The 101,628-nt window shown below is 31.5% G+C and overlaps 1 protein-coding gene across 2 annotated transcripts; it reads left to right on the forward strand.

The window, feature by feature from the left end:
* The first annotated feature begins 8,117 nt into the window (after window positions 1–8,117).
* U3-55K (U3 small nuclear riboprotein factor 55K) lies at window positions 8,118–95,203 on the forward strand. 2 transcript variants are annotated; one of them, XM_085822105.1, is made up of 15 exons: window positions 8,156–8,270; window positions 25,324–25,457; window positions 35,454–35,548; window positions 36,258–36,361; window positions 47,509–47,570; window positions 47,994–48,035; window positions 48,391–48,517; window positions 48,651–48,775; window positions 56,699–56,791; window positions 63,613–63,713; window positions 63,834–63,968; window positions 68,813–68,875; window positions 74,110–74,249; window positions 94,806–94,885; window positions 95,045–95,203. In XM_085822105.1, the coding sequence occupies exons 2-15, from the start codon at window positions 25,422–25,424 to the stop codon at window positions 95,189–95,191; spliced, it is 1,350 nt and encodes a 449-aa protein (XP_085678231.1). In that variant the 5' UTR covers window positions 8,156–8,270; window positions 25,324–25,421; the 3' UTR covers window positions 95,192–95,203. The 2 variants fall into 2 exon arrangements, with proteins under 2 accessions (XP_085678230.1, XP_085678231.1); XM_085822104.1 differs by lacking the exon at window positions 25,324–25,457 and having other exon boundaries at window positions 8,118–8,270.
* The last annotated feature ends 6,425 nt before the right edge of the window (window positions 95,204–101,628 follow it).

The following is a 101,628-nucleotide window of genomic DNA, read 5'->3' on the forward strand; positions in this document are numbered from 1 at the left end:
GTATTCTCTTAAAACAGATAGTCCAGGACTATTTTAACAACTATAAAAAATAATCTATGGATATTTTTTGTTATACAACAGCACGAGCAAAATAATTTTCTCTGCAAAAACATATGCACCAGCACTGATTATCGACCGCCGTTAAGTTAACTATATCTCTTATTCTTTGCAGTACTTTTATTTTTTTTTCAAAGAAAGTTTTGTCAGTAAAATGCACTATTTATAATCTGTATTTTGTTCTTCTGTTATGTAAATAACCAACTTAAAATACATATTTCGTAAGCTGAGAAAGCCCAATAGCGGGTGAGCGGTTTCTTTCTATTCAAAAATGTTTAGCGCATGTTACCTTATTATAAAAATGTGATGTGTACACCACATGACTTCCTTGTACGGAATATTAAATTATACACATTTTTTCTTGCATTTCCTTTAAACTTATTGGATTGAAATAAATCTACTTCGCCGACAGCGCATAAACCACAATAGAATAAATGCATTCTTTAAAATTCACTCTATTTGTTTACCATAGCGACACTCTGGCTCTAGATTCACTTAACAGTATTATATTTCGTTCATATTATAACACAATATGCACAAAATGTATATCATTTAAAGAATTATCTAATTGTTGCCTCATGTTTTATTCAAATACTATAATAAAGCTAGAACGATGTATAAAAGCAATTAAGCAAACAAAACAAAAAAGAAACATTTTTTCACAGACGATTGAGTATTTCTCATTCAATTAATTCAGTTATCACTTCGCGACAATGCAAAAATACATAAAAACTCAAAATATCTGTATTTTCTTCTTAATTACTTATTTCTTCGAAAAATTCCAGAAAGGATTAAGCATGATTTAATTCGCAATAATAAATGAAGGCGTTATCTTTGTTGTTGCGAAGCTACGTTTCTCTAGATTGGCAACAAATCCACTACTCTGCTGTTTCAAACGTAAACAAGCAATGGCCGCCATCAAAAAAAATTATTAGGCTTAGCGACACTTAAAAGAACTTTAAATTTGTTGATAATTCTAAAAACATTGCATAGAGATTTACTAAAGGCATAAAAACCTTAACCGGAAGATAAGAACAACATAAGTCAATCATTTTTAAAGCAAAAAATGTACAATTTACAAACATATAAGTGTAAAGAAACTGAAATTACTGAGCGGGGTAACAGAGTGGATATATATATATAAATATATAAAACATGTTACGGTGAAACACCGAAATCTGGAGACTGTCGACTTTCACCGGTGAATGTCAACATTTACATAGTCTCTTGGTGTATGTCCGAAATATTTTCCAAATACTCTTATTTCTGACTTACACCGGTCAATGTCGACATTCACCATGTACTAATGGTTAATGTTGAACATATAACAATATTATATTTTCTTCTCCGTAATCCAGTCGCGAATAAACGCACTTGAGACTTGAAATAAGAACATGAGAACCTAAAACACACAATACATTCAAAATGAGAAAGGAAAATAATAGAAGTTAAAAACTTACTTAATTATACAGTACGTTCTGAATGAGAAAATAAAATAACAGTAATAAAAATCTTACTAAATTATGTGATTCAAATCTTATTTATTGCAACAACTTAAACTATTATGGCACTTTATGATCTCTCCTTTCGACTTTCACCAGAGCATATCTGTGATTTTCGACATACACCGGAGAGGGTCCGAATATACAAGAATGTAGTGCAATATTCGATCTTTCACCGACGTATTTGGTCAATGTTGATATTCTCCGGTGAAAGTCGACATTCTCCAATTTCGGTCTTTCACGGTAACATATATACGTTTTGTGCGGCCGATTGCAGCCAAAATACGAGCTGCGCATCTATATGTTATATTAGTCCTATATGCAAAATTTCAACGTTCTGAGGTTACTCGTTTTTATGTTATGGAGTTATGGAGATACATACGTTCGTACAGATGCCACGAAAAATTCTCTTCAGAATTCATTTTAAAGCAGTTTTATAATTTTTTTCGGAGGAAAAGAGTCTTTTATTCTGTACTTACGTACAGATATCAAGCAAAAACTTTGTTAAGTTACATTCGAAAGTGGTCAAAATGGATATTTTCGTTGAAATATGTTGCCTGAAACTTTTCGCGATTACAATACTTCCTTTTTACTTCGTACAAGGAAGTAAACCATAACACCAATTATGTCAATAGTATTCAATATTAATCGTAGGTTTGTATTCGTAAATATAATGTACACAAAAGTGGCAGTAGAATAAATTTATATGAAATTTTATATCATAAAAATTTAGTTTAGAATTGTTCACAGCACTTGAAGATTATATTCCTAAAAGGAGTTGCGTCTCGTAAAGGACGTTTAAAGGGAAAGAATTCGTATTCATGCACATGAGGAAAAACGAAGAAACCTCCCCTGCAATAAACCCATTTGCCGAGATTTGAATTCCTTCAAATTACCAGTCTTTAACGAGCTTACCGATCTTAGCGCTCAGGGGTCACGCATATTTAAAAAATTGCTTATGTATTATAAGAAAAGGGGAACAGAAAAATTTAGAAAAATGTAATAAGAGCACAATAAGAATTTAATTCACTTAAAAGAGCATCCTTTTTGTTGGGGGGTATTTACAGAAAATAGTAACGTGTTTTCAGCTGAGTTCATTCATCAGAGAAAAACTTTGCATTTAAAGCTGTTTTTTGAAATGTTTCACTATACAAGGAATACAAAATGAAGCATAGACATTTTTTTCCCCACATGCACCCAAATGCACGCATTACCCTTTCCTGGATTTGAAGAACTCACAGAGAGAGAGAGAGTAGAAATACGGACAAGAGATTTTTATTGTTGTCTGACTAATAGCTTTGGGAATAAGTAGTCTTTCAGTCACTCAAGCTCCGACGCATTCAAATGCGAACGATTCTCAGAAGCTATTCGAACAAACAGGGCCAACGGGTTTAGTTATACTACATTACGAAGAAGATAAAAGTGGCGTCCACTATGTTAGAGGCCTTTTGGTGGTGAAATCTGTCAATGCATACATCAAGGGTTGGCCTCTTATCTGTTCATCTACGTCTGTAAAGAAATACAGCAGAAACATGTGTTCAAAAAGACCACTTTTATACTTCTAAATACTTTCGTTTTGACAGCAAGATTTTTAAAAAAATCAAGTTGTTTTTAATATAGAAAATAAAAGTAATAAGCTAATTTAAATTGTTTTTCACAGAATCAAGTAGGAAGATAAAATATTATTATATTTTCGTAGAGATTATTTTGCGAGTAATGTTTTTCAAGTTACGAATATCTCACCTAAGTGCATGTATTTTCAAATCAGATTTATTTAATGCCTAATTTACTAAGTTGTCTTAATTTACTAAACAATCGCACTTTCGAACATATAAAATACACATTAATACATACATAAAAATGAAATAAAATTTGAAAATAGTACAATTTAGGAATTAGTGTATTAAAAATAATTAAAAATTTATTGTGATATCACTTTTTGCGTTATATGCATTTATTTTATTTTTGTAATATGCGTTTAAATTTATTTTATTTCGGTATATGCATTTATTAGCCTTTGTTGTCAAATTTTGTCCGATTACTTGAATATGGCAAAGCAAACGGGATCTGTCTGTCTAAGGCTAGACATGTCGCCGTGGTAGGCTTTTTAAGTAAAACTCACTCATATCCATGTGACTCATATCCATGGGAAAAACTATGAAACCCAACCATGCAGCCAATTTGTTCGTTTTGGTTTCAGTGCGAGTGGAATTAGTAGTAATCAGCGGTCTTAGCTAGGTGGGCCATTATTGGGCTCTGATAGAATTTGAAAACCTGATAAATCGTATTTAATATACATAATATCAGTAAACGAACCAGATTTATAAAACAAAAATAAAATGCTTGTATCGGACATAACTAAATCTCGATATAACACATAATTACACTGATAAAGTGAGGTATTATATCACTGAATTCTAATACTAAGCGGAATATACATTAATTCTACATATAGAAAATTTTAGCAAATTTCGCGGGGAATGTCTGTCGGCAAAATCGTTATTATATACATCGTTATTTTAAATTCATTGCATATCTCGTATTTTTACTCTTGCCTCAAAACACATTTAATTTACAAATAACTTAATTTTTTATTTAAAATTAATAACTTTATTTCCCTATAGAAATTTCTCATAATCTTTTCAGTTATAGAATAACACACGCGAAACAATTTTCTCTTTACAAATATATGCGCTAGTAAGAAAATGTACTTCGACAGCAACTCATTTCGATAATGGTAAAATTTTTCTAAACATAAGAAATTTGTTACTTAAATTCATTTTTTCATTAAACAAAAAACAAAACAGAATGAGACATTATTAAAAATGTTTCATTGACATTTCATATTCTGAAAACAAGAACATTGCTATAAAAGCAAAGAAAAAAAAAAAAAAAAAAACAGCATATTTCATTTAACGGGGACCAACTTTGACGCATAAAATTTTCAATACAAAATATTTTAAGCATGTTATGCTGTAATCGTTTGGTTTATTTAATTATGGCAAAGCACCCGAGAGTTATTTACATAAGAAAATGATGCCTTCGTGGATGACTTTCTAAGGGGAGCCGGCTTGTGTACACGTTACACATGAGAAAGACACGAAAGCATCCATGTAGCCTTTCGCCATGAATCGAACGCCGGATAGAACTACCAGTATTCCATTGTGGGCTAGTTTGGATAACGGAAAAGATCAAAATCTCATAACAAAGGCAAAATGATAGCCTGTATAATACAAAGTTATTGCCATTTCAATAGCATAAAGTGACTTTTGCGATATTGTCTTTTATTTTATTTAGTTCATGACAAAATATACGAGGACTATTTGGTAGTTTGACCTGGATTGAAAACTCTGTGAACTGGCTCACCACATCTGCGTTTTCGTGAATTTTACCTATATGTAACACCGGTATGAGATAGTTTTCCTTAGAAGGTCTTTCACGAAAGCATACCCTCTTTAAACAGATCACCCTTTGCGAGCTTTGTCATTAATATAACATTCCAAACGTAATCCCAAGCGAGGACTCGTAGTCAGAGCACGTCTTCGTGAAGGACTTTTTAAATGAGATTGGCTTATATTCGCGTTAAATATAGGCAGCAAAAATCTTCGAAAACTGCCATGTAGTTACGAACACATAGTTATTGGTTTTTAATTTGCTTTGGTTTTATGTGATTACGGCAAAGCCTCGAGGGCTATCTGCCTAAGAGGACGGATGCCTTCGTAGAGGACTTTCTATGGGATACTGGCTCGTATACACGTTACACATGGGGAAAATCACGAAAACGCCCTTTCAGCCAGCCCGTTCGCGGATTCGAACCTCAGACCGAATTACCAGTGTTCAGCGGCGTTTACTGATCGGCCACTGGTAGGTCACAATTATTGAGTACCAACGGATTAATTAAGTTAGGAATTTAATAACTTTCATTCGTAGTGCTGCTATCAGCACTGACATTTGGAGAGGTTATTTTCTAACGAAATTCTTTTAATATAATTAATTTAATTCGTTAGCTAATTGTTCCTCTGACTAATTTTTGTGCGCAGTATATGTAACTCTTCCATACATTAACTGTTTTACTTAACTTACACTCCATTAATTTTAAGCGATTTTATACCGGTAGATTTCTTTCCAAAATAGTTCCAAGAAATGCATACTTTTTCCCTAGATTTTAAAACTAATTTGTATTTCAAATCTTAATAATAAAATTTTTAAAAACACATATTTCTAGAAATTCCTGCGGCATATGAATTTATTCGATTTAATTGAAGTTTTCGAGTAGAATATCTTCCTTTCGACATCCAAGAAATTTTTATATGTCATTTCGCGTTTACAAGGAACACACAGCCACATATTCGAATACAAAAATCAGGCGTACTGAAAGCACATTTTTAACATTTCAAAATGTAAAAAGGAAAAATATACCATTAGAAACACCCGCACTTGAAATACGAGGGCAAACAAGATAGTTTGCAGCATTTTATATTTTATCCTGTTCTTGATGTTGTAGTCAACTTTTAATACATTGTATAATATATGGTTTATTAAAAAGTACGTTTTACTTTTTCCTGTTTCTTCTAAATTTCGGTAATGTATTATAACAACGAGCGATTCTGTTAAACTTTCATTTGTATAAATAACCACAAGGCAAACTGTTGTGTTGTTCTGAACGATTTATCTTCATTCACAAGCTTTCAGTCGTTGGAAAGATAATGCACACCTGCTCTCTGACAATGATTCTTCATTCTCAGGACATATCCGTAAAGTGTTCTTTTCAAACAGATTTCACACCTTATTAAGACCTTTGTGTCAACTGACAGCCGCCTGCAGAAAGGTAGGCGGGTCTAAACCAGATCGCGTCGTCTAAACACGTCTTAAGCAATCTTCGCGAAATTCGGGCTTCGTGTATACACGTCTTATTCGTGCGATTTGAAATCGTGTAAAGACGTCTTAAGCATTTTTAAAGAAACTCCAAAAACGTTTAAACACGTCTTAAGCAGTTAAAGGGTTAAAGGGAGTAGTTGTGACTAATGTTATTTAATTGATTATGTGTTCTCGTTCTGTCCAAATCCTCTCAGATTTATTAGTCCAAAGGGATTTGAATCCCGAAGGACTATTAGTTTCGTTTTGGCATTTTGCGTCGGACTCATAAATGTCGGTTCACTTTTCAAACTGTTGCCACAAAATGTTAGAGTCCTGCATTATATTTGAAGAAATTAAATAATGAAAAATCTGCATAAATGTATGTATATTTCTCGTATTGTGATAAAACAACGGTACATAGAGTCATCGAATTTTGAATAACGTAATCCTCCAACGAATATGAGCATGTGGAAGACCAAATTTGAAATTTGTTTTATGATCGATTTCCTATTTTTTAAAACTTTGACGAATTTTTGATTAACAAACTCAAGGATTTCAAAGCGAGCAATGGCAACGTTGTGCAGAAGAAAACATTTTTATCTCCAGCGCGTGAGTCTCTGTATCGGAAATTCTAAAGATATGCTCGTTTTAAAACTATTTTGCGATATTGCTGTTGCACTGGATCTTATGGTTTAAGTGCGAGGAACATGATATTTAATAAAGAAAGGTAACACACAAAATGTTAAAAAACGCCCCTTTGGACGTAATTTAAAATCTGATACATTTCAGATTTTTTTTTTTTTTAATTAAATATTTTTTGTCTGATTTTAAGGTAAATGTTAATCATCTATATAGTGTTCATCATTATATTCCTATCCACGTTTCTTGGTTATAGCAGTCCTTTAGTGTTGTTGCTATGGCCCTAACTCTCACTGAGAGAAGAGCCTATGACAGTGAACGTAAAATTCTGTAAGCTTTGCAGCTTTGGTAGCTATTGCCCATATGCCTAGAGCTACTAGAGATACCCTTTATAGTAGCCTTACATATGCCCAGTTTCAAAGATTCACCGTTACACGAGCAATAGTAGCTGATTGGTTCATTTTCGAAACCCCTCCCTCCGTGGCTACGCTAATGTGCACTTGTGAAATATGCTTACGGCTAAGGCTCCTATATACTATAAGGTTTAGAGGAGCCTTACTTACGGCTGTCCAAGGTCCGTAGAAAGGCTTGACGGCTGTCTCCCTAAAGAAAGCCGTAAGCATATTTCACAAGTGCACATTAGCGTAGCCACTAATAACAACCATACCCTGCTCTACCTTAATAAGGTATTTCTAAGGCATCAAGGCTGTTTTCCGAAAAATATCCTCTTATTAATCTAACAGAATTGCGAAACGGAAATGGCTGTTTTTACGTGTTTGATACTTTCATTTTTTTTTGTATTATTGAATATCTAAAAATTTAAAAAGAAATTCTTCAGTGAAAAATTTTAACAGCTTATTTAAAATATACTCACAGTAGCGTGAGTCACGTAAACGGGGCTTCCTCCAATTCCCAAATTAGAATCATTTCCTTAAGTAAAATCTATTCTAATAAATAAAGTTTAAAAGCAGCAAAAGGCGTTATTTTAGAATAAATCTTTTAAGATTGCCAAGTTGTTAGCGTGTTTCATAAATAAGGAATATTGTAAGAAATAAATAAATTATTAAACTGAATATATTTTGTACCTGTAACTATGACTGCTAAAAAAAGTTTGTTTACCGCAAGCACATGTTGAAGATTTTGTGACGGTAAAGCACCATGTCCTTCTTCATTCGTAAGAAAACAGGGAAAACTGGTAGCGAAAAGCGTAAAAAGGTATCTATTTTCTTTTTTGTCTGTTTATGTGATTATGCATGTATGATGTATATTTGATGAGTAATAACGTCAGTTATTTGATTATCCTCCGATTAATTAATACAGATTTAGTGTTCAATTCTCTTGATGGAAAAGGGGGGGGAGTACCCATACAACACACAGAGAAATTTTCAAGTTAATAAACTTAATTAACTTTTTTATAATGTATATCGAAACAAAAGGAAAAATCAAATCCTTGAAACTTGAGATATTTTATATAAATGGGATAAATTAATTCAGTAGTATTTTTTAAAGCATTAAAAATGAGTAAATAAATTTATATACACATGAACTTACAATGTTTTTTGTGAAAATGAGTACCAAACAGGTGAAATGCCAGTCGATAAGAGAAATCGGTTGATCTTTACATTATGGTAACTTGGCGTTTTTTTGGCGAAAATTTGGCGACCAACTCTCCTACAGCAATCCTCTATTTTTTTTTTCCCGCCGCCATTTTGTCTTCACAAAGTAAAGACATGTTTCTTTTCTTTTTATCTACTGAACACTTCTTCCAACAATCTACTAGCCGAATTACACTTATGCTAGAAATTTTATCTAACAAAACTGCTTAATCATGACAAATATTCACTGCAAAAAAAAAAAAAAAAAAAATTGGGAAAAAGTGCACAATACCATACTCCTTACGCGTTTTTGAAAATAACACATACACATAAACCATGTACACACCAACTTATTTTTACTTAAAAAAAAATCCCAGAATTGCACAAAAATGGCATTGCGCACACTCTTCACTATATCCATGTACACTGCTTTTTTCTCATAAATTAGAAAAATCTCACGAAAATACATGACAATTTTCTCAATCTTTAAACCCGGTAAAAAGAACCTATATGAAATTACCTGATCGCGAAAAAGTATTTACCCTTTCCAAATATGAACATTTCCACATATAAAATAAATAAAATATCCAAAAACTTTTACCTCTAAATCATCTATTACATTATACACGTCACCAACGAATTCATACCGCAAGCATTACAAATACTTAGTATCAAATATTTAAATTATTTCCATGCACGTTTACTTCAACTTAAATGTGTACCAAATTCCTACAAACATAAAATTCACAAAATAACTATCATTTAATTAAAATATCACTAAACCATGTACACGTCGACTTATTTTTACTTAAAAAAACATCCCAGAATTGCACAAAAATGGCATTGCGCACACTCTTCACTATATCCATGTACACTGCTTTTTTCTCATAAATTAGAAAAATTTCACGAAAATACATGACAATTTTCTCAATCTTTAAACCCGGTAAAAAGAACATATATAAATTACCTGATCGCGAAAAAGTAATGAACATTTCCACATATAAAATAAATAAAATATCCAAAAACTTTTACCTCTAAATCATCTATTACGTTATACACGTCACCAACGAATTCATACCGCAACCATTACAAATACTTAGTGTCAGATATTTAAATTATTTCCATGCACGTTTACTTCAACTAAAACGTATACCAAATTCCTACAAACATAAAATTCACAAAATAACTATCATTTAATTAAAATATAATTAAATTCAAAAACACTACTTAAAATATAAATGAGCACATACATTAAATTAATACATACATAAATACCCATTTCGAATTCACTTTAGTTATGGCCATGGGATCCAAAAATTCACGAACACTGTTTCACACAACACAGAATAAAGCCAAATACAAAATTTCCAGATTTTTCCCCGATTTCCCCCCTTTTCCAATTAAAGAACCGTAATTCGTCCATTAATATCACATGACATATCCCATGATCTCTCATTTCCCTCACGCAAAATAATGCATAATCGGAACTGAGTACTGCTCACATTATTACCAAAGTGCCAGATAGTAACCTTTATCGCCTCCAAAATGTCGCCAAACTACCAGTTACCATATTGTAAAGATCAACCGAGAAATCTTGTTATGAGATTGTTCGAAAATGGAAAATCTCAGTGGGATATGAGAAAATACATAATAAATAATGAAATAAATTCATATTGCTGAGCAGTATAGTATTGCTGTAAATAAGTTTTAAAAAACTAGAACTATAAAATGTAAGTTTCAATGTGGGAGAACATCAGAGCTAAACAAGAAATGAAACAAACGGTGACGCATTTTGAAGACAATTAAGTCAAGGTCTTGATCTCTTCTGTTGTCAGTACCAGATTCAGAAACAGGTATGTATGCACACACACATATGTATGTACACTGTGCAAAAAAAGGGGGGGCAGTTCTATATCTCCAGTTCGACTAGGCTGATTGACGAAATTCAACTTGCGTTTTTCATGTCTCGAAAGTGCAACTTAGGATATATATTAGATTTATATATAGTATTATTCTAAATAGGTATTTTGACACAAAATCGGACTTTGGCTAATCTTTGGAATATGTAATAGGTAGTTTGGCGACATTTTGGTAAGGCGATAAAGTTTACTAGGTAGGACTTTACCAATAATATGAGAAGTACACAGTTCGAATCACAGATTATGTTGTCTCAGAGAAATGAGAGATCATGAGACATGTTATGTGACATTTTCCGTAAATTCGGATCGTGATTTTAGCTAATAAGCACTTAGAAACAATTTCGCTGCTAAAGTGCAGAATCACCCTTGTTTGGGGCTTTTTACAAGAGTAAGAAGAATTGGATTTTTGTCAATTTTCTTTGACTTTTTAAGTGAAAATAGGTCGATGTGTACATGGATAAAGTCAAGAGTGAAGAGTGAGCGCAAAGCTATATTTGTGCAATTCTGGGATTTTTTTTTAAGTGAAAATAGGTCGACGTGTACATGGATACCGCGTATGTGCAATTCTTAAAACCGCGCGAAGGAGTGGGCGATTCTGCACTTTCTCCCAATTTTGCATCTAATCTTCGTCACGATTAAGCATTTTTGTTCCATAAAAGCTGTAGCACAAGCGTAATTCGGCTAGCAGATTATTGGAAAAAATGTTAAGTAAAAAAAAGTGCCTTTACTTTGTGAAAACAAAATGGCGTCGAAGAAAAACTAGCAGATTGCTGTAGCAAGGTTGGTCGCCAAAAAATCACCAAGTTACCATAATCCGAAGATTCACCTGGACTTTTTCTGAAATAACATACCAATTTTTTTTTCTATATTTCGATTTTACGACTGAAATTATGCCAGACTGCCAAGTTTTGTAAAAATTTCGCAAGTAGTTTTTAAAAAATTAGCTCTCAAAATTTGACCTCCTAAATGTTAATTGAATTTGTTATATATTTATCAATATCTCAAAAAGAGATATTAATAGATATATAACAAACTTTAAAACTTTTTATTCTTCCTTTCACATTCAAAATTTACGCCTCATTTTCAAAGCAAGTCGCAGCCATTTCTTGTTAGATTGATTGTTTCTTTTAATACTGGCATACAGTTAAATAGAATTTTTACCCAAGTAGTTCAATTTTATGCCCTAAGGCCTTTTGAAGTAATTCAGTTAGGATGCAATTGCATTGGTCATCAAAAGGCGAAAATATAGAAAATGCAAAACAGCTTGTGTATAGGCGAATTGCTTGTGTATTGCCCCATTGGCGAATTTTTGGCTTGGTGACCAGAAATGTCGCCAAGCCATGGAAAAGCTGTTAAAATTAAAAACAGTTTGCCAGATTCTCTCTCAACCCCTCCCAAAACCCACTGCCCCTCAACTGCATGCCCTCTATTGTATTTCCATTTTCTAAATTTACTTTCATCTATTTCTACTATCTTGCCAATACCATCTATTTTTTACGATGATAGTTCTATATAATCTAAAATAGTTAAAATTGAACTATATTCACTTAAAGCGTCAAAGGAGCAGCAAAAATATATATATATATATGTATATATATATATATAATCTCAATAAACTACATTTTAAATCGAACAATGAATTAACATAAAAAGGGAAATTCATCTTTGCACTACGCAAAGGAAATATCACTTTATGAAATAACATGTTTTCAGTCAAACAAAATTCCTTAAAAGCATCCAAAACCTTCCTAAAATTATCTGAACTAGAATCTGTATACTGGCATATAAAGTCACAAAATAAGAGTAAAAAATATCCTCCATAGCTCTGTTTATCATCCGGCGTTCGAGCATACGCATTTCCTTCCTACAAACAGGACACTTAATAATGGCTACTAAGTAAACCTTCATTTACACACCAGTCAAGTAATGCTCTTTTCCCCTTTCTTTCTAAATCATATGCAGAAACTTCAAATCAATCTTACACATTCAGCCATTTTACCGTCTAAACCACAACACAAGCAATGTACTTCCTAACCAACACACACATCACAAGCCCTTACGAATTTACAGCAATCATGCAACCGATTATGTCATAATAGGGTTTCCATAACATTCAACTACTCAAGCTACCATAAATGAAACAACAACTTCGCGATAATACAAGGGGTACCCTTCTCTTTAGTCTAACCAAAAAATTGGCAAAATGTGTTTTGTACCTGTAACTATGACTGATAAAAAAAGTTTGTTCACCAGTAGCACATGTTGAAGTGATTTTGTGATGGTAAAGCATCATGTCCTTCTTCATTTGTAAGAAACTGGGAAAACTGATGGTAAAAAGCTTAAAAGTTTATTTTTTGTCTGTTTATGTGATTATGCATGTATGATGTATATTTGATGAGTAATAATGTCAGTTATTTGATTATCCCCTCGATTTGTGTCAATTTGAGATGTGCCGATTTGAGAAAAAGTCCGATTTTGTGTCTTATACCTGTATTAGAACAATGCTATATATAAATGTAATACATATCTTAAGTCGTGCTTTTGAGACATGAAAAAATGCAAGTTGAATTTTGTCAATCGGTCCAGTAGAACAGGAGATATAGAACTGCCCTATTTTTTTTTCACAGAGTACATAATTATTATAGTACAAAGTCTGTAATCCGGATGTCCATTATCCAGAATGATCTATAATCTGGACCTCAAAGCCACAAACTTTTTTTTTTTTTTTGTATGCTTTACGCATGCGCGTTTATATTATGCATGAGCATTTAATGTTTACGCATGCGCATTTAGCACAAAAAACGAAGCAACTTCAACAACTTACATTGAAAGAAATGTTTAATAAAGTAAACAAATAAATATTAAGCTTTTTTTTTGGTAAATTTTGATACCCTTTAGATCATAATTGCTCTATTTCATAAATTATGGTTTCATATTTTTAATTGTATAATTTCTGCTATCTTACCAGATTTAACTTGATGATCTATAATCCGGGAAACCCTTAATCTGGAATCGCTGAAGTCCCTACGAGTCCAAATTATTGACTTTATACTGTATAGCTTTTTTGCACCTCCTTCTGAAGAATATAAATCTAAAAGGAGTAATTGATCATATCTTCTTCAAAAGTTAGGCTTCCACTTACTGTCTGTCCTTTTACTAGAATGTGTAAAGTGCCAAGGTGGTTGAAGGATTCTTTTGTGATTTCTTATCTAGCCAATCTTTGGCAAAGAAAAAACACTGATAATATTTCTTACAATAAAAATTTAGTGTTAAATTTCCCTTTGTAAAACAAATCAAGAGTCTGATTTCATCAATATCCTGGGAATTGAAAAAACTTTATTCGAGGGTTGGCTAAAAATTGGGGACAACATCTCAGTAGTTCTGAAAAGACTATTTTACTGTCAGTAGTTCTGAAAAGACTGTTCCTCTGTGTAATCACCTACTATGTTTACTACTTCTTGCCATATTACTGGAAGGCATCATACACTATCAGCACATCTACTTCTGCTGATGTTTTGCAGTGACTGCTCTATAGCATGAATAATCTCCTCTCTACTTTTATAATGAATTTCTTGCACACAGATTCTTTCAGTTTGATGGAGAAACCATAATCATATGCACTTATATCTGGCGAGTATAGTAAGTATCTAGTACCTTCTATTGCCACCATTCTCAGAGAGGATTGGTTAGAGAAGAGAGAAGGGTAACCCTTGTATTATCGCGAAGTTGTTTCATATATGGTAGCCTGAGTAGTTGAATGTTATGGAAACCCTATTATGACAAATCGGTTGCATGATTGCTGTAAATTCGTGCTTCTGTGTGTGTTGGTTAGGAAGTATATTGCTTGTTTTGCGGTTTAGATGGTAAAATGACTGAATGTAGTAAGATTAATTTGAAGTTTCTGTACGATTTGGAAAGAAAGGGTGTTACTTGACTGGCATGCAAATGAAGGTTTACCTAGTAGTCATTATTAAGTGTCCTGTTTGTAGGAAGGAAATGTGTATGGTCGAACGTCGGACGATAAACAGCACTACGGAGGATATTTTTGACTCTTATTTTGGGAATTTATGTGGTGACACCAGTGTCAGATTATAGTTCAGATAATTCTAGGAGTTTTTAGATGCTGTTAAGGAATTTTGTTTGACTGAGGACATGTTAATTCGTAAATAAGGTAAGTGGATATTTCCTTTGTGTAGTGCAAAGATTAATTTCCTTTTTTATATTATTTTGTTGTTTGATTTTAAATGTAGTTTATTGAGATTATATATTTTTTTCTTGGCTGCTCCTTTGACTTTTTAACACTAGAACCGTGGAGCGTGTCAATTTGACCCAAACCAATGTTTAATTTGTCACCACGTGAAAATTATTGATTGAAAAACAAATTCCTTTCATGATTTTTAATAATTTAAGATAAACAATAACTTACTGAATTTGAAACTGCATAACATAAATAAATTTCAGATTATTAACACTTATACCTAGAACCGCGAAGTGGGTCATTTCGATCCGTAAGAAAGGTTCATGCCTAAATGACGAAAAACAGATGCATTTTCATGGAAATAAATGTAAAGTATATCTTTGCCTCACCCTCCAATTCCTAAAATGGACTGCACCAGGAAAGGGAACAGTGTGGTTTTCAGTCAAAGTTTAAAACATGAACTGCGTTCAAATGCAGTAGAAAATTACAACGAATATTTCAAAAGACTTTTTTAAGTTGCTTTTATTCTATATTTAGTATAAGGATAGATAGGATGTCACAACGTTGTTTAGGATTGTTCAGCACTCTTCAGTAAGCTTTGGAATATTTACAGCAATTGTCTGAAAATGATTTAGATGATGATAATGATGACGGTGTTTCAATTTGAATAGCGAGGAAGAATACCTGCCTGCTAATGAAGAAAATTCAAATTCAGATGAAGAAAATGAGTGGTGATGAATCTGGCAATGCCCTAAAATTCGCTGGGCCTTCTCATTGCAATAGTGATCATAATTTATCAGATAAAAAAATTCTAAAGAAAAGATGCATACGCTCAAGGAAATCCAAAAAGAAATCAGCAGTATCATTCAAAGTTGGATATATTGAGGATGGGACAGGTTGGAATGTCATGCAATTAGGAACAAATGGTAAAGGAAGAAAAGTAAACTATTTTGAAGGAAGTTCAGGGACCAACCTTTTCCTAGATGAAGGGTTATTGAAGCATGTAAAGAAATGCACTGAAGATGAATCTCATCGGCAAATTCATGAAAATGAATGGAATATAACAGTAGAAGAGATGGATGCTTTTATAGCAATTTTATGTGCATGTGATATATATTGTGCAAAAAAACTTGAACTGGGATTTGAACAAATTTGGAATCAGGTTCTGGTTAGCTGCAGATGTTTTCTCTAATTATCTAATAAATGGATTCCTGTATCTTGGAAAAGATAAGCAATATCTATCCAACGTTTCTCTTTCTGAACATGTAGTACTGCAACTATTAAGTCCATATGAAAACAAAGATAGAAATGTCACTGCAGATGACTTTTTTCTCAATACCGAAGCTTGCATTGAAATCCAAACACACCAGCCTTGTAGGAACTGTAAAACGCTGAAAAAGAGAAGTATCAGTCTTTGTTAAAATGTCAAAATCTGCATTGCATGCAACTACGGTACTAACACATAAAGACATCAGTTTAGCTGTTTATCAAGGGAAAAATGATAAAAACATTTTGTTGCTAAGTAGTCTTCATCCAACTGTAGAAATTATAGATAGTCCCCAAAAATTACCTGATACAATTGCTTACTACAATGTAACTAAATTCAGCGTGGACGCAATTGACCAGCTAGCAATGAAGAATATTGCCAAGTCTGCCTCCGGTAGGTGGCCAGTGCAGGTTTTTTTTTGTAATGTTTTTAACCTTGTTGCTATCAATGCCTGGGTTTTATACAAAGCCGTATCTGCGAAATCTATTAGTAGGGAGCAATTCATTCAAGACTTAGTTAAAGAACTGAGAGAAAAGTTTGTTCTCTCCCAACAAAAAAAGGTGGCATGTGAGTGTATAGCAATCCCCTTAAAGCAACAGAAAACCACAAGGTAGGCGTAAACCAGTCCGATGCCACAGTTCAAAATGTGAAAATGAAATGCAAGATATTTTTTCAAAAGGAAAAGCACCCATTTATAATAAATGTACGAAATGTATTAAAAAATGTTGTGCATAATGTGTGCAATAAATTGGATTTCAAAAAATCTGTAAAACTAATAAGTAACGGATAGAATTTTTATTTTTTTCTCTAAAATTATGTCGAAACTTATTTGAATGATATACTCTGTTTTTCCACCAAAATTAGAAAAATTATGTTTTTTTGTTTTTGTTTAAAAGACACGTTATTATACTTAATAAAATTTTTAATACAGTACAAAGTCAGAAATCCAGACTTGTCGGGACTTCGGCGATTCTGGATTTGGTATTTTTCGAGATATTAGATTGTCAGTTTAAATCTAGTAAGATGGCATGTAGAAATTGCAAAATTTAAAATATGAAATAAGGAATTATTTATTATCTAAAGGGTAACAAAATTAAAAAAAAAAAAGCTTAGTATTTATTTGTTACCTTATTAAACATTTCTTTGAATTTAAGTTGTTTCGTATTTTTGTGCTAATACTTTCTCTTTAATTCTGCAGACAGACATAATCTCTTGTTTAGTTACATTGTTGAAGTCCTGTAACTGCATTCCGACTAACTTGTCAATCAAAATTTTTTCGTTTTCAGTGACTTTCTTCTGGATCTAAAACCATACTACAGATTTTGCCATTCATTGATTGAGGATTGAGAAGCGTTGTCATCACAATGAAAATCTTCTTTTAATTCTTTAATATTCATTTATTACCGCTTCTCCACATTTCTTTACAAAATCTGTTAATTGGAAAATTTCACCTTTGTTTTGTGATATCCGAAAACCTTTAAAATTAGCTGCTATCATCATCAAATTTAACTATCGTTCACTATATACATATTTGGCTATACATCTTGAGCTTGGCGATTAACAACAAGTTGTTCCGGTAAATTTTATCTTGCTTCTATCGTGCACTGAAACAATTAAGCCTGAATTGTATTAATTTAGTTATTTATTATACAGTCAAAAGTCGTTAATTCGGACACCCATAATCCGGAATGATCTATAATCCGGACCTCAAAGCTACAAACTTTCTGCGCATGCGTCGCTTTGACGCACGCGCATAGGCGTTTACGCGTGCACGTAAGACCTTTACGGCTGCAAATATATGTGTGCGCATGCGCGTTTAATGTATAACGAACGGTAAAAGGTAAGCTAAAATTATCTAATTCAGTTAATGTTGCAGATTGCGTTGTTCCTTAATCTTCAAATTGGATCCGGCTTATTTTTTTTTGCAGATTGTTAGAGCAATTTTATTGCTTGAACTTTCGATTATGTCAAATAGAATTTCATATATATATTTACTAATATGTAAAGGATTTACAAAGCGAAAGTATGTTTCGAAATCCGAAATCTGTTTATCAATTTCACGCTGCTCTGCGGGGGGGGGGAGGGGGGGGGGAAACGCTGTGACGCGTAATGAATTGGAAGTTGATCTGTCAGCACTATCCTTATCTTCACGGCAGATGTTTTTATTTTATTTGGCTGATAATTCCTTACTAAATGTAGTGTTTCATGTCGATGTACTCCGTCTTTGATATGATTTAAAGCAATTATAGGACTTGAACAGCGGAACTTTGTAACTAAACAAGAAATTATGTCTGTTTAATAGAATTAAAGAGAAAGTATTATCACATGAAACGAAGCAACTAAAACAACTTACATTGAAAGAAATGTTTAATAAAGTAAACAAATAAATATTAAGCTTTTTTTTTGTAAATTTTGATACCCTTCAGATCATAATTGTTCTTTATTTCATAAATTACGGTTTCATATTTTTAATTTTGTAATTTCTGCATGTCATCTTACCAGATTTAAACTGATGATCTATAATCCGGAAAAATCGATAATCCGGAATCGCCGAAGTCCTGACGAGTCTGGATTAACGACTTTTGACTGTACTTACGTCTGTTTCTTGCATATACTTAAGCCTTGTCAGAGTTCTGAATAAATAAATTCCCACATATACTTAAGCCTTATTGAGGGCCGGCGCTAGATATCTTATCGCCTGATACAGTCTCTGTCGGCCCTAAATTCTGCCGTGCAGTGCAGCCATCCAAGCCCTGGCACTGGTTCTGGGTTTATGTGAGTAATAAATGAGTTATTCTTATTTCAAATAGCATTAAATGTAGTCTTTTGGCCTATGAGTATCATTAAAAAATCTATTTTTAGCATAAAAAAAATTGTTAAAGTTTTCCTTGTCAACACTTTTTAGCGCATGTAACTTAAATCTGTAATCATCGTCAAGCGTAACGTTAACATAAAAGGTTACCATACTCCTTTATTATTGAATTACTAACATAAAAAAATGTTTAGGCATCGCTACATGAGTTATTACTGAAGTTGTCATGTGTTGATAAACATGTGGTGATGAAAGGTAAGTATATAATAAATAATGATTCGCCAGGTTGGGGTCAGATCAACGATGCATTATGTGGAATGTTTCGGTTTGAGATGTGTGCCAAAGCAGAAACGCAGCAGCGGAGCCAAATTACTGATTGCACAAATTTATGCTAAAATGATTGTGTCTTTAATGACAAGGTATTTTATTAAGTGAAGTTAAATTAAGAATTGGGACTCTCCAGATGTTTTATTATGCACAGAGGTGGGAATTAAATGCACATGCATAAAGCCTACGAGAAAAATGGTTTTGAGGTCCGAATTTTAGATCATTCCGGATAATTGATATTCGGATATCGAACTTTGTTAATAGGATTTTCTAAAAATTTAGGTACCGTAATTTCGGGTAGATAAGCCCTTCTAGCGTATACGTCGCACATATGATAATTGACTGAAAAAAATGAAAGTACAATGGATAAGCTGCACCACTGTATACGCTGCAGCAAAGCATTCCGAAATATGGCACTTAATAATTATTTATTTAGTAATTCCTGCCATATTTGATGTAATCATCATCGATAACGTTTACAACATATAGTCAGTAATATATAAAAAAATAACGAAGAAACATCTTATCTTGAGCTTGCCAAAAATGAGCTCTGATGATTTCTATCAGATATTATTTTTACGGGTTCGGTAAACTTCGTATAATATATTATGAAAACCATAAATTACCATATTATGAAAAGGAATATGTTAAATTAGATGGCTCAAGTGCAGAATCGCCCACTTATATGGCACATATCGATGTGTACATGGAGAAAGTCAAAAGCGTGCGTAATGTCAAGTTTGTGCAATTCTCTGATGTTTTTTCAAATGAAAATAGTTCGATGTATACATGAGTACCGAGTTTTTGCAATTCTTTGACTTGTTATTTTCAACTTGATGCAGAATCGCTCACTTATATGGGGCGTATCGATGTGTATATGGACAAAGTTAAGGGAGTGTGCAATGCCAAGTTTGTGCAATACTCTTATGTTTTTTAAAGTGAAAATAGGTCGATGTGTACATGGATAACAAGTCTGTGCAATTCTTTGAACTTTTTATTTTCAAGTTGGCGATTTTGAGAAACACACGAAGCAGAGGCCCATTCTGCACTTTCCCCTATTAGATAAATAAACAGAAATTTGTAATTAAATTAAACTACTTTTATTTATACAAAACCTTCAAAATCCAACTCATTGATATCCAAATTAAGTAAATTTAACAAATGACCATCAAGGTCAATTTCATCATTCCATTCTCAATCACTTCACTCAATGCCACTATCTTCTCTTATCCATTCCTCCCACTGCTTTCAGAGCTCATGCTTGAAAATTCCACTGATAGTGAGCCACAAAATTTTTTTTTATTAATGCTTTCCGCATGCGCATTTGATTTTTCCTTCCATAATAAAACGTGTGGAGATTTTCATTTAAGAATTCCAATTCTTAATTTCACTTAGGCACTAAATAAACTACCTCATTATGGAAAAACAATCATGTAAGCATAAATTTGTGAGATTAATAATTTGGCTCTGTAGCTGAGTATCTACTTGGCATACATCTCAAACCGAAACATTCACCTATATTATAACCCTGACGTTGACCTGGCGAGTCATTATTTATTATATTTTGCTTTCATCACCACATGTTTATCAATACATGACAGCTTCAGTAATAACTCATGCTGTGATATCTAAACTTTTTTTATATTAGTAATTGAATAACAAGAGTATGGCAACCTTTTATGCTAACATTACACTTGGCGATGATTATAGATTTTTAAATGCTCTAAGAAATGCTGACGAGGAAAAATTTCACAAAAATTTCTTTTCATATGCTAAAAATAGATTTTGTTGATGAAACTCATAGGCTAAAATACATTTAGTGCTATTTTTATTAAGAATAACTGATATGTTATTCACCATAAACCCAGAAGCGGTGGCAGAATATGTCGCCACCGGACGGCAGAATTTAGGGAACACGAAATTTTTGGAATTTGGGGAAGCATCGAGCGGCAAAATTAAGGGCTGAGAAGTTTTTATGATTTAGTGAAAGCACTGGGATCTAAACTTTAGGCACGGTGAAAATTTAGAACTTAGGAAAGTGCTTTGTTTCAGAATTTAGCATCCGTAGAGACTGCATCAGGCAGTATTGAGCGTCGGCCCTAGATAAAGCCTTAAGTATATGTGGGAGTTTATTTATTCAGGACTCAGATTAATTTGAAGCATGTGCAAGAAATAAACATAGGTATAGTAAATAACTAATACAATTCAGGCATAATTCAGTATGCAATAGGAGCAAGACAAAATTTAGCGAAACAACTTTGCTTTCGTCGCCAATTTTGTGATACACAGCCAATAATGTATAACGAACGCTATTAAGCTAGCTAAAATTATCTCTACGGCATTTCAATTACTGTAGCAGACTGCACTGCTCCCTGATTTTCTAATTGGATCCAGCTTATTATTTTTTGCAGATTGTTATTATTACGGCAATTTTATAAAAACTGAGCTTGAACCTTCGATTATGTCGAAAAGAGTTTCCAATTCTAGAGTTGCCAAAGGATCTACAAAGTGAAACCATGTATTGATGTCCATTAAACAAAAAATGGAATTGCTGCAAAGAATGAAAAAGGCTTATCTGTCTCAAAATTATGCGAGGAGTATGATGTTGGAAAGTCCACTGTATATAACACAAGAAAAAAGAAAAAGGAACTTTTTGAATTTTTAGTGGAAGCATCTTAAACAACTTACATTGGAAGAAATGTTTAATAAAATAATAATAAATATAAATTAATATTAAGTTTTGATACCCTTTAGATCATAATTGTTCTTCATTTCATAAATTATGATTTCATATTTTTAATTGTATTATTCCTGCCATCTTACCAGATTTAAATTGATGATCTATTATCCAGAAAAATCCCAAATCCGGAATTGCCGAAGTCTCGACCAGTCCGGATCACGCGACGCAATGATTCTGCTCCTACGAACCCAGCGTCGCATATACACGACATTAAAATGAAATGATTTATTTGAATTTTTAAAAGCTAGTAAATGGAGTTAAGTGGTAATTGTTTTCACATATGGCATTCATATAGCATTTGACCTTCATGTACTGGCATTAGTTTCTGTTTTGTGTTTCTGGTTTTGAGAGATTATTGAAATAAACAAAGTGGAAATCAGGGCTCTTTATAAGTGCGCCTGTGAATTAAAGGGGGACAGGCATTTTTGTTTATTTCGTTAAAATTTTCTTTTCTTTTTTTTTTCCTATTTAATTTGAAACTCAACATAAGCTTTCTTTGTTAAGTAAAAAGTAACATTACAACATTATTACAGAAGGGGAAAGACTACCAGCTTTCTCGACGCGTAATGCATCTTGCTCGTATTTCTCAGGAAAGATGGTTTAGTATATAATGCCCTGAATGGTCATTATATATAATGACACAGGCATTATATTTTGGTATATAATGCATTTACTTTGCAAATAATGTAATTATATATAATGTATAAATTGACATGATCAGTAATGGATATCCCGCCAGTGGGGGGTCTTTCCTTGATCACTTTCCAGTCATTGTGGACGCTGCTTTTGATTTAGAAAAACAGGAAGTTTTCTAATATAAACCTGATGTCACACAGGGTTTGAGGATGAAATATTTCTGAGTGTCTTTTGAAGAAATTTTGTAACATGTGTTGGGGTTATATTCAGTTTCACCCCGTTAGCCATGGCTAAGAGACTACTTAAAAACTTTAAAATTTGTTCAAAATCACCGGATACTCCACCTTTCTGTCTAACTGGAAGACAGTTTCTGAAAATTTATGTTGACAGAAAAGGTAATAAAAGTAGGAGAAGATGCGTTGTGTGCGCTAAAACCAAGGAAAAGCAAAAGCAAAGAACGTATTTTGAGTGCGAAATATGCAATGTAGGACTGTGTGTCGATCCTTGTTTTGAATTATTTCACACACAGCAGAATTTTTAAATTGTAATTTAATTACCTACAGGTAATTCTTTTTTTTTTTTTAAATTTCTTATTTGTAATTTTTTTTCATGTTTATAGTACTTATTTCTATGTGTATAGTAATGATTTTAATACTTTGCCTGTTTAATTTATTTCTATTAATGTGATATTCTTTATATTAATACACTTTAAAAACAGGTACATTAAATACTAAATACGCAACTTAAAAAATTAAGTCATAATATCAAAATGCTGATTTAGGCTTAACTGCTGAAAATGTGCGGGCCGGTGGCGACGATTCTTTTCAGCGGGTCCGGTCCCGTTACTGTGCTTCGTTCTCCTGATGCGGGTCCTTAAGGGGTTAAACATGTGCTGTAAAGTTTGTGAATATCATATACTGCATTGAGATTTGATGTAGTGAGTTGATGTTAGACACGAATGCTTTTAAGAAGTGAAAGAAGTCTTTATCAACAGCTCAGTTAGTTTGAGCGGGTTTGTGTAATAGGCTACAAGAAGGTGGATTTTCCCAAACTGCAGAACTTGGCAGAAATGTATCTAATGTGCATGATTGCTGGCAGCAGTGGTCAAGGGAAGGTATTGGCTCAAGAAGACCTAGTTCCAGATGGCCCTGTAGCATTGCTGTCAGGGAAGCATGTTGTGTTCAGCATGTGGCCGTGGTGCATCGTTCTGTATCTGCAGCAGAAATTCAGCTGCATTTGGTATCACAATGACATAGCAAACTCTTACAAAATGATTACTTGAAGAACAGCGAAAAATGACGTAAAAAAAAAAAAAAAAAAAAAAAAAAAAACATGTTTATAGCATAGTGTATCAATTTTATATTATAAAAATGATGCTGTTTATAATTACAATTTTCCGTTATATTGTTAGATGGCATGCTTATTCATATGATATTTTAATATGTCAGAATTATAAAACACTAGTTGCGCATTTATTCTCTTTTACAAAAGTGCTGATTATCCCATACTTTGTAATGTGATTTGACAATTGTATGCACAAATAATATGTGAATTTATATGTTGGTGTCTTTTTATTCATTTGCATAGCCGGAGAAAAATTTAATAGAATTTTGCAATTATCTATATTTTAGCTAATATTTTGCTCTGAAAATAAAGTAGCTTAGTTTTTCTCAAACTGATAATTTCATAAAGATTAATCAAAAACATAAGTGGCTACATAAATGAATAATCATAAAAATATTGTTTTAATAAACATATTTATCTGATAATAAATAATTGAGTTGGGAAACTAGAGAATCCAACCATGCCCTTGTTAGAACTAGAACCGCAGATATATTTGTTGGCTGAATATCCTAACCATTTACATCACAAGAATATGCATGGGGGAATTTGATAATTCTTTACATTTTTCCTACTTAAAGGGTGACTGGATAAAGCCATTAGCTTTATTAAAAAAATCTCACTCTCATTTTTGTTCAGGTGCTATCATTAAATTAAAATTTTTATCATATCCATAATGTGAGAAATCAGTGGCCTTATACCACAAATCTCCCATTTGCCAGCTGAATGGAATAACAACTCATAACATGTATAGAGAGATGCAATAATTCCCTGAAACTATTAATATAAAGATCATATGAACAATATGTCGTACAAAAAATGTCCTTTAAGTAACAAGTCAATCCCATATCAGAGTTTCTTAAACTGTGGGTCACGTCTCCAACTGGGGTCTTGGGACCTGTAGCAGGAAGTTGCCAAAAATTTTAGCAATTTTGATATTTCTTTAACTGATTATAATGATTTTATAATTAACGAATATTTTCACATAATATATCTGAAAATAGATAAGACAAAGAAAAACGAAAACGTTTCGATCCTTTTATTCTTTTACAATAGAAACGCTCATTTTACTTTAAAAATTAATGCCCTAACACTGCAATAGTATGTTGCATTACAAGTGAAGAAACTGACAGTTTCACTCACACATATGTTGGATTTACGCAATGCTTATGGGGGTCACCCAAAATTTTCGTAAATATTATGGGGTCCCTACACCAAAAAGTTTAAGAAATCCTGCCATATATTATCAACTTAAATTCATTGGACTTTTTACATCCTGTGCCGCTATAATTAAATCAAATATACCAGATTAATATAGCTTAACATCCTAATTGCTAATTTTATTTACTGTTTCATTAAGTAATACACAATTGTCATAATTTCAGGTATTTTGTGCTTTATGTTTTTTTTTTTTTTTTTCTCTTATGGATCAGATCACTAGCCTATAGCAAATGGATTTTGTCTGCCAGTCAGTCAGCCTACTGCAAGCAGAGCAATTTTTCATGTTATGTGAAAAGGCAGTCCTTTAAAAATGTTTGCAGTTTATTCTAAAATACAATCTATAAGAGTAAGTTCCAAATATTGCAATACTGTTGCAAACTTTTGTCACAATTACTGTAAGTGCTGCTGGTTGTGAAAAGAATTTCCTAAATAAAAATCATTTGAAAGGTATTTTAGAACAAAAATTGCTTATTTTGCATGTTACTTAAAAGTACTTAGAAGCTATAAACGTTTACGCATTTAAAAAATCCTTCTTTCTGGTTGCATTATAGAAGCTGGAATAATTAAGTAGACTTCTATGATGTCATTGAAGGTTTTGAGAACAGAAAAACAGCAGAATAATGCTAGAATTTTTAAGCTACTGGGATTTAAATTTTTCTTCAAAAATAAACATAAATGTATTTCTTTATATGTCATTTTTCTAGTTATTTGTTTGCATATCAAGAAAGGCAGTAAATTCAGGGACCGCTCTGAGCAGCAAAATAATTTCTAGCTACGCCACTGACCTCTCCACAGCAAAATGATGGGGAAACGTGCTGAAATAAATATTCCTAGAACTTATGCCGTATACTATAAACTACATCACTTGTCTGTACTGTGATTGTGTAAAGCTGCTGGAAGACTTATCCCCTCTCAATAAAGTCAAATGGACCTGACCGCATATCAGGCAAGGAACACAGATTGGTTTTCTTCATTAAAATTGAAGGACAACCTGGTCCCCCTTGTCAATAAAGACTTTATACCGGTTTGTTTGAGTCAGTATTGTACACGCTATAGTAGATGAGATCTAGTGATCATAGAATAGGCATCCTATACAGCACAATTGGGCTTGCATTCAAACACAACTGTGCTTGCATTAAAAAATCTTCTGGTTATGCTGGGTTTTAATGTACCAGCATTTCGCATTTGAAATTGCTTGCATTAACCTGTGATCTTGAAAATTTAATCAGTTAAGGGGTGTTGGAACCCCCAAATCTTCAAAAGATTATGATATCAGATTTTTACATTTTCAAATTCTCTACACTTTCTAAAAATACCATTCTTTAATCTCTACGAAAAGGAGAACTGGTAAAAATGTAGTTTTAATTTGTCATCGACTGATCAATAAGGATTTTTATATAAAAATGCGTTTTTCTCCAAATGTGATTTTTTTATACTCGATGTACCTTTTCTCAGGAACTACTGCTCACAGGTATCTAAAATTTTTATGGCTTATTTATTAGGTTTCCTAATATTTACTGAAATGAGCTTTTTGTGATAAACTTAGAAAGAAAATTTAAAAAAAAAAAAATTTGTGTGTGAGAAAAGTGCTAAATTTTACTATGCCTAACAAAATATTCTGTAAATTACTCTAAAATTCAAAATGTTTCAAAAGCTCATTTCAGTATGATCAGATAGGCATACTTTAATTACACAAAAAATTTCAAGCGTGTATCTGCAGCAGACTTTGAGAAAAGTTACATTGAAAATAGCCAATTTAACATTGTCGGTATAGGGCTTGCTGAGACCCCTTAAATATGTTACCTAGACAAATGTATTATGGAAATTTCATTACTCTACATTAAGTTTCACTTGGTATTGAGATTGTATATATATATATACTACATATATTTACAGAGTGCCTAAAAGATGTAAAATGACGTTTAAAAATTAAAAAATGTCTAAAGGACGTTTAGGGAGGTAGAGCACATCATAAGGATTGAGAATTGCATGGCAATCCATGTCTGGAAATGTAGATGTAAGTAGTAGCAGAGGTAGAAGATCAGGAAGGATACAACAGAGTGATTGCGATTAATTTGAAACACTTATTGGGAAACACGATTGAATACACTGGGAGTTTCTTTGATTGTAGCAGCAGTGTAGACAAGTTATAGCATGATATCCAATTCAGATTTCTCAGGATCATGATACATGTTAGCTTTGAGAGTCCTAACAGGAGAAATCAAGGCTTGATAAATCAGGTGAGCATGGGGGCCAGGGAACCAGTCTACCATGCCAAATGCATTCAAACAGAAATGACCTTCTTCAGATGCCTACGAACATCCAGTCCAAAATGAGCAGGCACCCCATCATGTTGGAACCATATGTAGTGCCTTACATTTGCTGTAATATCATCAAATAAACTGAGAACCTGCTCCAGAAAGATCTGATAATTCATGGCAGTCACGTGGGATGGTGAAAGGTACAGTTCGACTAAGCAGTCGCTGACCAAACCTGCCCTCACATTTACTGTGAAATAGCGTTGTGCTGTGTGGTCCTTCACACTGTGAGGATTCTCTTGAGTCTTCAAATGTGCATTGTGCTGATTGAATATGCTATCCCTATTGAATGTGACCTCATTAGTAAACAACACATAAGCTAGAAAATTCACATCTTAGACACTTTGTTGTAGATACCACTGTGTGAAACGCATGCATGCAGGTTGGCCATTGGTGAGCAGTAACTAAACCCTTTGGAGATAAAAGGTCCATTAGGACTTTGGTGTTCAAAAATGCTGTACATGCAATAAGACACTCTTAAGGCAATGGTCATATGCTGGCACTGGGATTAGCCTCCATGGCATCCAACACTTTTTCTTTTGTAATGACTAATTGTGACAATCATGGATTGTCCTCATTAGTCCTGCTACTTTCTAATGGCTTGTACTCGCACAGATTTCGATGCACATGTGCAGACACATTGTGGTGTGGTTGATGTCTGTCTGGGAAGCATTCTAGATAAATTTGTTCAGCGAATGTTCCATTGCCTCAGCTATTCCATACACTAAGTGTATATCTGTAAGCTATTTGGTCATAAACCATTGCATACTCTTCATATGCTGACTGCTACTTAAAATGAGGAAATCCTCACTTTGCCTTGCAGCATTCTCATGCAGAGCACCACCTAGTGGTGTATGATGACAGATTTCGTCATAGGTTACTATGCAATTCTCAATCCTTATGATATGCACTACTTCCCTTAGAAGTTTGTCACTACATTTTTGTGAGTGAGTGAGAGTAAGATTAATGGACCCCAAATCAAAAATGATTATAATGCGTCAAACACGAGGTAGATGAAATAATGACACTGCATTTTTGAAACACCCTGTACATATATATACAGGGTGTACTGTAAATGTTGCAAAACTTCTAGGCGAGGTAAGGCACATCATAAGGAGTAAGAATTGCATAGGAACATATACCAGGAAATGTCAGGGGTAAGTGATAGCAAAGGTAGAAGATGGGAAAAGATTCAAGAGTGATTAATTTGAAACATTTATTGGACATGAATACAAATGGCTTGACAGCTTGAATGTTACAACAGATGCTCGAAGTTTGCGCCATCAGATGCCAAATATGCCTGACACCAATGGACCATTTGAATGCTGCAAATTAGTTGATCTTTCTGGAGCAGGTTTTTCCCAATTTGCTTGATGATGTTTCACCAAATGTGAGGTGCAACATGTGATTCTAACATAATGGGGGCCCCTGCTAATTTTGGACTGGATGTTCGTAGCCATTTGAACAGATTATTCCAGCATCAATGGATTGAGTATGGTGGACTAGTTCCTTGGCCCCCATGCTCACCGGATTTATCAAGCCTTGATTTCTTTTTGTGGGAAGCCATCAAAAGTGTCGTGTATCATGATCCCATTGTGTCTGAAATGGATGTCGTGGCAAGACTCGCCTGCACAGCTGCTACAATCAAAGAAACTCCCGGTCTGTTTGAACACGTCCGGAAATAAATGGTCCATCGGTGTCAGATATGTTTGGCAATTCTGTTGTAACATTCAAGCTGTAGTGCTCCATTTGTATTTATGACAATAAATGTTTAAAATTAATCACTCTTGTTTCTTTTCCCATCTTCTACCTCTGCTACTACTTACCCCTAACATTTCTGGGTATGTGTTTCTATGCAATTCTTAATCCTTATGATGTGTATTCATATATACTATATATATATATATATATATATATGAATGATATATATGAATCCTTTCTTATTCATATATAAGGATATATATATATCCTTAACCCTTTCGTATTCATATATATATATATATGAATGCAAAATATATGTATATATATTTTGTTATATATATATGAAATAATAAGAGTACAAGGAAAAGCCGGAGCAGTGTCGATGCGTGCTTAGATCCACACTGAAGAAGAATTTTGATTGCACAGTGTGCCAATAATGTTAACTTGGCACTCAAGGCAGTTTTAATTTCAATTTTATTTACAATTGATATTTGTGGCCACAATCACTTGGCACTCTAGTCGTGCCTTTACACAGAAGATTTACATTTTTGATATTGTTGAGATAGAAAGCAAACCAGCAAAATTACATCTCATGATTAATTTGAATGACACAGTTTAGACTAAAGCACTATTTTTAAGACAGATAGATGAAGTTCCCAAATGAAATAGAAAATAAAAAAGGTTATAGTGAATTAAAGTAGAAGAGAAACACGCTAATGTGACAATCAAAATCGTAAAAACAACCTTGTATTTAGCGTAAATATATTGAAATACTCAATCGATGAGAGCAGCTAAAGGTCCCTCCTCATCAGGAGAAAGAAATACCTAGAAAGAAATAAAGGGGAAGGAGTCTCAGAAACACGTGGTCCTTATCAGCACTGTACGTGGTTATAACTGGATTTTTAATCAGAGTTTCACTGGCCGCCTACTTTTACTGAGCCAGGCTATCTGATCAAGCATAAAGGACAAGAAAAATTAGTGAAGTGAATTAAATTTAGAAGTGTGCTTTCATATTTTTATCTTACGCATTCCTTCCTTTCAAAAAGAAAAAGGCGAAGCAATAGAGAAGCCTTTTTGAGAGAAAAAGCATTAGAGTAGCAAAACATAAGATATGTAATTTTGAAACATACAAAATATAATATTAGCTTTCGAACAATAAAATTATAATATGTAAAATTGGCACAAATTTTCTTTCAGTGTGGTAATACAGCAGAAAGGACATAAAAAATTTAAAAACTGAATTGTAAAACTTCAAAAATTAAGAAATGTGGAGAAAAAAATTGGAAATGGTACGGTATGAACTGCATAATTAAAAAATGCAATTAGGTACCTAATCCCTCACAGATATTTATCAAAGCATAGTAAACAATATTAGTAATAATAATAATAACAATGAAGGAAAAAACATTCAACTTTATGTGTATTTTTTTAATCTGAATCTAAATTTTTGTACCTTCAGAAAATTTCTCTTGGCTACGCTTTACAATTTATGTTAAGTTGTCAGACTGACATTTATTTCAAATAATTCTAATACTATATTGAACTGCAACTTAATATGAATGCCTAACTTAAACTAAAAATAAGTAAATTTTAGGAAAACTTCTCAAATTTTTGGAGATATCTTTCAAAGTGGGACAAATCATGTGAATAAATAATGATAACACTCTTTCTTTTTTCTATTAAATTTTTCTTTAACATGTGCAGAAAAAAAATTACATATAGCTGTATTTCTTCATTTCTTACTGCAGCTTGATCCTTGATGGCATTTTGATTCTAATAAAGTTTGCAGCCTTAGAGACAAATTACTAAAAACTATCATCATGCTTATCAGTCAATTGGGTTTTTTTTTTCACACTTATTAATTTTTAAATTTCAAGAAACACTGTTTACGTATACCTGTGCTCCCAAAGAAAGCTATTCTTCTTATTACAAAACATTAATAACTAAGATATCTTTTGACAAATACAAATAAATGTTAATCAAATTTATATTTTCAAATCCTTGAATAAGATTTATGTCACATTGGCAAATTAATTAGACCCATTTGTAGACTTTCTAGTGTGTTATTTACATTTGTTTTAATGATAATAAAAATAATGTAAAATTTGATTGCAAATCATTAAATCTTTCTTCAAATTCCTGTGACAATACTGCTATATTTCTTGCGTATTTTTCAGATTTTTCATTTGAGATAATAGGGCATGACTTAAGGTGTAAGAAACGTATGAAATATTTTGATCTAAGCTGCATTTCCCATAACTGCAATTTAATTTTAAAGGATTTAGTACAAGCGGTAGGATACGAACTGCACAAAATTTAATTGAAACCCCCCTTCTTATCTAATCCACGAACTGCGCAATGTTTTTCTGTCCCCTCTTTCTAAGAACTTGAATTCCCAAGAAGATGGGTGCTACAAAAAATCATTTATCGCCATTAATGAGACATTTTATTGAGGCTACAAGCCTCTATTTTCGTTTATCAGATATTATAAAAATTGTGCATACAAAACAAATATTAATTTAAAATCTGGCGTGTGCCAAAGTAAAAATTAATTTCTTTTACACTCTTTTACACTTTTTAAAGTTTTATGATGCTTAAAAGAATAATGAGCCAGATCTTTTTTATTCTCTATAAGAATAAAAAAACTTTCCAAGTTGTAGATTTTAGCTGCTGATATATATATCAGTTTTGAATAATAAATAAAAGTAATAGATTAATTACATACATAAAACTGATACATAATCAACCTATCAAATATCAGATTTGTAGCGCACCTTAAATATTAACAAATCTTCTTAGATGGCAGAATGGTTTTTAACTTTCAAATTTACCATTTTAGATAAACGGTTCTAATTTAATTAAAAAAACTCTCTTTATTAAATCAAAAATTGGATTTCTTAAGTGGTTCTAAATTCACACCAGTATTATCGCAATATATGCCTTATTAAGCTTTCCACTTTTAATCACTGAAGTTATTTTAAAATTATTTAACTTTCTTACAAATTTCATATTTTAATATTAGAAATGTTTAAATATTTATTCTGTTTTCCAGTTAATCCACCTTATGTACTTTGGCATACATTTAATTTCTAATATACATTGAATTTATAAATTGATAATTATGAGCATCTGCAGAATTTTCATAATTAACAGAAAAAATTCGAACTCCCTTATATGCATATCTTGGGATTTTCAGTTCCCTTTTAATCCATTCCTTTTTCACATATTGTTGTATTGTATTCAAGTTTTCATGTATGTAGAATTTATATTTAAATGATAATTTTTATAAATTCTTGCATCATAATTCTAGTTAACAGAAGATGATTCTAACACTTTGGTAAAGATTAATCTTCAGCATGCAACTTATTTTCCAATCTAGTTTCAGGCTGAATTATTTGTAAAATTAATTATTCGAAATTATTTGTAAACAAAGATGGTCACTAAATCACGCTAATAAAAATTCGAACTGTTGTAATTTCTAAAGCATGTGATTTATAATATAATTTATTTACCAACTTTTTCGACAGTATTGAAATTAACAGCAGATACTGATAATGCTATACATTTTGATTACAATGATTTAGATTGTCATTGTCTTCTTTCTTGATGCTTTTTCGTTGATTTAGATTGTCATTGTCTTCTTCGTTGATGCTTTTATGATTCCTAATATTTCATAATGGCATACAGAAAAGTTTAACTCATTCACCAAACATGTAAACCTATAATTCTGCTCACTTTTGATCGTACGTGTGCTGTATCTTCTATTTTCCTTACTATATTGTTCAACCTAATTTCAAAAGGCCTTACGATCAAGCAGAAAAGTCACTAAACATTGGTTGTTCGATCCGAGTTTCTAATCTCAGACATCCCCCATATTCTTTTTTTGTACATATTTACCGTGGAAAAATGCATTGTAAAATTTTCAGTTCACGAAGTAAAAAATCATTTTTTAAATTTATTCTTAAAAAATATTGCAAAAATTTTCACCTTAGCATATCATCTCTTTACAAATCCCTTTAATAAGAAGAAATAGGCAAAGAAATTAACTTGGTTTCTGTGATTGATACTTCGATGCAAATTATATGTAACTTTTTCCAAAAGCATAGAGTTTATATGGATATCAATAAATTATGAATTATTTCTCCATCTAATTTTCTTAACATGTTTAGTCCAGAATTTTCCTTTCACAGTGTAGTGTTTAACTTCATGAGTTTACTATAATCATTCAATTTCCCTTGCTATAGCAACTATGCATACCTTCTGACAAGGAGTTATATTTTTTACCACTGTATTTTAATTCCTGTTGACTATCAGTATATTATTCACTTGTTTCACAAGTGCAGATATTTATTTTCTACGCAAAATAGCAATAAAACTTCAGTTATGCGGTGCTCCTGATCGATTGCTTGTTTCAGATAGAATGAAATTAAGCTTAATGTTACTGTTAATTAATTTGTTATTAATTTAATTGTACATTTTTAATTAATTATATGTTCAGATATTTCCCAAGTATATTACACAAACGTTTGCATCCCAATTTTTAATTATAGTTAAAAAAAATAAGCTTTTATTTATTAAGATGCCTGATTGATTATATTAATTTGCAATACTGTTTAATTCTTTTCTTCTAGATGAATTTTGGAAAAATCTTCTTAGCATAATAATTTAAATTTATTTAAAATTTATATGTCAGTGTTCCAAATGCACAGTAATGTTATAATAGATTTCATGCTAAGTTTTTTTTTTTTTAAATTTAACTGTTAATTTCTGCAAACATTTACATGATTACTTTAATTAACAAAAAATATTTTTAACACACTTCGATACGGAGTAATCTTTTGCACGCCAGTGAACTATATTAAATTTTCCACTCTAGTTTAGACATCATAACTGTTATTGATGTAATTTATAAAACATATAATTGGTATGCTTTATAAATATTTAATTTGTGATATTATTATAGTACTCTTTGCTCTAATATTGTAATTACTGAAAGATGTTTGTAATACTAATACATACCGTCTTTTTCTGAAAATAATACATCCTCCGAAAATAAGCCCTATCGTGATTTTCGGAACTTTTTGTAAAATAAGACATCCCCCAAAAATAATACCTAGTTAAAATAATGTGACAAAAAGAATTCGTTAAAAAATGCTGTTGATTTATTAAGTAATAATATGTTTAGCTTTCCTAATACTCGTATTTCAGAGAAATATTTGAAACAAAATATTCCGAGAAATTAATTGTTTACCTCTACAGTTCATTTCAAATTAATTCTTGGAATTTATCTTAACCAGTTCACCGTTTTCCCCGAGAGAGATACGTTCACAGGAAAGGCATCGTCATCCGTTAACGTCGGCAGACTCTCGTCGGGGTGAAATTTGGGCTGAACCGTAACCCCCGAGACACATATGACGCAGCGACGATAGCTATATCGCAAGACATGAGAGATTCGGACCAATGATTCAACAGGAAATGGATTTGGAAGAAAATCAGAATATAATTTGGAATTTTATTTATGACGATGTTCCAGAAGATGACATGACTGTAATTGAATAAATTTAAATTTCTGTATTCTGTGTAAAATAAATATTAAATAAAAATATATAAATAAACTTTTATTTTTGCCCTACCCCGAAAATTAGCCCTAGCACGTATTTTGGACGTAAAAAGAAAGTAAGACAGTGTCTTATTTTCGGAAAAAGATGGTATGTTTACTAATACCTTTTATTTTCTTTGTTAGCTCTCACATTTATTACTGTTGTTCAAGTAATTAGCCTGCTTGTTAGATATTTTTTACTTGTTCTTGTGATTGTGCTTGTGATATGTAATTCTATTTCTTTATTTTTATTTTCTTCTTGGCTACAATTGGCTTTGAAAAGTAAAATTGTAACCCTGTAGGCAATGGGGAGAAGAAATTTTGATTCATGCAGTTGGAATATACCCATACAAGCATACATGTCAATCATAAGTTTATTCTTTCCTTGCAGTTCTTTTACTTAAATACAAATAAGGTTTAATCTTTTAGTTATTCTTTCAAGAACCTTATCTATCCACAAACTTTTGGCACCATAATTAATTACAACAAGTATGTAACTGAAATGTATTTGCAGGCTGCGTGAAATTGCTTTGGGCTGCCAGCTTTAGACTATTGTGTTAGTGTGATATTACTACATGCTGCCCTGATGAAATGGGCATATTGTTTAATTTTTTAGTAATGCATTTTTTAAATTTGTATTATGAGTACCAATCAGTTTATCCAGCAAAAATGTAAATATGATTTTCGCTTTGAATAAAAATGCTAAATTGTTTTATATTTTTAGGGTTTTAAAAATCAAAATGTTACAAAGAAATTTAAGAATAATAATGTTGAAAGTTATGGAATGCAAGAAATTATATCAAGTGATGAAGAACTTAGGTTTGTATTACTTTCTTTTTTTAATTGTCTTTATTCATTAAACATACTTTATTATTATATATCTGTAAATTAATTTTAATTATTATGTATCTGTAAACATTTTACCCATATTCTCTAATTTTATATAGTTTTAGTATTCAGGGAAAAGGTATGTTAAATTTATATAAAAAGCACTCTAATGTGGAGATTAAAATAATATAATTATAAATAGCATGTATAATTATACTGTATGAAATAATTATAGTAATGCAAAAAAGCTGGAGAAAACAGCTGGTTAATATACTTTTATTAAGAAAAGGAAACCATATTTCATTAGTGATTGAGCCAAAGAATGGCAAGAAAATATTCATGATTATAAGATTCTTGAAAAAGAAATGTTCAAACAATGGTCATTTTTGCATACTTTTGTTTGATTATTTTTAAGGCATCTTTCATGATTTATTTAGTTTAATATTATATATGAAAGAGAAAAATACATGTTGATATATATTACACAAGTTCTATATGGTAGTAAATGCATTCAGTAAATATTTTTATAAATATGTACTATTGTAGTTAGAATTTATTTAAAATGCTGACAATTTATTACATTCCCCCATTTATAATTATTATATGGTTATTTGTATTAATTAGTTCACATAAAATGTTCCTTTTAGCTGGATGTCATTGGAATGAATTTTATTGTATTTTATGAAAATATTTATTATAGTGGAGACAAAGCTCATTCTGATAGTTTTTCAAGTGAGGAAGAAACAGAGCAAGAAAAAAAATTAAGGCTAACTAAAAAGTATTTAGAACAGATTGAAAATGAAGGTATATTTATTTGCTCTCTTCATAGAACAATGAATTGTCTATTAGCAGCCTAGTGTTAAATTGCTATTAATTACACTGAGATTTGTTTTTGTTTTCAATTACGGATGGTATAATAAATTTATGTAATTCATGACTTTGTGAAATTTTTGTTTGCAATTTTAATATTTTTCCTGTTCTAATATTTTATAGGGGGGGGAAGGCTTTCATTAATAGGTTATTTTCGTTTTAAAGTATGTATGATTAAAATGGCTTATAGATTCATTTGTAGTTTTTTGACCTAAATCTTGAAACTGATGTAAATCAAATAAGTAATTCCTTTTCAGCATTCTTTCAGTTTTATTAAAATTAAAGGAAAAATTAAATTCAGAGGAATAATTAACTAACTGGCTTTGAAATATTATATTTAAAAGATTGTATGTCATCTTAAGCACTTTTAAGACTTTGTGCTGATGAACTTAAAAATATTTCATTGCCAGCATTTGTGTGAGCAAATTTATACTTAAGAGAGATTTTTTTAAAATATATTTTTATGATACTTACTGTTATATGAGTCAATATTTCTGTGATATTATACCATAAATAGTAATATATATGTTACGGTGAAACACCGAAATCTGAAGAATGTCGACTTTAACCGGCGAATGTCAACATTCACATAGTCACTTGGTGTATGTCCAAAATACTTTGCAAAAGCAGTAGAAGTCCAGAAATCCACAAAGCTTGAGACCAGAGGTTGTGCAGATTTTAGGATTTTGAAGATTTCAGGACAGAAAAGATAAATCATAATATTCAGACTAAAAGTGCAAAATAAATAAGGCATATTACATACATTTAATTAAATTATTATATACATTATTGCAATAACTTATTATATGCATTAAATTATTATTACATATACAGTCAAAAGTTGTTAATTCGGACACCCATAATCTGGAATTATCTATAATCCGGACCTTAAAGCTACAAACTTTCTGCACATGCGTCGCGTTCACGCATGCGCACAGGCGTTTAAGAGTGCGCGTAAGACCTTTATGGCTGCGAATATGTTTGTGAGCATGCGCGTTTAATGTGTAACAGAGGTATAAGCTAAGCTAAAATTATCTAATTCAGTTAATGTTGCAGATTGCGTTGTTCCTTAATCTTCGAATTGGATCCGGCTTATTATTTTTTGCAGACTGTTAGAGCAATTTCATAAAAGTAAGCTTGAACTTTCGATTATGTCAAATAGAATTTCTGATATATATTTACTAATATGTAATTTGTATCTACAAAGCAAAAGTATGTTTTGAAATCCGAAATCTGTTTATCAATTTCACTCTGCGGATTGGAAGTTGATCTGTCAGCACTATCCTTATCTTCAGGGCAGATGTTTTTATTTTATTTGGCTTATAATTCCTTACTAAGTGTAGTATTTCATCTTGATGTACTCCGTCTTTGATATGATTTAAATCAAGTTCCTCGTCATTATAATTTGCTTCTGATAGTGAAGAAAGTGACCCAGAGGTTATTGAAAACGAAAACATTTCGATTGACAAATTAGTCGGTATTCTCGACACAGCAATTATAGGACTTGTACAGCGGAACATTGTAACTAAACAAGAAATTATGTCTGTTTAATAGAATTAAAGAGAAAGTATTATCACATGAAACGAAGCAACTTACATTGAAAGAAATATTTAATAAAGTAAACAAATAAATATTAAGCTTTTTCTTTTTGTAAATTTTGATACCCTTTAGATCATAATTGTTCTTTATTTCATAAATTATGGTTTCATATTTTTAATTTTGTAATTTCTGCATGCCATCTTACCAGATTTAAACTGATGATCTATAATCTGGAAAAATCGATAATCCGGAATCACCGAAGTCCCGACGAGTCCGGATTAATGACTTTTGACTCTATAAATTGATTATATTATTCATTTTATTATATATACACAGCATCAAGGTTTGCCGATTTCGCCTTGTGCAAATATTTCCGGTTTCGGATTCTGGTGTTAGAATCACTGTTGCTGTAAAATTTTAACAGCTTTTCTTTATTTTTCCATATATCATGCACAATCGTATTGCAGTTCTGCTATAAAATGTACCTGTCTCCATCTTTTGCAGACTTTGCACTTTTTGCATTACCGTCAATGCAATGTGTTTACGTTTTTCAACGTTGCAAGCAGTAAAATCGTGAGCATGTTTTTTATCTGTCATTGTATTAAAAGAGGCTGAAATTTAAAATATTTTTAATTTATCCACAAAATATTTGGATTAAAAAAAAAGGCAGCACTGAATAATCTTGTGAAATAACAAAGCTCAGAAAATACAACAATGTGAATCGTGAACTTGAAAGAAGAGTTGAGTGAATCGTCTGGTTTTTTACCTTGATGCAGGTTAGAGGGGAAAAAACTTTTATGATGATATCAATAATTTGGTATTACCGTTATGACTCATTATTATTCGGTAATTATGTCGTCATTATTCGGTAAGTATTTTTTCTTCGATATTTCGTACTCAATGTTGCGGTTTCCGGAACCTATAAACTGAATGTTTATATTTTGAGAGGCAATGCAGATTTCAGGAGTGGGTGGATTTTCGGTATTTGACTGTACTCTTATTTCCAACTTACACCGGTAAATGTCGACATTCACCATGTACTAATCGTGAATCATTGGATGTCTCCATCTTTTGACGAATTTCCACTTTTTGCATTACCATCAATGCAACGTGTTTACGTTTTTCAACGTTGCAAGCAGTAAAATCATGAGTGCATTTCTTATCTGTCATTGTATTAAAAAAGGCTGAAATTTAAAATATTCATTTCATCAAATTATGATAGATCAATACAAAATGTGTAATTACTATCGATAAATAGCTAGATAGGGGATATGTATGTATTGCTGATACATGTGTATCTTTATCTAGCCATTGCTAATTAATATATCTGTATCTCCTACTTGATTTAAAAATTTTATGTGGCTTTGAATAGGGGAGGGGGAGAAAAACCTCTTTTATTTTTATGATTGTACAGTATCTCATCTGACTTACATAACAGGTAATGTAAGTTCAGAGTTGTGTAAGTGTGCAAAAGTCATAACATTTAAACAGAAACTGTTGAGCTGACACAATAAATTATGGCAAGTGGAGACATATGTGCGACTGGCAGAGCAGTTACTGGTTGGTGGAAGTGGAAAAAATTGAGGTAACGAGTTTCTTTTTGGAAACAATGAAGACTTTACAAATAATGATTTGATTTAGTAGCGGTCTTTCTGAAATTCTGAAGAAAATATTAAGCCGATTGAACTGCCAGATCTAGATGTTAAAAAATTTATATCAAAGGGACTAGTTGAGGCTTTTGATCTATAGACATAGGGGTAACAAATTTAGAATTGATAGTTCCGAACACTGATTGGTTCAAGAATGTTAGCAGTTGTATCCATTCTGATATGTCTAGCTATAAGGCCATCTGTGATCACACAATGTTGTGTAGATAATACAGTCAATACATGTTGTGTAGATAATACAGTCAAAAGTCGTTAATCCGGACTCGTCGGGACTTCGGCGATTCCGGATTATCGATTTTTCCGGATTATAGATCATCAGTTTAAATCTCGTAAGATGGCATGCACAAATTCTAAAATTAAAAATATGAAACCGTATTTTAGGAAATAAAGAACAATTATGATCTAAAGGGTATCAAAATTTACAAAAAAAGAAGCTTAATATTTATTTGTTTACTTTATTAAACATTTCTTTCAATGTAAGTTGTTTCGTTTTATGTGATAATACTTTCTCTTTAATTCTATAAACAGACATAATTTCTTGTTCAGTTAATAAACTCCGCTGTTCAAATCCCGTAATTGCTGTGCCGAGAATACCGACTAACTTGTCAATCGAAATTTTTTCGTTTTCACTAACCTATCTGTCACCTTCTTCACGTCTTTATCCATTTTTTGCAGCAATTCCACTTTTTGTTTGACGGACATCGAGACATATTCTCATTTTGTAGATCCTTTGGGAGCTCCAGAATCGGAAATTGACATAATCGAAAGTTCAAGTTTACTTTTATAAAATTGCTCTTACAGTCTGCAAAAAATAATAAGCTGCATCCAATTCGAAGATTAAGGAATAACGCAAGCATCAACATTAACTGAAATAGATAATTGTATAATTTTAGCTTATACCGTCCGTTATACATTAAACGTGCACGCGAAAATGTATTCTGCAATGCGTGTGCGCGTAAAGGTCTTATGCACACGCGTAAACGCCTATGCACATGCACAGAAAGTTTTTAGCTTTGAGGTCCGGATTATAGATCATTCCAGATTATGGGTGTCTGAATGAACGACTTTTGACAGTATTATGAGATGATGCTTACTACAAAGACAAGATGACCATTTGACTGGTAGAAGTTGCTAGAGAAGTACATTTGTCTTTGCAATCATTGATCTCATGTACCATCTCTTCCACTACAAAGCTGAATTAGTTGTCACAAATATATATATATATATATACATATGAAATACTAAAAGCACAAGGAAAAGCAGGAGCAGTGTCGATGCGTGCTTAGATCCATATTGAAGAAGAATTTTGATTGCGTAGTATCTAAAGAACTTGGCAGTCGAGGCAGATTTAATTCCATTTTTATTTGCAATTGATAATTTGTGGCTACAATCACTTGGCGCTCTAGTCGTGCCTTTCCACAGAAGATTTATATTTTTTATATTGTTGAGATAGAAAGCAAGCCAGCAAAATTACATCTTAGCACAGTAGAGAGCAAAACTGAAGTGTGCCATTATGCAAGCTGAAAGCATGTGGAGAGAAAAGTTTTGTTTTGCAATTTGGTGATTGGTCAAGAGGCACCTGCATTAAGGGTTACGTATGATCACATGATTAATTTGAATGATGCAGTTTAGACTTAAGCGCTATTTTTAGGACAGATAGATGAAGTTCCCAAATGAAGTAAAAAATAAAAGACGTTATAGTGAATGAAATTTAGATGTTTGCTTTCATATTTTTTAGTTTACATACATATATATATATATGTGTTATTTCAGTTTATTTTTACAGTTTTGTGTATTTTTTATATGTTCATATTTATATCTAAATAAGTACTATTGCACCGTGTTTTATTTAGAAAAGAATATGTAAATAATATATATATACACTATGTACATACATATAATAGTGATAAATATTGCAGTTTCTTACTAAGCTATACTTAAGCAATTTATAAATTTGACTTGTATAAAATTTAAATTATATAAAAGTTTACTTACATAAATCAGGGTTACTGTAAAATAAATACCATATTTACTCATGAGGGGGGATATGTAAGTAAATATATGATATTAATGTTATCCAAATTTTCAATATTTCAAGATGAGACAATTTTGCTTCACAGCTCAAAAGTATAATTTTATTAGGTGCTGGACGATGAGGCCATTAGAACAGCCATAGAGAGTGACAGAAGCCAAACATATGGTGATCTTGCTGCACACTTCCAGGTATATGATGAAACGATGAGACTCCATTTGCAACACATACAAAAGGTATACAAGCTGAGCAAGTAGGCATCCCGATGCAAATCAGCAACAGCGTGTCACTGCCTGTTTGTCATTGCTTACTCGGCACCGTGTTGCATCCATATTTGATCAAGTACTCACCAGCAATGAAAAGTGGGTCCAGTATGACACATCCAGGCATCCAGACATTGGTTGTCACCATGGGACCTTGTCATCAGGCACTGATGTATAAAAAGCCAGCAGAGTCGTAGCTAGGATTTTCTGCGCCCAGGGGCAACTGAAGATTTCGCACCCCCTACTGCTTGCCAAAGATGGAAGACATTTAATTCTAAAACGTCGTAACATCAATTTGGTGCCCCTGGGATTTTGCGCCCGGGGATAGATGTCCTTCCTTGCCCCCCTCTAGCTACACCCCTGAAAGCCAGCATTGGTCAATCGTAAGGGTGTACACTCCTCCATGACAATGCAAGGCCACATGTGGCTCAGGAGGCCAGGGACACCATCCATCAACTGGGCAGGGAAATACTACCCCATCCGCCATACTTCCCAGAATTCACACCAACATACTACCACCTTTTCCATTCCCTGGACAACCAACTTAGTGCGAAATCCTACAACAACCACCGTAGCCTCGAAAAGGCCCTCACGGACTTCTTTGCGTCTAAGGCTCCTGAGTTTTTCCGCGATGGCATTGCACAGCTAGCCACTAATTGTCAAAAGGCACTGGATGCCGATGGTGATTACTTTGAGGATTAGTGGTGATTATTATTTGTTTTATGACTTTTTCTTGGCTGTGCAAAATGGCAAGAGGTTTTTTGATTACAATCTACATACTAAAATCAAATGGTTAGCTTGAGGAAAGATACAAACCCTATTTTTGAGCTAATATGAGGTGCATGGCTTTTTTAGAACATAATTTCAAATTGAGAAGTTGATTATTTGATAAAATTTGGTCGCTTGAATTGCCCATTTAAGTTACATTTTTACAAAGATTAATGAACATTTTATTAAGAAGTGTAAAGGATTAACTTGTGGGTGAACATGTAAATGTATTTAGCACACATGAAAAAAATTATAACCCTGTCACATATTTGATGCTGAACATTACATGAGAATTCTACTTTCATCCAAAAAGCCTAATATTAACACGTTGAGTGCGGTGCCAGTCCCTGGGAACAGGCAGCGAACTTTCGGTGTGGCCGGCGTCGGTCCCTGGGGACCGGCACTGGAATTTTCGTTTGGCTGTCATCAGTAGTACTGTCAAAAGTCATTAATCCGGACTCATCGGGACTTAGGCGATTCCGGATTATCGATTTTTCTATATTATAGATCATCAGTTTAAATCTGGTAAGATGGCATGCAGAAATTACAAAATTAAAAATATGAAATCGTAATTTATGAAATAAAGAACAATTATGATCTAAAGGGTATCAAAATTTACAAAAAGAAAAAGCTTAATATTTATTTGTATACTTTATTAAACATTTCTTTCAATGTAAGTTGTTTAAGTTGCTTCGTTTCATGTGATAATACTTTGTCTTTAATTCTATTAAACATACATGATTTCTTGTTTAGTTACAATGTTCCGCTGTTCAAGTCCTATAATTGCTGTGTCGAGAATACTGACTAATTTGTCAATCGAAATTTTTTCGTTTTCAATAACCTCTGTGTCACTTTCTTCACTACTGGAAGCAAATTATAATGACGAGGAACTTGATTTAAATCATATCAAAGACGGAGTACATCGAGATGAAATACAACATTTAGTAAGGAATTATAAGCCAAATAAAATAAAAACATCTGCCCTGAAGATAAGGATAGTGCTGACAGATCAACTTCCAATTCATTGCGTGCCGTGGCGTTTCTCCCCCCCCCCTGCTGCAAAGCAGTGTGAAATTGATAAACAGATTTTGGATTTCAAAACATACTTTCGCTTTGTAGATCCTTTATATATTAGTAAATATATATCGGAAGTTCTATTTGACATAATCGAAAGTTCAAGCTTACTTTTATAAAATTGCTCTAACAGTCTGCAAAAAATAATAAGCCGGATCCAATTCGAAGATTAAGGAACAACGCAATCTGCAAAATTAACTAAATTAGATAATTTTAGCTTAGCTTATACCATCCAGTATACATTAAACGCGCATGCGTAAACGTATTATGCGCTTGCACACACGCATATTCGTAGCCGTAAAGGGCTTACGCGCACGCGTAAACGACGCATGCGCAGAAAGTTTGTAGCTTTGAGGTCCGGATTATAGATTATTCCGGATTATGGGTGTCCGAATTAACGACTTTTGACTGTATTAAAGTTAAAAAATAAATATAGTCTCAATGAAATGTGATTTGATTGATTGCAAGTTATCCTAATATTTACACCGATTTCTAGTGTTTTATTACTAAATTGCTGATTTCATTTGAAGCCTTATAGGCATCTGTTCCTATTTTAATAATAATATATATCTAAAAATAATTTATGTTAGGCAAAAGCTGAAAATACTAACTAATCAAAGAGAAAGTTTAAAACAAAGTATCAGAAATAGATGAAAATTTGTTTTATGATAAAATGAATATAACAGATTACTATCATCTTAGTTTGCATTCTATTTTCATTCTATCATTATGGTGTTTATCATTTACAATAACTTGCATTGACTGCATAATGAAGGTTCATAACAAAAGTTTCTTGAATTATTTCCTATATTATATTACAATTGTGTGGAGGAAAATCTAACTTATAAACTGCTGTAATTATAATAAGAAGAAACAGCTGTGAATAATTTGAAAATGGGTCACTGGACAGTAACACAATCATATTTTTACCGAATCAGTGAGCAACACTAGTGATCTTTGAAATCATTCAGAGCAGTATAAAAGTGGAATGTGCTAGAGGAATATGTTAGGAGAATAAGAAGATATGATTTGATTTTCCTGCTGTTGGTTCACTTCCATTGGTGAGAAGTGATTGTGACTGCTGCTACTTACTGTGATGTAATGTTGCAGTTTTACAGTCAGTGGCATAAATAAGGGTATGCAAGGAATGCAGTCACATAGGGGCCCAAAGGCTTAGGGGGCCCATGAATGTCCTGCTAAACTACATTTACATATTTAAACTTAAAACACGTATGAAAATCGTGTATTCGAGTAGGTTAGTGTACCAAAAAGTTTTCTTAAAAGAAAAAGGGGAAAACTTTACCATACATATTTTCTACAAAAATTGTATGTTCAAATAGTTTTCTGTATGAAATTTATGATAAATATGTTTTATATTTAACAAATGTATCATTTACATTATAAAAGTTCTTATTTATGACTTGTATATTATTGCATAAGTCATGTTCGTAACCTCAGTTGATCACAGAGGGCTATACATTAGTGTAATTTCTTTTTTGTACGTTTACCTATCATGTTGTCTGTCGGTTTATAATATAACCAGTTACCATACTAGCTTGCTAAATTAAGCGAAAAAAACTTGGATTGGCGCAGATTTTATATAGAAACTTGAAATATACTTGTATGTAAAACTTACTGGATTTTATTTAAAAATCTCTGCAAATCTAGACTTTCTTCCCCTCTTTTTTTAAGAATAGTAAATTTATTGGGGGGGGCAGGAAAATTTTTTGCAGAGGGGCCCAAGAGTTCTAGCTACATCACTGTTCACAGTATAACTTTTCTGGAAATCTCCAGTCCTATTTAGTGGCATTGCTCCACCATGTTCCATATTTTTCTTGTTACGTAACAGTCTTAGTCAAGCTTTATGTGACTGATCAGCTCAGGATTTAAATTAATGGAATTCAAGTGGTAAATTCTTTAGCAGCTCTGATTTGCATCCATATGATTTCATTTACCATGTTTACTTGTTTAATAATCACACTTTTTTGCCAATTTTTCACTTATTCAAAGACTAGTTGTGACTATTATGCAGGGAAATCGGCTACATAATAGTATTGTGCACTGTAATGCTAAAAGATTACTGGTATAAAAAAGTACATTATACTAAAATTAGTAACTTACCAAATGTTTCCAGATTATGTACTGTTTATTAAATAGTCTTTTTGTTCAGTTGCACGAAAAAGATTCATTTTTCTTTTTAGGTAATATTTTCATAGACATAAAATTCACAAATAATCTTTGTGAAAATTTTTACAAAAAATTCTAATAACATAGTACATAATTCATAATAAATCACTTTCACTGAAGGTATCAGTATCACTGTAGTAATGTGAATCTTTGTCTGAAAAATCTCTGTCATTCCTTAAAAATGTCTTCTTTGCTTCTATCCAAAGTGTTGGAGATATCCCTCATTTTGTAATGCATAAACGTAAGAAAGAAGTTCATTTTCTCTCATTGGGAAAATTCCATGCTTTGGTCCTCTGATGCTTGGTACATTTGTTTCTTGTAGTTGATTGTTTGGATTTTCTGTAGTCTCTCATTAATTTTCCACTCACATGCCATTCTTTTGAGCACATTCAATAATCTCCAGCTTAAATCCCACCGTATAACTATTATTTTTTCTAAACTTTCCCATATTCAAGCAAAAAAAAAAAAAAAAAAAAAAAAAAAAGTCCAAAACACACCACCATAAAATTCACCGTAAAACAAAGTATTGTTAAAGATTTTTTTTCTATAACTTTAGATACATGCAGCCAAGTGAATTTAGAGTATGTGCATACTTCCTTTAACAAAGAAATTGAAAGCTTTAAAATGAGGGAGGATAAGAAATCCTGCTCCGGGAGCTCTCCTTTCCTCCCAGGGAAAGCAGGCAATTCCTTATCTTGCTGTGGAGTGACCTTAAGAATGTCAATGGGAATGAAAGAACAGATAAATCCCTTATGAGTACTAGTTCTGGGAAAAGTACAGCTGATAATTTTCTATTTTCTAGATGAAGGTCAACTATGTACTAATTGCAACTTTAATGCAGGAAAAATATTTTGACGATTTTTTCTGCTTCAAAACGAAGTGCAACTATTACATGAGTAAACACAGCATTTGGTCTCTACAAAGCTCTCTAGCATGCTTTTTCAAAGACTTTGGCATAATTATTTTGCATATGATGCTGCTATTGAGCAAGGCATCTATATGTGATTGCATTTGCAATCATTTGGATATAGCAGATATTAAGAGCCTTAATGCATTGATAAGATAAGAATGCCAATTTAAGTGAGAGTTGTGTGGAAAAATAAAACTGGTTGTCGCATAAGTATTTCATGTATTTTTTTATTTCTTTAGCTATTTGTAAACTATTTACTCATATTCTATGTATTATAATTAAACAATAAAAGTATGTTTTCTTCAAAAATTTTGTTATTTCATTCAGCTGAGTAGTTTTATTAATTTTTTTATACAAAACCTTCTGTTCCTTCAAAGGGAGGATCCTCTTTTAGTGTGTTTTTTAATATGTTTCTCTCTTATGTCATATGACTTCAAAATTTCAAATACTTAAATTCATTTATAATCCTGAATTAAATTTTATTTCCAATGAAGGTATAATTTACAGAATGAAAGTTAAATGTAAGTTTTGCTTTCAATGTATATGCAGTTCATTAGATATACTATTTATTTTATGTATGTAATGAGTTGTATTTTCATGGATAATTAATTATTTTATTTATTTATTTATTTATTTTTAAGAACGGGAGAAACATTTAGATGATACAAAGGATGCAATAGCTCAGAGACTGAAAGATGAAGCTGTAAGCTCAAGTTTTCTTTTTTGGTGTTTTAAAATTCTTCTTCTTCGTACTTCACCGAAAAAAAAGGAGTATATATGAAATTGTGTTTTTCTCTGTAGTAAAAATGATTATTTCCAAATTGTGTAAAATATAAGCAGGGTTAAGTAACTAATGTTATTCGATTAGTTTTTAAGTTTGTTTTGTGTTTCTGTTGCATATAGTACATGAAATATGATATGGATCATATTGTGTAGTAATCAGATGAAATTTTTTTATAAAATTATAGCTTTTTTAACTTTTTAAGTATGGAACATAAAATATAATAGATTTTACTTATTATTATATGTAACATTCATTGTCAAGTTTTATGAAATTAGTTTTGATCTTTTTTAAACGTGAACGTTTGTTAGTTTTATGATGGAAATTCATTATTATTTCTTTTAGCTTGAAGAAGAAGGAAGGCTTGAAAAAAAGAGAGCTCATGAAGTAAGCATTATATTATTATCAATGGCACTCAGATTAGTCAGTTATAGGTATACGCGAATGTATAAAGTAACTTTTTATAATTGCAATAAATTAATTTTACTTTAGGTTTTATGGAGCTATTGATTGGGGAAATTGACTCTTGTGTTTTTCCCCTGTTCTGCAATCATAATAAAGATAAAATTTATAATTATTGAGGCATAAAATTAATAATGTTAAAAATTGCAGTTTACTTACATTTTACAGTAAAATTCTGAATGTTCGAATTTTTCTTTTTAATACAATCTTCTATTAAGCTTCCATCTCCTCTGTTTCCTCAAATAAATTAACTGTGAAATATTTCTTATTTTGTTTCTAGTATGAAAATGCAACTACTGAAGTTTTCCATATTTTTAAAGGACACAAATTAAGCATTACATGTTTAGCTGTATCTACATCTGAAAAATTTTTCTTTAGTGCCTCCAAGGACTGCTCAATAATTAAATGTGAGTAATTTTCTGTGAATGATATTGGTAATCATCTTCTGTAAATTTAAGTTGTTAAACCCTTTGCAAAATCATCAGAGTATAACATTTTGTGGGTGCTTTAATAATTAAAAGCATTTTAATATCTCTTTAGGGAGTATAGAAGAAAAAAAAAGATTAAAGACTATTCCCGGTGGCAAGAAAGGCACTGAAGCTACACATCGGGGTCACACTGCACACATACTTGCAATGGCACTTTCTTCAGATGATAAGTTCTTGGTAGGTTTTAAAGGCATTATCATATTTTTGCATTTTTTAGAACCAAATCTCATTTTTTTCCAAATCTTTATTACTGCTAATTTTTAAGTGCACATTAGCAGTTTTAATTCATGTTGAATAAATATTTACATTTTATTCCGAGTTTTAATTTTACATGTTTCTTTACAGAAACATGTAAAATTAGGCTGAGTAGATAAATTCAATGCACTTTTTAAGGTGCCTGTGGATATTTTTTTTTTATGTGTATGTGTATACTTATTTATAGCAGTTCATTACTGATCATAAATGCACAGTAAATTTATTTTTTCCTATTAAAATAACTAGTAATCATATTTTAAAGTGATAGTTGTTAAATTTTAACTTTTTCTTTTTTTAAATTTGAGAGAATGGTATATGACAAATTTACAATAACATTTAATAGTGTCAATTCATATTACACAGACTTTGGCCAATCACTGAATATACTTTTTTTTTTTTTTCATTTAAAGCATCTTAATAGGTATGTTGATTGCTAGATGCTCAATTTACGATGATGGACTAAGAATATTAGACAGTGTATGGTTATTTGTAACTTTTATGTGTTTTGAATGGGAGTATATGAAACTTGTTGATATACAAGTTTTTTCAAGAAATTGTGGCAGAGAAGAGGCATACAAGATCTTTGCATTCCATCTTATGAGCCATTCTCGACTGAACATGAGATGGTTTTTATATACATAGCCTTGATTAAAATAATGCAATCCAATTTAATTTTGAAGTACACTTTGTTATTTTTATTCCTACTATTTTGTGAAGAACAAAGTAAATATTTCGCAATATAACTGAATTAAAGTTTTATAATTTAATGTAATATAATAAGCTCATCTTGTGAGAAATATGTAATTTTTCTGGCCCTTCCAGGCAATCTTATATTTCTGTTGAAACTTTTGTTTTTCATTGCATATATAGAATAAGTATCAAATAAATGAAAATTTGAAATAATGATAAAAAATAAACTTACAGTAGAAAAAACAAACAATAGAAAAACCACATTAAAAAAATGCATTATAAATTGTACCAGTGAGTGCAATTTTTGCCAACAGGAAATTTTGGTTTTGTATGGAAGCCAAAAGTCAAGGCTGACTTGAGATACTAGTCTACCCATGCTTGGGTCCATTATCATTTCATTATTCATTGAATGAACAAAGTTATTATTTTAAGTGAATTTCCGTCAAAGACTTGTATGTTAAGAATGAAAGCTTCAGCAAATCAGGAGTGGCTTCGTCAGAGTGAAGAAGTAAAACTATACTCGAAATAGGTAAATGCACAATCACAATACCTTTTTGTGCCTGCACAAAATAGCTATTGAACTGGTCTCGAAGCACATTCAATCTTGATTCAGAAGTCAAACAACAAAAATCAGCGTTAATTCACAAAATTTTCACAGGACTAGTTTCGATGGTTTTACCGAACCATCATCTTCAGCTGCAAAACCGCAAATGAACAAGATAGGAAATAATGTTTAGATAAGATAAGAAACCCTGGACAAGAATAAGCAAGTGGTGCCATCTGTTGGCGAAACCAGAACTAAAACATAATTTCTCTAAAAGCCGAAGGCAAATTTGGATTGGAATTAGGATCGTTAACTAGAACAGAAAGATTTTTATGAATGTGAAATGCCTCTAGAAAATCCAGTTCTCCAATGGAAGATGTTTTTTGAATAATTTTGGCAGCAGAAAAATTGAAAGTGTGATTTTCGGACCAACAATGTTGAGCAACAGAAGACTTCTGTGTTTCCTTTTTCTAACATATGCCTCATGTTCTTTGACGCGAAATTTTAAAGCTCTCTTAGTTTGGCCAATGTAAATTAAACCGCACTGGCAAGGAATCCTATAAATACCCCAGGAATTCATATCCGGAATGGGGTCCTTGAGTATAGAAGTTGGAATTTTATTGATGGGAGAGTAAAGAACCCGAAAGTTAAATTTCTGCAAAATATGTGCAACTTTATAGCTAATTGATGAAAGAAGGGAATGACAACAGAATTTTTATAATCTCCTAAAATAAGAGTGTGGCTTTTAGTGTGTTGAGATGAGAATTTTTTAACTGCTTGATTAATAATGTTGAGTGAAAAGCCCCTGTCAATAGCTATTGCTTTTAAATAATTTAGTTCTTCATCAAGGGCTAGTTTGGAAGAGCAAACTTGAAGAGCACGGAAAACATAGGAATAAAATGAAGCTAACTTTTGTTTAGTCGGATGACATGATTTAAAGTGTGGTGGAAGGCAAACCGATGAAGGTTTACGGTAAACTGTAGTACTGAAGTTGGATGTGTTACGTGTGACCAGAATGTCGAGAAATGGAAGAGAATTGCAAGTCTCAAGTTCAAAAGTGAACTGAATAGCAGGATCAATAGAATTCATTGTTGAAAGAACTCTATTTAAATCATCTTTATTACCTTCAAACAGGGTAAAAGTATCGTCTACGTAGCGGAACCATGCCGGGAAGTTTAAAGTTTCAAACAATTTTGATTCATAATAATGCATGTAGATATCAGCCAGGATGGGACTGAGGGGGCTTCCCATGGCTAATCCCTCAGTTTGCTTGTAATATTTATTTTGGAAAACAAAATGTGTTTGTTTCAAACAGAGTTGAGTGAGAGAAATTAGCTCATCAATTTCGATGCAAGAGAAATGAAATTCGCGAAGTCTGGTTTCTAGACATCTTAATGCACCCTCCACTGGGACATTGGTGAATAATGATTTTACATCAAAAGAAACCATGAGTAAATTACGAGGAGAAATGTTTTTAACCTTTTTTACAAACTCTATTGAATTTTTTATGGTGTAAATGTTATTGTCTAATAGAGTGGAAAATCTAGAAACTAAATATTTAGCTAATGGATACGAGGCAGTACCTAAATTTGATACAATAGGGCGGAAAGGAATACCACTTTTATGAATACCACTTTTATAAAAACATCTTCCATTGGAGAACTGGATTTTCTAGAGGCATTTCACATTCATAAAAATCTTTCTGTTCTAGTTAACAATCCTAATTCCAATCCAAATTTGCCTTCGGCTTTTAGAGAAATTATGTTTTAGTTCTGGTTTCGCCAACAGATGGCGCCACTTGCTTATTCTTGTCCAGGGTTTCTTATCTTATCTAAACATTATTTCCTATCTTGTTCATTTGCGGTTTTGCAGCTGAAGATGATGGTTCGGTAAAACCATCGAAACTAGTCCTGTGAAAATTTTGTGAATTAACGCTGATTTTTGTTGTTTGACTTTTGAATCAGTATTTATTCGGCGTGTTATTGTGTCTTAATTACATTCAATCTTATTATCTTTTTGCACATGTATGTTGTTGTTGAGCTGCCATTGCAGGTTACATTTGTCAAGCTTTTTGTGTGTGGTGCTGATAGTTGAATAAAAGTGATATCTGAAGACATCCAAAAAAAGTTTGAAATTTATTGAAGTGATTTTGTTTTTACTAATGCAAGTAAATTTAAAAATCAGATTTTAATAAAATCTTAAATTGATAAAAGCTATTATCAATTTTCAAGAGTCAAATGAACACTATTTACATTAAGTTTAAAGAAATTATTAAATATTACCGGTGTTTGAACCAATACTGAATGACAACCGAAAAGATGACTTCTACGAAAAGAAAAGTTGTCAATGAAGACAGAAAGTTTTGGGAAAAAAGATTATTTTTTACAATGCAGAATTTAAAATTAATGAGATTAATTGTAGACAAACAGTCACTGTATTTAAAGAACATAAGTGTTAAAAGGCATCATGGAACAAAACATACTGAGTATGTAAATTTCGGTAAAGAAGTAAAAAGTTTTAAGTTAACTGTAATTTAATTGCATCTGAAAGCTTAGTAAACAATGTTTGATTCATTATTACAGCAGCCATCTAACATTGTCAAAGCAAGTTATTCTGTTGCCATATTGATTAAAAAAAAGAAATCATTTTTTGTTGGTGAACTGGACGGTTTGGAAGCAGTTATAAAAGATGCTTCGCCTGATAAAAGCAAATTATTTTCAAGTACCAGTCTTTCATCCCAAACTGTATGTTATGTTGTTACATTGATGGCATTAAGCCTGAAATCATAGTAACTTTGTGAGATAAAATTAGCTAGCTCAAAGCATATTCTTAGGCATTTGATGAAAGTACAGACATCTCGGACACATTTCATCTTATGATATTTATTCTCAGTGTGAATGATTCATTCCAAGAGACAGAAGAAATGCTAAATCTTCTAAATTTAAAAGACACAACTAGAAGAGAAGAGCTTTTCCATGTTATTGAAAAATGTTTTGCCAAAAATAGCTTAAATTTTGGATTAACAACAGATAGAGTACCTGCTTTTGTAGGTAAAATTAATGGAGCTGTAAAATTATTTATAAGCTAGAATGCAGAGGCATTAAAGCCAATTATATTTTTATTATTCACTGTTCACATAAAAAAAAAATATGTGCTCAGGTATTATACATGAATCATGCTATGAAAGTAGTTATAAAAATAGTAAATTATGTTTATTCACAATCTCTTCAGCATCAGCTATTCAAAGAATTCTTTAGCAAATTATTTTCTGATTATGGTGATGTCATATATTTTACCAATGTTAGATGGCTAAGATATGTTTATGAACAGGAAACAAGACTCTGTTTTTGAATTAAGTGATTATAATTGGTTGCTAGATCTGTGTTTTTTAGTGAATATAACAGAAAAACTTAATCAGCTAAATAAGGAATTGCAAACACAAGATCATTTAATAATCAATGCTTGTAATTTTATCAAAGATTTTAATAAGAATTACTGTTATTTGAGTGCCAACTTAAAAATACTGATGCTCAATATTTTCCATTGTTAAATAACTTGCCAAAAAGCAAACCTAATAATTTATCAAAATGTGTCCATGTTAAAGATGAATTTTTTCAATATTTATATACACCCAAGAGATTTCCAACTTAAGATAGATGGCACAATACATTTTAAGTACTTTAGTATCCTTGAAGCCCTTGATGACACTGTCGTGCTGTACAACCTCTGGCACATTCAATTTTTATCCAACATCGTTGTTCTTGTTTTGAAAACATCCTGACAACACTTACTTTAGACCACGAGCTAATACACGTATCCGTTCTTCGCGTCACTCCGCATGCGCGTGACGTAGCCAGGACGAGTCTTTTAGCTGAGAGGTAAGGTAGGTATGTAATTCACGTGTGGTATATGCAATATTCTTTGGTTTTGTTGCGTAGCGTTTTTTCAGCTGTGTTGCCACTATTAAAGTTCCAACTCACGTATTTTTCCGAAGATGAAATTTATAAAGAGCTCATCACGTGCTTCATTAATTGATGCCAGCTTAGAAAACTGAGTTTTCTAAGCCTAGTTTTCCAATATTTACTGACTAGGCAATCAGTATGTTTACTACATCTTATAAATATAACATATTCATACCTGCCAACTTTTATGAATTTTTCGTAATTTTTACGAAAATGCGTTTGTCTTTACGATTTTACGATTGTAATCCATTTTTTATGATTTTTTCCCCTTTTTCAAGTGTTTTTAGTGATTTTTGTCGAAATTTTAGAATTTTTCGCCGATTCAGCAATTTTTGCCAATTGCATCGTGTTTTACCGCCAACTACCGACTACTTCGAATCCAGTAACCTGCGGTTTCTCCCAACTCGCTGCTTAACCAGCCAATCCAATGCACTGAACTTGTTTCCTCAAAGGTCAACTTTGTTAAAGAAGTTGAAGGGAAGAAGAAACAGTCTTCTATTAGCCGGGAGGAAAGGATTTTCTATCTTCTTTCTTCGGATTTGAACAAAGCATATTGTAGTTTTGTGTTAAGTACCATTAAGATTTTTGAAAGTGTAAATACCCTTCTACAATCAGCTTCGCCAAAATCTTCCCTGCTTAACAAAATTCTTAATGATCTCTTGAAGGAACTTTATACTAAGTTTGTAAAACCGTCCATTGTGAAATACAGTGTGTTGATTTGTATTGCCTATAATAGTTTGGCAAATCAAAAGGATGACAATGATCTTATAATTGGAAATCAAACCAGGGAACTTGTAAATTCTTTGAAAGATCATGAGAAAAAAGAATTTTTTCAATGTGTTAGAAAGTACTTTTCCTCAGCCTGTGATTACATTGTAAGGAAGTTTCCTTTGCAAAATGAAGTTCTTTTAAATGCTGAAGTGGCAAATTTGAAACAAATTGAAAATTCATCTTTTGAAAAGATTCGTTTTTTTATTGATAAATTTCCATTTTTGTTAACAATTAAAGAAAATGAATGCCATAATGATGCTTTAGATGAACTACAGAACCAATTTTCTGCTGCACAGTTTGAAGACTTTGCCAGTTCTGGAGAAGTTAACTTGATGTCCTCGTTGGTACCTTAAAAAGAATAAAAAGAGCTGATGGAACACTAAAGTATGATAGACTAGCAAGAGTTTTATGTGCTATTCTCGTAATTCCACACAGTAATGCTGAGTGCGAGAGAGTCTTCAGTGTTGTGAAGAAAAACAAAACTATGTTTCGTTCTTCAATTTCACCAAAACCTCTAGAAAACATTTTAATTGCTAAATGTTATGAGGAAACTAATTGTTATGACAGGAAATTTTCCAAAGAATTTTTGGCTAAAGCTAAAAAATGCACTCTAAATTCATTGCAATAATTTTTTTGTGTAACATTAAGTTGTTGTTTTATGTTTGCTAATACATTTTTTAGTTACTACTTAATTGAGATTGAATGTAAGTGCAATTTTTTTTTTCTATTTGTATAAATTTTTATTTTTTTAATATCAAAGCATGATATTAATTCTTCGTGTTCTTCTGAATTTTTATCTTTAGAGGTTGGCAGGTATGCATATTCATAATTGAAAGGAAAGTGTACCTTCATCAGTTTGTTGGTTTTGAGAATATCTTAACTGGTGACCGCTGGAAATTGGTACTCTAGACAGTTAGTTAGTTGCCTATGTTGTTTATGCGCAAGCTTCTTCTTTCTGAACAGATAATGTAAGAGTGTAGGTGCTTCCAAGACTTACCCTGTTAAAAGTTTATAGATAAAATGTTGAATAGATTTGAAATATATATATATATATATTATTATTATAAAATAATAATTGAAAGGTTTAGTTATTTTATTTCCTTTCTATTGTGTATTTATAGTTATTGTGATCTATGAAATGGAACAAAAATTTGATCTCTTAGACATAACATTATATTTTTTATTTAAATTTCAATTTGATTGTAGTTTATTTTCTCTGTATTGTTTTAAAAATAATTATTACATATCATGCTTTTTCTCATAATGATCACTTTACAAAAGTCTAAAATATTAAGTTAAACTGTAAGATGTACTGGCTTCAAGCTGAGAGGCAGGGATCTTTTTCATTTGTACCTAACAAACTCAAAACTTTACAAAATTATAATAATTATAATGACAACAATAAGGAATTTCTTTATTTTCTTTGTATATAAACTTTTTAACTAGAGAAAGCTCTAGTTAAAAGTCTTGGCTTGTCTATTATGACCATGAAGAATATAAAAGAAATTGAAAAGATCTTGGTAGGTAGAAAATATTTCATGAAAATGAGAACTCATAGTTGTGGCAGAAATTATACATTTGTGATATATTTAATCAATAAAATAATTTTAAATTTGAAATATTGCTATTCATATTTATTTAAGCTATTTATAGTGAGCTTAGCTTTATTGCTCCTTTTATTTTGTATGTGATTAGTTAAAGTTAAAAGTTTTAAAGCAACTTCAATTATTGATTAAATTAATCTGGCATATTTGCTTAATTTTTATTAGTCTAATTAAGAAAAAAGTAAAAAAGAAACAATTATATGTAATTTGAGAGTTGGTAGCAATTTTATTGTGTTTTGTAAGTTTATTATATCTCTGTTAAAAATATTTTCAGGTCTCTGGCTGTCAAAATAAAATAATGCATGTTTGGAATCCAGATACAATGGAATTATTGAAATCATTCCATAGCCATAAAGGTGCAATTACAGTAAGTGCTCTTTTAAATCAGAATACTGATGATGTATCTGTTTTACTTTTTAGGTACTTACTTTTTTAGGTACTTACCCCTTTGACCAGCCAAGTAGTGAGATTAAGCACCAATTACTGGTGACCATATATCCAATAAAATTCCACGGTAATGATTGGTGATCATTAGAAAAATTTTCGCCAATGGTCGATGAGATAATGTTTAAGTACCTTTTTTTTTAATAATTTAAATAGAACAATATATTTTCTTTATTTTATTCACTAATAATTAAAATGCATATAATGTATATTTTAAATTTTTAATATTTAAGAGAATGAAATAGTACTTATTTTATTTAACAATAATAATAATAATAATCACAAAGAGTTATTTATTTTTAAATTACTAAGCACAAATTTAAAAATACTCTTTCAATAGATATTTCTGATTTTGTATAAAGATGTTGCTAATGGAAAGATTTAATCTAAAAAGACTGTGTGATAAAAACTTGTGTTTATTTTGCAAATAAAAATCCATTAAAATGCCACTTTCATACTTTTCCCACTGCAATACTTCAAATAAATTTGGAAAAAAAAAAATGACTTAATTTTTAAGTGAATTGTAGCATTCATGAGATCTGTGTATTAAGTTTATGCAGTAATGATTATAATTTATTTAGGTATTGTTCTGCTTTCGGGGGACCGGATTCAGAAATGTATGCATGTATGTATGTATGGGCATATATATTTATATGTATAAACACACATACATTCATTTTTACATATATACATGCATACATGAGCACATACATCCATACAGATATACATTTCTTTATCCAGTTCTGATAATAGAACAATACCTTTATTTATATAAAAGTAATTAATTACATTTATGTATTTAACTGTTATATTTTTGTTATAGTTACCTTTCAAATTAGTAATATCTCTCTTATAGCTTCTTGACTGAATTTATCTTATATATTTATCTTATTTTCTTCCATTTGCGATGAGCAGTCTTTGGCAAATAGTTTTCTGCAAGAAATTTAGTTCGCTTTTCAGTTCTGAAATGGAAGTTCAAATTTCTTGTCTAAATTTTTGGTACTTATATATATTCTAATCAACTGTAAAAATTTGCAGAGATCCCAGAACATGTACTGGTAATTTTAGCTGAATTCTGCAGAAATTGATGGCCTTTTTGTTGAGTTAGTAATCACATAGCATGCTTTATTTAGTTATGTAACCAACAAATACAAATTATAGACATAGCATCTAAAAAACTGAAATAAAAATGAGCTCAATTTTTGAGTTTATATAATGAATAAAACCATTAATATCTGAGTGATTCCAGCAGGTAAAAATCCTAATGGAATTTAAAATAGCAACAAAATAGTCATCTTTTGTGTGAACTCAACACTATAGAAATTCAGTTAATACAAATGCAAGTGGTGATACTCTGTGTGGTGGCTGATTTTTTTTTTTTTTTTTTTTCCTATTTGCAGCATTTTGTTGAACTTCTAAGTCTTTCCATGTTTTAAGTTTGTGGACCAATAACAGTGATCTGCAATATTATATTGGTGTAAACTTAAAAATGTTTAAATCCTGCAGTCTGAAATTCATTGGATTGTTAAGCCTTCCAAGAATCCAAATAATTTCTGGTTATTTAAGTTTTTCTATTCAATCATCTTAACACATTGGTGACAGGCTAACACACAAAAAAACGTACCTGTTCTTCTGTCCATCCACCTGCAGGTAAATATGGAAATTCCATCAAGTGGATTACCAAAATTTTAGGTAGATAAGCTGCCCCAGCATATATATGTTGCATACATGATAATTGACTATTAAAAAAATGAAAGTTCATCAGATAAGCAGTAATGATAAGCAGCATCAGATAAGCAGTAATGATAGCAGTCAGATAAGTAGTATGCTGCAGCGAAACATCCCAAAGCATAGCACTTAATATTCATTTGTTCAGTAATTCCCCACTATATTGTTGTAATCATCATCAATAACGTTTAAAACATAAATATAATCAGTAATATATAAATAAATAATAACAAGGCAGCCTCATCATATGAAGCTTTTCTCATTTGTCCAGAATTTGTGAAGGAATGGAGTCTGCCTTGCATCCATTCCTCCCACTGCTTTCCTAATTCATGCTCGAAAATGCTATTGATGGTAAGATCTAGCTGCAGTAAAATTTTTTTAAGCCCACCAGTTATCACTGAGACATCATTGTTAAGTTTTTTTTTTGCTTTAGATTTTACCTTATCTGCTAAATGGGATCACATTGAATCCAGAACGATAAGTCGTTAGGGTTAGAAAAAAGCACCTTTCTCTTTTCAATAAATTTCTTTCAGACAAAACAACATCTCTTCTTTGCACATCTATCTATATTTGTTGGGGCAAATAATAACTTCTTTAGTAAAAGTTTGCTTTCAGAACTGTTTTTCTTTTGAAAATTATCGAAGGGATTAACTTCTCTCTACTGGTGGCACAACCCAAAGGCACAAATAAAAGAAGTTTTTTTTATTCCCAGTTGTTAACACTGAAATAGTTTTTTTCACCTATTGAATGAACATTTTGGTTCTGACAGATAATTTCTTTCACTTAATGAACCTGAAACACCAACTAGGTCCTACAACAAAATTTTTATGTCCATTTGTTGAGCAATTACGTTTGTTTGAATGGGAATTCTAACTTTTGACACCGATAATCCACTTTCTGTTTGCTCTATTGACCATTTCTCTAAATTGTCTTCCAAAACATGCCATTCTATGATACAGTTCGATGAGATATTTTATTCTTAGGCATTTTCTCTAATTCTTCTTGTTCAGACTTTTGCTGAATGCATCGCTTGTCAACTTGAAATTCTTTAGCCGCAGCACGATTTGCAATTTCTATTGCTTTCTTTGCTGCTCAAAGCTTAAAAGCAGCTGTTTAACATTTTCTTAGAGCTATAATAATAATAATTTTAAAGCACAAACCATAAGCAATAAGCAAGTACAAAGCAGTAAAAACATGTAAGAGTGAACACAGCACATGGCAAGTAATTGTTGCTGTTGCCATTAAAAAATAGTCAATGGAAAATGCAGGCAAAACCACAGAGTTCAGCAGAAAGTACATGCTTTACAGTATATTGTCTTTACACAGAGCTCTGGCTACCATACTTAGGCAGGTTTAAACTTATTGAAGTGCCTTAGTTGAATTTGAGCACATTTATCACGTTAAAATGTTGCGGCGAATTCTACATTAACTATTTTGCTTGTACATAACTTGCAATCTGAACTAGTGAAGTTTTAAGGGCAGAGGAAAAATAAAATTCCTTCAGATATGCTGCAGACCTAAATTTTCAACTTTTAAACATGTATAAGCCATGGTTTGTCTACCTGAAATTACAGTGTATTATTTCTTCTTAGATATATACTACTCTTACTTTTATTTGTGTTTTGTTAGTTTTGGTTTGAGGGTTACACTGAAAGTCATCAAAGTCCATTTAGCAAATCATTCTACTTTATTTATTTAAAAGAATAGTACTTTTTTTTATACTACTGATTATATATGTGTTAAGTACTTTGAAAATGATTGTATCAAATTGTTAGCCATTTATTTGCTAATTGTTTGATACATTAACATCAAATTGTAGGCTGTAGGTTCAGAAGATATTTATAATATAAGTTGAAGAATATAATCTTAAAATTTAAGTAATGTTTATGGAAAGGCATTTTTCTTCTTTTTTGGCGTCAGTTGTGAAAATATATGTGTTAAAAAAGTGTCTTATCCCGGATTAGAAGCTTCAATAAGAGCTGAAAAACTTTGACTGAGGTCTGGGTACAAGTCTTTTTTTTTTTTTTTTTTTTTTTTTTTTTTTTTTTAAACTGCTGTAAAGATGACTGTAATAGTAGTCTGATTGACATCCTGTAAATCATTATTCTTATTTCTGATAGATATTACTTAACTGTAACTTGAATTTAGTTGCAGAGCTGTTATTAGAAGAAAATTAGGGTGTTTGTGGTCTGGATATAGCTGGAATTCCTTGTTGTTTACTTTCTAAAATGCAGTTTTTCCAGATTTCAGAGATGTAGACTTTGTATTGAGTAAATTTGTAAAATAAAAATCTTTTTTAAATTTTGTTTCAGAACAATATATTATTCAGATTCAAAACCTTTTAGACTTAGTTCAGTGAGAGGTCAAACTTCTTGCTAGGACAAACTAAGCTTATCTTTTACAAAATCGTTATTTTGCTGTTTTTGTTATACGACAAAAGAAAAACTCATATTATAAAATTTTGAACTGAAGTGTTCAGACTGAAAGAAGCTGAAAATAAAAATACCCAATATTGACAAAACTGATTGAATCTCTCTTAACTTGCTTACATTTAACTGTCGTTTAAGTTTATCTAATTATAAGGTTAATATTATATTAGAATGAAGAACATCCTTGAACAATAATACATACATTGCACAGACTGAAATGTTATTTGCTCTGAGTATACAAAACTGCATGTAAATTTTTGGTTCAAAAAATTTTTCTGATAAATATTGGTAAAGATTTTATGAAGAATTTATTGCATAACTAGACAACTTATTAAAATTCTTTATATCCAATGAACTATTGTCTCCTTTCTAGCAGTTTCTCATAAGACCATTGTCTATTTCAAAATATCTCTGCAAATTATACTGAATTTTCAATTGTTAGGAAAAAAATATAAACACGTAGTTTCCAGAAAGTAACCTCACTCCAGGAAAAGCTAGCTAGGTACTGTACATTTTCAGTATAAGTTGATCCATGTATAAGCGAAGAGTATGTTTTTTTCTTCAAAAATTTACTCCAGATTTAAAACCCATAAATAAACCGAAATGGGGAAAATATATATATATATATATATATATATATTCCTTTAACATTCACATGTGTTCATTATCCTGTAATGCCATAAGGGCAAAAATGTTGCCAAGCAGGTAAAATAGATGGAATATTATCCAATAATGTTGCTATCACATCTACAAGTTTTCCTGAACAGCACATCAGATGAAGCATTATTTGGAAATTTGGTTTTCAGCTTCTTGGCTGACTTGCATAAAAACCAATTCTGTGGGGAAAAGCTATGAGGAACACGTGTTTAAGTTAAAAATTTTCATCTCAAATGTAAAATATCCCACATGGCTGTGTGCGACATAAGCTCCAGTGATATATGTCTCGACTAGGAACCCTTCAGTGGTAGGAGAAGGAAAAGCTCATTTTTCAGAAAAAATTTCTTTTAGCCTTACAAATCGTTGGATTTTATGATCCCATAAAGCTAAACACTAGACACCAATGACAATACTTTCAACTCTGGTAACTCTGTTTGTAGCTAGCACATTTGTTTTACATTCATTTTTTGTCTTGTGTATGATTTGTTTAATCTGTGCTAGTCTTGTTTTTTGTACCATTTTATTTTTTGTCTGAAAGATGAATTTAATGAGAAATTCTTTACAACAAATTTCAAACTACAGGTGATCACATTTGCTGAAAATTCTAACAATAATATGGCTACTTGGCATTTCTCCCATAATGAAAAACAAGTTCAAGAGTTGAGAAAGCTGGCAAATGCCATCAAATCGTTCATTTTGGTGACAACACAACAAAATAGCACGGTAAAGAATTTTGAGGGGAAAAAACGCTCATTTTCAGAAAACAAATAACTCATTTAATCTAAATTTAATTTTTTCATAAACTAAAGGGAAAAAAGTGTGCAATATTTAGTGATTTTTTGCTTGCCCTAAATTTTTTGCAAGATTAGCACTCCATATAGCCATGGTCCACTTCAGAATACTGAATTTTCAGTTGTTAGGGGAAAAAAAAAAGGTAAACACTGCAATTTTCAGAAAGTAATCCCTCCCTCCAGGAAAAGCAAGCTTAACTTTGCAATTAGTTAAAAAATTATGCATATATATTGAGAAATTGATGTCGTGAAACATAAAATAGTTTTAATGAATTAAAAAGTAAATACATGCATTTTATTTATAAGTGGATTAGTTTGGAAATATGTACATGTGCACATACGTATTTCATATCAATATTCTAAATGATTTGAAATTGTATTGGGTTTCCACTGTACACAATTTTTTAGGCTTTTTGAAATGAGGTCACAATTACCACTGCAATACACTGTGTAGAGATAAAATGTATAGCTTTCATGGTTTAGATAATCACAAAAATCTATGAAGAAAATGGCAAATTGAAATGCATGGAAAGATTGAATATATCCTGAAGAATATATTAAAAGTTAAGGATGTGAGGTTAACAGGATGGCTGATATTTGACAGCAAGTTATTGCCATTTTTATCACTTTCTGAGATTCCTGGTATGGGATAAGACATTAAATCTTTCTGTTAAAAAAGATTCATCAGCATATAAAAGAAAAATTTTAAAAATTATTGTGATTTATATTTTTAATTAATGAGTTTAATTTTACTATTATTAGCTTAATATTTCTCTTCAGTATAAAAACGCTAAATACAATTCCATCATATTAAAGGAACTTGGCTGTTGATTTAAATTTATTGCAAGATGAGCATTAAATGAAATCTTTGTATCAAATTTCTCATTTTATTGAAAAAAAAATATGCCAATAAGAAATAAAAATGATATTGTCCTGTGTTTTAAAATTTTGTGCTGGAAATTTGTATATGTATGTAAGTATGCATCTCTCTCTTTTTTTCTTTCTTTTAAAATTTTTTTAAAATCTTAATTTTTAGTTGCATTGGCTATGTACTGCATCTTTAAAGCAAGATGTATGTGATTTTTAACAAATGAAACTGTTTTATCGTTTCTATAAAAGACTTTTTTTTTTTTTTTAAGGGGCTTGTATTTTTTAAAGGAACACATCAACTCATTAGTGCTTCAGGTGACAGAACACTAAAGCTGTGGAATCTGGATGAAATGGGTTATGTTGAGACTTTGTAAGAATTTTTCCAGTTACTTTGTGAAATATTTATTTTTAAAATGAAGGGGTATAAATATATTTAATATAAATATATTTAATTTTAGAAAGAGTATTAAAGAAACATGATTGTTTTCAGATTTGGTCATCAAGATGCTATTACAGGTATTGACTGTTTTGTAGGAGAAATTGCTTTAACTTCTGGTGGTAGAGATTCTACAGTACGAATATTTAAAATTGTTGAAGAATCTCAATTGGTTTTCCAAGCTCAGGGGTAAGAAAAATATATTATAATTTTAATTAATTTTAAGAGTTTAAAACTTCTGTCAGTGTATGTGTAGGCATGTATATTTATTGACTGTGATCATTAATTTTTTAGTTAATTGTAGCCATCTTTTTTAATTTTATAATCCATCTTCTTATATTGAAATTCTAAATTATCCAGTGTTGCTATCCTCCTTTTTATGATAATCCCATTAAAAATACCTAAGAAATCATCTACTCTGATTACTTTTAAGTGTTGTGATTGCTGCAGTAATTGTGGCATTATTGTAACAAATAGTTAAAGTACTGCTGACTCAGCACAAAGTATCTCTAAAAAGAACATTTTAGTGAATTTGTTATTCACTTATAAACTTTTTTTAATGGCGTACTGAAAATGAGGGACAGAATTAAATAGTTTAAAAGTGTAATATAGTGCCACAATAGTCCAAGCAGTAGCAGATTTATGAACAGGTACATCAAAGCACACACCTATAATTTATTGTTAGGAATAAATCTTCTGAAATCACTTGTAAATTTTATCATAAATCTCAGGAACAATTTTGATGATATTGAGAACATCACCAATAGACTAGAAAAACCAGAATTAGAAGAAAATTGCAGTTTGGAGAAATAGCTGTAAATGAAACACATTTTACTGAAAAGCAAAATTTTATGATAAATATACATAATGTTATTTTTAATTTCTGAATTATCTTAGAGAAATGCCATTTCTAATGACATATGAAAACATACTGGCCTATTTTTCAATTTTCAGATGCCCAACATCTAATTTAATAAAGGTGTGGAAAACATATGTACGAAATGCCAAAATATAGAATTGAATATTTTTAAAATGAAATTGTTCATTTTATTGCATTCATAAAAGAAGAAAATATATTCAATCCTGTTGACATGTACAAATTATCAACTGCAGATTTGCAATTTGCATTTCTGAATATAGATACGGTTTTTAAATATATTTAACAATTTCTGTTTATAATACAAATCACGAACTATCATTTTTGGTTTTCAAGACAGTTAAAAATTAAGACATGAAAGACAGCCATTTTCAAAAATGGCAGGGCACTGAGAATTACATGTACACAGCAATCTGTTCTCACTTAAAAAACATCAGAGAATTGCACAAATTTGACATTGCATACAGATGTGGATCAACAAAATGCAACTTCATGACAAAAGTGCAACTCCATGAAATGTGAATTTTTTTTATTACTGTCTGGCAAAATGCTGTATTTTCTAAAGAACAACAATGCTTTCTTTTTCATTAACCAGAAAATTTCACTGTCCCATTATGATTCCTTGCAAAGGGGGAAAAATGACCTCAGTGCAACAAAAACAAACATTAATGAGTGTCAAATTAGAAGGGGAAACAGGACCTTCAGTGGAAATTAGCACTTGTCAAATGCATGCATATCTGGGTGCTGTGCTTATTTGGTTATTTATAAGTGTGCTTATTTGGTTTGCCACATTGATACATTTCAGCAGCATCATGAGTTGCCTATTTTGGTGACAGCATGTTGCCTCATTAATGCTTTTTGCAGAGTGATCAAAAAGTATCAAAATTACTCAAGAAATCCCTTATCCCAGTTTTGCATTTAAATCAATTATCAATGATGTGTATTGAAAATGATGTATGGTTATTAGGTTATGAGTCTGTAATTCATAAATTTGCTAAAGCTGAAACAAAAAAGTACCTATATAATTGTTTTTGTTATCATATATTCCAAATTAGAACCAAATAACATTTTCTATAAGCATCATTGACAATAATTATTATTCATTTGAAATCAATATTATATTATTGCCAATCTATATATTATTATTATGTGAAATCATGGCATTAGAAACAAAAGTTCATTATTGCTAATATTATATTCTAGTTTTGTTTTTAACATTTAATGAACAGACTGGCAATGTTGTATTTTTTATTTATAACCCCCATTTTCACATAAATTATATATATATATATATATATATATATATATATATGTATATATAGTAGTAAGCTTGCCTAAAAGTTACCAGGAGCTGTGGCTCCAAAAAGTTCAACACGTTTTCTTACTGTGTTCGTTTTCATCTTAATTTTCATTTAAATTTAATTACAGGTTTCTAAAATCTATAAAAGAATGAATCTTTAAGCTTGCAGGCCCAGCCCGTATGTTTTTGTATATTTAGGACTAATAGCAGACCGCTATTTATTTTTATTTTTATTTTTATTTTTGTCTTGATTTTAGATGTAATTGGAATTGTTTTTACATATTTTAACACCTTAATGTGTCATTTTGTGCGGACGTGTCGGGAAATTGGAACAGAGAATTGAGACTGATAAATTTTCCAAGACACTTTGTCTAAATTAAAAATTTTGTAGCGAAAAAGTTTCAATTGTCTGTTTTGGCAAAACGCGTAATGGAGTTAGCTTGATTCGACGTTCAAATCAGATATTTCCCTTGAAAAGCCAGTTTGGAAGTCGAGTTCAGCTAATTTACCATTTTCCGCTTTCTATTTTAATCTGATTTTGTTTGTTTTGTGTTTTACTTGTTACTTGGTTTGATTTTCATACGTATTAATTTTTCAAATGGCACATCCATAGGTATTTCATTTTTCAAATGGCACATCCATAGGTATTTTACTGTATTTTTTGCCATTACTAGTTTCCAACACTGAGTATTTTACTATGTTTTTTTCCTTTCTCGTGTAGCATATTTCTCACCCTTCAATGACATTGTTTTTTAAAAATGTGTTGAACTTTTTGGAGCTACAGCTCCTGGTAACTTTTAGGCGAGCTTACTACTATTTCTAATTTACTTATTTTGCAGCATATTGCGCAAAATGTTATCTAGACCAAATTGGTCATACAGTATTGTACTAACTACCTTGCTTGTTATATATATATATATATATATGTGTGTATTATTATTATTTTTTATTAATAATCTAAGTAAGTGCATGCTAAGTAAAAACATATGCTAAGTAAACACATGAGTGCATGCTAAGTAAAAACATATGTGTAGAATAAAAACTATAGTAATACTGAAAATATTTTGAAGGAGGCCCTTACAATTGAATTGCACTTGGGGCCTCTCAAATGCTAAATCCACCACTGAGTACAAGGAGCAATATTTAAAACAATTTAACTTACAATAAAATTTAATAGCTAAAAAGATAATGTGTGTTGTCATTAAAAATGAGAAAAAAACTTTTAATCTGTATGTTTTGAATAATAAAAAGTATTGTTAAAATCATGTTCTAAAAAATGCCTCTCATATTTAAGTTAAATTAATTGGTAATAAGGTCTGATATTTATGTTAAATTTATTGGTTAATAAGGTCTGATATTTATGTTAAATTATAAAAAAAACTTTTAATCTGTATGTTTTGAATAATAAAAATTATTGTTAAAATCATGTTCTAAAAAATGCCTCTCATATTTAAGTTAAATTAATTGGTAATAAGGTCTGCTATTTATGTTAAATTTATTGGTAAATAAGGTATTTATTTATTTGCATAAGAGGGTAAGAAGGTAAATAAATTTTTATTTCTTTTGTTTCCCTCCTTTTGAACTTAAAATCATTATTTTTCGTATTCAGTTCGAAACTAAGATCAATGTTTTATAACTAAAATCGTGATTTTCTTAATTGTGCTATTACTAATCATTGTTACTTTTCCTAAATGTAAAATTCTAAATTTAAGCGTATAGAAGTTTAATTTTTGAAAGCATTCATAATGTACTTGAACAACATGCATTTTTGGGTACATTGTATTTTTCCATCAACCATTTTTGGCAAACAAAATCTGTTGTGTAACAGTATGATTTAGCATCAGTGATAGATAAATGTCATCATGATATAATGTCAAAATATTCACAGATCTTTGCTTCGGTTTTATGTAACCTCAGCTAGTTTCTTAAGTATTACATCATCATTATCTAAATAAATAAAAAGTGATCTGTTCCAAACTTCCATTTGAATGATTGGTAGAAATCTGAGCTCATAATTATTAATGTTTTTTTATAAACTGTATCTGCTTTTTTATATGCTGTAACTTACATCTTTTGACTAAAGTAGCTATAACCTGCTGTATGGTATAACTTGGATCTGTTGACTGTATGCTATAATTTGTTATGTGCTTAACTAGCATCTGTTGACTGTATGCTATAATTTGTTATGTGCTTAACTAGCATCTGTTGACTAAACAGTGATTTGTTCCTTCAAACTGTATGATTGGCACAGATTTAGGAGAATTTCTGCCAACTGTCATGGTCAGTGGCGAAATACATACATATTCATTTTTGTTATATGCTATTATAATTTAAAAAATGTGCTACTTCTGATTTATCAAAATTCTATGCTCCTGTTTGTTGCACATTAAAGAATATTCTATTTGATTAGTCTTACATGATTCATTCTAGACATTATAGAATGAAAAAATAATTTCTGTGTTTTATTTCAGAGTTCCATTGTATGTGTAGGCAAGTGTATTTTATACATTGTTATTAAGGAATTAAAAGTATTTTTCCTTTTACTTTTTCTGATTTATAAGCTTTGTTAAAATAAAATGCTCTAGATGTGCACATGCACACTCACACATACCCCCCAAAAAATCTGTATGTGCATTACATTAAATATATATTTAAATGATCTCGGTTAGTCTGGATTTTTGGAATTCTGTACATAAAAAATTTGCTGATTTTTTACAATTCAGGATCAGTTATAATTAAATAAACGCCATTTACTAATATCACATAATTAATATAGAATATATGGCTATTTCAAATTTTATCTATTACTGAATAATGATGTTTTTATGCACAATGTTAATAGTTTTCTTTTCTTAGTGCATCTTTAGATTGTGTCTGTGTCTCTAATTATCAAAGTTTTGTGTCTGGAGGAGATGATGGGTAAGCTGATATTTAAAATAAGTAATTGTAAATATTTTAAGCTAAACAGTTTTGTCATTTGTATATTTATATAAGAAATAGTTGTGTTATCTTTAAATAACCTTTATTTTACTACTATAAGATTGAATGGTTGCAAGCAATTATAACTTTTTAAAGTAAACATAACAGTTCTAGAACAAACACATAAGTTTAATAACAGTTCTGAACAAACACTTAAGTTTAAAGATATTCAATAAGATTGAGGAAGAGAAAATGAGAAAAAGGCTTCCTGCTACTGACACAAATGAAAATTCGAGGCCAATTCAAATTTTGGTTATAATTCTTCACAAACTACTGTCCTGTAATCTCTGGACAGTGTGCATGTGTACTGTATTGCTTATTATTATTTTTCTCTTCTTGTGAATGACATTGAATTAATACTTTACATTCAAAAAGTATATATTTGTTTATAGCATTTGCAATAAGAAGGCAATGGAATTTTTTATCCTCATTTATTGTACATTCGAAGATTAAAAAAAAGTAAATTAAAATGTTCAACTTAAATTTTACCTATTGAATTATGCAAATGTTTTCCATTGGAATTTAAACCAACCATTATAATTTTCAGTTGTTTTCTTTAAAAACTAATACCTTTCACTGGTTTTGAATTACTGTAATTTTTTTACAGTCCAAGTGCAACTGATTTTTGTATAATTACGTGTTAGAATTCTCATATTCAAAACCTGGCTTTTCTCTTGCGAATTGTTTGTGATAAATCCAAAAAATATGCTTTTATATTTGAAACAGAAATTGCAATGTAATGTAATGTAGTGAGTAAAATCAGTATTTTAGGAGGATAATTATCTTTTTCAAATTGTTGCCTAATGCTGTTATTATTATTTCTTGAGATTTATTTGTTATTTTTCTTTTGGTGATGCAGTAAATGACTAAAATTATAGATAAACTACTGGATGTGAATAACGGTATTATTAAGCTTATGCCCATAATTTTGATCAATAATAATGTGAACTTAGTTTTAGAATGTCTATATCCAGTGGTTCTTAACCTTCTTAGTCCGATGCACCCCTTTCATCATTGCTAGAAGATCATTCTCCCCTCCTTTCCAAAACTTATATATATATATATATATTGTACAAAGTCCGAGATCCAGACGTCCATTATACAGTCAAAAGTCGTTAATCCAGACACCCATAATCCGGAATAATCTATAATCCAGACTTCAAAGCTACAAACTTTCTGCATATGCGTCAATGCATAATGCATTCACGTCAATGCATAGGTGTTTACGCATGCGCATAATACATTTACGCATGCGTGTTTAATGTATAACGGACGGTATAAGCTAAGCTAAAATTATCTATTTCAGTTAATGTTGCAGATTGCATTGTTCCTTAATCTTCGAATTGGATCCGGCTTATTATTTTTTTGCAGACTGTTAGAGCAATTTTATAAGAGTAAGCTTGAACTTTCGATTATGCGAAATAGAATTTCCGATGCTGGAGCTGCCGAAGGATCTAAGCAAAAGTATGTTTCCATGTCCATCAAACAAAAAGTGGAATTGCAAAAAATGGATAAAAGCATATCCTATGTTTCTCTAACCATTCCGAAATCTGTTTATTAATTTCACGCTGCTCTGCGGGGGATGATGAGGAAAAATTTAACAAACATTTCTTTCCATATGCTAAAAATAGATTTTATTTGTGATACTCATAAACTAAAAGCTTACATTTAGTGCTGATTGAATTAAGAATAACTGATCTGTTTTCACATAAACCCAGAACCAGTGCCAGAGTTCGTATTGCTGAATTTAGGGAAGACAGAATTTTTGGAATTTAGTGAAGCACCAAGTAACAAAATTAAGGGATGACAAAATTTTGAGAATTTAGGGAAAGTACGGGAACCTGAAATTTATGAACGGCAAAAATTTAGAACTTAGGGAGGCGCTTAGCGCAGAATTTAGGACCCGCAGAGACTACATCAGGCGGTAAAATATCTAGCTCCATGCCTAAGCTTTAAATATATGTGGAAATTTATTTATTCAGGACTCAGCTAAGCCTTAAGCATGTGCAAGAAACAGACGTAAATATAATAAATAACTAATACTATCCAAGCTTAAATGTCACAGTATGTGATAGAAGCAAGACAAAATTTAGCGGAACAACTTGTCTTCTGTCGCCAATCTCATGATACATAGCCAATAATGTATAGTGGGCGCTATTAAGCTAGGCTAAAATTATACTTTATTGATTCCAAGCAATTTCAGTTAATATAGTGGATTGTGCTGTTCCTTAACTTTCTCATCCAGCTCATTTTTTTTTTTTTTTTTTTTTTTTTTTCAGGCTGTTATTATTAAGCATTTTTATTAAATATTAAAGTTGGAACTTTTGATTATGCTGAAATAATTCTGTAGCTGCAACAGGGTCGACAAAGCAACAGCATGTTTCGATATTCGTTAAACAAAAACTGGAATTGCTGCAAAAAATGGATAAAGGTATACAGTAGAAAGTCCATAATCCAGACATCCATTATCCAGAATGATCTATAATCCGGACCTCAAAGCCACAAACTTTTTTTGTATGCTTTATGCATGTACGTTTAAAGAATAATGGATGGTATAAGCTAGGCTAAAATTATCTTTACTGATTCTAAGACATTTCAGTTAATGTTGCAGATTGCGCTGTTCCTAATCTTCTAATTGGATCTGGCATATTATATTTTGCAGACTGTTGGACCAATTTTATAAAAATTAAGCTTGAACTTTCGATTATGTCAAAAAGAGTTTCCAGTTCTAGAGCTGCCAAAGTATCTACAAAGTGAAAGCATGTTTCAATGTCCATCAAACAAAAAGTGGAATTGCTGCAAAAAATGGATAAAGGCATGTCTGTCTCAAAATTATGCGAGGAGTATGACATTGGAAAGTCAACTGTATATGACATAAGCAAAAAGAAAAAGGAACTTTTTGTAAATTCCGACACCCCACTTGCAATAAATAACAGAAAAAGGGTTTGTTATGCTAAAAGTGACGATCACGACAAAGTGATGATTGAATGGGTCAGACACCGTAGCAGCGAGGGTATGCCATTGACGTGTTCAATGCTAAAGGCTCAAGCCAAAATATTTCATGAAGAAATGAGTGCACATATTCAACAGGTTGGTTAACCAAATTAAAAAATCGCCATGGTATAAGACAATTAAAAATTTCAGGTGAAAAAGCTTCAGCTGATACTGAAGCTGCTGAACAATTTGCAGATGAATTCATTGAACTCATTACTAGTAAACAATTATCTCCAGAACAAATTTACAACACTGATGAAACTGTTCTTTTCTTTCAATATGTACCGCGAAATACCTTGGCAACCTCTACAGAAAAGGCTCCAAGTGGTGTCAAAGATTCCAAAGCGAGACTAACAATTTTAGCATGTGCAAATGCTGCAGGAACGTTTAAGTGCAAACTTTTAGTAAACGGAAAACATGTATGACCTCGAGCATTTAAAGGAGTATCGATTTTTCCCGTTATATATCGTGCAAATAAAAGGGCATGGGTGACACAAGCGTTAATGAATGATTGGTTTGAAAATCATTTTATACCCAAGGCTCGGCGACATTTGAATTCGGTTGGTTTACCTTATGACCCCAAAATAGTCCCGATTGTTGACAACTGTTCGGCGCATACTTCACTTGACAGTTTTAGTGAAAGATAATGTATCCATATTATTCTTCCCTCCAAATTGTACATCTACCATTCTGCCTATGGATATGGGAATAGTGCACGTGCTGAAATGCAAATATAAAGTAGCATTTTTAAAGTCTATGTAAAATTTCTTGAACCATGGCAAGACTATTCAAGACTTTTTGAAATTTTTTAGCATAAAATCTGTTGTGTGGAGCATCGCAAGATCGTGGGAGGATGTGTCTCCAGATACGTTAAAAAATGCTTGGCATAATTTATGGCCAGCTACCATATTTCATGGTGAGGATGATAAAGATGATAGCCGCGACTTTGAAGGTTTTCGGACATCGCAAACTAAAGATGAAATTTTCCAGTTATTGGATTTTGTAAAGAAATGTGTGGAGAAGTGGTAATAAATGAAGATGATATAACAGAAGTTTTTCATTGCGACGACAATGCTCCAATCATCAATCAGTTAACGAACGGATGGTGAAATCTGTAGTATGGCTCTAGATCCAGAAAAAGAAGAAATCCATTAGTGAAGAAAGTGACAGAGGTTATTGAAAATGAAAAAATTTTGATTGACAAGTTAGTCGGTATTCTCGACACAGCAATTACAGGACTTGAACAGTGGAACTTTGTAACTGAACAAGAAATTATGTCTGTTTATAGAATTAAAGAGAAAGTATTAGCACAAAAAACGAAGCAACTTAAACAACTTACATTGAAAAAATGTTTAATAAAGTAAACAAATAAATAATAAGCTTTTTTTTTCTTTTCTTTTTTGTAAATTGTGATACCCTTTAGATTATAAATGCTTTATTATTTCATAAAACACGATTTCATATTTTTAATTTTATAATTTCTACATGCTATCTTACTAGATTTAAACTGATGATCTAATAACGAAAAAAATCCCAAATCCGGAATTCCCGAAGTCACAACAAGTCTGGATCTCAGACTTTGTACTGTATATATATATATATATATATATATATATATATAATAATTTGATAATTTGAATTATCTTTTAACTTGTTTTATAAATTAAACAACAAATATTTATAAACTATAACTAAATACTGAAGAGCTATTAAAAGGCTGACTGCCCTTCCCCTAGTTGTCTTTTGATAATGACCAAGTAATATCCATGTATATGCGGATAATGCAAATGGTTTTATTGTTGAGTAAATTAAGTAAAAATTTTTAAGAAAAAATTAAGCTCAAAAGAATTTTGAAAATTGAAATTTCAGTCTAATTTGCTGGTTTTAAATATTTCAAAATATTAGAAAATCTATTGAGAAAGTTGTCTTTTATTGATTATCTAAATATTTGTTTCAGTTTAAAAAAAATTTAAAAAAAGATAGTTTTTATGAACTTCTTTACTTCATTTCAGCAGAGTAATGCAGTGTTGTAAAATTATGTTTGTAATGTTATATAATTAGTTATGCTACAGTGTAGGGAAATGGATTGTAAATATTTGATTATACAGATTTGTACAGGTAAGCATTTAATAAATGTATTTTTTTAAAGTTTTATTCATTTTATTTATTTATTTTTTTAGTTCTTTACTCTTATGGAGTATTCATAAAAAGAAACCATTGTTTAAAATCAGTGAAGCACATGGATGTGACCCAGAAACTGAGCAAGACAACTGGATTGTTTCATTGTGTGCCTTAAAAAATACAGATCTTCTGGCCTCTGGTAATTTGCATGCATTTTCTAAATGTTATGGAGGCCCACCAGTGGCCGAGCCATAAAGTCGCTGAACACTGGTAGTTCGGTCCGGGGTTCGAATCCCGCGAAAGGACTGGCTGCATGTACGTTTTCATGGTTTTCCCTATGTGTAACGTGTATGCGAGTCAGTTTCCCTTAGAAAGTCCTCCACAAAGGCATCCCTCCCCTTAGGCAGATAGCCCTAGTGTGCTTTGCCATAATTAAATAAACCCGAACCAAACCTAAATGTTATGGTTTATATACTTAATTAATATTGTTGTTTTATTTTAAAGTAGCCTTTATTTCTTTTGAATTTTCTTTTTCAGTATTATTATCCATATTCATACACTTTATATATTTTTATAGTTATATAATGAATTGTTATAAAGCAAGATTTTGTAATTTTCATTCATGTCACTTCATTTTTCTGTAAGAGCTACTACGAACAGACTTCTAGGAAAATTTTGAAACAAAAAGGGAGATATGTGCTAGAGATGAATTTGATATGGTAACATCTATAATATTACTGATTTATTAATAATTGAATAATATAATTATTTCTGTTTAGTATAATCAAAATTCATCATTTAATTTTGACTACTACTTATGAGACTCTGGTAGGTATTCTGCTAAAATGCTTCACTCATTCATCAGGGTTGTTAGGTGGAAAATCATTCTAGTGGGGTGTACTCTAAGAGTTCGAAGGATTTTATCTCACTTACATGATTTAACCTTTTTTATTCTATTCTGTAAATCAGTTAATCCAGTTGGTACATGTGTGTTGGGGTTATGTTTAGATAGTATTTAAACTTGAGTAGGAATATTGATTCTAATAATTTTTATAACACATTTTCATCATTTTATTTCTGTAATGGATATGGAAAAATGATATATTCTTTATGAGATTTCTCTCACATTTAATTGATCACAGGGTTAAGTTCAGGAGATCTGGATGGTCAAGCCATGCAGCAAATTTGCTCTCTTTCCAGGTAATCATCAATTAGCTGAGCTCTATGTGGATGAGCATTGTCATCCATTAAGAGAAACCTAGGACTAACTGCACCCCTGAAAAGTTGAACATAGGCCTCTAAAATTTCTTTTCTATATATTATGGCAGTCAGGGAATCTTTGTCAAACACATGCAGGGGTGTGGGCATTCAACATGCCTGCCCAAACCATTACATGTCCACCACCATAATTATCCCACTTGTAAGCTGAGATCCGTACATGTATGCAGAGAATCAATGTCTAGGCTGAATCTTGACTCATCTGTGAAAGGCAAGGTGCTCCACTGAAGTCTGGTCCAAGGCTCATATTATCATCACCATGCTAAATGCTCTCTCTTGTATACTGTAGTAAACAAGATACATGTGCATGCAAACAGTGGGTCTTCTGGCATACAACCCTATCTCATGAAGTCTTTGGGCAAATATTTGGTGTAATTCTGTGTTAAAATTCTCATATTCAAAACCTAGATCCAAAAAATACCCCTTTATATTTGCAACAGAAATTGTAATGTAATGAAATGAATTTGTAATGACTGTGAAACTTGGGTTCTAACAGCAGCATACAGCTCACACAAAAACTGTGAAGCTGTACATTTATGTGTCATTTGACGAAAGGGCCAAATAATGATTATCTTCTCGATATGGATCCAATTCCTGAAATTGTTTCCACAAATTGCAGACTACATAGAGCGTTACATTGACCTCAGTAGCCATCTGCGCTTGTGGTTGGTCTGCTTCTAATCTACCAACATTTCTCCATCTAATTCCATCATCGATACATTCATGCATACTCATTTTACCTGACACCTTTTAAAATTTACCTAACTCTTGCAAGAAATAAGGGGAAAGTCATAAAGAAGTAAAAAAAAAAAAAAAAAAAAAAAAAAACCCTCTCGTGCTTATATCCACTATCACAGCTCCCCAGACATGCATATGTACTCTTATGTATTCAACTCTGAATATTTGCATAATTCTTCAGTAGCATTATTAGTACTTTTGGTTTCATACTTTTTATAAAAATAGACGTAATTTGCAAATTCTCTTAATTCTGCACACAATTGTATATATATGTATATATATTATAAATTGTTATATGTGTAATAATTTATAAAATTATAGATTATTAAACCCAGATTATTTTATGGAAATAATGCTGTGTGAAATAACTATTGTAAGTTTAGTTAATGGGATATATATATATTTTTTATTTACAAAAAGTTAAAATTCTTAAACTTTATTAGAAGTACATGCAAAATTGAGAAAAAAAATTAATTATAGATGATTTAATGACACAAGGATAATATCATGAGAGGGTATTAGCCTTTTTTCATCAGATCTTTCAATAATTAAGAAATACAGATTAACATTTCTGAACATCTAGACTATATGAGAGAAAATATGTACTTAATTTTTTTTATATTATCTAATTAATTCAGAAAAATATCCTTATGTTAAATCAGTTTTCCAAATTTAAAATTATTTGCAATAAGTAAAAGAAAATTTTCAAAAATGAAGTAAATTTAAATAAAAATAGGAGTACAAAGTACAACTTGAAATACAATTCATGAATCTAGATGAAAGTCACATCATGTTGTTACAAATAATTACAAAATAAGCCATTTAATGACTTCAAAAAATTGCTACTTATTGTAGTATCCCTTTTTTCTAAATTTAGATCTAAAAATTAAATTAAAAAGTGCTTAAGAGTTACAAAATAACCATTTCCAGTTAACATTTTTTATGAATAATGATGGCAAGAAAATTAGGAACTGGACTTTTTGCTTGCAGTTTAGTATACAGTCAAAAGTCTTTAATCCGGACTCGTCGGGACTTCGGCGATTCCGGATTATCGATTTTTCCGGATTATAGATCATCAGTTTAAATCTGGTAAGATGGCATGCAGAAATTATAAAATTAAAAATATGAAACCGTAATTTATAAAATAATGAGCAATTATGATCTAAAGGGTATCCAAATTTACCAAAAAAGAAGCTTAATATTTATTTGTTTACTTTATTAAACATTTCTTTTAACGCGCGGATGCGTAAAGCATACCTTACTCATAGCCGAAATTAGAAAATTGCAACCAGAAAACTATGTGATTTGTATTCGTGATATTTATAATGACGAGGAATTTGATTTAAATCATATCAAAGACGGAGTACATCGAAATTAAATACTACATTTAGTAAGGAATTATAAGCCGACTAAAATAAAAACATCTGCCCTGAAGATAACGATAGTGTTGACAGATCAACTTCCAGTTCATTGCGCGCCGCGACGTGCCCCCCCCCCCGCGCAGAGCAGCGTGAAATTGATAAACAGATTTCGGAACGGTTAGATAAACAAAGGATATGCTTTTATCCATTTTTTGTAGCAATTCGTTTTTTGTTTGATGGACATCGAAACATACTTTCGTTTTCTAGATCCTTTGGGAGCTCCAGCATCGGAAATTCTATTTGACATAATCGAAAGTTCAAGCTTACTTTTATAAAATTGCTCTTACAGTCTGCAAAAAATAATAAGCCGGATCCAATTTGAAGATTAAGGAACAACGCAATTATCAACATTAACTGAAATAGATAATTAGATAATTTTAGCTTTTACCGTCCGTTATACATTAAACGCGCACGCGAAAACGTATTCTGCACTTGCGCAGATGCATATGCGCAGTCGTAAATGTCTTGCGCGCACGAGTAAAACGCCTATGCGCATGCGTCAATGCGGCGCATGCGCAGAAAGATTTTAGCTTTGAGGTCCGGATTATAGATCATTTCGGATTACGGGTGTCCGAATTAACGACTTTTGACTGTAGTTGTACAATCAAAAGTGGCCATTTTTGGCTAAAAATCTTCAACTAAATACTTACTCGTGTTGGCTTTAGTTTTCCACATGCAAATTTTGATCGGAGGTCGATCGGCGGTAAGCTAACGTGGTTGCCGCTGATTGGCCGATGACGTCAAGATCGGCGGGTTGGCCGAATATAATATATATGTACGCCGGTATCGCCGAAATTGTTTTTGGTGTTCTTGTTCTCTTGTGTTATTATGAGTTAGATAATGCTACTTTGCTTTCACTAAATGATTTTAAATGTAAAGGCTAAAGTGTTAGCTCTTTTATTTTATTTACGGAATAAAGCAAGGATTTTATTTAGTTTAGTCTTAGCTTTATTTTAAGGGAAGCAAAACATGCTTTGCCTTTATCACCACTGCCAACAGGGTTATGGGCCCAGCGTCAACAGCTAATCAGTCATCCAGTTCAACTCAGCTTTGAAGGAATGTAGGTGAAGAGGGCCGTTATCCACGAAAAAAAGCTGACCTGTCTTAGAAGTTTGTTTAAGTCGTTGTGCTCACACTTAATTGAAGATGTCATTACTACCTGAAGGTTTTGAGTTGTTAAACCATGACAACTGGGATCGATGGAAAGTCGACATGAAAATGCTGTTACTGGATAGAAATTGTTGGAGCTTCATAGAGGACAAAGAAGAAGAATTAGATAAAAGTGCAACAAAGCGTGAAAAGCAGGATTTTACACTGAGGGAGAACAGAGCCTTCACTACATTATATTACGGAATTAAAGCTGAGTTCAGACCGCTGATACAAGAATGTTCAAGTGGTAAAGAAGCGTGGGAAGTTCTACAGAAGCAATTCGAACCCAAAACAAGAGCAAGGATAATTCAGTTACTGGATGAATTTTTTAGTATTAGATATACGCCAAATGAAGAAATAGGATTATTCATTGCAAGAATAAGAATGACTGCAAAGAAGTTGGCTGAATCTGGTCACAACTTGGCAGATCTTTTTAAAGGATTTCAGGCAATAAGGAGATTACCCCAAGAATACTCCGGCATTGTACAGTTGATATATAGGTGGAAGGATGAAGATTTTACGCTGGAAAGAATTGCTGAAGAGCTGGTAAGGGAAGAAAGCTGACTTCGCCAGGTAATTGCCGATTTAGAAGACAGCAAGGTAAGCGTGTTTAATACTATTAGTTTAAACTCAGGGAAAGATAAAGTTGAAAACAAAACTAAATCTAAGCAAAAAATGGGGAATATGAGAATAGGACCTTGTTTCAGATGTCATAAATTTGGGCACTTAATTGCTCAATGTAAAGAAAATGTAAGTAAAAATCAGAAGTTTAAAATAGACGATAAAAATGGACAGTTTAAAGATAAAGAATTAATGTTAGTAGAAAATTATGTAACAACTACAGATAAAGGAGGTAACGCAGATAAATTTAATTGGGTCGTAGATACTGCAGCTACAACTCATTTCTGTAATAATAGAAATTTAATGACAAATTTCGAAGAAATAAACGATATACGTATGTCTTTAGCTGTAGGAAATTGTGAAAGCAAAGTACTAGGAAAGGGTACTGTCAAATTTGCAGTAAAAGTAAGCAATCGAATAAATTGGATTGAGTTAGATAATGTGTTATATAATCCAAATCTAAGAAGAAATTTATTATCGGGAGCAAGTTTAGAAAAGGCTGGTGCTCATTTTGTAATTTCAAAAGGGAAGATGTGGATATACTTTAATAATTGAGATAGATTATGCTACGTTAAACGATATGACGGACTTTATCACGTAAAACCATTTAGATATGCAACAGGTAAAAGGGAAGCTGGTTACGGTACAGAAATTGGAAAGTTAAATAAAATAGACGATGCAATGCTATGGCATCGGAGATTTAGCCACGTAAATTTTGATTATATTGAGAAAACTAGTAAGAATCAAAGCGTGAAAGGGTTACCAGAAATTGAAAAACCAATAGAGAGGTGTAAATCGTGTATTATTGCTAAATCTAGTAGAATAACTTTTAAATCTGTTCCGAAGAGATCGGATAAACCATTGCAGTTGGTTTATTTAGACGTTTGTGGCCCACTACCAGTTCCATCTAAGGGTGGGAGTAAATATTTTCTTGCTATTATAGATGACTATAGTGGATTAGTAACAATGTATTGTATGAAAAATAAAAACGAATCGTTCTACAACTTTAAGAATTATCATAGGCAAATGGAAAGACTGACAAATAGAAAATTAATAAGTATACGCACTGATAATGGTGGGGAATTCTGTAATAGGCAATTCGAAGGGTACTTAGCCGAAAATGGAATTAGTGTTGAACGCACGAACGCGTACACCCCAGAAGAGAACGGTGTGTGTGAACGTTTTAACCGAACGGCATTAGACACAGTTAAAGCTATGCTTAATGACAGTAAAATGGGAAAAGAATGGTGGGCAGAAGCTCTTGGCTGTTTCGTACATACGTGGAACAGAGTATGTCATAAAAGCAACCGAACCCCTTATGAAAAGTTCCTAAATAGAAAACCCAGTGTTGTTTATTTTAAAGTATTTGGTTGTAAAGCCTATGTTGGCGTGCCAAAACAGATTAGGAATAAATTAGAAATGAGGTGCAAAGAAGGAATCATGGTAGGATATGCGAAGGAAACTAGAGGTTATAGGATATGGCTGCCAGAAGAACGCAAATTAACAGAAACCTGTAATGTGAAGTTCGATGAAAAACTGTATGCAGCAAATGGCATCCTGGAACAGAAATCAAAACCTAAATTTAAAAGACTAGAGGAATCTGAGCTATTAGTAGAATCAGATGAAGAACAGGAAATTTCTAGAGAAGAAATAAAGTTGTCAGATGACAAATCTACTCCGAAAGAAGTATCAGACTTAAACTGGCAAAGAAAAGCAGTTAAAAGGCCAGATGGAACACGTACAGACATACATTATTATGTAGAGGGAACAGACACCCGTTTTAAATCCTATAATGATATTGAAAAGTATTGTGAGGCAAGAAATATTAAATATGAAAAAGATAAGTTCGATTTTAGTGGAAAAACCGAATACTCGGGGAAAGTTAATTTCGTGGAACAGGAGACTAGTTCTGCGTCTGAAGAGGCAAATTCCGTAGAAATAGTTATCCCACAAAATTTTAAAGAAGCACGAGAATCAGTAATTGCCGAAGAATGGGATAAGGCAATGAAAGAAGAAATCGACACAATAAAGAAAAGAAAGGTTTGGGAATTAGTCGAAAAGCCAGAAAATAAAACTATAATAGGAAACAAATGGGTCTATACGCTAAAAAGAAATGAAAAGAATCAAGTGGTTAGATACAAAGCACGCTTAGTAGCACAGGGATTCAGGCAGAAAAGGGGTGAAGATTTTGATGACGTTTACAGTCCTGTAGTAAATTTTTCAATCATAAGAATATTTTTCACTATACTGGTATGTTTATATGGATGGACTAATTGTCAGTTAGATGTAAAGAACGCATATTTATATGCAAACCTAAATGAGAAATTATATATGACCCAACCAGAGGGATTTATCGAAGAGAAAAATAAAGTGTGTTTATTACACAAGGCCATTTACGGTCTACATCAAAGCGGCCGTGAATGGTTTTGTGAATTTGAAAGTACTTTAGAAAATCTACATTTTAAGAAAATACAATGGTGTAATTGTGTTTATAAGGGTTCAAATGTAATTAATTATCTTGTTATATGTAGATGATATGGTGATTTTTAGTAAAGATCAATATAGTATAGATAAAGTAATTTCACAACTGAGTAAGTTTTTTGATCTTAAAGTATTAGGCAAAACTAAAACGTTACTTGGAATTGAATTCTTAGAGAATGAAAATGGGTTTTTTATACATCAGCAAAAATATATCGAAGAAATTTTTGAAAAATTTAAACATTTCCAGATACCAATAACTTCACTTCCCATAGCTAAGGGCACTATTCTTACAAAATTAGATTGTCCATCTAGAAGTGCAGAAATTACGGAAATGCATACATTACCCTTTAGAAATCTGTTAGGATGTTTAGGTTTTGTAGCTAACAGGACAAGGCCTGATATTACATATGCAGTGAATATCTTATCACAATTTCAGGAGAATCCTGGAATTAGGCATTGGGAAGCATTGCTGAAATTGCTTGGTTATCTCAATAGTACTAAATTATATAAGTTAAACTTATCAAAGATTAAACATCTAAATTTACATTGTTAGTCAGATGCTGATTATGCAAGTAATAGAGATGACCGCGTGTCCATGGGAGGATTTATATTATATTTAGATGAAGTACCGGTAATCTGGAAAACTGTTAAACAAAAATGTGTAAGTTTATCAACCATGGAAGCGGAGTATATCGCCTTATCTGAAGCAGCGAAGGAATTAATGTGGACGAAAAATGTCTTACAAGATGAAATTTTAAAGTTTAATTTAAGAGAGTGTAAACTATTTTGTGATAACAAGTCTGCCATTGATTTTTCTAGATCGCCAATAGAAAATCGCCGAACTAAGCACATAGACGTAAAATATCACTTTGTTAGAAGACTAGTAAATGATGGAGTGTTTGACCTTGAATTTATCACCAGTAAATTAAATACTGTCGACTTATTTACAAAAGCAGTGACTGCTGTTAATTTAAGAAAGTTTTGTTTAGATGTTTTCAGTGTTTAAAGACAATAAGTATTTTTGTATAATAGAACTGAACTATGAACTTCTGTGAAAGTTTTGTTTTTGTCTTTGCATGGGGAAAAGAGGGCCGTTTGTTGGCTTTAGTTTTCCACATGCAAATTTTGATCGGAGGTCGATCGGCGGTAAGCTAACGTGGTTGCCGCTGATTGGCCGATGACGTCAAGATCGGCGGGTTGGCCGAATATAATATATATGTACGCCGGTATCGCCGAAATTGTTTTTGGTGTTCTTGTTCTCTTGTGTTATTATGAGTTAGCATAATGCTACTTTGCTTTCACTAAATGATTTTAAATGTAAAGGCTAAAGTGTTAGCTCTTTTATTTTATTTACGGAATAAAGCAAGGATTTTATTTAGTTTAGTCTTAGCTTTATTTTAAGGGAAGCAAAGCATGCTTTGCCTTTATCACCACTGCCAACAACTCGTACATATTAAAAAACAGTATACAGTCGAAAGTCGTTAATTCGGACACCCATAATCTGGAATGATCTATAATCCAGACCTCAAAGCTACAAACTTTCTGCGCATGCATCGCGTTGACGCATGCGCATAGGCGTTTACATGCACGCGTAAGACCTTTACAGCTGCGAATATGCTTGTGCGCATGCTCATAAAACGTTTACGCATGCGCGTTTAATGTATAACGGACTGTGTAAGCTAAGCTAAAATTATCTAATTCAGTTAATGTTGCAGATTGCATTGTTCCTTAATCTTCGAATTGGATCCGGCTTATTATTTTTTGCAGACTGTTAGAGCAATTTTATAAAAGTAAGCTTAAACTTTCTCTTTAATTCTCTATTATATCAAATAGAATTTCCGATATATATTTGTTAATATGTAAAGGATCTAAAGCGAAAGTATGTTTCGAAGTCCGAAATCTGTTTATCAATTTCACGCTGCTGGGTGGGGGGACCGCTGCGGCACACAATGAATTGGAAGTTGATCTGTCAGCACTATCCTTATCTTCACGGCAGTTGTTTTTATTTTATTTGGCTTATAATTCCTTATCAAATGTAGTATTTCATCTCGATGTGCTCCGTCTTTGATATGATTTAAAACAAGTTCCTCGTCATTATAATTCGCTTCCGATAGTGAAGAAAGTGACAGAGGTTATTGGAAACGAAGAATTTCGATTGACAAATTAGTCGGTATTCTTGACACAGCAATTATAGAACTTGAACAGCGGAACTTTGTAACTAAACAAGAAATTATGTCTGTTTAATAGAATTAAAGAGAAAGTATTACAGTCAAAAGTCGTTAATTCGGACACCCGTAATCCGAAATGATCTATAATCCGGACCTCAAAGCTAAAATCTTTCTGCGCATGCGCCGCATTGACGCATGCGCATAGGCGTTTTACTCGTGCACGCAAGACATTTACGACTGCGCATATGCATCTACGCAAGTGCAGAATACGTTTTCGCGTGCGCGTTTAATGTATAACGGACGGTAAAAGCTAAAATTATCTAATTATCTATTTCAGTTAATGTTGATAATTGCGTTGTTCCTTAATCTTCAAATTGGATCCGGCTTATTATTTTTTGCAGACTGTAAGAGCAATTTTCTAAAAGTAAGCTTGAACTTTCGATTATGTCAAATAGAATTTTCGATGCTGGAGCTCCCAAAGGATCTAGAAAACGAAAGTATGTTTCGATGTCCATCAAACAAAAAACGAATTGCTACAAAAAATGGATAAAAGCATATCCTTTGTTTATCTAACCGTTCCGAAATCTGTTTATCAATTTCACGCTGCTCTGCGCGGGGGGGGGGGGCACGTCGCGGCGCGCAATGAACTGGAAGTTGATCTGTCAACACTATCGTTATCTTCAGGGCAGATGTTTTTATTTTAGTCGGCTTATAATTCCTTACTAAATGTAGTATTTAATTTCGATGTACTCCGTCTTTGATATGATTTAAATCAAATTCCTCGTCATTATAAATATCACGAATACAAATCACATAGTTTTCTGGTTGCAATTTTCTAATTTCGGCTATGAGTAAGGTATGCTTTACGCATCCGCGCGTTAAAAGAAATGTTTAATAAAGTAAACAAATAAATATTCGGCTTCTTTTTTGGTAAATTTGGATACCCTTTAGATCATAATTGCTCATTATTTTATAAATTACGGTTTCATATTTTTAATTTTGTAATTTTTGCATGCCATCTTACCAGATTTAAACTGATGATCTATAATCCGGAAAATCGATAATCCGGAATCGCCGAAGTCCCGACGAGTCCGAATTAACGACTTTTGACTGTATTGGCTAATAAACATGTAACTCTGTTTGTTAAAGAAAGCAAGCTGGCAATCTTGGCAAATAAATTTGATACTAAAGAATACTGCTGATTTTTCGAGAAGCAAAGAAATAATATTATATGCATAAGATTGCCGGCATGAAATTCTGGTGTTTACTATTTGGCGAATGAAAGCATGGGGTTGTTGCAACCAAAAATGGTCAAAATGTTCATTACATTTGACCATTTTTGGTGGAAATCGGATGTAAATTATTTATAATTACTTTTGGCTAAAAGTTAAGGAAATAGAAAGATAGCAACAAATAATCTTCATGCAAAATTATCATCTTTTTTAGCACCTTTTTAAATTAAAATAGCTTGTTGTTAAAAGAATAATTGCCAGAAACTGTATTTGGAAAACTTGAGAAAGGGATTTACTAATTATAATATACAAATCTCAATTCTTAATTTACTTATCCTGCATTATTCTTCTAGAAGGTTTTGAATAGTGCAGTCTTTATTTAAAAAGATTAAAGATTAAATTGGTAATTAACACCAGCTTTTTTAAGGGAAAATAAATAACAACTTTTTTAGGAATTTGATTTTTTTATTAATGTGTCTTTTAGTAAATTAATTTCTTCTTTATTAATTTCTTCTTTTAATATTAGACTGCTCATTAATTAATTTTATAGTCTCAATTTTAAATTCCCCTCTTTTATCATAAAGTTTAATTTTATAGTAATCAAAGTATGTATAATCAAGGTATTCTATTTCATTTTGACTTGTATTAGTTTTATTTATTACTAAGCAAGTAGGATAAACGGTGCAATTTTCAAGGTATCTAAAATTATTAATTGTTTTATCAATATTGGTTGGCTGAAATACTTGTTTTGTTGGTGGCTGCTTAAATTTTTTATTGTGGGACCTGCGGTTCTAAGATTTAGATTGCTTTTAATCTGCCCTATATACAGAGTGGTTATAATTAAAGTGACCCTATTTAGATCCCTGTAGAACCCGTTCTGCCTATCAGATTTTGATGTAGCTTGGTATATCCATTACATGGACTATGGGGAAAAGATTTTTGCAATAAAAAAAATAGTTCAAGTTTTGACCACTAAATGGCAGTTTTCAAAAATTCCTTATGCAAATTAGTCAAATCTAGAGTCAGAAAATCACTCTGCATGCCTTTGTCATCGTTAATCATGCCCATACATGAGAAAGATCGAGCTTTACTGATAAAACTGTTTTATCAAAATAGCAGCAATAGCTTAGCTGCATTGCGTGAATATCGTCATTTAAAGAGATTGTGAAAAGGGCCCATGTCGAAGAATGGTTTTCCCCCCAGGTAGTCAAAATTTGAACTACTTTTTATTGCAGAAATCGTTTCCCCATGGTCCATATAACATATATACCAAATTTCATCAAAGTTCAATAAGTAGAACAGGTTCTAGAGGGGTCTGAATAGGGTTGCTTTAATTATAACCACCCTGTATTTTAAATTACATTTAATGCAAGTGAGAAGTTGAAAATTTTTCAAAGAAACTTTTTTTTAATAGCTAATGGGTTAGTTCGCATTGCATTAGATCTACAGTAAGGCATTTGTAATTGATAAATTCTCCTATTTGAATATTGGTTAAACAAGCCTAAGCTAAAAGCAGGGCTGTGGAATCATTAGAGAAAATGATTGACTCCAATGACTTCTGGATTTAAAGACTCCAACTCCCTCGTATACACATGTGTTACAGCTTATTGTTTTTAAATATAAAATAAGTAATAAATACTACAGAAAAAAACTGACGCCATAGCAGATTATTTATATTAATTAGCATTTATTATGAAATGGAAAAACTGGCATTAGTAATTTCCAAGAAACAGTATAGCTTCAGCAAGATCTTCTTTGATAGAGGACTGTATACTCGATTTGATAAACTTCAGAGCTGAGAATAGTCTTTCCACGCTAACTTGAGTAGGAGGAAGATCTGTTACTGTTAGGGCTACTTCTTTTAACTTTTCAGGATAGGTATGTATAAGTTCTGAAAGAGGTGTCTTTCAAGAGCCATCGTATTTCTCTGTTTTTTCAAGGACTGTGTAAAAATCTTGTTTGTAGTTTTTCATTTTTATATTTAAAGGCTCTTGATTCTTTATTTTCATTTACTTTGCTTTAGCCTTTTCATTACTATCCAAATATTTCTCAAAATATAATTCATCATTGGAAAAAGATGAAGAGACTCAGTTGAAATGTTGGCAGACTCTCCTGATTTGAATACTCCAATTGTTCTGAGATAATTTCATTCTTAGTTAGATGGCTTTCTTTGCTTATTTAATTTGTTCATCATCCAACAAAATTCCGTGTTTTAGATCTGTCATATAATATGTCAATAAAATAGAAAATAACTAAATGCTTATTAATGTATATAGTCCATAAATAAAAATAATAACTCAGTTTGTCAATTTTTTTTTCAATTCCTTTTAATTTCATTTCAAATTAAAACTGTCCAGTTTAATTTGAAACCAACAAAACAGCAGTTAACAAAAACCAGAGTCAATTTGTTTTTAGCAGCTCCAGCTCCAACTTGTTTTACCCCAAAATCTTTCTAACTCTGATTCTGACGCTATTACTCTGGATCCACAGCCCTGGCTAAAAGTACAGAGGGAGCTAACTTAAGATTTTTGAAAGTAGAATTTGAAACCAATAATCCTGGATTGTAATGATTTAAAAATGGAAAGCCAAAATTTAATTACTTAAGGTGAAATTTAATTGATACTCTAAAACTGCTTCTTTAAAGTAATGAAAGCATGAAGTGAAATAATAAAATACTTCATTGAAAACTTCGAATTAAAATTTTAACTTAAAAAAAAATAGCATATAATCCAAAGAATTTAAAAAGTAAGTGAAACTTTAGTGAAAAGGCTTATTTAAAACTCACAAGAAGCAATTAAAAACTTCACTTTCATTAGAACACAATCGAAACACTACTGTAACGATCTTCATAGCCTCGATTGTGTTCTAATGCGAAATGTGAATGTGTTCTAATGTAAACATTGCAACAACATGAAGGAATAATTACTAAGTGGTTACGCATGCGTGGAATGAGAACCGGTCGCTTGTTCGGTGTATATAAAAGACTAAACACCACCAGAGGTTACCACTGTCCTGTCCTTCTCAAGGAAAATCTTTCAGTGTCACTCCAGCAGACAATTTATTGGGTCTAATGGTAATTATACATGGGCAAACAAGGCCTAATTCTGACATAGATGCAGATAGTACATAAGTTTGAGAAAACACAAGTTTTGGGAACTGTTACAGGGCAAGAATTTAAGTGCCTTACATTGCATCTACTTTGCCAGGTATGTTAATCAAGACACCAATGTACATTAAAATAGTAATAATGATGATATTAAAAAAATAAAAATAAAAATAGCAATAATAATAATAATAATAATTTAAACACAGGCTATGAGTATCATAAGATTTAAGTAATATGTCTCCAGCATATTATGCTTGAAATTTGCTCCAGAGTGTGTACACAATCAATAAAATAACATAAACTCATCAAGTACAAAACATAAGTTATGAGGAAAATGTGTTTGAAACACGTATCCATACGCTACTATGCATTTATTCCCGCAAAGTAACGATTACTTTTTCTACTTTTCTTTGTACTGCGTTTATTTTTGTAATGCTGTCAGCCCATTGTGTCCAGTACTGACCAGCAGGGGTATGTAGATGTTGATTAAGTGCACCAGTGCAATTGCAGAGATAGTAATCTGAGTCTCTTGTCTCCCTGCAATGACATAGAACACATATGTGTCATGCAAATGGAAGCCGTTCAGGTACACCAGAAAAGGTCCATGTCCTGTGAAATATTGTGTTAGGTATCCATTAGAAATTTTTAATTCAGAGCTCACTTTAAGAAAGAATTTTAAAATGTTCTTTCTGTGATCTGATTCTTGCAACGCAGCCACCACTGCTGAAATAACTTTTCCTTTGTTCTGTTTTTGGAAAAAAGCTATTGGAAATTTAATTGGTGCTCCTTGAGGTTGGTGTTGTTAGCCACAGTTTTAGCTAACTTGTCAGCTTCCTCATTACCTGTAATCCCAACATGGGCTGGGACCCATTTAAGATGTGGATGGTTTACTACTGAAAGTTGTAGAAGCAGTTTTCTGATATTAATTACCTGGTCACTGCTACTATTCAGCTTTTAACTGCTGCTATCTGGAGGCTGAATCTGTATAAATTGTTGTTGTACCAGGAAGATAGTTAGATGCGTATAAGATGGCACCTTTAATTACCACCAGTTTTGCTTGAAAGACTGTGTTATTCTTGTTTAATCGTCTCGACCAGGAATAGGTAATATGTCCTTCTTCCATAACACAGAAGGCATTGCCAATACCTCTTTTGGTACCTTCTGTGTATATAGAAATATTGTTCTTGTTTGGAGATGTGTATGTTATGGGGGTATAATCTGTGAAGTCTATATGTACTGGATGTCCTATTAACTGTTGGTGTCTGGATACATAGTCTGAGTGAATGAGACTAAGTCCTCATAACTCTGTATCGATCTCATGCTGGAAAGCCAGGGCTTCCCTTTCTGCTACCAGGTTAAGTGGAGGAAGTCCTGCAAGTCCCTGGAGAGCTTAAGTAGGCATGGTTCTATAGCCCTTGCAGATTAGTAGAAGTTGTAGTCTCTGTATGGTCAGGAGTTGCTGTCTCATGCTGTTTGTGGACTGTAAAGTTGCACTGAAATCTGTTTATGGTCTTCTGTCAGGTGAACATTTAATTAGAAGTCTATGCCTCTTCACCAGCGGAAGGTGCCATACCAGCAACTAATGGAGTTCGAACGAGGCCACATCATCAGTATGCAAGAGGGTGGAGCACTGAGCAATCACAGTCTGCACACAGTGTTTTGCCCAGTTATGCATGTTTGGAAGAAATGGATAGAGATGAACCAAACAAGGTGCAGTCCTGGTAATAAGACACATTATAGTACAATGGCGCAGACAGCATCCACATGGCAACGTGGTGATGAATTGTACAGCTTCCTTTTACGTGTTAGCACAACATTGGAGTGCAGCTACAGGTGTTGTTTTATCTGGCTTCATTGTTCATTGCTGTCTGCTGCGGCATGAACTGCGTGCAAAGTTTTCTGTATGCAGGATTCCCCTGTTGCTGAATCACAGATGCTTGTGATTTCAAGGGGCCCACCAACAGAGTGTGTGGTGTGCCTTGTGGCAACAAATTGTTTTCTCCAATGAATCTCACTACAGTCTGGATTGCAGTGATTTAAGAGTACACATCAGACATTACAGAGGATACGCCTGCTCCCATAGTGTGTTATCCAGCATTATACTGCACAAATGCCTGGCATCATGGTGTGGAGAGCTATTGGGTATAATTGTCAATCCCATCTAATGCAGATTCTGGGTAACCTCTACAGTGATTGCTACATAAGGGAAGTTGTGGAGCCAGAGGTCCTTCCTATTCTTTGACGCATTTCAGGCTCTTTATTTCAGCATGATAATGCCCATGTATATGTTTCACAGACTGCACAAGCTTTGTTTATAGTATAACAGGTTTCATTTCTTCCATTGTCTGATCACACATGGGGCACACACTAAGACTAACTTTGGGATCAAGTTGAAGCCATATGGAATGCCATTCCCATCATTCAGGACCTGTATGATTCAATGCCACAATGTGTACAGGCTCTCATTGCTCAGTGTGGTAGACACACAAAGTACTGATTACCGACATTTATTTTGTTTTTGTGTTGTGTAAATTTGAATGGTTATTTGTACCATATCAGTAATATGTGGAATGAATTTCCCACAATTTCACCATGGTGTTGCATTTTTCACAAACTTAAGTGTGTGTGTGTGTATATATATATATATATATATTATATATGTAGATTGAGCCTTGCAAGAAGAGGAGAAAACTCAATGTTTTTTAATATAACAAGACTTTAATTTCTGGTAAATTATAGAGTAATAATGTAAGCCGAATTGAAACACACTTTAATAAAAGTATGAAATTATTTCAATTTATTTGTAAGCATTTAAATTAAAAATACTATTCTTTTTATCAAGCTCTAAATAAACCTGTTAAGCCGATACATAATAGGAAACATAAGAATCAGAGCATACCTAAAAATAGCCTATTAATGAAGTCTGATGCTTATCAGTCTTCTTGGGACAAGAGAACTTCCTTCAAAACAATAAGCAATAGGAGTAATTCAGTATCAATATTTTCAGTGGATTCTAAAGGGTTATGCACTGCATTGACAGCCTCATCTTTTATTATCAAGTCTTATAATTATTTTGCAATTCTGCTCTATTGTAATCATCTGAGGAAGTTTTCATATCTACCTTAGTTTCAGCATTTAATAAAGTACTGAGTATTTTAAATGGGATCTTGAATTGCAAGATATGAAATTTCAGGATTCTAAGATAATTATTTTCTATGAAAGAATAAGAATGGCAAATTATAGCTCCCTGATTGGTCCTCTTTGTATAGGATGTTAAAAGTCATATAAAATTCTCCAAGCAGAGTATTTTTTCAGATATTTTGTGTCTTATTTTTTAAAACACACATATATAAATGAAGAGTTACCCCTTTTAATCTAAAACTGAGAGAACGAACAGACAATCCCTTAGGCTACTGGAGACTAATCAGTGTTTAAGGAGAAAGGAGACAGAACAAGGATGTTAAATACATGGCCCATGACTCACTTCTCTGAAGCCTGCAGCTCACGCCACAGAAATAATAAAAACACATTGTTAGTATATAGTTTTAAAAATCTAAACTACACCAAATATTGATGTATATATAGAATGTCAAGTGGTAAAAAAACTCTTTGCAAAAGTCTGATAGTCAATTTCCAAGACTGATAGTCTCTTTGCAAAAATATTTTCTTGTTTGACATTGAAAAAGTGCCAGCCATTTGTAGTTATTTGGTTTATTTTATAACGGAAAACGTGAAAAATCAACAGATCCCTGTGAAGACTCGAATTCTAGTTACTTTGGTTGATATCCTGATGTGCTTTCCAACCACATAGGTATTCGATAAAGAAGGAGTAAATTCCTTGCACATAATGAAAGAATTACAGGCATTCAAAGCAACTCATTTATAAATAAAAAAGTCAGTGAGGTAGGTATCTGAAATTTTGCGAATACTTGCCTGCCCAGTTCCAGAAAGTCACAAATTTGCATTGTACGTAATTTCCATGTTGATTAGCATATATTCAGTGTAGATAAATTTTTTCACTTATGAAGAGTAAAAAGTCTCCATCAAAATCCATGTTAATAGGCATTAATCTAATCTTTGTTCTGAAAATTGGCATTCTTGAGCAGTGTTTTTCCAGACATGTGAAAGTTGGTTGTAGGAAAAAAAATGCCAGATATTGGGAAAGAAACTATATGTATCCATCTACTATGAGATTTTCTCCATTTTAAAAAAAAAAAGAACTACATTATTAGGTGAAATTTTATGTATTTATTCACTTTTTATGTACTTCATTATGTATGATAAAATTTTTTTTCTTGTGGCCCTAATTATTGTGCGCTGATGACTATTTAGTCCACTTAAGATATTGCCGGAGGTAAAGATTTTTAACCATTTACTTACGATGCAGAATTTCGAAATATGAGCTAACAGAGGTTTAAGGGAAAATTTTAAGGTAGCTATGGGAAAATACATTGATTTAATGTTGAAAATGCAAGGAATAGTTTTTTTTTCGTGGGGGGGGGACATAATGAGGCATGTGAAATAAAGAAGTTTTAGATATTGGAATTTGGCTGCAGCATATATCATTCAAAAATTTTTATCCTGCTGCTCTGTGGCTTGTTAACAACATATTATATACAGTCAAAAGTCGTTAATCTGGACACCCATAATCCGGAATGATCTATGATCCGGACCTCAAATCTACAAACTTTCTGCGCATGCGTCAACACATAATGTGTTCATGCATTCGCGTAATACTTTTACGCATGCACATAACACGTTTATGCATGCGCGTTTAATGTATAACGGGCGGTATAAGCTAAGGTAAAATTATCTAATTATGTGTTTCAGTTAATGTTGCAGATTGCGTTATTCCTTAATCTTCGAATTGGATCCAATTTATTATTTTTTGCAGACTGTTAGAGCAATTTTATTAAAGTAAGCTTGAACTTTCGATTATGTCAAATAGAATTTCCGATGCTGGAGCTGCCAAAGCAAAAGTATGTTTCGATGTCCATCAAACAAAAAGTGGAATTGCTGCAAAAAATGGATAAAGGCATATCATTTGTTTCTCTAACCATTTCGAAATCTGTTTATCAATTTCATGCTGCTCTGTGGGGGGGGGGAACGTCGCGGCACGCAATGAACTGGAAGTTGATCTGTTAGCATTATCCTATCTTCAGGGCAGATGTTTTTATTTTATTCAGCTTATAATTCCTTACTAAATGTAGTATTTCATCTCGATGTATTCCGTCTTTGGTATGATTTAAATCAAATTCCTCGTCATTATAAATATCACGAGTACACATCAAATAGTTTTCGTTTTCTGGTTGCAATTTTGTAATTTCGACTATGCGTAATGTATGCTTTACGCATGCGCACGTTGAAAGAAATGTTTAATAAAGTAAACAAATAAATATAAAGCTTTTTTTTTGTAAATTTTGATACCCTTTAGATCATAATTGCTCTTTACTTCATAAATTACGGTTTTATATTTTTAATTTTATAATTTCTGCATGCCATCTTACCAGATTTAAACTGATGATCTATAATCCGGAAAAATCGATAATCCGGAATCGCCGAAGTCCCGACGAGTCCAGATCAAAGACTTTTGACTGTATATATTAACATTAATGTAAACATAAGTTCTTTTTTCACATGTCATAAATAATGCTGAGTTTTCTAATATTATTTATGATGTGGGGGATCACAGTTAATCTTAGAAATTTGCAGTGTGTGAGTCACTGAATTTTCTAAGTTTACTGTTAATTTTGCACGGTTGTATGAAAGCATATTTCCTAATGGCATCCTGATTTTGGTTTGAGGTATTTTTTCATATGCTTATTTCGTATTTTTTTCTTCTCAGAATATAGATATTTTAAATCTGATTCATTTAAGTATATAAAGCTGTAATAAAAAAGTATTAGTGTTATTTAATTATACAGTGAATTAGATTATGGAAAACATATTAATGTATGAGATGTTTATTGAATTACGTGTATCCTTTTTCAAATCTGAATATTAAATTTTTAACTATTAATCAACTATCTAAAACTCTCAAAGTATATGAATTTTTATAATTTTACGTAGGTTTGCACCATAATTTAATTTTATAAAAAGAATGCCAACATGTTTTGTATGGGTATTCATTCCTAATTGAGAGGATGGAAATAAATGGAATAAAGAAAAGTTAACACAAAAATGTAATTTTACAATATATTGCTGGTTTGGAAATACATAAAAAATACTTTTAGATTAATGCAGATCAAGGAGAGAATGTGGGCTGATAATATAATTATTTATTTGACTGATTATATATTTTTTCCAATCACAGATAGTGGCTCAGTGGTAATATTATCAGTAGCAGACATGAGTACATTGTTGTGTGGTTGTATTTATTCCTTCAGTTGGATAGATTCTTTATATTGTTATTTTTTTAAATTTTTATGTATTTATTTACTTACTTTTTGCAGATCTGTAGAATAAATTTTATTTTTTCTTAAAAAATGTTTTCTTTAGATTAATCAAAAGCTTCCTTTAAAAGTGTGATTCTCAAATCTTTTTGTTTATTATTAATTATAGGTTCTAAAGATGGTTTTATTAGGTTATGGAAAAGAGAGGATGAAAATCGTTCTCTTTTACCTGTTTTAAGGATACCCGTGGTAAATATTTTTATATTGCAATTCATATATAAAAAATATGTTAGTATCCTCTTGTTTTTTCCGAAGGAAATGTATCAATAAGTTTTTGGAGCATTGTGATATTTTCGATGTTGTTACCTGTCACAAAGTTTAAAAACTGTTTCCTTTCTGTGATTTCAGGTTGGATTTGTAAATACTCTGCAGTTCACACAGTCAGGGAACTATCTGATTGCTGGTATAGGCCAAGAACATCGCTTTGGACGATGGTGGCGAATAACAGAAGCTAGGAATTCTATTGTAATATATTCATTTAAAAATAAAAGTTGAAAATTTTTTAAATTCTTAGCCTTTTCATTAATACATACGTCACTGTACATAAAATTTAAATAACAGGTACATTTATGAAAGTTTGCTCTAAATTCTTGTCGGATATAATTTAAATTTAATTTATCATATTTATTTATTATTATTTTTTTTAAGATTAATATGAAAGCATAAAAACCAAGCAATTATATATTAGTTTTTATCAAATCACAAATAATTCAAGTTTGAAAATAAACATTTACTGAAATGTATGCACTCATTGCATTAAGTACTCAATTTTAAATTTTTCAATAATAATAATTTTATCAAATAGTAATGAGATATATTCTGCAAGAGAAGAAAAGGATAAATGTGGTCACGTGTTAAGAACAACATCCGCATGTGCTATGATTACAATGGAGTTGATAGCAGATATTCCGCTGAAATTAATTGATTTTTCGAATTTAGAAATTTATGGCTATTACGAGAAATTAAAAGATATGCTTGGCAATTATTTCTCTTTTCTTGATGTTAACAAGTAGGGTCTTTTGTTATTCAAGGAAAAACATGTGAAAAATATTTGCTTCAAAGTAATGCCAGATATCACGGTACTTATAACAAGCCATGTTAAGGCTGAAATGAAGAAATCAGTTATGAAACATCTGTGTAAATTTCTGCTGAAAACGAGGTAAGATTTATAAATTTTATGTGTGATGCTTACCAGTATTAATAATGTTTTTATTAAGAATATTAAGTGTATATCAGTTAATTGAAAACTATTCCCAAGATCTTGAATAATGTTTTCCAAACTTTTAAATGTAAGTGTAATAATAGTATATTCATAGTTCATGAATAGTTGTTCTAAATTACTGAAATATCCGAATTTGAGAAAGATCTGTTTATGTGCAAGAGCATAAATATAAAGCCAATTTTCTCTCATTAATATTAATTAGTGTCATAAAACATTTTATGCTGCTAAAATTTTATTAATTTCATCAGGCTATGTTTTAATATTTTAGCTGTTGTAATTGATTTTTAATGAATACACATAAATATCGGAATGTTAATTTTTTAATACCTTCCATTGTAGATGTCGATACCAACAGCTGTAATATTAGAAACATCAGTAATACTGAAACATTTTAATATAAAAGCTTTATAAAAATTTATACTTAATTCTAAATTTTCATGGGAGATTGCTGTGATTTTTAGTTTAAATATTAAATTAGTATGTATATTTAATCTTTGAAAATCAGTGTGTCAGTCCATAGTTTGACATAACATGTGCCTTAAGTTATTATTAGAATTACACTACTCTATTTCCTATGGTAGATCTTTTCAAAAAACTTAAAAATCTTATTGAGCTACATGATTTTAAAATAAAAAATTCTATTATTATGTAACTTACAAGATTAAAAATAACTTCGAATTTATTTTTTGAATATTTAAAATGTATACAGATAGTACTTTTATATTATTTATTATTATAAAATGAGGAAAAATGTCATATGAAAAATTATTAGTTTCACAGCTAGTACTGCAGTTAACTCAGTTGCACAAATCTCTATATTTTTCTTCGTGACATTTATATTAAAGTATACAAAATGTGTTAATTTGCAGTTTATACTATCAATAGGATAATAGTCAATTGCTAAACATTAAATTTTAAGTTGTATAAAATTATATATTAATTTTGAACTGTGCAGAACATTGGTGTTGTTATTCTTACATGATTTAAGGGCCATCTGCATTTACAGTGCTCTGGAAATTTGACTATTATGATTTTCAGAAACCATCTATTTATATTTACCATTCTGCTTGTTAAGCTGATAAAATTATGACTTAAAAATATTTATAGTAACTTTCTTTTCAGTGTAAAAGAGCACTCTATGTAAACATGATTTAATGTTTTCATTTTTACATTTTTTATAAATGAATTAATTATCAGATCAAGGAACAAATTCATAAATAAATATTAACAATCAAAACATGGTAAAGCAGCGAGCAAAAGAGTACCATGAAGATAACAATAACATATGAGTTACCAAAATTATACTAAGCATGAATGAGCAGTTAATTAATGGATGAAATAATAATTAAAGATGAAATGCAAATTTCATAACTAATTAAAAATAAACAAAGTTTCCGAATTTTCAACAGATCTATCACAGCACAAGTTTGTTTGTTTAAATTAGCAGTTCTTACATCATGTGACCTCCGATGTCACTGGAATGTATCTCATTATGTTCATATGATGTGATAAAATTTGATAACACTTCAACTTAATGGAGAAATCATAGCAAATATGCATTTCTGAGAGAGACTGTAGTGAACATTGAGTGAAATAATTTAAAAACCCTGTAATATAAAACTGCTGAGTGACATGATGAAAAGTATTGATTTCCATTCTGGTATTGACGTAATATTCATATATCGGGGTTTGTCCGGTCCTTAAAAGTCCTTAGGTTTTCTGGAATCAATTTTTGGTCCTTAAAAGTCCTTAATTTCGGCCAAAATCGTCACAAGGTCCTTAATTTTAATCATCTGAAATTTCTGTCTTGTTTTTATGACTGCGATTTTGAGTGTGAATTATCATTTTTTAGGAATATTTTTGGCAATTCACTGACAACTATCTTTTGAATGGGTAAAAGTGTTGCTATTCACTGACAAATATTATCTTTTGAATGGATGAATCTGTTGACAAGATCTCTTGGACAATCTGGTGCTGATTATGGAAATATGGTGCTAAGCATCCATCGCAGTAAGGGGAGGGCATGTGCCATACTAATGAACATCTTCTTTTCTTCTTCCTCTTGTACAGACAATCGTGTGTAACGATACTATGAGTTTAATAAAACTTTTTTTTGTTTGATTCAATACTCTATGCATTGTATTCATTTTTGTGCAACTATGCTTTCGTCATCGTTTCGATACAAAATGCTCTCTCTCATTTCTGAGTTTCATGTCTCTCATATGATTTCTCATGAAGTTATGACAAAAAGAACACCTGTTGCTTAAGTTTTGCACACCAGTGCATTATCATGTAGTTAATTTATCATATAGTATATTCAAATATCATTAGTTATCATATAGTTATCTTCAGATTTTATATTATCATGTTTAATATGCATGTTAAGCAAAATTAATTTTAAAGGAAAAGAATTAAAATATATTGCTGGTTAAATTTACAAATCTGTATTTGTGTGGAGAAAGCAACAATTTTGAAACATATTATTAAATTTTGGATTCAATAATAATGAAACTCGGGTGTCTATGTAAATTATTTACTCAATTTTGATTTGAGAGTATTCAGGTAGAGAGATTTCAAATGTCTTTGTTCTGCAAAGATGTTATATTTGCAAACCCAAATATTCATGCCATATTTGCGTTTCAAGTTTGAGCCCATTAGTAGGGTATCCAGCCTTTGCTAACCATCATAATGACTAATTAGTTAATTGTATGTAGTGAATTGAAAAATTTTTGGCCTGCTATTTAAAAATATCATTTGGCAATAAATTTCTGTTACACACATTTGGTGGCAGCTTTGAATGAGTAAACTTGAAAGTTTTGGTAACATAATAATTTTAGTTCTTTTATGACAATTTAAGTAAAATGCTTTTCAATTTTCCAAAACACTTAAAATTTAGAACTATACAATCCTTTAATTTTGATTAAAAATGTCAAAATTCTAATGACGTAAAACAGTGTTTAGATGGATTTATGATGATTCCTCTTCTTCATGTTATGTAGTGAATGAGTAAAACATTGGACAAGCATTGGACAAGAATCCTTTGAAGACCATCCTTTTCAAGGTCAGCAGCTGAAGGAATTGCCAACAGAAAACATTACTGTAATAAAAATAAAATATTCCTATATTCTTTGATAAGAAGTTAAGAATCAAGGAGATAGTAGCACAACTGGGTCTCTCTGAAAAAGCTATTATTTGTGCATTCTGTATGAGTATCTTCACATCAGCAAGGTCTATGTGAGAAGAATACCTCAACTTCTGTCAGCAATTAAAACATGAAAGTGCAACAATTGCTTAAGAAGCTTAAGCTGAGGGCTGTAAAACTGCTTTTTGTACGTGAAGCATCTAGTGCTTCATTTCTCTCAAATGCACTGAACATGGAAATATTTTAATAATAATAACTGATAGTTGCACAAGCATCCCATATTTATTATTGCTAGTAGCAGTGCTGTAAATGCTTAAATGAGCAAACAACACATGTGTGTTGTAGTGATAGTGCATAAATAACTTAAAAATGGTACCAATAAATTGACATTTTTTACCAATAATTCAGTAAATAATATATATCAATATAATGTTTATGTTCATTTTTTTCTTCCTCTGCTGACAGATGTTACACACTGTTTTTTATGAACTGTGAATTTTGAATTAATTTATATTCACAGTTTTAAGAACTGTGAATATAAATTAATTCAAAGCAGGTATTGATTGATATATTTGATTACCATGAGGATTATCTGCCTAAGGGGATTTCTGAGAGAAACTGGGGGAATACATATTAAACATGGGGAAGACCATGAAAGCATCCAAGCAGCCAGCCCATTCGCCAAGATACAAACCTCGGACCAAACTTTCAGTATTCAGGATTTTACCACTCAGCCACTGGTGGGCCCCTAATTCATAGAAGTGTTAATATAACTTTAAAGATTATGCTACTTTTCATTAATGAAAATCAAATCAACTCGGTTAATGAAATTGAAAGTATGTTATTAAAAAATGTAAATTAAGAAACTGATCAAGAACTTTCTTGGATCCAGATTTTGAATTTTGTTTGACTGTATGCTAAATATGTTGGAATGTTTTTGATGATTAAAAAGACAATATAATATAAGTATATAGTTGTTATATTGAAAAAAAAAAAAAAAAAAAAAAAAAAAAAAAAAAAAACTATAAATTTCATGTTATTGGACTTGGCCATGATATATTTTGTGCCCTCTCCTAAAATTTAAAAATAGCGAAATGAGAAAGCATTTAGGAAAGGATACTGGGTTTTCTAAAGAAATCTTGATTATCTGCTTGGCACCCCTCTGTATTCGGCACCCTGCTCCACCCCTAAAGCTGATATAATAACTATGTATTTAACTCTATGTTAAATATATAATAGTTTGCTATAATATGAAAAATGTAAAAGGAGAAGCAGATCTAAAACTTTCTTTGATACTAAACTCTAAAACTGATTGGAATACTCTGCTGCATATGTTACAACATTTCTTGATGACTAAAAATTATGTTTGAGTTGTGTTGTAGAGATATAAAACATCTGGTGTAAATTTTACAGATAATTAACTAACATTGCTGTTGGAAACAGTACCCACAATTTACAGACAATTCCATAAGTTGCCCTTGCAACATGTAAAACTTTGCTGAAACACTTCGCTACCGAAAATGTTAATTTATATAATTACTGGTATTCAAATATATGCTTAACAAAGTAACAAATAGAAACATGCAAATGACCACAAAAAGCTATTTCAGGATATTAATCAGAGCAACGACCCGTAGTTATATGGCACTAATTCATAATTTTTTTAGCAGTTTTACCCACTTTTCGATCTCACTATAAATTTTGTCACCCATAGTTTGAATGCCACTGAACTAAATTATGCTTTAACTTATTCTATGAATGAAATATTAATTACTTATTTTGCTGTTCTGCAGTACCTTTCTTATCTCAAAAACTGTGCTGAGGAATATTATGGAAATCTAAATAAAAAATATATGGTATGTTAATAAACTGAAATAATAAAAAATAAAAAAAATCGGGAAATTGGATTCTTAGATAACTCTTAATGAAGATAAAAGCTGATAACCCGAAATGAACAAATTCTGATCAAAAATAAAAATTTAAATTTAGTTACCAGAAAAGAATATTTTCAACAGGGAAAAATATATTTTAATTTCGTAATGATTTCCAAACCAGCAAGAGTAGGATCTGCGAGATCTTTCTCAGTGGCTGGCTTATTTAGTTTAAAAAAATTTCAAAAAGGTTATGAGAATTTAATAATATAAAATAATCTGTTTATAGTATATCTCATATTGTTTTGAATTATGTTTATGTTACATCATTTTACATTTTATAATGTGACAATTTATTTTCATTATGATTGAGTAGTTTCAAACAAAATACGAATTTTTGTATTTACTTTTAGATTTTCAAAGAATATTTTGAAATTAATAAATACTGTCAAATTATAGATAAGTGGTTTTAATTAACAATATAGCCTAATTATTGGTTCTTAATATGTTGTGGCTGGCATGGTCATTTTCATGGTTTTCCCCATGTGTAACGTGTATGTGAGCCAGTTCCCTTGGAAAGTCCGCCACGAAGGCTTTCCTCCCCCTAGGCAGATAGGCCCCCGAGGCTTTGCCGTAATCACATATACCAAAACAAACCCTTAATATGTTGCTAAAGAATGATATATTTCTTTATAGT

The sequence above is a fragment of the Stegodyphus dumicola genome, chromosome 8 (assembly GCF_044657685.1).
Source record: "Stegodyphus dumicola isolate Sdum_Otavi_A_Nest chromosome 8, ASM4465768v1".
NCBI classification, from domain to species: Eukaryota; Metazoa; Arthropoda; class Arachnida; order Araneae; family Eresidae; genus Stegodyphus; species Stegodyphus dumicola.

Excerpts from the sequence above, each read along its gene's own strand:
- U3-55K (XM_085822104.1), top strand. The coding sequence starts at position 8,214 with ATGTCCTTCTTCATTCGTAAGAAAACAGGGAAAACTGGTAGCGAAAAG. Across the intron at positions 8,271-35,453 it reads GTAGCGAAAAGCGTAAAAAG|GGTTTTAAAAATCAAAATGT; the intron begins GTATCTATTTTC and ends TTATATTTTTAG. Across the intron at positions 68,876-74,109 it reads GTGTCTGGAGGAGATGATGG|TTCTTTACTCTTATGGAGTA; the intron begins GTAAGCTGATAT and ends TTATTTTTTTAG.